The 144,179-nt window shown below is 35.3% G+C and overlaps 1 long non-coding RNA gene across 3 annotated transcripts; it reads right to left on the reverse strand.

The window, feature by feature from the left end:
• Window positions 1-42,660: 42,660 nt before the first annotated feature.
• Window positions 42,661-99,683, reverse strand: LOC140611701 (uncharacterized). Of its 3 annotated transcripts, XR_012012846.1 has the most exons (6): window positions 99,588-99,683; window positions 98,956-99,109; window positions 97,275-97,383; window positions 46,241-46,395; window positions 44,528-44,629; window positions 42,661-44,413 (listed from the first exon to the last, which is right to left on the reverse strand). It is a non-coding gene; the product is annotated as an uncharacterized lncRNA (long non-coding RNA). The 3 variants fall into 3 exon arrangements; XR_012012847.1 differs by lacking the exon at window positions 98,956-99,109 and having other exon boundaries at window positions 99,588-99,667; XR_012012845.1 differs by lacking the exon at window positions 99,588-99,683 and having other exon boundaries at window positions 98,956-99,372.
• Between the last annotated feature and the right edge of the window lie 44,496 nt (window positions 99,684-144,179).

Raw genomic sequence — 144,179 nt, forward strand, 5'->3', positions numbered from 1 at the left:
AAGCCATGAAATTCATATTGAAATTCACAGAATTCAGGGAAGTCTTCCCCAAAATATGCCGCTTTGGGATATTGATTACTTTGAATTAAAGTTACTTAAACAATCAGTGTAAGAAGAACACTCTGACCCTCCTTTTGGTCTCCCTGAAAGGAAGAAATAAATCTCCCATGTGAAAGTCACCCTCACTGTACCAGAAAAGGTATTGAGACATCATCACCAGAGATAGGAAATTCAGAGCTGAGAAGGCTATATAAACAAACTCTTAATTTACTACCCAGGCCCAAACTTCTTTATCTTGTCAATTCATCACAAATGTATTGTTTCTTTGTTTAAAAGGTATAAAAGCTGTCTGCTTTGGTCATTCCTTGGAGTCTCATATACTTATGAGCTCCCATACATAGGAAATTAAATTTGTTTTTCTTCTGTTAATCCATCTTATGTCAATTTAAGAATTAGGCCAGCCAAAGAACCTAGAAGGTATGAAGGGAAATGTTTTCCTCCCTTACAAAATCAACATGTGGTTTTCATTGAATTTCCTCCACACAATCCAAGAAAAAAAAAAGAAATTCACATTTCAGAACATTGAATTGAGTCCACAGTCCAAATATATCATACTGAAGCAAATGTTTTTAGGCTTTGGGAGGGTAAATTAAGTTTGCCCTGTCCTGATTCTTTCAAAGGGGGAGAAACAAATTGGATTTTATTTATTTGGTAAATGTAAAATAATTTCTTATAACAAATGAACAAAACAACAAAGAAAATCCCATTAAGAGTGATGGAGCATAACCTCATATCCTAGAAGAAAGGAATCCTCAAGTTTGAACCAGGGCCCGGCACACACAGCTCATTCACAATCTCACACACAAACTCTACCCACTGACTCAGATAAGCTGCCATGCAGTGACACTCAGGATGATGATCTCAGACTCTCCCTTCTTTTGGAGGGAGAAACATCCAAAATGTTTGATATATTGTGTCATTCCTAGTGTTATCTCAACATACAATGATCACTTATTGAAAATCATAGAACAAAATTTTCATGTAATTCAGAATGTGTAACTAAGGAAATTAATCAAAATGCCATAAGATAAAATATATCTATTAGTTAGATATTACCATCTAGGTTCATTCTTAAATATTTTCTTCTTTTCTCTCTAACTCCCCTCCTCATTACTTAAAGTTTCTCTTTTTTACTTAAATACCTCATTTACCACTTTAAAATTTATACTCATGAAATTTCTTTCAGGTAGGAATAGAAAGTAAAGGGTATGGAAAGTATAAATTCATAAATTAATTGCTCACAATGAACCTACATATTTTATTCAGTCACAATTTTTCTATCCGATTTTGTTGTAGATAGATACTAATTAAAATATAAAGTCAGAACCAAAATAAAAATTACTATTGACAGCATCATAAAGTAAAAATATAGGTTATAATAATGATGTCAATTGGTCTAAAGTATTTTCTTGTTGCCTATTATGTGCTAGGCATCATATTTAGCATATTGTGCGCATAATTCAGCCAACAAAATTTTTTTATAAATTTATTTTTTATTGGTGTTCAATTTGCCAACATACAGAATAACACCCAGTGCTCATCCCATCAAATGCCCCCCTCAGTGCCCGTCACTCAGTCACCCCCACCCCCCACCCACCTCCCCTTTCACCACCCCTAGTTCGTTTCCCAGAGTTAGGAGTCTCTCATGTTCTGTCTCCCTTTCTGATATTTCCCACTCATTTTTTTCTCCTTTCCCCTTTATTCCCTTTCACTATTTTTTATATTTCCCAAATGAATGAGACCATATAATGTTTGTCATTCTCCAACTGATTGACTTATTTCATTCAGCATAATACCCTCCAGGTCCATCCACGTCGAAGCAAATGGTGGGTATTTGTCGTTTCTAATGGCTGAGTAATATTCCATTGTATACATAAACCACATCTTCTTTATCCATTCATCTTTCTATGGACACCGAGGCTCCTTCCACAGTTTGGCTATTGTGGACATTGCTGCTATAAACATCGGGGTGCAGGTGTCCTGTCAGCCAACAAAATTAATAGAGATATGTTTAGAGCCTGAACTGGTTCATTTTCAAATATTAGTTGAATTCGTTTCAAATAATTATATTCATTTCAAATATTAATCATAAAACATTTGAATATTTACATAAGCATACATATAAGATCTCAAATAAAAATATTACATAATATTGATTTCAGAAATATTTGAATATTATTTCATAAAGTAGCATTTAATAAAATAATAATAACTAAAATTGCCTAATTAATAAAATGTTTGAAGGGATTTATATGTTAAGGTTCCTTTTTACAGCAATAAAACTATATTATGTATACTTAAACATCACTGTTCTTGGACATTTTCAAATTATTTATAACTTTTTCTTCAAAATGTAATGGGATATGTTAAGCAACAGCAACAAAAAAGCCAAAAAGCTATTACCTTATTTCCTGAAAAAAAATTCTATTTAGCTATTCAAACTGCATAGAAAGTCAAAACAAAAGTTGAGAAGCTTCCATAGGTATGCAAGATGACTCTTCCTCCTTAGGCTATTCCTAACAATGCATTCTATATTGATGGTTAAAATGCTGGCTCTTTATATTTTTTCTACATTTCTTTGTGATATTTGGTACACAGATTTACTAAGTACTAGGGATTTCTCAAACAGCATATAATTTGGACATAATGCATAGGTTATTTTATCTGAAGTCTCAGTAAACTAAGATTCAATTTTCTATTGAAGGTGTGTAGGTAATGTAAGGTAAATATGGTATTTTTAAATTTAGGACTATTATAGTAAAATCATTTGTTAGTTACAAGCCATAGTTAGGTTATCAGAAACAAACCAAGCTTTTTATAATACCTTTTTATTCCAAGCATCAAGCAACAGGATGAATGGGACAAATACTGCTTACTTGGCTCTGGGTGTCTGAAATGATTAGTGCAATAGTACAATGTGGTTTTATTTATTCAAAAGAGAAAGGGAAAAAAAGTACTCTTAGAAAATGTTCTCATCCTTCATAGGTACCCAGAGGGAAACAGTAGCTCCCTTCATCCCTAGTCCAAGTATAAAATCACCTTCTTTCAGCCAACTTTAAATTACAAGAGGTGCTTGCCTAGGCCAAATTCAAATACCAACATTTAAAAGAAGTTGCCTGCCAATCTGCCCACTTTCAACAGGTTTTTTTTTTTTTTTAATTTTTTTTAAATTTTATTTATTTGTGATAGTCATACAGAGAGAGAGAGAGAGAGAGAGGCAGAGACATAGGCAGAGGGAGAAGACCATGCACCGGGAGCCCGAGTGGGATTCGATCCCGGGTCTCCAGGATCGTGCCCTGGGCCAAAGGCAGGCGCCAAACCGCTGCGCCACCCAGGGATCCCTCAACAGGTTTATTCAAGGAAGACGTAAGTGCAACTTCCTGAAGCCTCAGGGTAGAAATAGAAAAGGCATTTCTCAGTAGTTTTATAGATATCACTTTGATGACCAACTCTTTATGTGTGCATGCAACACCAACTCTCTATGGAGAACATTCTAATTCACTTAGAGTTATTTGGTAGTTCACAAGGACTTACAAGCTGGATAATGAGGATATTTAAACATCTCTTTGCCACTGCCATTGACTTATTCTGTTATTTCACATAGTCAGAAGACCCTAATTTTAATTAGGCATTCAGTGACCAATGGTTTTTAACTCCTGCCGCACATTAGAACTTGGAGTTTCTTCAAAAAAATCTACATTAAAACACCATCTTCGGAGTTTATTTTGTCTGGGTTAGAAACCTGACACCAGTATTTTTATTTATTTATTTATTTTAATTTATGATAGTCACAGAGAGAGAGAGAGAGGCAAAGACACAGGCAGAGGGAGAAGCAGGCTCCATGCACCGGGAGCCCGACGTGGGATTCGATTCCGAGTCTCCAGGATCATGCCCTGGGCCAAAGGCAGGCGCCAAACCACTGTGCCACCCAGGGATCCCGACACCAGTATTTTTAAAAGCCTAGGGGATTCTAATTCTAATTCAGGGTCAAGAATTACAGAATTAAACAATTGTTATGATTCTCTACTATATACCATGGGGGGGGGGGGGTGGCAAGACTCTAGAAGTAAAAAGGAAAAAAAAAGTAGTATTATCTTATAAGAGTTGAGATGAAAGACAATGGGGAAATTGGAGGCAACAGTGAATATGTAGAAAGGTTCCTGAAAATACCAACTGGACAAGGTTGGGCTATTGGATGGTTTAATTTAGGACTAAGCATTTTTAGTAGTAATTTTCTCCCACTTGTAAGAAGCAGTCCAAGCAGAGAATAGAAGCTAACTGTGAAATCAGCAAGTATCAGGTAATTTGCCAAAGTCATAAGTTTAACAGAGAAAAAATGTCTCCATATTTTTGTTTCCCTGAATATTGAGGGTCTTGTGAAAAAGATTTTTAAGATTTGTAAATGGAATTCAGTGTTGGTGAGCAAGGAGGATGGTAAAAGAGGGCTTAAAAACAGGAGAAAATGGGACGCCTGGGTGGTTCAGCAGTTGAGCATCTGCCTTCAGCTGGGAGCCTGATCCCAGGATCCGGGATCAAGTCCCACATGCGCTCCCTGCAAGGAGCCTGCTTCTCCCTCTGCCTATGTCTCTGCCCCTCTCCCTCTGTATCTCTCAAGAAGAAATAAATAAATAAATAAGGAAAAAAAAAAAACAGGAGAAAATGGAGGCATTATAAAATGGAAAGCTTAATTAGATACACAAAATAGGAATAAAAGAAAGGATGGCATTAAAATATCAGAAAGAAATATGGGAGTATTTAAATTTCAGAATTAATGTATGAGATATTTCCACATGATAAAATGTTATCAAATAGCTATGGGTACAAGTTAGTAAATTAGAAAATCCATAATATTTATTAGAGTCCTTGAAGTCCAGAAATATAAAAACCAATGGTGTATGGAAAGTCCACAAGAATACTATTTCCTGAAAAGAAAAATAAGTACTTCAGATAGTGCCAAAATTTTCAGTTACCATGGCAAAGTGATCTGGAAATTTACGAATGTCCATAATGGGCAGATGCTGAAGATATAAAGGATTGTTAGAATAAATTTCAAAAGAGTTCTGGTTGTAAACAATTTTTCAATGAATGCTTTTAAATCCCCATCACTCTCCTACACCCTTAAGTTTACCCTTGAATGCTAGGATGACAGTGTAATGAGTAGAGTCTGGAAAAGCCACCAAGTAACAGAATATTCAGGACAAAGAATTGTGTCATCTATCCTAGCATAACGAGACGATAACCAAATACATTAAGAGATAAAGTTAATCTAAAAATATCTTAAAGATACTCTAACAACTATGTGTATAGATCAGATGAGATTAGAAAGAATGGAACTGGGGAAAATTAGAAAGTTATTTCAGGCATCCAGGAAGAGAGGTAAAGTTTAGAATAAAATGACAATGAACAAGGTAAGAAGTACAGATGAAAAGTTCTTTATAGGTAGGGCAGCCAGGCTTTGGAGATGACATGGATGTCTATATAAAGAGAGACCAGTGACAAGGATTATTCGTAGGCTTTTGGCTTATGCACCTAGGTACACAGAGAAACCATATGCTGAGATAAGGAAAACATTGGATCAGGGATAGGTAGTATGATACAAAGTGCAGTTTTTAACATGTTAAGTGAAAGAGACAAGTGGAGATATCAAGCAGGCTATTGAATATATCAGCATGAAGCTCAGAGGAAAAGTCTTCCAGTATCTTTCCAGCTTAAGAACAAATACCTTTTTGAAAGCAAACTTTGAAGAAGTTGAAACATGTTTATATTTTCTTTGGTATTTAGGCAACAAACCTACCTATTTCTCCAGTAGTTATCAGAAACTGAGATTTAATTATCATGCGAATGTTCCAAGTTGCATCTTTGAAGAAAATCAAGCTGAATATAACTGCAGTTAGTACAGTATATTAAACAGCCATGATCTTCTAGCTAACAATAAGCCAATAACCAGTTTGGCACTTCTTCCAAATCCTTCCGTCTGCCAGATGGGAAGGTACATATTTACTTTCTTTTGTGTACTTTCTTTTGAAACTTATCCCAAGATCTGGCCACCTGGTCTGTCATATTGGATATTAATTGACTATAGCCTGCCAATTAATGATAAGATTTGTCTGTCTGTAGCAGAAGTCATTCTGACTTCCAAAATCAATCTCCATTCTTCCTAATTAAGGAAAACAAAACTATTGATCTCACCAAACATTTTTTTAAACATGCACATTACTTGCCACACAGTTCTACAAGTAGTAACATAGTAAAAAATTAGAATAAACTCAAAGAGGAATTTTTGAGGAAAAAGCGAAAATACTTTTTTCTTTCTTCATATTTAATACCTCAGCATTAAATATATTTAATACCTCAGCATTAAACAAAACAAAATAAAACAAGGAGGGCTAGAGATTTGTAGAACTTTATATATATCATGTAACACTTCCTTCATCATCATCTTGGCACTATCCTGTTCATTAATAAAGGCATTTCTAATACTTTCGATAACTAAATATCTTGGGACAAAAATCTGAAATCCATACTATACCAAATTCTAAGCTTAAAAAAAAAGAGGTACAGGGCAGCCCGGGTGGCTTAGCGGTTTAGCACTGCCTTCAGCCCTGGGCGTGATCCTGGAGACCCAGGATCGAGTCCCACATCGGGCTCCCTGCATGGAGCCTGCTTCTCCCTCTGCTTGTGTCTCTGTCTCTGTCTCTCTCTCTCTCTCTCTCACTCTCTCTCTCTCTCCCTCAGTATGTGTCTCCCATGAATAAATAAAGAAATAAAATCTTAAAAAAAAAAGAGGTACATCGGTGTTTGCTGACGTTTATAGAACAGATAAAACTCTGAACACATGGAATTACTTTCTTCTCTATAAATATGCTCTCACTTAAAAAAAAAAATCTGCTCTATCCTGTAGCCCTCTTGCCTTTCCTACTCAAGGTGACAAAATCTCACTCACCTTCAATGCCAAGTTTCCCTGATCTTCTGAGATAAACCTCTCCCTCTCTCATGGAATTGTGTTAAGTACCTAAACTATAATGTAAATAAATAAATAAATAAATAAATAAATAAATAAATAAATAACTATAATGTTTGTGTATTTCTCTGAGTTGGACTGAGAAATCTTAAGGTTGTAGTAATACTTCTTGAATCAGAGAATATTTGCTGATAAGGGGAAAAATTAAGTTACTCAAGGAAAAATGTATGTTGATTGTATGTTATAGAGGAATCTCATAGAAACAAGCCTAGATTATAGAATCAGGATTCATAAAAATTAGAGATTGGTTATTAGTCACTCTCTTCTTCACTCTTTCCTCATGGTATCCATGGTCTCTTGTCTTTGTCCCTTTCAATTCAGTTCTATCAGCAGTCATGATTTCTCTGCACAATTGTATTCTTGCATATTCTGTTTCCTATTCTGGGAGAAAGAATTTAATTGGTTCACTTTGTTGGGCTTGTTTCAATTCTCTGTTCCTGAAAAAGTACTCTTATTTTTCTGGCAAGGTAAGCCTGATCCCCAAAAGAAAAAAAAAAAAAAAAGTTTTAAGAGGCCAGGATCAGTTAATATTTTTGGCTACCCAATCTAGGAGCTATGGATACAAATTTTCTCCTTAGAAAGAGAGGATTTAATGGAAAGAGATCCTTATAGTTTCCTTTTACCTAAGTGAAATCCGTGACATTAAACCAGAGTTTCCTGGAGCCAAACTTTTTGTGCCTTTCTATACTCCTGGTGCCTCCCTGCGTAATGCTCTTGGTTAACCTTGAGCATTTGATTTCCCCTTTCTTCATAGTAATAAAGTTGTAGCTTTGCACATGGCCACATTGCTAAAGAAAAAATTCAATCTTTCTTGTGGCTAGTAATGTGAATATATTCTGGCCAATAGGGTGTGCTCAAAAGAAATATGTACTACTTTTAGTATTGCCCTTGAAACAATCGCTTGTGTACATTGTTGTTTCTTACCCCTTTCCCAATGGCTGGAAGTTGGTGAGAACCGGTGAAGCTGCCTTTAACCTATCAATTGAAGTGCTTTGTTGAGGATGGTAGAGATGACTAGCCACCATGGATCAACTGCCTATGTATGAGCCTCTGTGTAAGAGGGAAGTAAATAATCTGTCTCCCTCCCTGCCACGTCTCTTTCACTCTCACACTTTTTAAAATGTCATTGTGTATATTGTCTAATTAAAGATTTGTGAAATGATGATTCTGAAGTAATATAGAGGTAAACAGGTACAATTGGTTTAGCAGACAAGCAGCAGGTGCTGAGAATACAAAAACTGCTGATTGGAAATTCAATTATTTTATTATGGCCATTAACCAAATTTGTTAAAAGTGTTACACTGAGTAATTCAGAAAGAAAATCAAATGTTAGTAGAATCCATACTTCATTAACCAAATTTGTTAAAAGTGTTACACTGAGTAATTCAGAAAGAAAATCAAATGTTAGTAGAATCCATACTTCAGTGAATGCATCAGAAAAATTCAGAATATTGGTGTATATTGCTGATGGTTTGTAGCTTTTAGACAAGTAAGAGGAAAGAAATAGAGAAACTCTGATGAGAGTAGTTTTAAGCAAAAATGGTAGAAAATAGGTTCTTTTATAAGGGACACTTTGCAGCCTGTAATCTAAACAAACTGTGCGGGAGGCAAGCAATTTTGACCCTCACGGTGTTGGAAAGCCAAGTTCCCTAAACCCTAAACATAGTAAGATTGAGGCCTGAGTCTTTTTAGAGGGCTCTGACTCAAGTGATCCTGGCCAGACAATGGAACCCAATTGAGAATCAGATTAGATTGAAGGTGTTGCTTTCCAATCCCTATTGTTTCAGATAGCCTCAAGGTAGTTGCTATTAAATAGAGGAAAAGAGATGGGCCAGCTCCAGAGGCCAGTGACTAAAAAGGATTTAGGCAAGTTTAAGGTCTATGACTAGATAAGATCCTTGGCTATAGTTATTTCACACAAAACTGACTGCAAGCAAATAGACTAGCTTTGTGTTACTTGTATTAACAAAGATATTGCAAGTTTATATCATAAAAGTATGCAGTTGCTCTATTCCTAAAAAATTTCTGAGCTTCTAAACTACAAAAGGAGATTGTGCAGCCTCCAAGCATGCATTCTCTCCGGTGCAATCTTTAGATGTGGCCAGAGACAACAAACAAGCAAGAGTCCCCAGCTCTCATGGGGAAAAATGAACAAAGGAGTTCTTCCCTGAGAGTAGAAACAAGTACTAATCAAACAAGTTTATTCTACTGGTTTGACAGAGAATCTTCACAACTGCTGCTTCTCAGGAACTCATTATTGTTATAATTATGTTTTCCTCTATTTTTTCCCCTTTTTTAAAAAATAGGAATTTGTAGCTATCTTATTTCATATCCACTGACATTATGACTGGAGCCAAAACCAAAAGTCACATACTTAACTGACTGAGCCACCCAGATACCCCTGAAAAAAAATTCTCCAATCAGAATATTAATTAATTTCATATAAAAATAATTGCATGGAACAGACTGAATTTTTTAAAAGCATATTTAGGTCCTCAAAGTAATAAATGAAGGAATTTATTCCATCCTTAATATCTCATCAAAAATAAGACATTGTGAAAAATTAAAGCAGAAATAAAGCAAAAAAAAAAAATCAATGTAAAATCTTAATATTGAACACAATCATTGAAATAAATGCATACACATAAAATGAGGAATATACTCTATGTAGCTCATAACAGAGGAAAAAAACTAGTAAATGTCTGAGGACAATGAGGAAACCACCCAAAACAAAACATGAAGAAATGTAAAGATATAAAAATCATTGGTCATGATCAGGGAAGGTAGATTGAGAAGATAAATTAATTGACATTTCAGAAAAAAGAAAGTAGGGAAAGACAAAGAAAGGACAATATTTTAAATGTATCCAGAATTAAAAGTATGACTACTAAAAATAAAAACATATTCTGATTACTAAGTAAAATGAAAAATACAGACACATCATAATAAATCTGAAAATCATTGAAAACAAAAGGAAATGTTTTAAAAGCTAACAGAGAGAAAAGACAGACCACTTTTAAAGTAACTGATTAGACCAACAACAAGCAGTATTACTATAAGGGGTAATATACATGCCAGAAGAAAATGGAGAAATATATTTAAAGTGCTAAGGGAATATAACTATTGTTTAGGAATTGTAGATCAAATTACCATTAAAGAATGAAGGCAAAATTAAGACATTTTAGGGTATATAAAGACTGAAAATTTGTAACCCATAGATTACTTAAAAATATCTCCAAAAAGAAGTACTCCAACTAAGAATAGGGAACCCAGAACACAGAGTAGAATACAACAATTACAACCAAACAGTGAAAAATTTATTAGCAAACTTAATTTACCACTGACTATCAAAAATAATATTTGTGTGTGTGACTGTTAAAAAAAGTCAAATCTAACACATTAAGTAACAAAATGGGGACTAGTTAACTGATAGTTAAAGCACTGTAAGGTCTTTGTCATTTTCAAGAAAAGGATAAATATACTGAATTGTTGTAAGTTTTGTTAAATATATTTGTACTGAAATGTGTATAAATAAATTTATACTGAAATGTATACTGAAAATTAATGGTAATTATTAAAATAATACAAACATAGTCATAAGTTTCTGGTGGGAGACAAATTCTTACAAAAACAGAAAAGTTGGCAATATCCACTGAAGCTAAATCTAACATTTTCTTACCTTTTCTCCTTAACAGGAGAAATGATATTTTTCAACAAATAATAGGAAATCCCTATTCCAAAAAAAGAAAGAAAAAGAAAGAAAGAAAAAGAACCCAAATACAGACCTTCCACAAACATTAACTCAAAATGAATTACAGACCTACATGTAAAATTTTAAAAGTTTAAAACTTCTAGAAGAAAGCAAAGGAGAAAATCTATATGGGTTTGGTGATGAGTTTTTAGATACAATCCAAAAGTGTGATCCACAAAAGAAAAAATTAAATTGAATTTTATTAAAATAAAAAAGATGTCTGCTCTGCAAGACAGAATGAGACACTTCAGAGAGCAAAAAAACAAACTACCAACTGGGAAAATTTTTCAAACCACATATTTGACAAAGAACTTGGATCCAAAATATAGAAAAAGCACTTAAAATTCAATAAATAAACAAAGCAACCTGATTTAAAAATGAACAATGAATCACTAAAGATGATACTCAGAGGGTATATGTGAAATGTGTAAAAAATGTGCAAATGTGTGAAATGTGTGAAAAAATGTGCAACATAATTAATCATTAAGGAATTGCAAATTAAAACTGCCATACACATATTAGAAAGGCTAATATTTAAAAAATGATTAAACCAAATACTGATTAATATATAAAACATCAGAACTTTCATTTATTGCTGGTGAATGTTTATAGCAGCTTTATCCATAATCACCAAAAAGTGTGAATAACCAAGATGGTCTTCAATAGATGAATGGATTAAAAAACCCTGATACATCCATGTGATGGAATATTAGTGATAAAAAAAATGAACTCTCAGGCCATAATTAGATATGAAGGAACCTTAAATATATATTGCTAAGTGAAAGAAGCAAGCCTGGAAAGGCTATATACTGTATCTCCAATTAAATGACATTCTTGAAAAATTAGAAACAATAGAGACAGTAAAAAGTTAGGGGTTGCCAGGAGTTTGGGAAGAGGGCTGAATAGGTGAAACACAGATGATATTTAGGGTGGTGAAATTATTCTGTATGATACCATAATAATGGATACATGACATTATACATTATCAAAGCCCGTGGATCTTTATAGTACAAAGAGTAAACCTTAGTGTATGCAAATGAAAATATCATTTAGTAGGTTTGGAGAGCCTGGGATGGAATCCAGACTGTGAAAAAATAATATAACTGTAATATAAATGAAACAATCTCACTGAAGGGAAAAGGGGGGGGAGTTGATAAGTAACTCTGGATATTGATGAAGTCTATAAGGCTTAAGGCAAAAGGCCATGAACATAAACACTGTGCTCCAGTTGATAATGTTTTTTCTCATGGGGGTACAAGGTTAACAATACTGATATAAATACTGATATTGACATAAATGCATACTGTAAATGAACAATGAAGTGGCTTTTTATCTTGACCATACTATTCCTATCAGTCATTATCAGTGTCTTCAGTATTTAGTGTTCTGATACTCAAATGGAAAAATGAAGGAAGGAAGAAGAAGGGAAAAGAGAAGGACAGAGAGAAAAAGAAAAAGACAGACAAAAGAGTGAAAGAGAAGAAGGAGGGTGGGAAGAAAGGAGAAAGGAAAGAAGGAAACTCTTTGTGTATAATGTTTAAGGGGAAAAAAAGGTGCTGCATTCAACTATTTTTCATATTACTCTTTGCTATCTGGTTTTTATAAATTTGGACCATGCATGATAATGTGTTCAGCAGAGGTGAATTTTGGCTAGGTTTCATTTAAATAGAGACAAACTCTGTATTTTATTCCTGGATTCACCACTGAATCATTGAGTTTAATTGGATAGAATCACTTTAATTTTGGGGGCCTCAAATTTGACTTCAATAAAACGAGAAGGTATCTTTTTTCTAAAGTTGCTTCACCTTTTAAAGGGCTACATTGCATGCGGTTCTAACTCTATATAGATTCATGTTTCTTCTTTAGTGCATATTTATACAGCATAGAGATCAACTGATGGAAATAATTCTGGGGTTATAACTTTTTTTAACGTTCAGTCTTCATGAATTTGCAAGGAGTTACACAGTTCCTGTGGGTTCTAATTCCCCATTAATACAAGATATAGTAGTCAGCAGAGGGCAGTAGAACTCTAGCAATAAAAATAGTATTCCAGTATAAGCTATGCACAGGTTGCTTTTGTGTAATTATTACTGCATAGATTTTTTAACTTGTTTAGTTAATATTTTAATAACTCATGTATGAATAAATACATGCATGTGCATCCTCAGTGAGTAAATAGAAATGAACTATTATTATTATAACTCATTATAATTATAAATATTTTGTTACAGCATTTTTCAAAACAGCTAACTAAACACAAAATTTAAAAGAATATATAGCCATTGTGCTGTTGTAGAACTCAGTAAGAATAGAATTCCTGTCTAAAGAAGCCAAATTATTTCAATTACAGTGAGAATAATTAAATTGGCTGTTTCCATCAAATAAGCAGATGAGAATGTTCATATTAGTAAAATAGATAATAAATAACTACACAGACTTTAAAATTCAAAATAAGCATGCCTCCAGCTAGGAATTATTTTTAATAATAATTTTCCTTTCATTTCATATCATCTGTGAAGAATCAGAAATGAATGAACAAAAGAAGGAAAGCCCCATCTTGGGGCCATATCCCAGAAAACTTATTAATTCTAAAAGGTATTGTATGTAAATTTGGGGAAATAATTTATTTTTATTTCTATTTGATTATTCGTATTATAGCCTTATTGAGATATAATTTACATACAATAAAAACTATACATTTTAAAAGGATGTGGTCCAAAAAATGTATTCACCCAATTAAGGAATATATAAATAAAGTTGTAGAACATTTTATTGCCCCAAAATGTTCTTTTATGCCTCTTTAATAGATTTATAGTACTGGAATTTATATACATGAGATCATGCACTATGTACTTTTTTGCAACTGGTTTCTTTCACTATGCATAGTAGTTTTTTAGGACTTACACATGGAATAGTACGTAAAAGATTTAGATCAGGCTCCTATTTATGGCTCAGTAATATTCCTTTATATGAATATATCACAATTTGCTTATCCATCCATCTGTTGAACATTTGAGTTGGTTCACTTTTGGGCTATTATAAATCAAGCTTCCAAGATCATTTATGTACAACTCTTTGGTTGGATATATATTTTTATATCTTTTGAGTAAATACTTATAAGTATAATCTCTGGGTCCTATGGAAGGTGCTCATTAACTCTATTAGAAACTGACTGAGCAGTTGTTTTTCTAAGTATTTGTACTAGCTCTCATTCCCACAAGCGATGCATTCGAACTCCAGTTGCTCCACCTCCTCACAAACACTTAATATAATCAGTCATTTTAATTTCATTTTACATCGTGTGTAGGGGCATTTCATTGTATTTATAATTAGTTATTTCTTGATTAATGATATTAAATATCTTTAAATATTTTTTTGACCATTTTTAGCTTCTTTATGAAATGTCTAAATCATGTGGTTTCTTTTTTTTCCATTTGGGTTACTTGCCTTTGTGTTCAACTGTTAAGAGTTCTTTATATATTCTTTATACATATTCATACATAAGTATTATGCTTTTTAATGCTTTTTTATTCAATTTGTATTAAATAGGAAGTGGAATGATTTGACATTTTTGTCATTTGTAAACATCAGAAATATTTATAGCAATTTTTAAAAGCAGTTAATGTAAATCCCCCAACACTATTCATTTTCAAAATAGTTCTGGCTTTGTTAGGCTTATTATAGTCCCTTATAAATTTAAAATTGGCTTGTAAGTTTAAAAATAAAAAATCTGGAAGGATTTAAATTGAGATTTTCTAGATCACTTTCAGGGGAACTGACATCTTAATAGCTTTGGGTCTTCTAATCAATGAACGTGATGTATCTCTCTATATATAGACCTCTTTAACTCGACCAATGTATTTTAAGTTGCAATATACAAATATCACACATATAATACTAAATATTTTATTTTCTTTCATTAAAATATGCTTTTAAAGGGGCATATTTATTTTATTTTAAATTTCATTTATGAATAGTTAGATATTCATACTTAAAATACGATTGCTTTTTTGTATTGACCTTTTATCTTTGATGGTTTCAAATTCACTTCTTATTTCTAAAAGCTTTTAAATATATTTCTTAGGGTTTTCAATGTCTAAATGTCATGACAGGTTATTTTTTTCCTTTTCAATCTCTTTTTGTTTCTTATTCTTTTCTTATTCTTATTGAATCCTATTGCTTCTTATTCTTGTACACTACACTGGCTAGGACCTCTAGTTCAATAATAAATAGATGCAACAGTGAATGTCCTTGTCTTATTTTAAGAGAAAACATTCAATACTTCACAAAATATGATATCCACTGTAGAGTTTTTTTCTTAAGATTTTATTTATTTATCTGAGAAAGAGAGATAGAGATAGTAAGAGACAGCACGAGCAAGGAGGAGAGGGAGAAGCAGGCTCCTGTGAGCAGGAAGCCTAATGTGGGCCAATGCAGGGCTGGATCCCATGACTCTGGGATGCCTCATGACCTGAGGCAAAGGCAGATGCTTAAGCCACTGAGTCAGTCACCCAGGTGCCCCTCAGCCGTAGGTTTTCTGTAGATGACCCTTATTAGATCTAAGAAGCTTCCTTCAAGTTTGCTAAGAGTTTTTATTTTTGTTTTGTTTAATCATGAATGGTACTGAATGTTGGCAAATGCCTTTTTTCCATCTATTGAGATAATCATAGTTTTCTCCTCTATTTTGTTCATGTGATGAATTCTATTCATTCATTTTTGAACATTAAACCAAATATGCATCCTTAGGATAATCTTACTTCATCATGATATATTATCCTTTTTTATAGCACTTAATTAAATTTGCCAAAATGTTAAGGACTTTGTGTCATGTTCATAAGATCTTCAAAATTTTTTGTTTTCCTGTTATGTCTTGGTCTGTTTCTGGCATTGTGACAATGCTGGCCTCAAATCAGTTGGTAAGCATTTTTCCTTCTTTGTTTTTAAACAGGTTTGCATATGGATTAACACTATTTTTTCCTAAAGAATTCAACAGTGAAGCTCTTTCTTTGTAAGAAGATGCTTATTGTGAATTTGATTCCATACAAATACATGCACATACATGTATACACACAATTATTCAGAGTTTCTATTGCTTCTTTTGTTTTGATTATTTGAATCTTTCACCTATTTCAAGCTATAAAATTGCCATGAATTTGTTCATAATATTCTATAGTAAAAAGTCTGGCTCTATTTTTTGATGTTTGAGTGCTGACAGCTTTTAAACCTCAGCCCTCTGCCTTTTCCTTCTGCTTCATATCTGGGAAAGCCAGTAAGTGAGTCTGCATGTTCCTTCCTTTGATATCAATGGGAGTTTCAAACCATGCAAGTCCCTGCCAAACAAGGAAACCCTCATCTCAACCCCATCCCATCACCACAATTATTTTATTTTTTTTATTTTTTAATTTTTATTTATTTATGATAGTCACAGAGAGAGAGAGAGACAGAGGCAGAGACACAGGCAGAGGGAGAAGCAGGCTCCATGCACCGGGAGCCCGACGTGGGACTCCATCCCGGGTCTCCAGGATCGCGCCCTGGGCCAAAGGCAGGCGCCAAACCGCTGCGCCACCCAGGGATCCCCCATCACCACAATTAAAAATAAAAATAAAAACCCAAATCAATCTCTTTTCCTTGGTTTCTCAAATCATTTTCAAATAGCTTGGGTTCTTGCCCTGCTCTCCCCAAAGGCTTCATTATGCAAGTAATAAACATTTTCATATCTTGTTGGCATGCACAGGCATCATTAGTTTTGACATCTGAACCAAATTTTGTATAGTAATCTATACCGCTTCTGAAGAGTGATTTTAATATATTTGCTTACTGTTTTTTAAAGTTCTTTAGATTTGTAATGCTGTCACTTTTTCATTCCTCATAATCAGTCTACATAGAGGTAGGTATATCAATTTTGTTAATCTTTGTAAAGAACTACTTTTGGGTTTATTTTCTGTTTTTTAGTAAATTGCTACTCTTTATTACATTCTGCACTTCACTTATTCTGAGTTTAATTTACACTTCTTTTTTCGCATTATTTAAGTTCTAATCTTTAATTTTATGTTGTTTTCTTTATTCTAATAAAAGCAATTATCATAATAAAATTGTTTCATATATTTTGTTTCCTTTCTAATTATTTATGGCAGGAGGACAAGTACAGTACCTTTTACTCCATTATTAAAAAAAGAAGTATAAGTCCTTTCATTGCATTGGTTTTTTTTGCACTCATTTTTAATGAATCCAAAGAATTCTTTTCTATGCTTCATACTTCCCAAGTGGAACTTGTTTTAATTAATTCAGTGATCAAAAATACTAAGTTGTTCAATATTAAGACTATTGTGATGGATTGTCTCAAAGAAAATTTTTGCAGATGATCCTTTTAAGGTTTTCTAATGGCAGGCATTTTAGCTTTATCAGACATTTTTTTCTTATGTATTTTATATCTAATTGTTACCATTTTTTTTTCAGAATTGGAGACCAAGTTTGTTAACATAGGATTCTTGAATCTCCCCATGTACTTGTCTTTTTGTTTTATTAGAGAGGCTTTATATAAGGACCTTGATCACAGGAGGCTTTTTAGAGCAATGATCACTTAATCATGGATATTTCTTTCACTGTGTGTTTCTACCTTGATTATCAGTAATTTTGGTTAGCAAATCTCTCTTTGTCTCTGTCTCTCTGTCTCTGCCACTCTCTGTGTCACTTTTTTTCATACACTTCTAGAGTTATGAGTTAGTTCCTAAGTAAAACAACTCTTAAGTATTTATACATTTGTCCAACCTTTTGAAAGAATAAGTTATCATGCTCTAGAGAAGACTGCAAATTTAGACATTTGAGACAATTTGATTTCTGATAGGATATTGGATGTTACAAGACAGTCTTGGAATAGTTATTGATTATTCTGCCTAATATTGTCCCTTTTTATTTAAAAAATAGGACCCATCAATAAACACTATTAAATCTGTTGTCATGGGATTGTCCAAAATATCCATTCTGTTCATGGATATTTCTTACACTTGAGAAACACAGTCCTGGGCTTCTCCTTTATTGGGTAAGACTAAGAGAGTTAATGTATAGAAAATGTTAATTTGATATTAAAATAAGGAGAAAATTAGGCTTCATAATAGGTAATAAGCTAATTTGGTGTTTTCATTTAGCAATAGCAAATGTACCCATGTGGAACCCTCATATTTAAAGGTAGTCTTCACTTAAAATCCGATAATGCTTTGAAGTTTAATTGAGGCTACAGATAGATATTCTGAAGCAAATGAAAATAAACTTTGGTTACTGGATCAAGATATAGTCTGCATTTAGTCTATAATAAGCATTTGTATTTAGTTTGTGCTAAGTTTTTTACTTGATAGTTCTAACTCATGCCTAACATGTTCATGTACATACAAAAAGAAAAGTTTAAGTTAATCAGGAAAGACTCATCTTAATTCCTACAGACTTGTTTCCACTTACTATATTTTGCCCTTGGATTACAGTCCCTTCTCTGGTTACTTCTTGAATTATGCATATTGATGTCCACATCAGCTATATTATGGAATTTCTAAAAATAATCCTTCTGTGGTAAATTTTTATCTGGTAGCCCTATTAGAAAATAGATTCCTATCTATTTATTAAATTGACAGGGGTCATGTAACAGAGAATGAAGTAATGTGCTTAAATTAATAATCTCAAAGTACAATTACAGGTTGGCACTAAAAAAAATTAGGATTGTAGAAATGTTCACTATTTAAATGGCTTTTATAAATAAAGGCAAAATATGTTCACTTCCCCTGAAGACTTGTACTACTGAATGTATACATTCAATGCTGCCTTCTATTATATTCTGGCTCCACTAGACATTTTTACTATAAGCAAGAATACCTTTTCCTCTCTTTCATTCTTACTACCATTCAATTTGCTTTATTTCATGATTTTTAGATAATTTGAAATTGTGCTCTGTGGGATCTGATGTTCTATGGTAGTGGGATTAATAAAATATATAATGACACAAGTATTTTTAAAAAGCTATTAGCAGCCATTTATATTCATAGATAATTCTCCTTGCAATCTTATGGGGTATAGAGAGATTGGTTGGAATCAGTCTCTCTTGTGAGTGAAATTACAGGTCAGAATTTGGATAGCCATCCTTCTGCTTTTCTTTTTTTAAAGATTTTATTTATTTATTCATGAGAGACACAGAGAGAGAGGCAGAGACATAGGCAGAGGGAGAAGCAGGCACCATGCAGGGAGCCTGACATGGGGCTCGATCCTGGGTGTCCAGGATCAAGCCCTGGGCTGAAGGTGGCACTAAACCACTGAGCCACCTGGGCTGTTCTATCCTTCTGCTTCTTAACAAGTGTGCAAGGTTGTTTCTTCCAATGATCCTTCTGTTTGTAGTATCTGTGTCTCTCCATACGCTCTCAATTCTAAGAAACCAGAGGATTTCTTTTATTTTAAAGGCCTATAGTTTATCTGAGAGGACCATAAATGTTTTTAACTTTGGTTCATTTACTTTCTGAGGCTCACTGAAAAATGTCAGCCAAACTAAAGAGTATCTAGCAATTTCCTATTATAATTTGTGTCAGCTTAGTTATAAAATGAAAAATGTTCCATTTATTTTTTGTTGCATGTATCCATCATGGAATATTTTTTGAAAACTAATCTAATTTTAAAATCTCTTAGTGATTCACCTCTATTTTGTTTGTAAGATTGAATCTTTGTTTACCATAATAAAAAGGATTCTGAAATGGCCTTATGAAATGTGTTTCATATTTTTCCCTTGATATTTAAAGGATAATTTAAAAAGCATGCACAATTGGGTTGTTCAGATTTCCTTCTAGTTTTTCCCAAGTTTCTACTTCTAACTATGTTTCGTCATATTAAAGGCTGACAATTAAGTAAACTTGCTGTTACATATCTGGCAGTCCAGGATGATAAGTACCTAAGACAATTCTGAATTTTTCAGAAAACTTCTGCCTAAATTCCTGAGGTTAAAAAAAAAGAGAGAAAACTTTATTGATGTACCTCAAATTGGGTCTAGACCAGAGTTATCTTCTTCTGGAAATGAGCCTTCTGGTCCTGCAATTTTAAGGAAATATGGTACAACATGGAGGAAAAGGTAGCTCAACTAAGAGGTCAAAGCCAAGTGTAAAAGGATGTAAGTGGATTATGAAGGTCAAGTAGACAAAGATGCAAGAGAAGTAGGTTTCAGAAGACTTGGAAAGTTTTAACACAGTCTATTGTGAAGTAGTGTTTGGTTTTGAAGCTTCAGGTATGAATTAAAGAGGTGACTGTTGAATATTTGGTATTGGGATGTCTGGGTGGCTCATTGGTTGAGCGTCTGCCTTTGGCTCAGGGCGTGATCCCAGAGTCCTGGGATCAAGTCCCACATTGAGCTTCCTGCACAGAGCCTGCTTCTCCCTCTGCCTATGTCTTTGCCTCTCTCTGTGTGTGTCTTTCATGAATAAACAAATAAAATATTAAAAAAGAATATTTGATATTATTTTTAATTTTTGGCTTTCTTCAAAAGTATAATCATTGTGAAACATTAAAATTCCTCTTCTAGTATCCACTGCACATACTAATTCTGAAGACAGGAACTTAGGATAGAGGGATATTTATTCCTCTCCGTGTATATCTTTCTATTTGTCTATAAATTGAATGATTTCAATATTTCTGTAAATATTTATCTCTAATTATATATCATGCATGGATGTCTATACATATGTTTACATGTAGTTATATAGCTACATTTAGACAGAGAAGTTAATATTTCAAAGTTCAGATTAACTTCTATCTATAGATTCAAGCAGGTGACGTGGACCTTCTCATCAGGCATTTGCACTTACTTGTTCTACTTTTTGAAAAGTGTCTTCATCTCTGAGTTTGCTTTGTAAGTTTTCTTATCCTTTAGATGAGACTTCAAGCTATTTTTTTAACTTCTCTGACATTTCAACTCCTTTTATCTCAAGGCATTTTGTACTTCTTTTGCATTAGACTTGAACTGTGCTTATTTGATTAATATCACCCCAAAACTATGTAGCCATTATAGTGGCTTTGTAATCTGGGACATTAAGCTGGAACCACATTTCCCAGAATCCCCTTCCTTGAATGTGTCCAGATTAAAATTATGCAGAAGTCATTTTCTCTCTGAAAATTGGTATAGAGCAAAGCATAGTTGTAGCTCACTGAGGCTACATGTTGACATGGAGTAGTATTCAGGACTTCAGCTCCTTTAGTCTTTTAAGTCCTGAGTCAGGTACATGTGTATCTCCATGGTACCAGCATCTCCTTCAGGTCACCATGTAACCCAGTTTAGAAGCATGAGAAACACATAAGTATGGGGGTTTGTTAAGATTTTCATGTAAGGTCTAATCCTTAATATTAGTCTCTTATTCTATATCTCTCATAGTGGTTTTGCTTCTCTGATGGAGACATGATATGCCCATTCAAGACATGGATCCTTTCCCATTTTAATCTTGGTGATCATCCACCAGTGAACTTGCACAGTTTCCTGTAGGTCTAATAAATATTTCTGCTGGAATAAACAAATCCGTACCCACTCACTCTTAGTATTCTTAATAGGCACTAAGCAAATTAAATTTAATTGGCTCTATTTCAACCAAGATAATCTCATGCTCCTGAAACCTGATTATTCAAAGGCAATAGAACAGGATTAGAAGGGTTACTGGAGACAAGGGATGGTGTAGCCACAAGACCAATGTCTCCTTTCTTCTTGATTCAGTTGCCTCCATTTCCATCTGCCTCTAATGACAGTGAAATTTTAGTTATCCTCTTAAAACTGATTTATGTTTAAATGTAAATCAACTATACTATACAATGACTATACAATGATATAATTGGGCATGCTGTTAAACAAGTTAAATTTGTTCATGAAATGTAACTTTGAAAATGAGATGTGTATTTTAATGAATGACAGAGCTGAGGATGAACTTTATACCAAATCTATAATGTGGATCTATGGTATTTTTCTTTTAGAGAAACATGGGAAGAACTTGGAAGAGTTATTTTCTTTGAAATTAATGCCATGGTGAATATTATCATTATTATCACCATAAACAGTTAAATCAAATTAGAAATGAGAAATAAACTTTACCCATTGTATTCCTAATTTAATTTAAAACACTGAAACTAGAAACATAGTTCGAAACACATAAATACAGGTATCAAGTGGAATGTCTGACCATTTCATTTTTGGTTGATATATGGATAGATTTTAGTATCTAAAAGAAGAAGAATAGCAAACATTTGCCAGATAATAATACTTTCCAGAAAAATATGGAATGAGTATTTTATGGGGCTCTTTGTGAAAATAAATTCCCTCTCAACAAATGTACTTAATAAATTCCCTATGAAAATTAATAGCTAACCTGGTTAATCATCTACCCAGAATATTCTTGCTCATCACCTCCACAGTTTTGTTGAAGAGAATGATAGAAGGCAGATCTGATGGTATTTTAAAATTTCTTCTATGCTAACTTTTCCTTAAAAAAAAAAAAAAAAGAAGGGCTTGAGGTGCCAAGGTGACTCAGTCAGTTAAACATCTGCTTTCAAGTCAAGTCATAATCCCTGGGCTGTAGGATCCAGTCCCATATTTGGTTCAGTGGAGAGCCTGTTTCTCCCTCTCCCTCTGCCTCTACCCTCCACTCTTGCATGCACACTCTTTCATGCTCTCTCTCATTCACATACTCTCTATCTCAAATAAATAAAGTCTTAAAAATGAAAGAGAAGGGTTTGTCATTAAGCCTTCTGGGGTAGACAGAAATACAGGAGGAAAATGAATAATTCATATAAACCTTTATGTTTTGGAGGATATTAAATATTCTCTATTTTGAGGATACTCAGGCTAACATAGCAACAATAAATTGCTATAGTAACTGCAATTTTAGTGAAATATGTTTGATTCTTAATCTTAAATGACTACCCCCAAAATCCAGTTAAAATAAAATGATTTATTCATTGACATTTCAAAAGGAGTCCAGAAATGAAGAGATTATACAGATAAGAAGTGTATGAAAAGATGTTCAATATCATATGTCACTAGGGAATTACAAATAAAACAATGAGATACCAGTACACAATTAGAATGGCTAATATTTAAAATACGGACACCACCAAATTCTGGTGAGGATATGGAGCAGCAGAAACTTCCACTCTTTGTTGATAGGAATGCAAAATAGGACAAACAGTTGTTTTTTTTTTTTTTTTTTTTAAAAACTAAACATGCTTAACATATGATCCAGCAATCACACACCTCAATTTCTGCTCAAATGAATTGAAAACTTACATCTACACAAAAACCTTCATGTGTATAAACATGGATGTTTATAGCAGCTTTATTCATCACTGAAAAAATTTGGGGGCAACTAAGATGTCCTTCAGTGATGAGTGGATAAATAACCTGTGGTATATCCAGACAACAGAATATTATTCAGCACTAAAAAAGAAATGAGTTGTCAATGAAAAGGCATGGAGGAAACTTAAATGCATACTACTAAGTGAGAGAAGCCAACTTGAAAATCCTACATAGGGGCATCTGAGTGGCTCAGTGGTTGAGTATCTGCCTTGGTTCAGGTTGTGATCCCGGGGTCCTGGGATCGAGTCTTGCATCAGGCTGCCCACAGGGAGCCTGCTTCTCCCTCTGCCTATGTCTCTGCCTCCTCTCTCTGTGTGTCTCCCATGAATAAACAAATAAAATCTAAAAAAAAAGAGAAAAATCTACATATTGTATGATTAAGACTATATGACATTCTGGAAAAGGCAAAACTATGGGGATAATAAAAAGATTAATCAGTGCAGAGCACAGAGGACTTTTAGGGCAGTGAAACTATTCTGTATGATACTTCATTGATGGACACATGTCATTATACATTTGTCAAAACCCATAGAATCTACACCAAGAGTGAACCTTAATGTAGACTACAGACTTTGAGTGATAATAATGTGTCCATGTATGTTCATTGATTGTAACAAATATACCACTCCAGGGCAGGAGGTCCATAATGAGGGATGTTGTGTGTTTAGATGGGATGGAAAATAATAGGAACATTTTCTGTACTTGACTCTCATTTTTGCTGTGAACCTAAAACTTCTCTAAACAGTAGTTTTTTAATTAAAAAAGTGGTAAAGATTTGATAAGACACTAAAGTTAGCTTGTAAATCTATCTTGCTTTATTCAATATGTAAATATATTGCATTGAGGAACATTAATGAGTACATTCACAAATTACTAAAATGATCAAAACTCCATTGTAGGTATGCCAACTTCTACTAAAGAGATATCAAATGGTAGCAAATGCTACGGCTCAAAAGTCTTGAGTTCTAATGTAAATATCGTGCTTTATATTTTAAAATCAAGGATGATTTCTAAGTATTTTTCCCTAAATCTAAATTAACTTATAGTCAAAATCTAGACAAATGTTCCCATCTAGTATTTTATTTATTGGTCTTTAGTTTTTTTGGAGTTCCTCTGAAATTTTCTCAGGTCTTCAGATGTGAGAACAAGGCTTTTGACAGGGAAGATATTTCTTAACAATTGGGTTGTCTTGAATCTATTGTTCTTATAGTCATATTGCACCACATTTAAGTGAATTATTCCCTTTCATTTTTGTTATTCCTGCCTTCCTCCCTCTTAGCTACACACAATGCAAAGCATTTTCTCTTTACTTTCTGAAAATTGTTCTCTACTGTATTGGATAGTATAGTATATACAGTGCTTTCTCCTCATTCTCCCTCTTTTATGTGTCTTTCCTTCCTTGTGAGATTTCCCTCAAACTGCCTCTTAAAAGTTGTTCCTAATGGTTCTCTCACCAGATGCTAACTGTGCCAGAATTTTATTTTACTTAGTTTTATATTTTAAGATATATCTTCATTCAAATGTAGTAAAAACTTCAAAGGCAGCCAGTAAGCTCATTGGATAAATCCTGTTTCAAAAAAATATGACCGGAAAGCCCTTTGGTTACAGAAAAATACAGTAAAAATGTACTCATTGCCTTGGGGAGATATTTGACTTAAAAAGCAGTCCAAATACTCATATTTCAGTACCAATAAATAAATAGTCTTAGAGTAATATGAATGTGTGTTGGGATATGTGTTGGTATAGACCTGAGTTTTTTTTTTCCTCATTTGTAAAGAAAACCAATCCTTTCTTTCCAGTATGGAAGACTACTCAGGGACATCTAAACTAGAGTTGAGTGTGGGAACAAAGTGGGCCAGAAAGACAGCTTCCAAGGGCAGCTAAATAATAAAACAGCTCAAGTGATCCTGGTCTAGAGTAATGTATGGCTGAAAGATGACCCATGGCCTTGGGACATTGAACTAACATGTGGAGCATGAAAACATTCACTGGGGATTCTAGAAATAATTAGGGAACAATGGGCATCAGCTGAGCTGTTATTGGGGCAGCAAATTTGGGGATAAGAGTTTCATTCTTGATTCTCTACTCCTCATATTTTTCATGTTCTTCTTGGACGATCTTATCTATTCTTATAATAATGATTACTGAATATGTATCCAAAGAAATCATTCTTCCTTGACTTCAAACTGACATATTTAACTTCCTGCTATTCTTGGATGTTCCAGAGGCACCCAGGTACTCAAGCCAGAAACACAGGATCATTCTAAACTTATCTTTTTCCTTCACCATCCTCTACATTTGATTGATTGTTCAATGCTGCATATTTTACATACTAAATATTTCTCAATCTTGTCATTTCATTTCCATAAAAACTATCTCAACTCTTATGGCACTAATTCAGGTAATGAATATGACTTTGTGCTACAAAAACGTCCTACCTAGAATGTGCTGTCAATGCCCTCCTTATATCTATAATCTACAGTATAGATGGTGAGCCCTGCTAAAATATTAATCTGACTATGTATGCTCTGCTTTAAAGGCTCAGCATTATTTAAAGAATAATATTCAGATGGCTTTACATACCATATGAGGCCCTCTAGCATCTGATCCCTAACTAGTTCTCCAGTTTTACCTTCTACTATTCCCTGTCCTATACTTCAGTATGTAATAACACCGTGCTGCTTCTAGTTTTGCTTACATACTATTGTATTTCAGCACTCTCTGTCCTTCCATGTGTGTCCCTTTTCTTTTGCAATAGGATAGATTATGTGGCTAAGGGTGTGAGGCCCACCATTTCCTCAAATGTACACTGGATTTTGAAACTTGGTACTGCAAAGTTGAGTGGAGTGGTGCCTTTCCTTCCATAGACTTACTTCTGTTCATTTGCATAAGCTTGAAGAGTTCTGAAGAGAAATTCCTCACAAGCAAATAAAGACTACATCAGAGAGCCTCTGTCTTCACAGTTTTGTGGGCAATGACAGTTCTCATCAAGAGGTGGGTCTGAGGGCGGACTCCCATTCAAACATAGCACCTCACCAAAGTGGAATCAGTGCAGCTTAGGGAAAATGCTAGGCATTAGGCCAAGTAAAGCTGAAACCCTGGGGCTATGGGAGTAATAGGAACTAAGAATTAAGCTTGTTCTCTCTCTCTACCTCAGAATCATTTTTACCTTGTGGAAACCAATGTGATCTATACTGGACCAGAAGAAAGAACAAAGAACTAACTAGGAGCCAAAGAACATTACTGGCTCCACCACCAACAGTGAGTACTTGTACTTGGCATGGTGCACATAAACAAGCAAGGCTGTCAAGAGTGCTAATGGCAGGTCCTTCCTCTGTCATTGCTGGTATTCTACTTCTTATGTTAATGATCTTTGTAACCAGCACTTTCTGAATTCCAACAACAATCTTTAAAATTTACTTTTTCTTTACATTATATTCATCGGTTGTACTCTGAACTTCAACTATTTTAAAGTTTGTCATCTTCCATTAATGATTTATCTAAGGACTATTTTTTTTTCAAATGACATATTACTGCAAGTTCTAAACACACTAAACTCAGTTTTGTTTTGTTTTCCAAGTAGGTGATTATTTTCATTTAGGCTGTTTTTTCGTTTGTTTGTATTGTATCTTCTTTTTTGTATTATATCTTCTTTTGGCTTCAAAAGTGTATTAAAGATAATACACATCTAGAGATTGTATTGAAAATTCCAATAATTCTATACTCACTGAATTTCTGCCCTAAGTAAAGTTGTGAAGTATTTGCTTTGGACTCATCATTTTATTACTTCTTCACATCCAGGACTCTCAATCCGATATCTGGTTGCTCTGTCCTACCCTCCACTGCACAAATGATAGACTTCCTTGAGTCTGCCATATTTGGGCAGGTAGAAAAGAGGAAAAAAAAATCATTCTTTTATTTTTCATATTAAACTCAAATGTGGTAAAATAAGTGGTTTTAGGTACATTTATTTATTTATTATTTTTTTGAAGATTTAATTTATTTGAGAGAGAGAAAGAACAGAGTGAGGTCGGGGGAGGAGGGGCATAAGAGAAGGAGATGCAGACTTCCCACTGAGCAGAGAGCCTGATGCAAGCCTCAATTCCAGGACCCTGGGATTATGACTTCAGCCCAAGGCAGGCGTTTAACTCGATGAGCCACCTAGGTGTTCCTATGGTACTATTTTTTATTTGCTTTTTTTGGAAAATGGAAAATATGAATAATAGAGAAATAATGTTGTTATTTTGTAGTAGTGCTGAATAATAGAGAAATAATGTTCCAAGACTTATTTAAAATGTTACTGAAGAAAAAACAACTTTGTCTACTGAAAACAGAAAACAGGAATTGCCTGAATGTTAGATCTGTTTTCTCAGGATCTCAGATGAGCCCTAGCTGCCTGCCTTTGCTGATTCTATGTTTTGAGTTCTTATACTTTGATATCCTACACTTATCTCCATGCAGCACCTAGTTTTCTGAAGTTGCTTGAAACTTAAGGTTCACATAAAGGCAGTTCTTTCCTCTAGATAGAGAGATTGGTAGTTACAATACAACAATATGGCTCAGGTGAGGAGTGCAAACCTTAGACTTATCAGCTAGTTAGACTTATCAGCTAGGTTCAAATCTCTGCTTTGCTACATATTTGCTTTGTAAATATGCATAAGTTACTAACTGCCACAGACATTTTATTGTCAACAAAATATAAAATGTAAAAAAAGTCAACTGTGAAGTTTGGAAATAGTATATATAAAACACCTGGGAAATTTATAATGGAAGAAAAGGGTTCTACTTCCCTTTACTGCTAGCCATATGCATTTTTCTTCCACATTTCTTTTGCTAGGCACAGAGTCACTTCTGGTCTCTTGGATCACTTCTCAGCTTGTCCCAAATTGAGCTATAATTCTCATTCAATGTAAGTCAGGTGTATAACCCCCTTTACCCATGGTATATATTTATATGAGAATCTTGAGATATAAATATTTATTTAATGGATATCCTTAAATAAATTAATGTCATCTAAAATCTAAAACTACTGCATATAATACATATTTATATATTGATAAATTTTCCATTTCTAAAGTGATAGATTTAATCTTATACTTTAAAAGTATGATAAAAATCACTATACATAATGATCAATAGTATATGAGTTAACGTTGAATTACATAATTTTACTAGCCATGTGGCCTTGGGTAATTTACTTAAATTTTCTAGGCTTTAGAATCTTTATTTGTAAAACTGACAAACAGTAGCATCTGGCATATAAAGCTATTGTGACAATTAAATAATATAACACAAGCAAAGCACTTACCATGCTGCTTAACACAAAGCAAGCATGGTAACAAATATTAACACTGAAATCAAAGGTTAATAACATGATTAAGAGGGGACTGACATGTCAAGCTCCCTGCATGGAGCCTGCTTTTCCCTCTACCTGTGCCTGTGTCTCTGCCTCTCTCTCTCTGTGTCTCTCATGAATAAATAAATAAATAAAATATATATATTTTTAAAAGAGATGGAGAACTAGAGAAACTGTTTCTATTTTTCCCCAATAAACATATATCATGTAGTAACAATGACATACTAAAAATTAGAAATCAAAAGTAGATATTAATTTTGTTATCATTAGTTGTCTTAATTTTTCTTTGTTAATGAAGGGAATGACTATGATTCATGTTCTCCATGTGGCATCATTTTTTCCTCTAGGTCTGTGGAAGAAAGCTAATGATCTCTCTTTAATGCATTATCTAGTCATTATTCACCTTAACTAGTGAAGGGACTAAACAGATTCCACAGTGATAACCCTGATGGAAAGGCAATGCTTCTACATCTCTCTCTCTTATTATTATTTTTTGCTTTTAAGCATGAGAATTTGGATGCCAATATCTGAGAATACTGAGAGTCAATCAATTATATCAAAGATACATGTATGCTACAACTATGGCCATGAAGAAACAGCCCAGAGAACTTAGGGACATTTGTCCCAATAAACTTTGATACTGGGGGATCCCTGGGTGGCTCAGTGGTTCAGCGCCTGCCTTTGGTCAGGGGCATGATCCTGGAGTCCCGGGATCGAGTCCCATGTCGGGCTCCCGGCATGGAGCCTGCTTCTCCCTCTGCCTGTGTCTCTGCCTCTCTCTCTCTCTCTCTATCATGAATAAATAAATAAATAAAAATCTTAGAAAAAAACCCTTTGATACTGCATCTTTTAATTTATAAGAGAGCTACTAACAATTGACTGGAGCTTACATAATATATAGTCCCTGTTCATAAACCAGCAGAAATCCATGTTCAAGAAATCTTGTTTTTTTTTTTTTTTAATGGAAAGGATAAGAGGGGGAAGACCCTTGGTAAAGATCAAGTCCTTCTACAGCACATACATAAGCACACACATACACACACACACACACACAAACACACAGAGATTGCAGGCAAATTATTCTGACTCTTAATTCAACAATTCTTGTGATGGATATTTTAAAAATGTAATCCTTTTATTAATATAAACCAATAGCATTTGATGATGAAGCCAAAGAGCTGGAAAAATTTTAAAATATCTATTTATAGATAGACTCATTTCAAATTGTTTTCCAAATAGGTTCAGTTTGTAGAATACATAAAAATAATGTAGGGTTTATAGCAATGAAAGCTGTTCTATCAGTACCATGTGGACATTTTTAGCAGTTTGTAAGAAAAGTTGATAATATATTCTGTATTGTCACAGAGGATTTGTTATGCAATGCAGAATGTATATATATAAGTTTCCAGAGTTATAATTTTGCAACTTTTTAAACATCTAAGAACTCCCAATTTAAAATTGAGATGGTTTAATAAAAAGATCTTAGTATTGGAGCATGCAGTGTCTCAAGAAACCACTTTATCTCCTCCCATGAAAAAAAGACTCTGAAAATAAATTTTAAGTCACTTCTCTTTTTCTAATAAGTATATAGGATATGCAATCATGTCCTATTAGTACTAGAATATAAAAGATTCATAAGTAAAGACATTCTTTCTTTTTTTTTTTAAAGATTTATCTATTCATTCATGAGAGACACAAGGGAGAGAGAGGCAGAGACACAGGCAGAGGGAGAAGCAGGCCTCCCACAAGGATGCAGGACTCGATCCTGGATTCCAGGATCACACCCTGAGTTAAAGGCAGACGCTCAACTACTGAGCAACCAGGCACCCTCTTATTTTGTTTAATGCATACTTAGAACTTAGCAAAAGGATCCTACAACTTCTGGATCTTTAGTAAATATCTATTGATCATGAGGATACTTGGCTGAGGCAATGAATCATATTACTGATAAAGAGTCAGAGATGCCAAGATGTTACACAATTTATACACACTTCAGGTCCATTTTCAACTATAATGTTAATAAACAGTTGTTTCTGATCACCAATGTTCATATATATCATCAATGTTCATCATCATCTGAAGTGAGATTATAAATGGTATTTGTCTCAAATGAAGGGGTAACATATTTGATTCTAACTATATGCCAACTATATCCATTATTTTTCAAAGAAAAGATACCATAATACACAGTACAAATTTAATTCAGATTAAAAAGGAAAAAGATAAATGTTCATTCACCTCTACAACCAAAAAAAAAAATACAAAGAATAAATTCTATGGGTTTGAATCACAAATGTAATCCCCAAGTTGTATTTCTAGGTGTCTTTTTAATGGGTATTTTGGGGTGGGGGTGACTGGAAGATCCAATATTTTGAACTAAAAGGCCACCAAACCAACACACACAACTATGCTCCTAGGATACTACTAGAGAATTACTCTCTAAAGAAATGGAACAAACTATTCAAAGAAGCCAGAGTGATTTCATGCATTATTCCTGTCTAGATTAAGGAGATGCTTATTCTGACATTTGTGAAGTAGGGTGACTTAGGCTGTCTGCATATTGTGTATTCACACCCAGGTGATGACTGTCAGTCTAAGTAACCTGAACATTCATGCCCATGTCATACAGTAAAATCTCAAGTCAGAGAGAAACTATAAGAAAACTATAATCAGCCTAGTCATAGGATCACTAGATATTTAAAGAACCAACAATACACACATGTACACACAAAGGAAAGGATGAGGATTGAGAAAAAAACTGATGTTAGGGATTCCTGGGTGGCGCTGCAGTTTGGCGCCTGCCTTTGGCCCAGGGCGCGATCCTGGAGACCCGGGATCGAATCCCACGTCGGGCTCCCGGTGCATGGAGCCTGCTTCTCCCTCTGCCTGTGTCTCTGCCTCTCTCTCTCTCTCTCTCTCTCTCTCTCTCTCTGTGACTATTGTAAATAAATTTAAAAAAAAATTAAAAAAAAAAAACTGATGTTAAGGCAAACAGGTATTTCATAAAACACAAAAATATCTTAAAATTCTATTTAGATAGAGAATGATTCTGAATACATAAAAGAGAACACTGTCTTAATAAATGACTTTTTGTGGACTCAAAAAGATCTTAGTAAATATTAAAAATATGATAGCTAAAATAAAAGATTTAGTAGAATTGGCAAGAAAAGTCAAAGAAATTTTCTGAAAGAAGAGAGAAAAGAAAAAGAAAAAGTAAGGAAAAAAGATATGTATCACTGGTCAATTATTTCTTCAACTATTGTGTCTCCTTTTAGAACTCCAATTAACTACATATTGGTCAACTCATTTTTATCCTATTTATCTTAATTTGTCTTTCTCATTTTCAATTTCTATATGATGTGTTTGAGTCATCTCTTTAGACATCTATCTTCCAATTCTCTCTTCTGCTCTACTTTAATATCTATTGTGTTTTAATGACCATATTTTCCATTACTGTACATTTACTTTCTTTTGCAAACCCAACTATTCTTATTCCATAATGTCCTCCTTTGCCTTATGAAAAATCTGTAGACATTTACAAGTATTTCTTTCAGAATATCTCTATTATCTGCAATTCTCTGTGTATGAATTCTACCATTTTTGTATCTGCTGTTCTCTTGGCTGTTTATAAACTGTTACTGAACTCATCTTCAGAGCATTTACAGCGGGATTTATAGATTCTCTGGAATAGGAAGGAACTCCTATGATGTGGTTTTACATCGCCTTTTTCAATTTCGAACATGTTTCACTTTGGGAAAAGTGGTATTTTTATGATTATTGATGTTAATTACTCAGTTTTAGGTTACTCTATTGAATGAATCGTCTGGGCTATGAGTCCAGTTTTTTTTCTGGATGAGTAATTCTTTCCAGATATGCCTCAAATACAAAGTAAGCTCTCTTCCTATTTCTTGTAGCATCTTGACACTATCAGGTAAAGATTTTCTGACTTCTATTTCATGGAAAATAGGCTCTTACCTTTATGTAGGGTACTTAGGTTTAGCTCCTATTCATAGATTGGGCAAAAGCCTTATATCTAGGCTGCATGTATATACATTCAATCTAAATCAGGACTATTATCTTCCACAACTCAAGAGCCAGAACTTACGTTTGTTCACACTAGGCATTACGGAAGCACTGCTCAAGACTGTACTTTGAATACCTGATTTCAATATACTGTGGGATATTTGGCTTTAAGTGTTTCTCATTGTTTGGTTTTTACTCTCCCTTTCCTTTCTGCAATCTAGGACTTTCATGTTCTTAACTTCTTTTTTTTTTTTTTAAAGATTTGATTTATTTATTCATGAGAGACACACAGAGAGACACGGGTAGAGGGAGAAGCAGGCTCCATGCAGGGAGCAGATGTGGGACTCGATCCCAGGACTCCAGGTTCACAAGCTATATGTAGCTTACATATAAATGCTGAAGGTGGCACTAAACCACTGAGCCACCCGGGCTGCCCCATGTTCTTAACTTCTAACTCAAGTGAGTACTTTTTAAAATTTGGTTATGTTTCATCTGACATTTCTTTATGTTTAGAATAGTAGGGCAGATTTCCCTAATCATGTCATAGTCTGCGGGATCATGTTACATGACACATTTTTAAATGGTAAAACAAAATACTTTCCCACATTTAATTTTTCTGTGATTTTTATCTTTGACATGCAGTAATAAAGTACTAAGGTTTCCTTCATGAATATTAAATCATTTTTCTTGTACTATAGTTTATTTTATAAGTAGAATTAAGAATAAGTTTTACTTTGAATTAAGGGGGAAAGGTTAGACATGCTGTATTACACTTACCTGGCAAGGTGATAGTTTCTATTAGCTCACAGAATAGCCAAAACTACTCAGTCTCCTCATTGATCAAAATGTTTTATTCTCCCTATATCTAGTCAATATGGAATATGTAGGAAATTATAATCCTGAAGTAACTTAGAGACATATTTCAATTTTACCCTTAAAAATATTAGTCTTAAAAAAAATATTAGTCTTGTCTAGAGCTGCATATAAATAAGTATAATAAACAAAAATAAAACAAAATAGCCATAGTTTTAAGTAAATAATCTTATTACTATAAAACAGTTTACTTATTAAATAGATTCTACTTCTATCAAATATGCAACCCAAGAAGATTTTCTTCAATTTTTAGTCACAATTCAATTATGTTCGGTGTCAAATTTATGCATATAAAATATAAGTGCCCATTTACTGTTATTATAATTTTGGAAAAGTTTCTATTGCTTTCTGTAAATATTTATTTGCTCCTGAAAGTGATACAAGCCTATTTATTAATTATTAACATTATTAATTCTGTTAAAATATAATAAAATGTACACTTTTAATCATGTGTTAATGTATTCGTAGTTACATAATGTTTAAAAGAGAACACATTTTATTCCTCAATATGTTAGATCTAAGTTTATTATTTCCTACCATGTTCCTAATAGTAGTAAATAATTATATGATTAGATTACAAATAGGAGCATTTATTCTTATCAAAGTACTTTGACACATTTTTGTGATTGTCATAAAACCCTGAAATGTATTTACCACTTTCCCAATTTTGCCCATGAGGACATAAAGAGCTTGGAAAGGTCAAGTTTCCTGCCCAAGATCACAATGCTAGCAAATTACAAAGTCAGGTCCCTAATGCACATCTTCTGTCTCCAATGCCCACACTCTTACAGTAGAGTGGAATTCCTCTCAAGTTCTCCAATTAAAAATATTATGGTTTGATGAAATCACATTTTATATTCTCTTGTCTTACATAAATTATAAGTCATAGTTGTAATTCAACTAATACAGTTATGCCACTGGTCACAAGAAACCAAAGTTACTTTGAGTAGTGGATGACATTTGTTAAAAGTGAGATTTTTTTTTTATTGTCATAATGTTTTCTGGCTATTGTTACAGGATGATAAATTATCAAGATTACATCTTGTATTTGGGAAAGAAAAACCAGCAATAAATTGAAAACTTGGAGTATGAGCCTACAGCTGTGCAGGGTGACTAAAGGAGATAAGGTCAAGTCAGTGGAAAACCTGCCTCATTCCCTCTAACAGATGCAAACTTATTGCAGTGATCTAGTAATAATGGGACGTTTCTCTGTGGACCAGATTTTTTTTTTTTTGATAGGTGTAACCTACTGCTAAAAATTCTTCATATGCATATTTCCTTTCACTGGGAACTCAATGACACAATGAAATGCTTCAAAAATTATAAACTGAATTTTTACATTTTAGATGTATCATTATTTCTCTGTTGCCATAAGTGAATCACAAGACCTTATAGCTCACTTGGTCTTGCAGTACTAGATTCAAATGATTCTGAGGTTTTTGTTTGTTTGTTTGTTTGTTTTTAATGAGGTGCTAAACTTTTTGGGCTTTTAGAATCCTTCTCCATTATCACTCATCTTCTTAAACTCCAGACTAAAATACGATGTTCAAATTGAAATTGAACCAAAACAATCATGGTACCCAGGACTCACCTTCCTTTCCAGAATTTCATTCTAGAGGTATTTCAAGGGGAAAACACTTGCATTACATAGCACCTATATGCCAAGTGCTGACAAAAGTGTTTTACTTACTTTTATTTAATTACTCCAACAAACCAATAAGGGAGATAGACCACAGCAAAAGATACTGAGGCTCAGAAAGCTAATAAGCCATGCATGATCACAAAGGTAGTTAATGGAGGAAATGAATTCTAAAGCACAACAAAAATAATTCCATGTCTGCATTCTGCTAAGCTTCTACTATCTGTTTTCCAAATGTTAAACAGAGTTCACTACAATGTCTTGGACATCATCCAAAATAAACTCAATAGTGTGCTCTGATACTTTCCAGTGGTTATTCCCCTGAAATTTGCTTTCCTTTTGGAATAGACTTTGTCTTCTCTTTGGGAAGAGAAAGAGAGAGGCCCCTAAGTTGAAAAAATGTATTCTCCCACCCATAAGACGACCCAAGTCTACTCATGTCTCCTCGTCTCCTTGGACAACATTTCCCTTTGCCTTGTCACTCAGGCCAAGTCATCCGCTATTCTCTGGACACTTGAAGGCTTGCACTTGCTTCTACTCTATTAGTGCTTTCTCTTCATATCTCTCCTGTCATTAAAAACTAGCAAAACAAAAAAACTAAACCAATAAAACATAAAGATCTCGGAAAGGTCAAGTTTGCAAGAATAATAAAATTATTTGTTCTCATATACACCTTTAATTATTGCCTTCTCTTTTTACTTAGCTTCTTCTTTATTAAGAAATATATGTACTTCAGCTTGCTTTTCATCCATTCATCCTACTTAACGCTATTATTCCCTCTATTATTATCAGTGAAAACTATTCTCACTAAGGTTACCAATAGCCTTACTACTTACTACTATGAAGGGAAGGATTTGTCTTCCTCTTCTCATCTACAACACTTGATGTTGTCATTTAACTGTTCCTTCTTTGATTTTTATTATAGTAGTACCCTCTGAACTTCCTACCAGTTATCTTGCTATTTATTCAGTCAAAAATACTTGAAACTTAATATTATAAATTAAATTACAGTAAATGAGACATAGAAAGTTTCTTGATGATATAATCTTCATGATTATAATTGAGTGCTATATTAAATGAAGTACCAGATATTATGGGAGCACAAAGAGGTATTCCTAATTCAGGCTTTCCCTGATGGCCATATGCATCTCCTTTAACTTTCACTGTTTCAAAGAATGATGATTTCCAGTCTTTTTCTTCAGCTCAGATCTATCTCTGGAGTACACACCTATATGCCCATTTGTCCACTAGACAGCTCCAGTTTTACATCCCACAGACACTTCAAATTCAACATGTCCCACCCAAATTGACTTCAACATATTCCCTGTCAAAACAAACTATTCCTTGATTAGTGGCATCTTTGATCTTCAGAATTTGCCAAATATAAAACCTACATTATCCTTGGTTCCTTTCTCTCACTTATATATCACATAAATAAATATCTCACATCAACTCATTTTGATCCAGCCACTTCTTTTGTGCCATTTCTTTTCATTCCCATGGCTACCACTATTGTTCTCTCATTTAGGTAAATTCAAGAATATCATAACTGCTGTCCCTTCCTTTAAACCAGGAGTTAACAAACTACAGCTTATGGGCAAACTGTCTATGTATTTGTGTAAACAAAGTTTTATTAAAATACAGTTACCCCCATCATTTACTTACTATACATGTCAGCTTTCATACTACAACAACAGAGTTTAGTAACTGTCAGGGACCATATGTCACATAAAACCAAAAAGATTTACCATCTGGCCCTCTATAGAAAAATTTTGTTGATCCTGATATAAATTGACCCTCTTTAATCTCTCTTCCATACTGGTGTTAAAACATTTTTCCTAAACAGCAAATATGATCATTATACTCCTCCCATTTAAGATTAGGAAAGTTCTCTCTATATCAGAGTGTTAGAAGTCTTCTTCCAATTTGGGATAATTATTGCTCTGGTTAGTCTAGGATTAACAGGAACCCTCCACTATTGCTGGATTCTTAGAAGTGGAATTTCTGGATCAAGTGGTAAAGGTATATGTAACTTTATTAAATATTTTCAAATGTTTTACCTCTTTTATTTTGTTTTATATCTTTTTATATCCTTACCTAAAATGTATGTCTTATTTTCTCACAGTCTTATCAACAGTATATGTGTTCACTATCAAGAATTTTTGCACTATCTAAGGGCACCTGGGTGGCTCAGTTGGCGATAAAGCCCCATGTCAGACTCCAGATTGCTTAAGATTCTTTCTCTCTCTCTTTCCACCCTTCCCCTCTCTCTTTCTTTAAATAAATAAATAAATAAATAAATAAATAAATAAATAATAAATAGATAAATAAATAAATAAAAAAAGTAAAATAAAATGGAATTTTTGCCCTATCTTGCCAATACTAATGCCATCAGCTCAAATAAGGTGATAAAAATGGGCCTTGGAGCCTTCTAACAGGTTGAAACTGGAGTTCTAATTTTTTTAAGTGCAATATAGGGATTTTTTATAGTAAAAGACTCATATAATACTACCTCACACAATACTTGCTCTCAAGTTGAGATATATAATGCTTTCTTCTCCAAGGAGGACATGATCCTGAAAGCAGTTTGTCTAGACCTGAAATAATAACACCATAAAATTCATCTTTTATTTAGCTTCCCTTTGTTCTTTCAGTAAGGGGATGGTGGAAGTAATAAGACACATGAAGAGCTGAAGTTTTATAAGTTTGGTCATATCATAATTTAAGATTTTGGACCCTATAGATATACATACACTAGCATAGTTGCATATCAGCTCTCACATCAAATTCATTAACTAGCATAGAATAAAATTTCAAGTCACTCTGTGGTTGATGAAGCTCCTACCTAATTTTCAGTTCAAATTTCTTATGTTTGTAATACATTTCTTCCTCTTCTTTACATGGCCAATTAATTCCTTCATATTCTTGAGAACTCTTTTGCAGCACTCCTCTATCCGTCACACCAAACCCGGGATAGAATGCATTCCCTTTGTACTATCAGAGTACTCTGCATATGCCTAGCATTTATTTCAAATCATTCTAAATGTGTGCATAATTCCTTGTAATACATTCTATATATTATATTATACACATTATAGGTTATAGACAATAAAAGGTGGGTCTACTCACCACAATTCCAGATCTGTTATTTACAGTAGTTACTCAATAAATATTAATTGAAAGAATAAATGTCTATGAAATTACTAGTATAAAAAACTGAGTCTGTGATTATGGGCACTTTAGCATCATGGCAATGTGAAAGTACTTTTGATGAAAACAGGTCACCAGTGTCAAAGTATAAGCATATACTATTTATTAATTACTAATTTACTAATTCATGTGGAAAATACTTATTAAATGCCAATGATGTTCTAGATCAAAAAGATGCTGGGGATATACAGAACTAAGAAAAATCATACAAGACTACTGTTCTTCATTCATGGAGCTTATGACTGGGAGGTAGATAATTAAAAATTGGGTTTATAGTTAGAACTTGAGATGAGTTATATGAAGGGAAGGAACATTGTTTTATAAGAATGAATAAAAAAAAGGAGCCTGCTAGATCCTAGGGTCAAGGATGCTGCCTTGAAGTAGTAACTTTAAACTAAGTTCTTAATGATAAATAGCAGTTAATCAGGCAAAAGGGGGAGAGATGGAGAGCTTTCTAATCTGAACACTGGAGAGTGAAAATATGCCATTTTGAGGAACTGAAGAAGGAGTATGGTTGGAGCAGAGAATGAGCAGGCTCCTGGTGGCACCGAAGCTGGAAAATTAGTTAGGAGAAGAATGTACAACATCTTTTTTTTTTTTTCATTTTAAGGATTAATTTCTTACCCCCTAGGAGTAATAGATAGATAACATTGAAGATAAGAGTTCCAGTACCAGAGGGGGCTATTCTCAGATTGGGACATATTTATCCTTTGGCCCAGAAATCTTATCTCTAAGAATCTTACTCCCAATGACACACTGGCAAGGACACAATGAGCTGAATACATAAAACTACTGATTTTTCATTATTTGAAATAGCTAAAGACTGGAAACAAATATGTCTATCAATGGGGAACTGGTTGGGTGAACTGTGGTTTTTCTACATAAGGAGTACTATGCAGCTAAATAAACGAGAAGTATATTAGACAGGGTTCTCCAGAAAACAGAACCAAAAGGAAATATATGTATATATACATATATATGAGAGGATATCTATTATAGGAATTGACCTATGGGATTATGGAGGCTGAGCAGCATCACGTTCTGCTGTCTAAAACGGAATAACCAGTGGTGCTTATCCAGTCCAACTCCAAAGGCCTGAGAACCAAGGGAAGCAGCTGTCTGAAGGCGGTCGGTCTATAGGTCTGAATGTTAAGCGCTTCCAGGAATACCCTCAAAGACAAACCCAGAAATAATGTTTTACCAGATAGCTGGGTATTCTTTAGCCTAGGCAAGTTGACATACGAAATTAAGGGATCACATCATAAGCATTATCTTCATATACTCTATTGAGTGATTTCCAATGTCTTATAGTAAGAGGAAGATTATATGTACACACACACACACTTATATACAAATACACACACATACACACACAGATACACCACTTAGTAAAGCAAGGAAAAAAACTGAGAAAATTAGAACATCACTGTTTCCAAGCCCTAATGAACTAATGGATCCAAACAGTGATTACAAATTACTGCTAACATCAATACAACAAAGACTCTCAAACATTATGTAACTCAAGTGCAAGTAAAAAGTAGTTTTGTCAAACCTGTATCTGATAAAGCCATTTAGAGCTTATTATCAATTCACAGGAAATAGTGGGAACAAAGAAATACCATGAAGAAGCAAAAAAATCCAGACTAAGGGACATCTCATTCAATTTCTTCAACAAATAATTGCAGGGCAGAGGGGGAGAGAGAAAGGGGAAAAGGTGATGGGGAGACTGAGGGAGGGAGAGAGGGAGAGAGATGGAGAAAGGAGAAACAGAGAGATGCTGAGGGGGGACCTATAGATTAAAAGATTAAAGACATATATAAACCAATAGTACAACAGTAAAATATGGAACTGATTTGGATCCAGTCTCAAACCAATCAACTTTTGAAAATAAATTATGAAACAACCAGGAGAATTTGAACACTAATAAGACACTTGGTGACATTAAGGAAATACTATTAATTTATTTAGGCTAATATCAATATTCTTGTGGTTGTGTTTTTTTTAAGTCTTTGTATTTAGAGAAACAATTTGAAATATTTACGGATGAAATGATTTCTTGTTTGAGAGTACTTTTTCAAGGTAATATGGAGGAAAGATTGGCTATGAGTTGATTGTTGTGAAAGCTACATAACTGGGAATTCATTATATAATTGTTCTATTGCAGATATGGTTGAAATTTGCATAATAGACAATTACAAAACAAAAAGAATAAAATAATTTGATGTGCCTATTATAAGCCTATTTTTGGATCCAGTGTAATGAATGCATTGAAAAGAGGCTGGGTGTATGGGAAGAGTAGCAGAGGTGTGGGAGACTTAGTTGATAGACTATTGACTAATCAATACACATTATCCCCTGCTCACATTATGTCTTAGCACATGCATTTCACTTTTTCTCTAGATCTGTATAATGTAGCCATCAGGCATAAGGATTCTGGAGTTAAATAAGACTTGGGTTCACATTCTAGCTCTGAAACTTAATAGCTGTGTGGCAGCTGCCTCATGGCAGGAACTGAAGGTAATGCAGTTATGTGGTTATGTGGTTAAACCAATAAATAACTTTTACCCTAAGAGCCTAGACACAGTATATAACAGGAAACCAGAGTTTCCTTTTTAAAAAGAACCAGGTCCATTTCATTAAGATGAGTAATTTTAAATGCTGTATCCTGAACTTAAATATATACATATATAATATATACATACATACATTACTTAAACTTTTTTTCTAAAAGATACAGACTTGACATTTTAAGCTGTCAAGTGGTTTACAGAATTTTAGATATCACTAAAGACCTTCTACTTCACTTCTCATTATTTCAGAGCCAAGTGAGTACCCTAGGTGATGGTAATGGCCAAGAATATAACTTATTCCTTAGTTCTGATTACTACAGCAGCTCATTTTGCAATTCCATCTTCTGCCACTGATCCCAGATTTCTTCATTTGTTTTTAAAAAAGTAAATATCTGGAAAGTACAGGAGAGTAAGATTTTTTTCTTTATAAATTTGGCAAATAAAATATCAGGAAAGCCAAAGAAAAAAGTCTGTCAGAAATATTTTCTTCTCAATTTCATTGATGACATTTCTGTCAGGTTTTTGGAAAGGCCCTAACATGCAGATGTTAAATGCTTAGTCGGAATTGAAAACTCATGTCCATTTCTTGTGGTCAGGAGTGAATCAAGCAGTCTGTCTGCAGCTCTTGCCCCGATTTTTATGAAACTGACCATACTGAATTTTACATTAAGGAGATTGAGCTATAAATAAGGTTAGCATCACCAGTACTTTGCTGCAAAATAACTCCCAACATTGCTTTGTATAGCTCGACAAGAACCAGTTTTTAATGTCTGGTTCAGTTAGAGACTGATGTGGAAAAATAATCCATGGCTCTATAATGGGAAATAAAAATTACTGCTAATTGTATCAGACAGATTGCTGAAATCAGACAAGGACACTGTCTTAATATATTTCAAAAAGTGGCAAGTACACTGATTGCACATACGAAAACTCCTGAAAAAAGATCTAAAAAAGGAATAAATCACAGAATTCAAGGCTACACTTTAAGCAGTGCCATTCTTAATATCTACCTAGTGATTTCAACCAATATAGAGAGCAAAAAAAGTGCATGCCTCACTGTAGCGTTCTTTAGTCTGATGTAAAAGGCTCCAATGTTCTGCATGTGTTCAAACTTACTCTTATCCACTTTGAACATCCTTGGATGGAGAAGTTGATACTTTCCTTCTTTCCTGAACTTATTCACAATAAATGAATCCTTCAAGGGTAATTTTTCTATGATGATTCAGTCAGAACTCTCAACTTTTGCTTCTGTAACTATTTGTATAAAGTTAACCTCCATCAGGTCTAGTCAGAGACTGGCCATCTCAACATCTGCACTAGATATCATGGCAATTCATCCCATCTCTCTGGGCAACCTTGGGCTATGCTCTGCACCTTATCCTCACTCTTCAAGCATTCTGCTTCTTCAACACTGAGCGATCATTCTTTGGCTCTATCCGCCCTATCAGGCACCTAGGACTCTGTTAAAGGAAATTTTTTCAGAAATATCAGTTGTTTCTAGAAACTACCATGTATCAGAACTGTCCTGAATGTTCTCATTTTTCAATTTCCCACATAAAAATAAAATTTATACAAATGGTGCTACTACTAAGTTTAGTGGTGAAATAAAAAATAAATGATTAATTCTGCTTATATAGGTCAGGAAATTCTTCACTGAGAGAAAAGTGATCTTAATTTTGATGAGAAGATAATCCTGAGTCTTACATAGGAAAGAAAAAAGTCAAGAGAGAGGGAGAAAGTTGCTTTCTTTATGTATTATTATGTACCACTCCACAAAACTTCACTAACAGGTCTCAATTCATTGTCTTCTGGCATTTATCTGGACAAAATCACCTTAAGAAGAGATAACTGGAAGAAAGATCTTCCATAGATCTATGACAATGAGGGTAAAACATCATCTACCAGAAACACATTAAGTTGGCATTTCGAAAATGCAACAAGATGAACTGCGGGGTATATAATTTATTTAAATTCCAGAAAGTGTACAATCATCCAGTATTGCTGGTAGAAAGTTCTCTCCAAGAGTTGAAATATAAAAATCAGTGTGACATATATTAACTGATCATCATAAAGCTATGAGTAAAGAAGTAAAAATTTAATTCTAGACAGCCAACATTTTTATGGAGATAATAAGTACATACCTTGGATGCTTCAATAAAACATCTTTAAATTTTTTTTCAAATATGTTTTGATAAGGTAGATTTATGGACAACAATGTATAAAAGGTTTAATTCTAGAGTTGAAATGATAAGCATCGATATAATTATATTTTTTTCAATAAACATTTACAATCTAGTACTATAACTAATGAGGAATTAAAATTGATACTTGGCTCTTATGAATTTGAAATGAACATTTTAATGCAATCAATAAAAATATTTCATGGCTTGCATGTAGGAGGAGGAGAAAAAAATATATAATACATATATATATACACACAATATATACATTTCCATTAAATTCTTATAAATGGATCATTCTTCATATCTTAAAATACAGGTGAGTAGGAGACAAGAGTATAAAGATATTTCACTTGATGAATATTTCAAGTGAATTCATTTTCTTCAAGAAAATGAATGATAAAAAACCCCCAGATAATTATATAAATTCATTCAACCCACGCAACAAATATTATGGGTCAATTATCTTATATATTAGTTACGATTAAGTTTGGTTGTTAGAGAACTCCACCCTGCTCCAGCATACAAAAGAGCAATATAACTTTTTTACTTCTCTTTATAGAAAAGTTTGTGTAGGCATTCAGGAGTTGTATAGCACTTTTATGGCATGTTCCTCCAGGCACTTCTTCTGTTCTCTATCTCACCTCATCTTGTACCAAAACATATATATTTCTTATATAAATAGGTAGCTCCCTGTCCTCCATTGTGATGCTCTTTCCTGTTAAGGGCACATCTCTGTAGTTATCACTTCACTGTGTTTTTATCCCTTTGACACAAAATAGTTCCTAGGCCACATCCAGTTGCAAGGAAGAGTGGGAAACACAGTCATTTTTTTTTTCTCATCTGCCATGTGCAGAGATACTCTTCCTCCCAGGTTAATCTGCCTCACCAGGCTATTTGTGCAAAACACAGCAATCGATACAATCTTAGTAGTCCCTTCTGTCATGGAATTTGTAGTCAGTAAGTTGGAAAACATTTATATTATTGAACTCATACGATGTATTAGCTTCCAGGGACTGCTATACAAGTCATTACAAATTAGTGGCTTGAAACAACAAAAATTTATTTTCTCAGTCTGGGGGCCAGAAGTTCAAAATCAAGGCATCAGCAGGCCCACACTCCATTTATAGACTCAGGGGAAAAATCTGATCTTTGCCTTTTTCAGCTTCTGCTGGCAGTTGGCATTCCTTGGCTTGTGGTGATGTCCCTCTGCTCTGCCTCAGTCTTCACATCGATTTCCCATGTCTGTGCCTTTTCTTTTTCTGTCTGTCATAAATCTCCTTCTGCTTTTCTGAGGACATTCAAGATTAAATTTAGGGCCCACCAGGGTAATCTCAGCTCAAGGTGTTTAATTACACTGCAATGACACTTTTTCCTGGAATATTCAGAGGTTCCAGGGATTAGGATGTGCTCATATATTTAGGGGAAGTACTACATATGAAAACTTGGTACATATGAAAAAAAGCAATCACATTAAAAGTTTACTTACACTTCAAGCAAAAAGCTGCCCATTAAAATTCTTTTTCATGGGGAAATGTACACTTTTCCTGTGTCTCATGATATGCAGAAAGTAATTATATTGATGTTTCCCCTAAGATATATATATATATGTTAATAAATGAAAAATCATGAAAAAGTACATTTAGAATTTTAAAATATTTTACCATTTAATTATATAGCTTCCTTTCAATTTTCTTCAATAACTTCAAACTATAGGGAGTTACAAAGGAAAGACCATGGTTCTACAGCTGGGTGTAGAATGTAATGTGTTTACTTCCTTGGTCTCCCTCAAATGTATTCTCTGATTTATTAAGCATTATTTTGGGGAAGCTTCTGGCTTGCTAAACCTAGATATATTAGATCCTAGCACATAACAGGAAGTAATACATAGAGTGCATTCAACCAATAATGCTGATTATTTTTAGTTGAGAAAGAAAAACCTTGAATCTACTCAGTAAAGCAAAATAAATTAAAGCTATTTGGTGTTGAGACTAGGGAAGAATGGAAGAGGGAGAAAAGAGATATATGAAGCAAAAAATCCTAATTTGTTTGGTGAGGATAAGATGAAATTAAGAAAACCATAAGAATCTAAACAAAAATTCTCATTTTATAAGCAAATGAGACAAATGATTCATATAACAGAATACTGACATGGTGTTTTATTTCAAATTGCCCTTCATGTGGTAGGTACTATTATATAATAGTATAGTAATCATATTATATGAGGGTAAAAGGGGAAAAAAAGAACAAATGCATTTTTAAATAATAATTCTATAATTTTATATAAATTACTTTGTTAGATTTAATATTATAAACTTTATATGATGTTATGTAAAGTATAAGAAATGCAGACCATTATATAAAAAATAAGAGCTATACTCAATTCAACTAATTATTAACATTTTTAAACTAAGGTTGAGAGTGAATTTCTTTAGATCTATATACCATAAATTTAACCTGCCATGACAGCAGATTCTGAAGTTAAATTATTCTTCATGGGAATGGTCAGGTTATGAGTTGGTGAACTCATCCTTGGACAGAAAAGAAATGACTGATAACATATTGGGGTAATTGTAATGGAGATTTGTAACAAATATAAGATTCTATGATTCTTAGAAAATAGATGTAAATGTATAAAGTATGCAGAATTTGCCTTGGACTAAAAATAATATATACATTTGAAATGAAATTTTTTTGAGAGAGAGCGAGAGCATGCAAGCAGGAAGGGCAAAGGGAGAGGGAACACCTTGCATTTTTTAAAGATTTATTTATTTATTTGAGAAAGAGAAAGAAAGATAGTATGCAGTAGGGAGGGACAGAGAGAAAGGAGAGACAGACCCAAGCAGACTCTGCACTGAACAGGGAGCCTGATGTGGGGCTCGGTCTTAGAACCCTGACATCATAATCTGAGTCGAAATCAAGAGTCAGAAGCTTAACAGACTGAGCCACCCAAGCACCCTTCAAAATGAGTAATTTAAACCAAAGGATAATGAAGAAAATCTTTGTGGAACACTAATACCTCTGTTATCTGCAGGTGTAGGATGCTGTAGGTTATTCCATCTGATACAACCCAAGAATTCTACACTACGTCTCCACTGTTGTATTCAGGGAATATTAGATACATTTAATGATCTAATTTAAAGTTAACTTGAAAGGTGCATATTCTGTATGAACTTATAGTAGGCTTATGAATGTTAAATACCTAGAAATATCCATTGTTTAAGAATATCAGCCACTTCATGACCTCCATAGGGTAATTAAGGTTTGACTGTAGTTTTATAACTCTTTATCTGTAAAAGGTTTTGCTTTTGACAGGTCCTTTAACAGTCATGTGGAATGCAGCTGTTGAATACATAACTGAAACAGAGATATGGGATATAAATAAAACTCAGAGTAACTTTCCAAAATGCAAATCACTGATATCCTACAGCTACCATGGAATAAAAATCCTAGCAAGAAAGTTGCACAGGAAGTTTCAGAAAGAAAATTTAAAAAACAGATTTGCTCTCTTTCTGTCTGTTTCTCTGTTAGTGATTTTCCAGATACAATGTAGAGGTTCTGGTTTGAAATAGCCTTAGGCACGACTTCAGAGAGGTTTTATTTCATAAAAAGCACACTATTTCTATTAAAATCCACACTGAAAGATAAAGAATATGTCATTCGTTCAAGGGAGCAACACTCATAAATCCTAGTAACATAAACAATTCTAAAATAAAATCAATTGAAATACAGAACCATTTGGGGGCTGCTTTTATATATATTTTTGAGAAGTCAAAGATTTCTTCTAAAATAGGACTGCATTTTCAGCCTACACAATATCTCACAGCAGTAACACCTGTTATTAATCTTTACTTTCTCAAAGTGATGTGTAAAGCATAAAGTCATCTGAATGACCCACTAAGGCACCCTCAGAAGTTTTGTGATAACATAAGTAGACCAATAAATGATTGTCCATGTGAAAGAGTAATGAACATCTCTTCATCAAGCTGCTTCATCTCTGTAATTTTTCAGACTCTGAAAATGGAATGTAATTTATAATTCTATGTATTTCATTGCTTCAGATTTTCATTTTTCTCTAATCACAGCTATGAAAGTAGAATTCTGAGGTTCCTTCTCAGTTTTTCTCTTAACCAAATAAATGAACGCATAAATAAACACTGCTAAAACTTTCGTATGTTTGGTGTCCCCAAAGAGCAAAATGGTTGGCTTGGAATTAAAGAGAAATGTAATGTTTTTTGATATGTTGAATGATAATTAAAAGATTGTATACAACAGTACACGGTGTGGTAAAACACACACACACACACACACACACACACACAAAGTAGCTATTTTCTTTCTTTCTTTCTTTCTTTTTTTTTTTGAAAGTAGTATTTTCAATATCGACATTTTCCCTTGGGTTTTGCATTTAGCAAAGAGAAATCCTTTGTGGATGTTTTGAAGGGTTTTTTAAAAGATTTTTTTAAAATTTATTTGAGAGACACAGAGTGTGAGAGAGATCACAAGCGGGATGAGGGGCAGAGGGAGAAGCAGACTCCTGCTGAGCAGGGAGCCTGATGCAGGATTCGATCCTGGAACTCCAGGATTATGGCCTGAGCCAAAGGCAGATGTTTAACTGACTGAGCCATCCAGGTGCCCTGGATGAGAGAGAAATATGTTTCTTCAGCCTCCAACTGGCATGTCTATTCATTCCTTACAAATAACACGAAGCCTAGAGATTGCTGTAGTCAATATATGAACTGGGAAACTTTCCAATGTTGGGGTTTCTTCATCAAGCAATCACCATCTTCTCCCTCTACTTTTTGCAGAATAAGTACCAACACTGCAGGAATTTAACAGAATTCCACAGCTGGAAATAAACAGAATGATTTGACAGTTGTGACTCGTATTTTTGGAAGGAAAAGATTTTATGGCTTTTCATTAGAAGGTAGACTAAAGTTTAAAGCTTAAAGAAACTGTAGTTACTTTGGTTGGGGCATTATTGACTGGACATATGACATGAGGCTTTGTTCTTCCTCACCCTGTGGCCATGCAGAGGGGTTGGGGGCTAACTGTAGGTAGCTAAATCCTTGAGTGGAAGTGGGAATTGTTTTCCTATCAGGTAGTCATTTGGCAAATATGCTGAAATTACTACAGTCCCTTACTTTAAAGGGACAATGTCACATCTTAAACTGAATAACGAGTTTGATTTCCACTATCTAAAAAAGTATTTAAATAAATGTCTAATTTTTTGTAATATAACCATAAAATGTGGTTTATCTAATATTCATAAAATGATATTAAACACAATATCCCAAAAAATAACTTGCAAGTGTATATTTTAGTAAGAAGTGTGCACAAGTATATAACAGATAAAATGTACTTAAAAAACATAAAGGACAATAGAACATCTCTTTTTTAAAGATTTTATTGATTTATTCATGAGAGACACACAGAGAGAGAGAGAGAGAGAGAGAGAGAGGCAGAGACACAGGAGGAGGGAGAAGCAGGCTCCATGCAGGAAGCCTGACGTGGGACTCGATCCCAGGACTCCAGGATCACGCCCTGGGCCGAAGGCAGTGCTAAACCGATGAGCCACCCGGGCTGCCCTAGAACATGTTTTAAAATTAAGATTTGAAGCAATATGTTACTAAGGCCCAAAATACTTGGGGAATGTACAAGTTTCTAAAATTATAAGTAGAAACTAACTTAATCTAAATATAGGAAACTCCAGTACACTTGCTTTGATCTAGCATCTCTGTCTTAGCTATGACTGAATAATCCTTTAATTGGTCCACTCTTTAGCTGATAAATATATACAATGACTGAATTATATTAAATGATCTTAAAGTTTCCTTCTATCTCTAAAATGTGAGTTTTAAGTCAATAAAAATAAAATATAATTTAAAATACAACTGTTCACTATTTGAGCAATTTATACAGCAAGCTAAATACATGAAAATTTTCACAGAGATTACAGAAACATCTCAATACCACCACAGATTGTCATCATCAGTCCAATTATTTATTTATTCTGCCCAGACACTTGGTAATATAGGAGGAATCCTATAATTCAATCAGTAGACATCTTATAAATAATTATAAGCAGTGTAGAATGGTTACACTATACAGTGATACAGTAGAGGCAGTTTAGTGATTAAGAACACAGACTCTGGATTCTTTCAGTCCCTGTATCTGTTAGCTACTGAGTATGATTTTGATCAAGTTACTGTACTTCTCCAAACCTCTGTTTCCCTAAAGAAAGACAATAATGAAGATTAACGGAGATATTGCATTATATTGTTCTTAGTAAAACTCAGTGTCTACTGAGCTCAATCACGCTCTTAGATGTGCTACTGGAACACAGAAGTAAAAAAGTTAATTCATGTCTGGTTAACTCCAGGAAGTGTAGGTCAAAGGAAATGTGATATTTGCTCCCGGTTTGAAAGAAATAGAGTTGAGGGATCCCTGGGTGGCGCAGCGGTTTAGCGCCTGCCTTTGGCCCAGGGCGTGATCCTGGAGACCCGGGATCGAATCCCACGTCGGGCTCCCGGTGCATGGAGCCTGCTTCTCCCTCTGCCTGTGTCTCTGCCTTTCTCTCTCTCTCGTGTGACTGTAATAAATAAATTAAAAAAAAAAAAAGAAAGAAATAGAGTTGTAAAGACTGGAGGCAAGGGAAACACATTCTAGAGAGAAGAAAAAATATGCACAGTCATTGAGTTGATAAGAAGTATGGCAAATTAAAGGAATGCAAATAGTTTCCTGGCTGAAGAAGTATGTGAGTGTATGTGTGTACTCATGCACATACAAATGCACACATGTGTACAAGTGTCCATGTATGCTGATATAAGGAGAGATTGGGAATTGAGTAGAGCTAATGCTTAAACAATACATGTGAAATGCCATGAGATGGATTGTGTGCATAGGATTTGGAGCTTAGTCCTTCAGTGAAATACCCAAGGGTTTTTTTTTTCCCCCCCCCAAGGGTCTTAATAAGATAGTATAAATAGACTTACTGATGTAGAAAGGTCATGTTCAAAGAAGTATGGCAAATCAATGGATGAAATGAGACTGATAACAGTGAGGCACCAGTTAGGGTCATCCCAGGCAAGAGTTGATAAAAACAAAAAATAAGGAGAAACTGAAAATGGAAGGAAGAGATACAGATTTGAGAGAAAGATCTAGGCAGAAAGGTACATGTATTAGTGCAGGTTCTACAGAGAAACAGAACTGATAGGATGTGTGTGCATCCTAATATACCTAATATATATACCATATATATATAAAGTTATTTTAAGGGCTCTAATATACTATATATATATATATATATATATATATATATATATATATATATAAGGGAATTGGTTCATGTGGTTATGGAGTCTGAAAAGTCTAAAATCTGCAGGGTGGACCAGTGGGCTGGAGAAACAAAAAGCCTACGCTGCAGTACAAGTCCAAAAGCTACCTGCCGACAAAATTATCCCTTGCTTGTGGAGGTCAGATATTTGTTCTGTTCAGGCCTTCAACTAATTGGATGAGGTTCATCCATATTATAGAAGGTAATCTGTTTAGTCAAAGTCCACCAATTTAAATATTAATCTCTTCCAAAAACACTGTCACAGAAACACCCAGAATAACATTTGACCACATACCTGGCACCATGACTTACATAAAATTAACTACCACAGGTATGTAATGAAGAATGAGGAAAGCAAGAAGCTGAGGATAAATAAGTTTTTCCCCTTGGTGCAGAAGGTAGCATTATCAGAAGTAAGAGAAAAAAAGAGGAGATAGACTGTGAATGGAAGAGATAGAGCTGAATAATTTTTTTAAGGATTTTATTAATCACACACACACACACACACACACACACACAGAGGCAGAGACAGATGCAGAGGCAGAGGGAGAAGCAGGTTCCCCATGGGGAGCCTGATGTGTGACTTGATCCCGGGACCGCAGGATCACACGCTGAGCTGAAGGCAGATGCTCAACTGCTGAGCCACCCAGGCCTTCCTGAGCTGATTAATTTTTGATAAGTAGGTAGAATTTGAAGTAACTGGGTAATTAACGTGAAGATGTTTCTTAAAAGATATGAAAAAAAAAAGAAAAAAAAGAAAAAAAAAGAAGATATGAAGTATGAGTCTGAAGCTCAGGATCAGAATACTCAGAAATCACTGGCCTATCTGACTAGATAATACATGAAGGTAGGGATTTTCAAACCTAAAGTTCATGAAGAATCATCTGTGAAGTAATTTAAAAAATAGATGTTGGTCTCCACCCCAAAAATACATGGACTCAGAAGCTTCAGAACTGGATAGGGGAACCCGCAAAAATATACATCAGTAAGTCGGAAAGGAGTAAAGCTGTAAAAGCCAAAGAAAAATAATTTTAAGGAGAATTGGATCAACAGTGTCAAACGGAACAATGATGTTAGTAAAGATAAGGAATGCAAAAATAAAAGATATTCAACTTAGTTTTCCTCAATTAAAACCTATGTGATCTACTGATAGCAAAAGGAATGTTCAAGTTTTAGAAGTAGTAAGCTCCATTTGTAGTGCTCAGTCCCACTTACAGGGTTCCAGAGCCAAAAGCAGCTGTTTCATTAGATGGCAGCTTGCCAGGACATTTTTTCTTCCACTGGGCTAGGATGCAAGACAGGCACAAAACAAGATACAAATTCAAAGAAAAAGACTAAATAAAATAAATGATATCATAGACATTGGCTGGACCTTGATGTTTTGAAACCAGCAGGATGACATGCAAAAGTCACTATATATATATCTTCCAGCTGGAAAACATTTCTAACTAAAGAAGAGGCCAGAGAATTTTCAAAAAGAATTGTTGAGACTATGAATTGTAAAAGGAATATAACAAATCCTACCTCAATGTCACTACAACAAATGTCAAGTTTTATCTCAAAAAAGCCCTGTGTTCATCTTAACTCATACTGAAGTTTGCATGAGCGCCAAGTTCTAAAAGAAGATGCTATAGAACCACAGCTAGAATCAAAACGTCTTTTAAAGCTTATGTCCATGTAACTAAACCTCTCAAAACAGCTAACTCAGAAAACAGACCTTTGTTCACCCCCCCCCCCCCCACCGCAGACCCCATAGGGGAACAATCATTCATAACATTTTGTAATCATCCAGGTAGGCCAGTAGTGAAGTGCTTCAGTTGGGAAATGAGTGAGAATTCCCTGGAACTGAACACAAATTTGGGCCCTAATATACCAGGTTCTAACTCACTGAGGTAACCAATACATTCAAAAATTACTGACAGTAAACTATTCAAGCTATAGTGTGTGTGTATGTGTGTGTGTGTGTATGTGTGTGTGTGTAAAATACTATTATTAAAATTTAGAAAATTTTTAATTTGCTAACTTCAGTACATATATTATCACAGGTGTATATATTGAGAAATATCTTGCTTGAAAAATGAGCGAGGATAACCAATCCTATTTCCATCTTTTGTAATAATTCATTATACTCAAAACATTTGTTGGTTTGGAAGATCAACTGAAACAAAATGTAATAATTAATAATAGATTAAGGACAAAACTTAGCTGTTTTTAATACCTAAGATTACCATAACTGCCAATATTTTCCATTGTATTAGTCAAATTCAATAGTCTTGGAAAGCATTATTAGCCTACCATTTCAGTATTTCCCTCAGCCCAAAGTCTATTTTTTTTCCAATTCAATTCTTCTACTAAATGCTAGAGGTCTTACTGCTAAATTGTACACCAGGAGTTTAATCAAACAAGCAACATTCAGGTTTCCATTTGAAAACCAAAATCTTGTCTCACATCCTGAGTCTCGTCCTCCCAGTACCACAATTATGCCATTCACATTCTATATTCTCATAAAATCACTAAGAATAAGACCCATACCAATGGGTACACCCCAACACAGTCTGTCTGTATTACTCCCTGCTGATTCTCATAATTACAACCCACCAGATTGCTACTGCAGATTAAAACTGAAAGCAAAGGGGCTTGAGTGTCTAATTCAAATTTTCTTAATTCACAGAGGCAGAATTGGAGAACTGGAGAAAGAAGTAACTTAACCAACATCCTACAACCAGTGAAAGATAGAATCAGGACTTGAACTCAGATATGCTCCTTTTTTATTATGTCAGGATACTTAGAATAGTTTTCAAAGCAATTTATTTTTTTAATTATTTATTTATTCATGAGAGAGAGAGAGAGAGAGGCAGAGACACAGGCAGAGGAAGAAGCAGGATCCCTGCAAGGAGCCCTATGTGGAACTTGATCCTGGATCCTGGGATCAGGCCTTGAGCCAAAGGCAGACGCTCAACCGCGAGCCACCCAGGCATCCCTCAAAGCAATTTATAAGTTGAGAGCTCCTCCATGTCTGACAAGTCCACATTGCCGCAACTAGTCTATATTTTTTTCCTTCCTGTGCCTTTCCTTAGCATCTGCCTTTTCATTTGGTCCCTCTGGCAGATCCGTTCTCCATCTTTTCATTGTGATTTATTTGTTCCTTGGTATGTCTGAACATGTTTACATTTCTATACTGAACTTCAACCCTGAAGTTGTCAAGAAAAAGTGTTTTGGCTGGCTCTTCTCCCAAGGGCAGATCAGATCTATAAGGGTCTGAACTTAGTTATACTCTGGAGTAACCCTAGTCTCTAGGAAAAGCATATATCCTATCATAGTCTTTGGGATATGAAAATCTTAGTGGTATAATGGAAAGATCTGAGAAAATTGAGAATTTATAATAGATTTTATATATTTCACCTTATTCCAAACAGGAGAACCATGTTATATTTAAAGTGTTACTATATAAAATAGTTGTTCATTTCTTTATATTAATGTATATTACATATTAGCAGTTATTTGTGTTGCTCTGACAGATGTTCTTCTGATCCTAAAACTTTAAGAAAGTGAATATGAGATAAGCAGTTGCTCATTTCATAAATCCCAGAAAAAAATTTATGTACAGGACAGAGTTCTGTTGAGGTGCAAGAGACAACAGAAACACATACATGGGGGTGCCTGCATGGCTCAGTTGGATAAGTATCTGCCTTTGGCTTAGGTCACGACCTCAGGGGCCTGGGATTGAACCCCATGTCAGTATCCCTGCTCACTGGGGAATCTGCTTCTCCCTCTTCCTCTGCTACTCCCCCTGCCTATGTTCTCTCTCTCTCTCTCTCAAATAAATAAATAAAATCTTAAACACACACACACACACACACACACACATTATGATTCTTCCAGATACAAAAAATAAGAAATAACATACCTTTATGTGATTCAATCATAAAGGCCTTTGTGTTAATTTTATATCAACCAGCCAGAAATAGCCAAAGTATTTTCACTAAATTCCTAATTTTAATTATTGAATAATTAAAACTTTGTAAACTGAGGTTCATGTCTTTACACTATTTTATTCCTGTATCTATTTAGGAAATAATAAGTGACAGACTACTGAATGTCCGAGAACCCTACATTACCTACAGCTGACCAAAGATAGGAAATCTGTTAAGGTGCTCTACTAGATCAAGATTGCTGAGATTAAAATAAATATTTTTTTAAGAGGGTAGGTCTTTACATTCAATAAAATCCCACTTATAAAATTTTATTCATTCAAGATTCTCATGGGATCGTTTCATGTGTAAATCCATCACACTTTCACTAGATACCTGATGAGAGGAGAAAAACTGTACCAGCAAAAAGAGGCCATTGTACAACCTGGAAAGCTGTTTTTCACTGGCTTTGATTGATGGTGACAGTTCAAATCTACCTCAGTCTCTCTCATCACATTCTTAATGCTAAAGAACTGCTTACTATGTTCCTTCAACCCAGCTATACTGAATTTATCGGTATGGACACAGGGCAAGCAGGAAAAAGAAAAGACTAGCAGTCTTGGAAAAATGTAAAGAGTACAATTGCATACACAGCTTTAACAAGCACAGAAAAATATTTCTATTTATCTGACAGGTGGAAGCCCACACTGAGCAAGATAGACATACAGATAAAGAAGACTAACCACAACAGGGCTGTGTGGGAAATGCACTTAGGGTGGTCATCCAATGGTCTTCCATGGTCAAATATAAAAGTAAGCCCAATACATGATCAGTGGTGGCCTTGATCCCTGACTTTCTCTAGTGAGACGTTCCCTGAGACCTTAGTCTACTGGCATTCAAAACTTTGCTTTTGAAAGTAAATTACCACTTAAATGAAAACATCAAAGAAGCATTAGTATGACAGAGGGAAAAGACCCATTATGTCATCCAGTTCACTTCCTTGCCAGTAATGAATTCTGCCCTCAATTCTCTTTTCTAAGAGTTAGTCTAGCCCTATTTTTAAAGACTCAAAGATGGGCATCCATCCTCTCCCTAAGAGAATATTTGTTCCACATTTTAATAGATTTCACAATTAGGAAACTTTCCCTGAAAGTCTGTCCAATTTTTCTTTGCTTAATTTCTTTCCTTGGCATTTAGTAATGGCTAAGAGTTCTGAAAATCATTCAAAGGCAGTTGATCTGGAAAAGTGTAGCTGCAAATATTCATGATGCCTGTCAAATAGTGAGAGCTTTAGAAATTGGTGGAAGTATGCCTATCATAGACATCTGAATCACTTTGATTTCCTCTATGAATTCCATTTATATGTTTGCTTTATGACATATGATTTATATTACCATGAATTTAAGTCAGCAGAAATCATCCGAAACCTTCAATGGCATATTTTTTTAGCTTAACAGAAATCAACACAGGTCACAGAATACCACTAGAGAAAAGATCAGTTACTTGTAGAGAACTTCACCAAGGCTGTGGTCCTGATTTTTTCCAATATGGTAGGCCAAGCCTGGTTAAGAGCATCAAAGGCATAAGTTTCTCAAAGGAATAATTTCCTCCTCAAAAAAGCTCCAAATGCCCAATTCAAGGAAATCAAATTTGGTCATCCAATGAGAAAAAAATACATATATTTTGAAGAAGCAGCTAACTTATCTCTATTTTCTTAGATTTTATCTCCTCAAGCCTTTAATTTCTCATACCTTGCAACAAACTAAAGACAATAATAACAGCGAAAACTGAAAACAAATAAACAAAAAGACATAGTTTAAACAAGCATTTCTGGTAATTTCTAAAACTATACAATTCATAGAATATAAATTGCAGATCAAGTTTTATATTTTACATTGCTTTAGTTTATTTTTTGACAAATACTCATCTAGTAATAGGAAACATATCCAATACATTAAGCTATGTAGTATCTTTATCTAGAGAGCATATGCTTACTTTCCAAATTAGGATTTTTTCTAAACAGTGTGATTTGATATAAAATATGTTTTAACCAAAACTCAAGTTCTTAATTTAAATATTCCTTTGGATTCATGTACATAAAACAAGTTTTAATGCAACTTTGAGTAGTTCCCTTGTAAAACATCTAAAACATAATGGAACTTTCATTAACAGCAATATCAGGATCTGTAGTTTTCTCTTCCAAATATATGATGAAGTCTATTCATAATGACTTCAGATACCAAGAATTTTTCTTTATCCTTTGGTGGCCTTTATTATCACCTTTCTGCTGTTTGTCAATAGCTTTTTCTAGTCTCATAGAATCCCTACAAATAAGAGATTAATACCGGTGAAATATTTCATGCTCTTAAGAATGCTAATATGCAAACAGTATCGAGTTATACTGTTGTTGTTGCTAGAGATGGCAGGTCACTGTGCAAACTAGAAAGAGATTCTTTCCTGTGGCACAAATGGGAAACATTGAAAAGAGTTGCCCCCTCTGAGCATGTCAATTAGGGAAAGTATATTTTCTTTTCTTCGGACCTAAGGCAGTTTCCCAGACTGGATAGAGGCGGGACACAGAGCGTGGCAAGGAGAATGCTCCCTGGGTTTTAGCAATCATGCTTGTCTGGCTAAGTGCCCCTATGTAAAACACAGGAGAAACTACCATATTCAGTGACTCTGGATTCTGCATGTCATTACCTGGGCTACCAGTCAATATGATGATAGACAATAAGGAAATGCCTACCAAAGACCTCCAGTTCCCATATTACTTGGACCCTGTTTTCTAAAATAAGATCTAGTTTCATTCACTGTGACTTGAAAAATGTGATATTTAAACTAAAATAAGCAGAAACAACCCCTTCTTGGAGAGGCTTTCATCAGCATGAAATACTAAAGAAAAAAAATTAGAGAGTTAGGCAGATCTAGAATCATGTTTTAGTATCTACTGGTGGTATCACTAGTCAAATTATTTAAACTCTCAAACTTCCCTGATCCATATAATGGAGGTAATAATGGCTGACGGGAAGACTAAATGAAATAACCATGAAATGCTTATTAAATAGTCTATAGAAAATAGTTGCATACAGTATCTGGCTTTAATTCTACATGGAAAGAAGACAGGGATATATAATAATCTGGCACAGTAAGTTGGCTGTTCCTTTCATTAAAGCTTGATTCTGTGTATGAGTTAGTGTGTGGTTGCTATGGAAATCGCCGAATAGTAAAGGTGATTACTTTAACAAATTCTTCTGTAGCATATTCACTGCAAAATACTTCTGTTTCTGAGTAGCCTGAGGTATGTGGTTTCTTTTGGAACATTCTCTAAGAAGTTTGTCCTTAAGTATTTGAATTCTTTCTCCCTTCTCCTCAATCCCCATATGGGATATGATATTTATGAGTAAAAAAATAAATAAGATACCCTTAGAAATTTACTGAAAAGACTAAACAAACTTTGTCGTTTTATATGCATGTTTAATTCTGGACAAACTGCCTATTACCTTGATCCTGTTTCTTACATATTTTGCAACAGTTTAACATTCTATGACTTCTTAGCCAACTCTGTACAGAGAACTTTAAGTGGAGGGGGTTGAAATGGGTAAACACCCTAGGATAACTATTTTCTGGAGGAAACTGGTCTAGCTGAATACACAATACTAGATAGGCATTTCTGTCTTCCTTTTATGATTTAGTTTTATTGCTACCTTTCAAATAAGACACTTGTTCTTTAAAATGGAAATTATGATATTGTTATTGTATAAACATTTATACAATTGAACAGCATTTAAAGGGCTTCATGGGAAAATAACTATATTAACCTAATATCATATATTTAACAAATATGTCTGTTTAAATGCTTCATATATCCTTACATTAAATAGTTTAATTATTTAAAAAAATCTAATAGAGGAAAACCCTATGGTAAGGCTGGCCTTGGGGTTAGATTAGCAATAGGAGGATCCTGAGAAAGCTATAAGGAAAGAGAAGCATTTTATTACCTAAATTTCTTGTCCTGTAACAATCGGTTCTGCTATATGGCAGTCATTATGTTCTAAGCATTATAAATGATCATATCTAAAGTTAGCATTCATGAAGACTCACTTTTCCTAATGCTTTACTTTAAAATTACAAGAAAATCTAGATATTATTGTTATTCTCTAGGAGCCTTTCAAATTATGTCAATGTAATTAGACTATGGAACTTTAGTAGACAATTATAGTACATGTTTAATAGTCTCATCCAAGATCCATTATCCTCAGGATCCTAAAAGAAATTGTATAATTCCCAGATAAAAAAGAATAATGAAACTTGGGTTAATTTCATTCACTCACTCGACAATATTTATGGAGTGTCTACTCACATTGCACTGTGACATAGTGCTGGAGGTACATGTTAAGCAAAATAATCATGCTGAGTTCTTGTTCTTATGGAGCTTTTGATCAATCAGGGAGATGTTCATTAATTACATGATCACACAGAAATGTAAAATTGCAACTGTGTGAAATACTCTGAGGGAATGCTATGCTATAGAGCCCAATGAGTCTGCACAAAGGGGTTTTAGCATAGTGTGGTCAAAAAAGGGCTCAGTAAAAAAAATTAACACTGGACTAATATCTGAAGTAACCAGAAGAAGGAAAGGAAATTAGGGCTCTCCTGTCCAAAAGCCTTGAGGAGAGAAAAGTATAAGGAACTCAAAAAAACACAGTGCGACAAATCCTAGAGAGCAGAGCTTTAGAAAAAAGGTTAAGGTTTTGGTATTCAACCTGAAAGAGATAGAAAGACACTGGGATTTTTAAAGCAGCAGAAACATTATTAGATTTGTGTTTGAAAAAGTAATTCTGACTGCAAAGTGGAGAATGGATTAGAGATAGAGAAAGTAGAGGCTAATGCAGCAATGCAGAGGAGAGACAACCAAGCTTTAGTCTGCACACATCTCCATAAGAACTCTTTTTAAGGTCATGGGTGACCCCACATTGACTAATCACATACTCAAGTATCACTAACTTTATCTAACTGCCTAGCAGCATTTGATATTGATAACTCCCTTCTTTTTAAAATATTTTTCTGCCAATGCTTTATTTTCCTCCTCCTCAGTCTCCTTGACTGGTTCTTCCTAGCCCCCTAGCAAGCTGCAATACTCCTGAGCTTTTTCCATGGACTATTCTCTCTATACTTCCTTCCTGGGTGATCACATCTAATCCCATGACTTTAAATATATCTACATGGTGACAACCTGTAAACTTATACCTTCATTTCTAACCTTATGTACTGAATTTTTATTATCTGTCAACATGCCTTTAATCTGGCCTCCACTGCTGACACCCTGTTTTAGACCATCACAAATAACTTTTTTACATTGTCTCTTGGCCTTTACCCAAGCCTCCTAAAATATAAACCAAATAATGCCACTCTTGCTCAATCCCTCTGAAGTCTTTCAGTCTTAAGAGTAAAATCCAAAATTTTTCTCATGATCTACAAAGTCCTAAATGATCTGAAATCTACTGTCCTTCTACCCTTTCTTTTCTTCCACCCTTTCTATTCTCTTTCTTGCAGACTTCATTCCAGCTGGCTTCCTTGCTGGTCCTAAAAATGCACTGAAAGCTCAGGGATCAATCCTTTACTATTTGCCCTACTTAGAAAGCACTCTCTGCCCAATATTAGAAGGCCAACTCCCAGAGTTCTCTCAGGTCTTTCCTCAAATATGTCTACAGGTAAACATTTTTGTCACCCTCTATAAAATAATACCCAATTTGAATCACTCCTTTTTACTCCTACTGGCTTTGTTTTTCTTCATGAAATTTATCACATAATTTCTCTACATAGAATTTATACCTCACATTTATATGTACCTATTAGTTTATTGTAAGCCAACCTCTCCAAAGACTTTGAGTTCTGTGAGACCTGGAAGTTTGTTCTGGTTATTACTTTATGAGACAATGTACATGGTAGGGATCCAATAAACACCTGTTGAATAATAAATAAATTCATAAAATTAGATTAAAAGTAAATTAGATGCTGAGAATTTGAACTAAAGTGACTTACATACAGTGGACATTCAAAAATCACGGTTATCAATAATTATTCACATATATTATTATATTTATCCTCAGAAATCCCCAAGAGGTAAAAACTGTTAGTCGTATTAGGCAGATAAGAATATTGAGGGTCAAAAAAAAATCGGAATTTTGCCCAAGATTCCACAGTCAGTACATGTTTGAATAAGAAGTCTAATCTAAGTCTTGTAATTCCTTTTCACTGTCTCCTATAAACAACCTGGGTATTGCAAACACAGTTTATCTTTGTATATTCAGGTAGTTACTTGAAAGAAAAAAGAAAGGAAAGAAAGAAAGAAAGAAAGAAAGAAAGAAAGAAAGAAAGAAAGAAAAGAAGAAAGAAAGAAAGAAAGAGAAAGAAAGAAAGAAAGAAAGAAAGAAAGAAAGAAAGAAAGAAAGAAAAGGAAGGAAGGAAGGAAGGAAGGAAGGAAGGAAGGAAGGAAGGAAGAAAGAAAGAAAGAAAGAAAGAAAGAAAGAAAGAAAGAAAGAGAAGGAAGGAAGGAAGGAAGGAAGGAAGGAAGGAAGGAAGGAAGGAAGAAAGAAAGAAAGAAAGAAAGAAAGAAAGAAAGAAAGAAAGAAAGAGAGAGAGAGAGAAAGAAAGAAAGAAAGAAAGAAAGAGAGAGAGAAAGAAAGAAAGAAAGAAAGAAAGAAAGAAAGAAAGAAAAAAGAAAAGAAAGAAAGAAGAAAGAAAGAAAGAAAGAAAGAAAGAAAAAGAAAGAAAGAAAGAAAGAAAGAAAGAAAGAAAGAAAGAAAGAAAGAAAGAAAGAAAGAAAGAAAGAAAGAAAAGAAAGAAAGAAAGAAACCTTGGCACAAAAATAAGGTAACAGCTTGTGGAATACGATAGGGAAAAAGAGTCAGAAAAAAGTACATGTCAAACTCTGGCTCAGGCAATAACCCAGGTTATGACCTTAAACACACTCTTCACCTCTCAACTTTAATATTTGCCTCCATAAACTGATAATCTTAAAACTTGCATAGTACACAGTGGGATACCAATGATTAATAGTTACTGCCTGCAAAGAATTATCTAAGTGCTAAATAATATTATCATTACTAACAGACTTGGAATTTTGGTTCAGAACATTTGGCTGCTTATTCAAACCTTATCTAAACTATCTTAAAGTCTTAAGTCTTTAAAACTGGTCTTGCTAAAGCTTTCTCACTGCTTACCGTCTAAAGTGATTTATTTAGAAAAGTTTATCCTGTGAATCTTGTGAAATTTTAAAATTTCTGCTTTTAAATTTATTCCTCAAAAGGAAGTAAAGAAATATCTATTAGGAAAGCAAAAACAACCTGCTAGAGAAGCGATTCCTTTTGAACTTGCCATTTGGTCTCAGCATCCTGCGGTGGATGCTGCTAATTTTCTGAATCTGTGAGCCAAATTTCACAATGGGAATGGAATTCTTGAACACTTCCTGCCCAAAGTGATATAAAATCCAGGTACAACAAGCAAGAGGAGAACCACTAACTGGAAAATGGGACATTAAAAAAAAAAATCAGTGTAGCCATTCAGTAACTTTCCTTGATAAAAATTTTAGATAATTCAGGGATGCCTGGGTGCCTCAGTGGTTGAACATCTGCCTTTGGCTCAGGGCATGATCCTGGAGTTCTGGGATCCAGTCCTGCATCGGGCTCCCTGCAGGGAGGCTACTTCTCCCTCTGCCTCTGTTTCTGCTTCTGTGTTTCTCATGAATAAATAAAATCTTAAAAAAAAAAAAAAAAAGAATTTTAGATAATTCAAAGTAGTACCAGTTTAAGTGTTATTTTTCACAATGCGTAAGCATTATTTTGACAATCTTATATCACATTTTCCATATATGTTGTTTACTTAGATATTTATTGATTATTTAATGGATAATAAGGTTTTTATTAGAGCTGGAAATGTAGAAATATAGTCACAGCCACTAACATTAGAAAAAATGCTAATGAAAATGAACACAGGAGATTTTATGAAAGGCTCTAATTTAAAGTTAGGATATATAGCACCTATGGCTTTTAAGCAACATAGTATAGTGGTTAAAGCAGTAGACTCAAGCCAAATTCCTGGTTACATTCCAACTCTGCTTCTTATTAGCTGTGTGACTTTGGGAAAGTTATTGAATTTCTATGTACCTTGTTTCTCCATTGTGAAATGGAGATATTAATGGAAGCTACCTCATAGAACTACTGTGAAGATTAAATTAGTTAATATATTTCCCGTAAGATGAACACAGTTATTGTAAGAAACAATCAATTAAAACAATCAATTAAACAATCAATTAAACAATCAATTAAAACAATCAATTAAAAACAAACATTTTATCAAATCTATAGTGGAATATATATATATATATACCAGGTGACAGCTAATGAATAGTATGATCTTTTTTGGAGTGTGTTGGACAAGCTCTTTTGGGTAGACATCAGTCTTTTGAATTTATATAGCACCTACTGACTAGCCTGAAGCCCTTTACAAGCTGTGACAGGGGATGATTTAAAGCAGTAACAAGGAAAAGAAAAACAAAATAAGGAGCGGAAGGAAAGAGCATGCTACTTTGCAGAATTTCACAATCTGGACAATGGCCTACTTAAATCTTAAGAGCTATACTTGAAGCTGCTGAGTCTTGTTTAAACAGTTAACTCTAAGTCCCAAAGAAGTTAGAGAATCAATGTCTATCAATATAACTTTTTACCATAACTTATATGAATCTTCTATAATGACCAGCAAATATATTTGGGGGAGATCATTTTGATTATGTACGTACTGGCAAGGTGTAACAAAAGCCCTTCATCTTCTCACGAATGGAGTTATTTTCATGTAAAGCTTAGGAGGTTAAAAAATCATCACTTCCTACATTGCTGTGTGTAAAAACCATGGTTCTGTCTATAGTCCCATCCACCCAACTCTCCCATTTTTTCTAAACTTTTAAATTATTCTTAACATCCTCCTCAGCCCCCAACATACACTGGCCTACCTCCCACTCATTTCTAAGAGGAAATGGTATTTCAATGTCTGTACACACTGAATATATTCAGAGAAGATTTCACCCTTGTTAAGGCCAGGATGATAGGAAATTTCCTACTGTTACAGCAGATAAACCAGCCTTTATTTACTCAGCATGCTTGATGACAGACTTCTCATGCTGGAATGGACATTCTTGGGGTGGCCTGGCTCAGAATCTAAGGCAGAATAGTTTCTGTGGGGCCGCACAAATCCTGCAAAATTGTGTGTGGTTTCCTCTTAAAAATTGTTTATTAAAAGCGTTACCAATAGTTAGGAGTATCCCAGAGATGTTGGCAAGGAAATTCCACTTGTACAAATCATGTAAATATGTGTTTTTAGGTTTTTTTTAAAATAATAAACTAAACCTGGTTTATATTGTGGTTGCATTTACACTTACTAAAAAATAAGGTAATCAAGTCCTCCTTATTTTTACATAGTCAACAAAAGTTTTGACCAAACTGGTTTTGAATCAGACAATATGGGAATTGCATATATCCCTATGTCTAAGATAAGCCTCTAAAAATTCATGAGTATAGAAACAACTAATCCTTGATCTGCTTCTCTTGTCTCTTTGGATTGTGACTGCTTGGATGAAAACAGAACAGCAGTTATAGAGTCTGCCTCCAGTTTAAGAAAACTGTGGGAGTTAACACAAAAATAGTAATATATAGATATATAGAAACACACACACAAACATATATATATATGTGTGTGTGTATATAAGTATGTATATTAATATAATATATACACATATACTTTCCTGATTCTTCAGTTTCTACAAACTCCTAATTTGAAGTAAACCACCACCAAAAACAACAATAACAAAAAACAGGTAACTCTGTACTCCTGGCTAAATATTTTTGTCTACTCACAAGATCATTTTATTAGTGGTAACCCACATATTCCTGCTTGATAAAATAATATATTCCAGACAGCCCCTGGGTGACTTAATGAAATCAGTTAGAAATAACCTAGTAGATGTGTGCAAAAATATTCAAGATAATGTTTAAAGGCAAACAGTGTTTCTTAGTAATAGAAAAGTGGCTTTGAAAAAGAGATGGAACATATTACTTTGGAAAATGTAGCTTTAAAATACTAAATTCAAGCTACTCTTATGGAAGATATACAGTTTAAAAGATTAAGGCTCACATCAAGCAACGCAAAAACTGCCCTGCTAATAAACAGCTGCATATAAAGTGAACTTTCAGAATTTGAATATTTAAATGTATGGTATCTAAAGAATTGTATGGGACTCTTCTTTAAACGAAGAGCTTTCTTGCTGTCTTTGTTTTGTCATTTTCTGTGATAATTTTCTGACAATATATTTTTTAAAGATCTTATTTATCTGACAGAGAGAAAGCAAGCACAAGTAAGGGGAACGGCAGAGGGAGAGAGAGAGAGAAGCAGGCTCCGGATCTAGCAGGGAGCCTGAACCAGGCTCCATACCAGGGTCCTGGGATCATGACCGGAGCTGCCTACCGACTAGGCCGCCCAACCACCATTTTTTTTTAAGAGAAAGAGAGAATAGGCATGTGTGAGCAGGGAGGAGAGGGGCAGGGGTTGGGGGGGGGCGGGTAGATAATCCCAAGCAGGCTCCACACCCAGCATGGAGCCCATGTGGGGCTTGATCTCAAGACCCTGAGATCATGACAGGAACCAAAATAAAAAATCAGACACTTAAACAACTGAGCCACCCAGGCAACCCTGACAGAATTTTTTAAAGCAAAGCACACTTATTTTCAAACATGAAAAACAGGGAAATCCATGTTGTGACAATTGTAACCGATCAATTAAGTGATTATTAACAGAGCTATCTAAAATTGAAAATGGCTGGAAAAAATTTCTTTGAACTTCTATCTCATAGAAATCTCCATTTTATTTCACAGCCATTTTCAAGTTGATGTACTTTTGCTATCTACAGGCAGCTCCCATTTCTGATTGTCCTCAAACTGCTTTCTTCCTAATGATAGACCTAATGGAAGGGCCTCAGAAAATGATTGCTGAAACCACTAATGTTGAATCTCCCAAAATAAGGGACATAACAGTTATTCTCACCTGCTTGCAAAGAGATATTAATCTAAAGTATTAGATTAATAGTATTAATCTTGAATAAAGACCCAGTACAATTGCATTTAAAATAAACCAGTCTCATGGGGAGTATATGGAAAAACACATTTTTCAACACTGGCAATGTTATTGTTACTTAGATCTTTTTTTCAAAAAGAGACAGAATGTACCTTTCTTCCAAGAAGGGATCATAAAAGTGAAATAGGAACAAAGAAAGGAGAAACACTGCACCTTTCTCAGGGTGCAGCTTTTATAAGGTTCTGTACACTAGGTTATTTAACCACTTTGTCTAGAGCAGTACTTCCCTTCCTCCCAGCAATTTGGACCAGAAAGACTGTAGCAGCAATTGGAATATGAGTCACAGGATGCACTTTAGGTCAAGATAGCACTTAAGGAAGACCAAGTCAATACTTTTTTTAAATTGTGGAAGTTTGGGGATTTTTCCTCTCTCTTTCTCTCTCTCTCTTCATTTGTTTGCTTTCTTCCTTTTTTTTTTTTTCTTTTTTAAAGTATTGATTTTATGTTTTGGCCTAGAAGAACTTTAGGAGCTAGAAATGGAGCTAACTTTAAAATGAAATGGAGCTAACTTTAAAAAAAAAAATCAGAATTTTTTTGATGGTATTACTGCAGTTACTTTTAAATAATTTTAGGGAATTCTGTTCTATGTGGATAGATTAGATTGCCTAGTCTTTCCTGATCAAAAGTCCCGATCTAAAGTTATCCTGATCTGAAGTTCAAGATAAAAAATATTTCCAATGAAAGCACATTTAAGTAACTGTGGCTGTAGCATATTTCATGGAATAAAACATATTCAGCAGTTTCATGTTACTTAAATTATATTTCTAGAGATTCTTTTATTGAAACCTTACTTTGAAAGTCAGAATTCCTGGGATCAGGAAGCTTTTTTTTTTTTTGTAACTCACTGGACTGACTGATGAATGTGCAAGGAGCATTCATGGTAACTGTCAGGACGTGTATTAAGCTTAGAGACAAGTGTTGATAAGATATATTGTTGGCACCACAAGTGATCCGTGGGGGCGGGGAAGGAAGAAGGAGAAAACACTGCATCTGGCAACAGTCTCTTAATTTCCAAGACACCTATCACTATGATGATGAGATCTGTAAACAGACATACTAACTTAAAATCAGTACATAATGTGCTAAATTCTTTATACTCTGTTGTAGGAGGCAGGGGCAGGGAAGGAAAGAAAGGAGACTATGTCATAGATTTAGTATGATTTCAAGGAAGTATGATTAAGAGTAAACACTTTCCTCAGGCCTTGGCAGTACCATGAGGACACGTTTTCCCTAAACAACTTGGTTTTGTTTTTTGGAAGACATTGGGTCTGGGCAGTGGGATAGAGATGTAATCAGAACATATACGGACTGGGGAATTCTCCTAAGTGCACTTAGTAAATTTTATTGCTATTGGGGTAGATAGCATACTTGTTTTTCAACAGTTCACTTATGATGGAACTGGGTAAACTGGAATGCACAGAATATTACGTAAATTTCAATAGATGACAACACAGTTGATTTAATTCTCTAAAATTTAATTTTTAGAGAAAAATGAGCCACTTCCACGTGGTGTTCAGTAGAAATCTAGGGTATGTTATAAAATCCGTATCATATAATATGGATTAGAGAGTAATAATGCATAATGGCCCCTATCTTAAAGAGCTCTGGTTAGTAGTTCATCAATGAAATTTTATGGTGGACAAAATCAAGAGTTATATTTGAATAAATAATGATCTCAGACTATTGTTTTTCTTTCTTCATAAGGAAGAAAATAAAATTGGTCTGCTATTATCTGCTAATCATAATTGATTGCTAAATTGTATCCATTTTCATTCTTCATTATGTCTCAGGACACGTGAAAGGCATTGTACCTTGAAGGTTGCACTGTAAGGAAGAAATATTCTTTCAGAAATTAATTACCTAAAGTAAACCCATTGAATTTCTCCCCATCCTGACCCATAGAGAGGTATGGCTCCATCTTAGATTTTTCCTTATTGATATGGGGAACAAAGGTAAAAGGGAAATGTAGATAAAATTAAATTTCCTACAACCTGCAGCCTGTTGACAAATACTTGAGTCAGGCAGAGTATATAACATTTCTCCAGAATCTCCCAACTGTCTTACCCTTAATGCTTTGCTAGAGGGAAAAACCACCATAGCTTGATGATATCTAGGCCTCCAGGATCCTGTGAGTCTTCTTTAACATGTGAAAGTCCTTTAGGAAATTTCCCTTTGTCTTTAGCCCCCTCCCCAACTCCCAAGTATTTAATAACCATTCTGCACAACCCCAGTGCAGCTCTTTCCTGCCCATGGGTCCTGTCCCCAAGCCTTAATAAAAACACTGTTTTGCACCAAAGACCACTCAAGAATTCCTTCTTGGCTGTTGGCTCTGAATCTCACCACTTCAAACCATATCACTTATTATCTTATTCTCAAAAATAAACTTTCTTAATTCCCATGAATCCAAAATATAATGAATACTGACCTTTGTTTCAAGTGGAACATGAATTTAAATGCTGCTTTTGGTTTTATTCAGCATTCCCAAAAGCAGGGAAAACTTTTCTGTATTCCTTACTGTGTTCATACCTCTCATTCATAGAAAGATGGGAATTGAGGAAATTCATTATCTTCCACAAAATTTATTCTCAAGTTAATAAGACACCTACTCAGGGACTTCTAAAAGCCTTAATTCACTGACTATAAACCTTCCCTGAGCATCCCTCAGTTTCTTCGGTCCCACTTAAAACAAAAAGAACCTGCTCATAATATTGGCCTAACTAGAGTAATACTGGGAATTTACTCATTATTATGGAATATGCTGGGAATATTGCTCATTGTATTTCTATTTAATCTGCCTTTAAAAATTCTTCTCTAAAAAAATCGTTTCCCTTATAAGACATAATGCAAACTTTCTATTTTAAAATTAATACAAATTCAAAATAAAAAATTGAGGAAAGAATAGTGGGAAAAAATGTGTAAACCAAACTACTCTACCTAGAGGCAAAGTTTCAATTTGTATATTTGGTGCATTTTTTTAAAGAGGAAAATGAAAATATTGGATTGATACAAAATGTGTGACAATTTTGCATCTTTCATCTTTTCAATTTTTTCTATGTTGTTAAATATTGTTAGAAAATATCATTTTTAAATGAAAATAAGACAACGTTGCTTAGATGCAGCACACTTTTAATAAAAGCTTGGATGATTCTATTTTTCCATTTTATTGTTAAATATATTTGAGATGTATTTTGTTTTATAGTGATGTGAGAATCTAACATGATCTTTAAAAAAAATAATTTCCTATCAGTTTTTCTTTTGAATAATATAGTCTTTCTCGCCAGTTTCATGTTTTCCTTAGTTTTGTGACTGATATCCTCAAGTCTGCTGTCATTCTCTTTTAATACATGATATAAACAGAGTGATCTTTTTTAAAACCTAAATCTGATTACTACATTGTCTGAACAACTCATGGGATGTTGGAAGACTGCAGGAGAGGTAGATTTTGAGTGAAAGTAAACCAGTATATCAGTTTCTAAAATTTGAGTTTACTCATTAGATATATGTATAAGATGTTGAGCTTGGAGTTTAGGGATGGACAACATGAATTTTTAGGGCATACTATTGGATTGAAATTAGTACAAAGAATTTCAAAGTTTGAGCTCTGAATCACTCCATTGTTTAGAGGTAAAGTAGTTCTTAGAAGTAAAGTAAGCCAGGAACTAAAATTCTCAAGAATTGAGGGAATAGTGTCAATCATCTGAACTGTGTCTTTTAAGAGGTTGTTGAAACTTCTTCTTTAGGTATGTTTGCAATTTTTTGTTGGTTCCTGTCTCTTTCCTTAATTTCCATAAACTACCTTATCATTTCACATCTTTGTCACTTTTCAATTAATTCCATTAATTCCTAAGTTTCTTAGGTTTGTTCTCCATCCTGCCAAATTTCTGTAATGTCATGTAAGTTTTTTATGACCTCAAATGGAGATCTTCATTTTCTTCACATTGTCATTTCAATGGGTTCTCAAATTATACTTTCCTGTTCTTACTTTAAAGTCCAGGCCTTCTCATATCATATTGAAAATGCAGAACATCTTCCAAAATGTTATACTGGTTTTGTAGTAAATCTTTTCTTTTCTTTTCCCCAAGAGATATGCTTTGCCTTGGATCTTTGGATGATGATGTTTCTTTTCCTTTCTTCTCTAGGATTTCTTCAAAGGCTCTAAGTAAGTTTGTTTTTCGTTTTTGTTTTTCACCAGCCTGTCCTCACATAAAGACTTCAAGTCCAGTTTTGCCAACAGGATAGTGAAAATTATCCTTGACTGTACTTGGTGGCTAAATGAATCTGTCTCATTGAATGTTATTTGAATCATCTTCTTATTAGCTTGATCAAAAGCTGTTATGTGTTGCTCCAACTGGCACTTTAAGGAAGTTTTCTTAGTAAGTACATGAAAAGGGATCCCTGGGTGGCGCAGCGGTTTGGCGCCTGCCTTTGGCCCAGGGCGCGATCCTGGAGACCCGGGATCGAATCCCACATCGGGCTCCCGGTGCATGGAGCCTGCTTCTCCCTCTGCCTGTGTCTCTGCCTCTCTCTCTCTGTAACTATCATAAATTAAAAAAAATAAAATAAAATAAAAAAGTACATGAAAAAATGTTCAATGTCAATTAAGGAATGCAATTTTAAAAATGAGATATCACTTTACACTCAGCTGTAAAGTGTATGCTGTATGCTACAATAAAATAGAGGGCCAATTAACAAGTGATGAGGATGTAGAGATCACACATCGATGGTGGGAAAGTAAAATGATGTAATCTCTCTGGCTTTTGATAATTTGACTATAATGTGTCTTAGTATGGATCTCTTTAAATGTATCCCACCTGGAGTTTTTTGTGCTTCTTGTATGTGTAGATTTACATATTTCTTCAAATAAATAATGTTTTGATCATTATTTTTTCAAACATTCATTCTGCTCCTTTCTTTCCTCTAGCACTGGGATTCCCACACGCACATGTTGATCCAACTGATAGTGTCCCATAGATCTCTTAGACTGTTCATTTTTCTTCAGCCTTTTCTGTTTTGGCTTCTCAGACTGGATAATCTAAATTTCTTTTTTCTGCTCAAATCTGCTGTTGCAATCCTCTACTGACTAACCTTTCATTTCAGTTATTGTATGTTTAGGCTCCAGTTGTTTATTTGGCTCTTTAAAAAGAAAAAATTCTACCTCTTTGTAGAGAACAAAATGGAGCTCTCAAGTCAAGCAGGAGACTATGTCACACAGGGGCCTGTGTCAAGCAGTGATGCAAGTAGTGAATGTACTGAAGCTAGGAGATATTGCTGGGACCAACAGCAGCTGACACCCCAGAACTGATAACAAGCAGAACCACAGGAGGTCTGCAAGGACCCAAAACCAATTAAATTCCTTTAAAAAGGGAAGGATGTTGGCAGCAAAGTATCAGACTCTTCAGACATGACCCCTCTATGTCAGACCACTTAAAAAAGGCAACTGTTTTCAAAGGCTCTGTCTGATTGATCTCCAAACAGAACTGAGATCCTTCACTGCTTGATCATAAGAAGCAGTAAGTGTTGAGAGCTGACCCACACCAGACCAAGGCCTTATCTCAACTGCGTGCCCACAAACTGACTGCGTTTGGTTTGTTCACTTCCTACAACTGTTATCTTGTATATTGTGTGGTTTGTCTTCTGTCCTGCTTGGCATGCTAGCAAGACAAGGGCAACAGGGCAAGATTTTTTTTTTTAAGATCTTATTTATTCATGAGAGACAGACAGAGAGAGAGAGAAAGAGAGAGAGAGAGAGAGAGAGGCAGAGACACAGGCAGAGGGAGAAGTAGGCTCCATGTAGCGAGCCCGACATGGGACTCAATCCCAGGTCTCCATGATCATACCCTGGGTTGAAGGTGGTGTTAAACCACTGAGCCACCTGGGCTGCCCCAAGGGCAAGTTTAATCACATGGTGAAATACCATGGAGTTTAGAATCCTGCACCTGTTTTGTACTTGTGATTTAACTTTCCTGTATAATTGAATAAAGTTGACACTGTGGAAAGACACAACTCGTGTGTGTGCCTTCATAGTGTGGTCATGACACTCGATTAACATTTTCTGTTTGGTGAGACATTATTCTTGTTTCCTTTCATTCTATGTCCATAGTTTCACAGGACTCCTTGAGTATATTCAAAATGGTGACTTAAAATTTTTGTCTAGTTAGTCCAATACCCAGGATATTCTAGGGACATTTTCTTTTAATGTCTCCTCCCACCTATGAATAGGTCATACTTTCTTTTTTCTTTGCATGTCTTCTAATTTTTTGTTGAAAACTGGGCATTTTGAATATTATTATGTAATAGCTCTAGAAATCAGATTCTCACTCCCCAGTGTTGTTGCTGTTTATTGTGGGTTGTTTTTTTATTTGTTTAGTGACTTTTCTAAACTATTTTTGTAAAGTCTATATTCTTTGTTATGTATGAGCACTGAAATCTGTGTTCTGCTAACTTTGTGGTCAGCTAGTGTTTAATAGAGCTCCCTTCAACCTTTGGAACCAAAAAAAAAAAAAAAGAGGGGAGGCGAGGAAGATGCCCTCTGTCTTCTTTACACATTGTCTCTGTTTGGGGGCACTGTTCAACAACTTAACCAGACTATTTACAACTCTGCCTTGGCCCTTACTTGTGCTTGGTGTAAAGCCTGAAGATGAGCCAAAGATAACAGCTTAAGGTTCTCTTAGGCCTTTTCTGAGCATGTGTCCAGCCCTGAGCATGTACAAGGCCTCTTTGATTATTTGACACAAGCAGGAGCTTTTAAAAGCTCTCATTCCCTCACATATCTCCTTTCCCAGCCTTTTTGATCTGTCCTTTGTCTTGACTATAAACCCTTGCCCCAGGCTGCTGTGGCTGGTACTTTTGCCTTTGTATATTTTCTACAAACACCTTCCCGGAAGCCACCCTAGCCCTGGGAATATTCCAAAGCAGGCAGAACAATGGCAAACCCTTGTGCTGGTCCTACAAGCAGCAGCCAAACAGGTTGAAATCCACAGCCACAATTATTTGAAAATAAGGTCTATATTGCTTTGGCACCAGCAACCTTTGGCACCAGCAACCATTTCAGGCTGCCATCCCCACAGCCACCACTGATGTAGGAGTGAGGACAATGAGCAAGAACTTAAAATGCTGGAGCACTCCTGCTGCAGTGCAGCAAGTTGCTTCTTCATTAAACTTTCCCGTTGGAGAAGTTTCCAGAGTTTTAAAAAAGTTAATTATGACCATTTTTGCTAGTTCATTAGTTGCTTTTGCAGAATTACAAAGTTCTGGAATTCTCTAATCTGCTTAATCAGTGATGTCACCATATTAGTATAGTCACTTTTTAAAAACAGTTTGAGTCGCCTCAAAAAACTTAACATGTTACTATATGACCCAGTAATTTCTATTCCAGGTATATACCTGAGAGAAATGAAAGCACAAGACCACAAAAACTTATACATGAATGTTCACAGTAGCATTATCCAAAATAGTACCCTCTCTCAAATGGAAACAATCCAAATGTCCATCACTAATGAAATGGATAAGCAAAATGTGATATATCTACACAATAAATACTATTCAACCATAAAAAAGAATGCAGTACTGATACATGCTAAAGCATAAGTGAATACTGAAAACATGCTAAATGAAAGAAATCAGACAAAAAAAGGACACATATTGCATGATTCCATTTCTATGAAATGTCTAGAAAAGTCAAATCCATAGAGACACAAAGCAGATTAATGGGTGCCAGGGGTTTGGGAGAAGGAAGTATGGGGAGTGACTGCTAATACGTATGGAATTCCATTTACGGGAGATGTAATGTTCTGGAAATGGGTAATAGCAATGTTTGTACAAGTTTGTGAATATACTAAAAGTCTCTGAATTGTATACTTTAAAATATTGAATTTTATGGTATATGAATTATATACCAATTTTTTTCTTATAAGTAGTAGTGTCTTATCCAAATTATTTCTTCTGGATATATTATAGGGCTCTTAGATACCATAAGTGGGATGGAGATAGATAGATAGATAGATAGATAGATAGATAGATAGATAGATAATCTCCCAAGGTATTTCCTGAGTGATAGTGTTATTTATAAGGAATATATTCCAAGGATGTATTTTCAAGGTGAGACTAGTTCGTGTGCATTTTGTTTTCTTTTTCAGGAACCAACAATTTTTCTTATGCCCAAGTTAATATCCTAAAATATATTGCACCATTCAAACATATGGAATTAGATAATTTATAAATACAAAAAAATGGAATCTAATAACTAATCATCATATTTATATAAAACAAGCCAAAGAAGCTGTTCCTATGATAATAACATTGTATTTTTATACCTATGAGGTATTTTATTTGTTGATGGACTTGCTATAATATATTTTAACATTGGATTTTTTTATACCACATATTAACAAATCATCTTTATGTTTAACACTAAGAACATTGGAAACTTTCCCTCTCACATAAAATTAAATTATTTACCTTATGGTAAATAATATGGTAAATAGAAGTACTCAGTCCCAATATTTTTTCACATGCTAATTACACTGTGTACCAAACAGAGTGTGGACTTTACACCAGAATGTCTACCAAAAGTTTCAGCACCTTTTGTAACCTCTTTCATAAGAACTAAATAAATAGAAAATGAAGATAGGTCATTCTTGACTAACACCACATGGATTTTTTTGAGTCTAGAAATGAAACAAGGACTAAATTATAGAAAAGTATACTTTTTAGAGTGAAATCTTTGATTCTAGTACTACAGTAAGTGAATCATTTGCCCTAAAACACTACTAACAAATACTACTATGAGTATTTGTAACAAAGATTTAGAGAGAAAACAAACATTTACTGTAAAGAAAAATAATGGCTCTTATACAAGAAATATGAAAGAAATAAGAAAAATGCTCTAACATTATGACTTTTTATTAAGCACCCTGAAGATTAGTATATTTTGGAAGCCTATTCTCATTGATAAATTATTTCTAATCTTTACATTCCTATCAAATATACATATATGTGCTGTCATGAATTGAATGTTTCTGCCCCCAAGATCTTATGTTGACAATTTAATGCCCAATGTGATGGAATTAAGAGATGGGGCCTTTGGGAGGTAATTAGAATTAGATAAGGTCATAGGCTGGAGCCATCATCATGGGATTAGTGCCCTTTTAAGAAGAGATAAAGAGAGAGTTTGCCCAAGGAAAGATCAATTTACACATGAACTGAATAAAGCTTCTTACTAAACCTGCAAAATTCCTTATAACAATTTGACTAATATTTCTTTACAAGGCACCTATACCTAATGATGTACTTGTTACTGTGTCCATAGTTACTGTAGAAGACTCTGAATTCCTCTTAAAAGATGTCTTAGGAGACTCTTATTAGAGCAATTAATACTACTTATTGTATATCTCACAGTGTTTAAAATCATGTTGTAATTACTTAGTGGTTTGAAATTGGTAAATTCAGGGTTAATTTTTAAACAAATACTCAGTGACAAAAAGAAAGCAGGTTTATTTTAGAGCAAGCATTCAAGTTTTTGATAATACAGTCTTTTGGTTCTGTCAGAGTTTGCCTGATGCATTCCATGTAGACAGACAACTCTAGTAGGCATAAGCAGGTGGTATTTGTGACATCTAGTAGGATTAATTCTTTGTAGTTTAACAAGCACAAGCCATATTATGCATTAAATCCACTCAATGTCAGGCTCCTAAAGAATTATTTAGCTTATATAAGACATAATCTGTTGCTAACAGAGATAAAATAATAATTATTATTAGGCAGGAAAGTGTTGTAACCTTCTGACCAAGACCTTGTTGACATTTTAGCTTCTTACATGAATTGAACTTGTCAAGTTTATATAGTCAGTGTTTACACTGATTTCATTTCACATGTGTTATTGCAAAGCTTAGGTTGTATTTTTCCAACAAAGTGTAAAAAAGCCTGTCAAATAATATGGAAAATCCTGGAAGGACATGTTCTGGATACTCATGACAGACAGGTCAAAATAATAGTTTGTCTTGGTCTCATCTTAGTACTGCAAAATTTAGGACCAAAGGAAAGGCTTTTTATAATAGTATTTAAAACTACCTTTTGTCTAGCTTTGACTGATATTAAGGATTCAACATATTTGAGAAAGAAGCCACACAGTACATTCTGTAGCTTTACTGAGCCAGCAGTATGCTCAGAATATTTCTCTTGTGTAAAAACATAGCAAATATAGATACTGATTGTGATTGAATTAAAGTCTGACAGACCTGCAGTCTTCAAGAACATGTGATTGACCACTACTTACCTTTGGTATATTACATACAGAATATGCTTCAAGTACTGTTTAAATGAAGAGAAATCTCCCAGTGTACAATGGTGTTATATTTAATACAAATCCTCTAGGGTAGAGGCTAAGCAATTGGATCACTATCAAGAACAGAATGTTTTTAGTTTTGATGAATGTTCTGACCAAGTGTAGGATCTCAAATGAAATCCAAGATATTGGATAGGACTGACCAGCAAAAAAAAATGAATTTTCTATCAAAACCAGGAATTAATTAAGTGAATGAATAAGAAATAGCTTTAAAGATTAAGGATTTCATTTAAAAAGACTTCTTACTAATAGGCACAATGCAATTGATAGTTTCCATACATTAATTATCCTTCTATGTAGTTACGCCAAATAACTAAATGGTCTTGTGATTTTGAAAATGCTACTGGTTATACTCTTGTCATAATCAGAAGCTATACTATTTTCCTATTAAATTCTATACACATTGTTTGTAACCATAATACTAAGTGTGTTTTCCAATTATTTAAGGATTTGTTCTTCACTTTGATTTACCATTGTGTCTCATCTTTTCTGTTGATTTACAGTTGTCAGAGTTGAACTACAAAGCAGCTAGGACATCATGATAAATGAGAATATGCATGCAATAAATAGCAGACTAAAATGATGCATCTGTTTTAGAGATCTACTCTACCACTTGGCTAGTTTCATTTCCTGAGTAAATAACTATAATTTTCTTATTATAAACCTTACTGAACTCATGTTCAGGCAGCTGTGAATTTCTAGAGTTGCTCCACTGAGGGATGGTTTATTAACCATTTAATATGCCTTCTGTACTAAATTTCTATGGCCATAGAAAAAGTTCTAACAACACAACTATTACTATAATGTTCAAGTTTTAAAACTCAATTCTGAAGGCAGTCACGTGAGTTTGCTGTTCTAAAATTGTTAACATTTGTCCTTAGCTTGATTTTGAATTATATAGGTCATCTTTAAATATTCACTAATTTTTCTGAATAATAAAATTTAAGGTTAATCTAGTTTGTATACAGTATTCTTATATACTCCCATCTGTAATGCGGAATTGATAGGTAAATGAAAACAGGATAGGATTTAAAAATGGTACATATGTATTATACTCCTACTTATGAATGCTGCCCAAAAGATTGGAGTGGGTCTTCTTTTTTTTCTAACTTGTAATTTTTTTTCATGTAAGAAAATGTGTATGCAGATATTCATGTATGTGTTATATCTCAGGTGCTTGCATCCTATTAGAAAACTGAATTTGAATAAAATTATTAAGTACTTATTAAATATGTTTGCAATTATGACAAATTTCATGTACCATGCAGATAGTATGCAAGCCAAGAGCATCTTTATTATGAACACCAGAGGATTTTAGAAGTAATTTATGCCTTCAATTAGTGACTTATGTGTGTTAATAGCTCAATTTCCTCTTCATACTAATTTCCATCAATTGTCACACTTATTCAAAGATTTAATCAGGAAGAGTCCAGTCATCCTAGTACTCTGCTTTTCCTCATGATGTATTTTAGTCATTCTCACAGATCAATACTAATGAACAATTATCGTTCTCTACAATCTGAAATACAGCGAAGTTGGCTGAAAATGAAACATCTGATATAGAACTATACATACCCATTTCAAAAGACCAAAATAGGTAGATGGCCTCATATTGCTTGAGCTACTAATTAAGTCAACTTACTTCAGAAACAATGTGGGATATCATAGCAAAAATTCAAAGTAACATGTTGTATGCAGATTACAAATGTTTAACTAGCAATCAAATTGATTTCAAAAGCTTTTAAATGTAATTTTATTTTATTAGAAATATATGCCTTCTAAAATTTTTACCTAATTTTTTATATCCTTTATTATTCTAGGAAAATAGGTATGTCATATTAAGTGATTGGTTTCACTGAAAATTAAAGATTATTTTAATCAACTTGAAATTCTTCTTTCTAAGGAGAGATCATTACCAACACCAAGGAAATACAAACGATTTTAAAAACATATTATGAACAGCTATATGCCAATAAATAAGGCAATCTAGAAGAAATGGACACATTCCTAGAAAACCACAAACTGCCAAAACTGGAACTGGAAGAAATAGAAAAACTGAACAGGCCAATAACCAGGAAGGAAATTGAAGCAGTCATCAAAAACCTTCCAAGACACAAAAGTCCAGGGCCAGATGGCTTCCCTGGGGAATTCTATCAAACATTTAAAGAAGAAACCATACCTATACTACTAAAGCTGTTTGGAAAGATAGAAAGAGATGGAGTACTTCCAAACTCGTTCTATGAGGCCAGCATCACCTTAATTCCAAAACCAGACAAAGACCCCACCAAAAAGGAGAATTATGCACCAATATCCCTGATGAACATGGATGCAAAAATTTTCAACAAGATACTAGCCAATAGGATACAACAGTACATTAAGAAGATTATTCACCATAATCAGGTAGGATTTATCCCCAGGATGCAAGGCTGGTTCAACACTTGTAAAACAATCAATGTGATTCATCATATCAGCAAGTGAAAAAACAAGAACCATATGATCCTTTCAATAGATGCAGAGAAAGCATTTGACAAAATACAGCATCCATTCCTGATCAAAACTCTTCAGAGTGTAGGGATAGAGGGAACATTCCTCAGCATCTTAAAAGTCATCTACGAAAAGCCCACAGCAAATATCATTCTCAATGGGGAAGCACTGGGAACCTTTCCCCTAAGATCAGGAACAAAACAGGGATGTCCACTCTCACCACTGCTATTCAACATAGTACTAGAAGTCCTAGCCTCAGCAATCAGACAACAAAAAGACATAAAAGGTATTCAAATTGGCAAAGAAGAAGTCAAACTCTCCCTCTTTGCCGATGACATGATACTCTACATAGTAAACCCAAAAGACTCCACCCCATGATTGCTAGAACTCATACAGCAATTTGGCAGTGTGGCAGGATACAAAATCAATGCCCAGAAATCAGTGGCATTTCTATACACTAACAATGGGACTGAAGAAAGAGAAATTAAGGAGTCAATCCCATTTACGTTTGCACCCAGAAGCATAAGATACCTAGGAATAAACCTAACCAAAGAGGTAAAGGATCTATACCCTAAAAACTACAGAACGCTTCTGAAAGAAATTGAGGAAGACACAAAGAGATGGAAAAATATTCCATGCTCATGAATTGGAAGAATTAATATTGTGAAAATGTCAATGTTACCCAGGGCAATTTATACATTTAATGCAATCCCTATCAAAATACCATGGACTTTCTTCAGAGAGTTGAAACAAATTATTTTAAGATTTGTGTGGAATCAGAAAAGACCCTGAATAGCCAGGGGAATTTTAAAAAAGAAAACCATAGTTGGGGGCATCACAATGCTAGATTTCAGGTTGTACTACAAAGCTGTGATCATCAAGACAGTGTGGTACTGGCCTAAAAACAGACACATAGATCAATGGAACAGAATAGAGAAACCAGAAGTGGACCCTCAAATTTATGGTCAACTAATATTCGACAAAGGAGGAAAGACTATCCACTGGAAGAAAGACAGTCTCTTCAATAAATGGTGCTGGGAAAATTGGAGAGCCACGTGCAGAAGAATGAAACTAGACCACTCTCTTGCACCATACACAAAGATAAACTCAAAATGGATGAAAGATCTAAATGTGAGACAGGAATCCATCAAAATCCTAGAGGAGAACACAGGCAACACCCTTTTTGAACTCGGCCACAGTAACTTCTTGCAAGATACATCCACGAAGGCAAAAGAAACAAAAGCAAAAATGAACTATTGGGACTTCATCAAGATAAGAAGCTTTTGCACAGCAAAGGATACAGTCAACAAAACTCAAAGACAACCTACAGAATGGGAGAAGATATTTGCAAATGACATATCAGATAAAGGGCTAGTTTCCAAGATCTATAAAGAACTTATTAAACTCAACACCAAAGAAACAATCCAATCATGAAATGGGCAAAAGACATGAACAGAAATCTCACTGAGGAAGACATAGACATGGCCAACACGCACATGAGAAAATGCTCTGCATCACTCTCTGCAAATCAAAACCACAATGAGATACCACCTCACTCCAGTGAGAACGGGGAAAATTAACAAGGCAGGAAACCACAAATGTTGGAGAGGATGTGGAGAAAAGGGAACCCCCTTGCACTGTTGGTGGGAATGTGAACTGGTGCAGCCACTCTGGAAAACTGTGTGGAGGTTCCTCAAAGAGTTAAAAATAGACCTGCCCTACGACCCAGCAATTACACTGCTGGGGATTTACCCCAAAGATACAGATGCAGTGAAACGCCGGGACACCTGCACCCCAATGTTTATAGCAGCAATGTCCACAATAGCCAAACTGTGGAAGGAGCCTCGGTGCCCATTGAAAGATGAATGGATAAAGAAGATGTGGTTTATGTATACAATGGAATATTACTCAGCCATTAGAAACAACAAATACCCGCCATTTGCTTCGACATGGATGGAACTGGAGGGTATTATGCTGAGTGAAATAAATCAATCGGAGAAGGAAAAACATATGGTCTCATTCATTTGGGGAATATAAAAAATAGTGAAAGGGAGTAAAGGGGAAAGGAGAAAAAATAAGTAGGAAATATCAGAAAGGGAGACAGAACATGAAAGACTCCTAATTCTGGGAAACGAACTAGGGGTGGTGGAAGGGGAGGTGGGCGGGGGGTCGGGGTGACAGGGTGGCGGGCACTTGACGGGATGAGCACTGGGTGTTATTCTGTATGTTGACAAACTGAACACCAATAAAAATAAATTTATTTTAAAAAAAGGAAATTCTTCTTTCTAAAAGCAATATACATATCGAAGCAACCTTCAGGGACATAATACACTATAAACAAATCCTATTCCACAGTTTACTGTGGAAAATTATTTCTTCTAGGCTAATTTTGTACACTAAATTTAGTTATTGTAAAAGTGCACAATTACATATTTATTGTACAATATATTGATAGATTTAAGTGAAAATAAGTATACATGTATACTTTAGAAACAATTGCATATCATAGCTAAATTAATTACTTATTTGATCTTTTGAATCATTTTAAAATAAACATCTCAAAACTCATTTACATAACATATCACAGTTCCTTATTTATTCTAAGTAATTAAAAAACATTTTATCTTTGAGGTTTTGAAAAATATGTTAGATTAATAGGTTAGGAAACATCTGAGATTTTTTTTAAATAAAAGTAATTCAACTTGTTGGAATTCAGTTTTTCAAAAACACTTTTAAACATCTTTTTTCCCCAGGGTCCCTGCACTTCAATTTTCTATTTACGTAACTGGGCTGTTTACATCAATTGCACGAAATAAAAATAAATATGTTGTATCCTAAAAACGAAACTAAACAATATGGAAGCCCCTTAACGTTTATCATAAGTTGAAAATATAAGAATAAATATACTCATAATCTGAATAATAACCTCTGGATGACTATGACTTCTAAGTGGTTTTCCTCCTACTTTTACCAATCATATTGAGGAACAATCATATCCTCCTAAGAAAGGGCTGATTGTCCTTTGCCATAGCAACAAGTGACTACCAGAACCAAGTTTTTAAATATTCCATCAAATAAATAAAAACTCATTCTGTCACCAAACCTCTGAAAAGCCAGCCAATCAGTGACAAGCAGCTGTTTCTAAATTCAGCGAACTAGCAGCAGCCTCACCGAAGTGCATGTATTTACACAAGTCATTAGTGATAGTCTTATGCAAATAACCATTTTTGTAGCTTAAAAAAAAAAAAGATCAACCAATCCCTAAATTCTACTCCTACTTCTGAAAGTCCATCAATCCTTGAACACCCAATTCCCAAACCCCTAGGCAAAATTAGGTCTCTGCTTTCTCAGAAACACTGTGCCTTAAGAGTATTAACTCTGCCTGGGACAGTTGGGTGGCTCAGTCAGTTAAACAATCAACACTTGATTTTGTCTTAGGTCATGATCTCAGGGTTATGAGATCAAGTCCCATGTCAGACTCCTTGCTGGCTATGGAGACTATTTAGGATTTTCTCTCTGCCCCTCCCACCTTAAAAAAAAAAAAAAAAAAAAAAGAGTTCAACTTTGCTTGATTTAGCAAGCAAAGTACATTTAGATTTTGTGTTAGATATTGAATGATTATCTTTCTTACACCATAATTAAGATAGGTCAATGCGAAAAGCAGTAGCATTATCCTCTTTAGAGATGAATAAAAGCTTAAATAAGTAAAGGCATTTCTTTTTCTCAATTAACAAGGAGGAGGAACCAGTAGGGATCAACAAAGTAATCAAAGGCTCAGGTATCATTGCTCACATCTTAGGGGGAAAAACAAAAAGGAAAACAGATTTGGGTCAGGTGGCTAACAGTGACTACAACGATAGTATAGCAGTTAAGAGTTCCGTTTCTGTAATTACTTCCTCTGGGTTAGATTTTTTGTTCTGCAACTTATTAGTGGCATGATATTGGATAAATTATTTAACCTCCCCCTAAACCTTAGTTTTGTCTGTCTTTTCTCTGTCTCTACAGAGTACTGCAGTAGGAATAAAATTATATAATACCCACAAGGTAAAACAGTAACTGAGTAAAATATCAGTAACATTATTACTATATAAATGTACATATATGTTCACTGCAATTGGTTTTTCATGAAAAGTAGCATCACAGGTAATATTAACTTTGGTGAGTTTTCTACACAGAAAAGATAGAAGAGCAAACTAGGTATATTGTTGCCCTGCCAAAATTGACTTAACAATTTTTAAAAAACTGAGAAAAAAAATTGCACCAGATGATGTTGATAAAAAGTAAGAATAAGATTGTTTGCATTTTAATTTTAGCTGTCTTTGACGTTAAGCTGCATGTTTTCATTTTTAAAGAAATCTAGTCTAAACATGGTGAAAATTATTGACTAGTCTAACTTCCAACACACACACACACACACACACACACACACACACACATTTGATGAAAGTTCATGAACCTTGGCAAAACTTTTGTTGAACCTCCCTGAGTTTCAGGTTTATTTGAAACTGGAACCAGGTGAGTCTCAGATTTTGTTATGAATGTTTCACAAAGTTCTAAAAAAACATGATTTACGCAACAAGTAGGATTTGATCCCTACCTATTGCTGTCTCCTTCAAAATTTCTCAGAGCTTAAAAAAAAAATTTCTCAGAGCTTATGTCTGACTTTTTATGCTTTATACAGTAATTTTCAGGCTAAATTCTCCTTTATATTTTTAAAGTTTATTGTCAGGAACAGAGATAATACATTCTTATTCAGTAAGAAAAATACCTTTCCATGGTAAAATTTTTCATTGATAACTCCCAGAAATTCACTCTTTCTTGGAGAAGGGTATAATTGCACAGGGATTTCTTCCTCATAAATAAACTTAGATGCAAGTATAGTTTTGCTTACTGCTTTTTCAGTTTTCCAATGTACACATATTAATCTCAAATTGGTGAGCTTCAGTTGAATAGTTACTTCTTACATATGTTCTATACATAATGATCTCAATGTTCTATACTGACGTGTCATTTCTTGTTTTAATACATACCAAAAAAATAGTAACAAAAATGACATGATATATATTCTAATTTGTTCAGTACTATTGTTATATATGACCCAAGCCAAAACATTTATTTATTTTTATACTAATTTGTCTTTTTATATCAGTGAAAACAAATCAGTGACAAAATTCCTGTGAATACAGATTTCATAATTATATCAAGTGGGTACTGAAATGTTAATGGGTTATAAAATTCCCCTTTTCTAGGTAATAGGGCATAGAGAAGACAGCATGCTAAGTAATTTGTCATTGATTCAATGGGTACTTCTACCATTGTAAAATGCATGGTGAATAAGACAGATCATGTAAAGGCCCTTGAAAGGCCTGCAGTGTAACATATATGTAAGAATATAAATCAGTAAGGGCAAAATTGTATAATATAAATTCAATTAAATACTAAGAAAAAAATCATCCAAAAGTAAGAAGAAACTTTTTTACTTGTTCTCTGTCTTATTACAAGTGTGTGCTGTATTCATTTATTTATTTCTTAAATGATACTTTCTATAGCTTTGTACTGAAAGAAATAATGATAGAAAAATTATCAAAAACATGAAGCTCAATGAAGTCCCACATGGTGAACATTCCCATGTAACAAGAAGTAAGATACAAATAGAATCCTATCAGTATGTTAAAATGTCTTGAGCTCCCTTCTAATCACTACCCATCCCACGTTTGAAGAGTAACAACTGATCTAATGAAACAGATTTGTTTTATGTGGTTTTTGAAATGTACATATGTAAAAATCATACAGCACAGACTCTTCTTGCATCTTACTTCTTTCACTTAACCATTACATTTTTAAAGTTCATTGATCTTTGAAATAGAAGTTATTTTCTTACTTTCACTGTTGTATAAAATTCCACAATTTCTTTATCTATCCTATTGTTCATACACATTTTGGCTATCTCTAATACAAATTCTTATGAATTTCTATTGTGTATGTATAGAGAGTAGAACTGCTGTGTCATAAGATATGCATATATTCAGCTTAGACAATACTGCTGTACAATGGATTGACTAAAGTAGTTTTTACCAATTTACACTTCCACAATTTACACTTCCACTAACCTATTATTCTATGTTCTTTCTTTTCATCTAAGCTTGTCTTATAGGTACCTAGTAATAGCTTACCATTTTTAATTCAAGCCCCCTTTCATGTTTGTTGGGCAAAGACTGTGCCTTGTTTTATTAGATTGGTTGTCCTTTAAAATTATTTTAGGAGAACTTCACATATTCTGAATATGAGTCCTTTGCCAGAAATATGAATTGCCAATATCTCCTTATTCTATGTGATTTGCCACTTCACTCTCTTAATGTCATTTTCTGATAATTGAAAGTATTTGATTTTATTTTAAGGTATTCTAAGTAATTATTTCCTTTTTTAGAAAACAATATTTTCTCTTCTAGCAAGCTTTTCTATATTCTATTTATTTGTTTTGCTTAGGTCAAACAATACACAATGCCCTGATATTTTAAGCATGTTAGCAGCTAGTTTGTGACTTCTAGGCAATTAACAAAAAGACTAAAGTGCATTTAGGAGAGAAATATAATTAACATTGTGTTTTACATATATCAGTGATACTGACTGAAATGGATTTAGGGGTGAGAGCCTTACTGCACGTAGATCACAATGAGAGACTATAATCACTCATGTGAGAGGTAATATGCTTACAAAAGACAGTAGCAGGGAAATGAGAAGTGAAATAATTCCAGAATTCAGACAATTAAAAAGAACAACTTGGTGGTGACTAAGGAAAGAGAAAAGAGAAATCATGAATGTTGGCTATCTGCCTTGGGTGATTAGATAGCAATATCATTAACTAAGGATCAGAGACTATTATTTTGATGAGTACATTTGATGAAAATTAGTTTAACTTAAGCTATATTGAGTTTGAAATGCTTATGGGATGTATATGAAATACAGATCTGGGTTAATTGTTTTTTCTTCTTTCTGTCCCTCTTCATTTTCTTTTTTTTTTATAAATTTATTTTTTATTGGTGTTCAATTTGCCAACATATAGAATAACACCCAGTGCTCATCCCGTCAAGTGCCCACCTCAGTGCCTGTCACCCAGTCACCCCCACCCCCCGCCCACCTCCCCTTCCACCACCCCTAGTTCGTTTCCCAGAGTTAGGAGTCTTTCATGTTCCCTCTTCATTTTCTATTTTTTAAAGCATTAACACATAATAAATTGGTAACAAGACCAAAAAACAATAAAAATACATCTGTTTCATTCTTCTACCCATTAATATAATCAAATATGAAACTGAGTGACATCTCACTGACCCAGAATCCTACTGCTTAATTGTCATTCCTGGTGCCCATGTGGCCCACATTTACTTAGGTCTTCTTCATGGATAATCAGATTCAGGATCCTTGATCCAAAAATAAGTCCTGTTTCCACATAGTTTTTGAGGCTCAATAATCAGAAAATCTTGGTAACTTTCATCTACTGGACTGCCTATATCCTCATTCCTTTGTTTCTGGTCTATTCTGTTCCCAGGTCCATCTAGGTCTGTGGCCACTCCATGAATCTGTTCCCATACAGTTCACTGTCAGCCTTGTTCTCATTTTTCTCCTCTGGGAGAAGAGGCTTCTCTCTCTTATGTATAGACCTTTTTGAAGTCATAATTAAGTATTGGCTGATAAATAGATCCTTGAAATTGCCCCTGTCTACTGTTTACAAACCCCCACATTGAGCATTCAATGTCTTTTTTGTGTAACTCATTTCACTAACTTGTTACTTGTTTGGACCCTTTAGGCATTTTGGTTTGCTACGCCAACAAAATAAATGCTTTAAAAAAAAAAGGAACACTGTAGCCTAGACTATAAGTTTAGAGAAAACTATCCAGCATAATTAGTATGTGAGTTATTCAGTAACTCCGTTGATGCTGATGCTTTGAGCAAAAACTGCTTTCCCAATGAAGCCACACAGGAGGAGTCAGATTCAATTAGTTCTGAAAAAATAGTTATCCTCGAGAGAAACCCTAATTACTCACTGTAATAAAAATAAATATACTTCTTGACACTTGAAAAGGTTCTACAAAAGAGGAACAAAATAAGAGAACTGGAAGAATCTGAATATCCCTGTTTAGGGATATTTTGGTGAAAAGTGTTGAAGGAAATGATAAATAGTTGCTTGTAATTTAGCATTATGACACCTTGGCTAAGATGTTATATAGTAGGTCTTACCATCAAATCTTGGAAGGAAATCAGACCCTAGATTTTCCTATATTTCACATTTCACCTCATTCGACCCCCAACCATACAAAGAGCAAAACGATTTCCTGGGATGTCGGCATCACATATGTTACCACCCAGCTTGACTCGGGTGCTCACATATGGGGCTGCCACAGAACACTGTGCAGCTCATGCCTACCCCACTCTAGATGCACTACTTGCCATCATAAAAATGAGCAGTCAGCAGCCTTGCCAGTGTGAATTAACTCACACTTTTAAGAAACAAAATCAAACGGGCACCTGCATGACTCAGTGGTTGAGTGCCTGCCTTCAGCCCAGGGCATGATCCCGGGATCCTGGGATCAAGTCCCACATCAGTCTCCCTGCTTGGAGCCTGCTTCTCCCTCTGCCTGTGTCTTTGCCTCTCTCTGTGTGTGTCTCTCATGGATAAGTAAATAAAATATTTTTAAAAAATCAAACTCTGAAAAAACAAAATCAAACTCTGAAAATCTTCTACAGGGCTTTCATTTTTATGTCTGAGGATATAATCTGTCATTGGTTATAATATAATAAAAGACACTTCAGATGAGAGTTTAGGCCACTTTAGCTAGTAATACTCCTTTCTTAATTTCCTACCCCCAGTTTGTACTTCCTTGACTTTAGCATTTTATTTATGTTTCAATTAACAGTCATGAGAATTTAGAAACAGAAAAGCTTATTGCCTCCTCCACTAACCCAAATGACAAGCTCTCATTTGCTTTCTCAAGAAACAGTTTCTCCTGATCTCTGGAAACACTCCCAGCCAATATTCCCTCTGTGTCTCATAACAAAGCCAGCATCGCAGCCCAGGCAGCTATGCTCTCAAAGGTTTTTCAGTAGGTTCAGTCTGGTTGGGAGTGCCTGCCATCTGACCTTTGTACTGCACATATACACAAGCTAGATGGAGAAACAAGGTGGGCAGAGCTGAGAACTGGGTCACGAGAAGGAAGAGAAAGAGACAAAAACAGAGTCTGGTTTCCAAAGAACCCCAACACTATTTAGTTTGGCTTTCAGACATGGCAACTTAGCAACAGGAAATGTCAGCTTATTAAAGACTTCACATGGCATCATCAGACGACAGCCATCAGACCCCTTGGCAAGGTTCCCAAGATCACACTGAGGGGAGAAAAACAATATGAATGTCTATATTTCCTTTCTGAGAGAGGAGTTTACTAGGCTGGTTCATTTGGCAAGCTGTTAACAGAACTAATTTGATTGCATTGGCAAGGATAAGGGGATGCGTAAGGAGATATCTCAGCTCGTATGCCAGCTTTGAATTCCAATGATTATCCTGTACTCTGTTGACCTGATGTCACTGATGAGATAGAGGTGGCTTGGGTTGGCGATTGCAAAAACATCACCAAAAGAAACCACTGCTGATTAAAGTTGGCCATATGCATGTGTAAAGAAAAAGACTTTTCTGTCAGAAGCAGGCTAGAGCCAGAGCCACCCTCAGGCCTACTATTTTGGGGGTCAAATTTCAAAAAAGATGCATGCATCATGCTTGTCACAACTGAGAATATACCACTTGTGTTATCATTACACTGTACAACTTTGCTCTTAAAACTACTGGCTAAAGCTCTTCCTATCCTAGATCTTACTTACGTAAAGTTCAGAGACTGTTGAAGTATTTGTTGCATTAATAGAACTTTAGTTTCTTCTTGCCCAAAGGGAAAAGAAGAAGGACACTCACCTCTGGTACTGATTACATGGCACTAGTTATATGTGTTTCATCCCCTGGAAAGGAAGGGAACACTGAAGGAGAGACACACTGAAAGTTCCATGAACATCACTATTGACTCATCTGTGTGCTTTTGTTTCCCTTGGCATATTTGATTAACAGCTTCACTAACCAGTATCTATAGCCTCTGAAGTTTTGTTGCTACTAAAACCCATAGCTAAACATAAAAGAGCAAATAGAAATCAATATACTCTGTCTTCACTAAGATTTTTAGGATATTCCCCAAACAGCTTCTTCACTCATTACAAAATATGCCACTGAAGCAACAGACATGGATTTATTCACAAATGAGGAAGTTGCCTTTGCCTTCAACACCCATGCTGGTATCCTTTATTCTTGGCATCTATCTATCCCTTCTAATCAAGCCATCCTTAAAATGCCAGGTCAGGCAGATTTAGTCACTGAGAAAGCCCAAAGGGATCTGCTAGAGATAGATAGAATAAAAGGGCATCTGTGGCTAAGCAGGGACTCATGACCTCAATTTCATCCCAGATGCTTGCAAAGCTTCTTCATACCTAGTGAACCACAATGAACGGTGGGACAATTGTCAATTTCTCAAAGAAGCTCAACTCTGCGTCCTTGGTTATTGTTTCCAAAGATATCCTAGATTCTAGACCACACTTGAAAATATGGTCCTTTCCTCCAAGGAAAATATATTTTCTTTATTTTATATATGTTCACCTGTCTCAGGCTACCACCCAGTGCTATAATGATAACTACCACTCTAACTTTCCTCAAATACTCACTACTGCATTCTGTTAGTATAGAATAGGTGATAAGTTAAAGATCTAGGACATATTGAAATAGGTGATTCATTTAATGGCATGAGTCACATTAATATTGCTCATTCAACCAACAGTACTTATATAACTCATGCTACATGTGCAAGTCACTATGCACAGCAAGGAAGAAGATAAGAAATGCATGAGTACGTTTCCAGGCATTATTTAAGGGAATACATATATTTTATTTTAACAAGCCAAACTACTTTACTGAAAGTTAAAACTGACACTTATTCTTCATGTGGTGCAATCCATACATGGGTATATAAATCAAGGCTTTTTTATAACTAACAGAAACAATTTCGTGATAATTTCAATCAGAAAAAGTAATTAAAGTACATTGTGTAGCTCACACAACTTCTAGGAAGGTCAGAGAACTAGGTTAAGAGGCTATTTGCATAATCAGAATTGACACCATAATGCAGAACTGTCCAGTAAAGCCATCACTGTTGCTATCACCAAATAGACACTTGGGTTGTCTTTAGAACTTCAGCTACTATTGGCCCTGGAAACTAAAGAGTTTCCTCTTCCCATAGCAAAATGAATTTTACATGGCACCTATTTCTTTTAGTCATTGATCCTAAATCAAACTTTGGGGTGAGAGTATCTGATTGACAGATCCTAATTCATGTGCACACATCCTAACTGCACATGCAACAGTTCTGTCTTGAAGTTAGAACAAGGATATTGCCAAAATTTAGAGATAGAGAAAGAATAATTATTTGATTTTTTGACAAATAATTAGTGGCTTTGTTCCAAACATCCAGAGCCCCTGCTGCTATTCTTTTATCAGGGTTTGCGACAAACTCCCTGGAGATCTTTATCACAAACTTATTAGTAACTATTCCTCAAGACATAAATAGCTTCAATTGCCAGAACCAGGTGGGAAAACTTCTCTTGTTCTGAACCTGATTGAAAGTTGGTAGATTTGATACCAATCTAGTAATGGAGCAGAGAAATCCATCCAAAGGACTATATGTCCCCCCCCCAAAAAAATCTAAAGATATCATAAAAACGTTGTGCTTTTCTTAGTGATCTGAGAATAAGGTGCAGCAACTCACACTGCTGTGAAAATCTCAGACTACTGGATCAATATTACTGATTTTTTCCTCCTACCTCAGTTTCTAATATGAATGTATGAATCCTCCCTTTATTTAAAATATTTATATCTCATTCATCGTGGATTATCTGGCACTAATGATGTTTTTCTGATTATTGCATTAAAATATTTTCTATCTTGATTACTGAGTTTTTTAGTGCTCCCCCTCCCAAACTGTACCCTCAAAGAATGCCTCACTAATGTTGGATCTGCTTTAAGCCCATTCTCAGGGATATTCAACTTTCTTTTTTTTATTTAATTTTTAATTTATTTATTTTATTGGAGTTCAATTTGCCAACATATAGCATATCACCCAGTGCTCATCCCATCAAGTGCCCCCCTCAGTGCCCATCACCCAGTCACCTCATCCCCCGGCCCACCTCCCCTTTCTCCACCCCTTGTTCATTTCTCAGAGTTAGGAGTCTCTCATGGTCTGTCACCCTCACTGATATTTCCCACTCATTTTTTCTCCTTTCCCCTTTACTCCCTTTCACTATTTTTTGTATTCCCCAAATGAATGAGATCATATAATGTTTGCCCTTCTCCGAATGACTTACTTCACTCAGCATAATCCCCTCCAGTTCCATCCACATCGAAGCAAATGGTGGTCATTTGTAGTTTCTAATGGTTGAGTAATATTCCATTGTATATATAGACCACATCTTCTTTATCCATTCCAAGGCTCCTTCCACAGTTTGGCTATTGTGGACATTGTTGCTATAAACATGGGGGTGCAGGTGTCCTGCTGTTTCACTGCATCTGTATCTTTGGGGTAAATCCCCAGCAGTGTAATTGCTGGGTCGTAGGGCAGGTCTATTTTTAACTCTTTGAGGAACCTCCACACAGTTTTCCAGAGTGGCTGCCCAGTTCACATTCCCAACAACAGTGCAAGAGGGTCCCCCTTTCTCCACATCCTCTCCAGCATTTGCTGTTTTCTGTCTTGTTCATTTTCCCCATTCTCACTGGTGTGAGGTGGTGTCTCATTGTGGTTTTGATTTGTATTTCCCTGATGGCAAGTGATGCGGAGCATTTCCTCATGTGCATGTTGGCCATGTCTGTGCCTTCCTCTGTGAAATTTCTGTTCATGTCTTTTGCCCATTTCATGATTGGATTGTTTGTTTCTTTGGTGTTGAGTTTAATAAGTTCTTTATAGATCTTGGATACTAGCCCTTTATCTGATACGTCATTTGCAAATATCTTCTCCCATTCTGTAGGTTCTTTTAGTTTTGTTGACTGTTTCTTTTGCTGTGCAAAAGCTTCTTACCTTGATTAAGTACCAATAATTTATTTTTGCTTTTGTTTCCCTTGCCTTCATAGATATATCTTGCAAGAAGTTACTGTGGCCAAGTTCAAAAAGGGTGTTGCCTGTGTTCTCCTCTAGGATTTTGATGGATTCCTGTCTCGCATTTAGATCTTTCATCCATTTTGAGTTTATCTTTGTGTATGGTGCAAGAGAGTGGTCTAGTTTCATTCTTCTGCACGTGGCTCTCCAATTTTCCCAGCACCATTTATTGAAGAGACTGTCTTTTTTCCAGTGGATAGTATTTCCTGCTTTGTTGAATATTAGTTGACCATAAAGTTCAGGGTGCACTTCTGGGTTCTCTATTCTGTTCCATTGATCTATGTGTCTGTTTTTGTGCCAGTACCACACAGTCTTGATGATCACAGCTTTGTAGTACAACCTAAAATCTGGCATTGTGATGCCCCTGGCTCTGGTTTTCTTTTTTAATATTCTCCTGGATAATTGTTTCTTTTTTCTGATTCCATACAAATCTTAAGATGATTTGTTCCAACTTTCTGAAGAAACTCCATGGTATTTTGATAGGGATTGCATTAAATGTGCAAATTGTCCTCAGTAGCATTGACATTTTCACAATATTAATTCTTCCAATCTATGAGCATGGAATATTTTTCTATCTCTTTGTGTCTTCCTCAATTTCTTTCAGAAGTGTTCTGTAGTTTTTAGGGTATAGATCCTTTACCTCTTTGGTGAGGTTTATTCCTAGGTATCTTATGCTTTTGGGTGCAAACGTAAATGGGATTGACTCCTTAATTTCTTTTTCTTCAGTCTCATTGTTAGTGTATAGAAATGCCACTGATTTCTGGGCATTGATTTTGTATCCTGCCACACTGCCGAATTGCTGTATGAGTTCTAACAATTGCTGTATGAGTTCTCCAATCTTGGAGTCTTTTGGGTTTTCTATGTACATTATCATGTCATCTGCAAAGAGGGAGAGTTTGACTTCTTCTTTGCCAATTGAATGCCTTTATTTTTTTCTTTTTGTTGCCTGATTGCTGAGGCTAGGACTTCTAGTACTATGTTGAATAGCAGTGGTGAGAGTGGAAATTCCTGCTGTGTTCCAGATCTTAGGGGAAAGGCTCCCAGTGTTTCTCCATTAAGAATGATATTTACTGTGGGCTTTTCGTAGATGGCTTTTAAGATGCTGAGGAATGTGTCCTCTATCCCTACACTCTGAAGAGTTTTGATCAGGAATGGATGCTGTATTTTGTCAAATGCTTCCTCTGCATCTATGGAGAAGATCATATGGTTCTTGTTTTTTCTCTTGTTGATATGATCTATCACATTGATTGCTTTACGAGTGTTGAACCAGCCTTGCATCCCAGGGATAAATCCCACTTGGTCATGGTGAATAATCTTCTTAACGTACTGTTGGATCCTATTGGCTAGTATCTTGTTGAGAACTTTTGCATCTGTGTTCATTGGGGATATTAGTGTATAATTCTCCTTTTTGGTGGGGTTTTTGTCTGGTTTTGGAATTAAGGTGATGCTGGCCTCATAGTGAGTTTGGAAGTATTCTATCTCTATCTTTTGGAACAGCTTTAGTAGAATAAGTATTGTTTCTTCTTTAAATGTTTGATAGAATTCCCCAGGGAAGCCATCTGGCCCTGGACTTTTGTGTCTTGGGAGATTTTTGATGACTGCTTCAATTTCCTCCCTGGTTATTGGCCTGTTCAGGTTTTCTATTTCTTCCTGTTCCAGTTTTGGTAGTTTGTGGTTTTCCAGAAATGCGTCCATTTCTTTTAGATTGCCTAATTTATTGGCATACAGTTGCTCATAATATGTTTTTAAAATAATTTGTATTTCCTTGGTATTGGTGGTGATCTCTCCTTTTTCATTCATGATTTTATTAATTTGAGTCCTTTCCCTTTTGTTTTTAATAAGGCTGGCTAATGGTTTATCTATCTTATTAATTCTTTCAAAGAGCCAACTCCTGGTTTTGTTGATCTGTTCCACAGTTCTGGTCTCTATTTCATTGAGTTCTGCTCGAATCTTTATTAACTCTCTTTTTTCTGCTTGGTGTCGGTTTTATTTGTTCTTTCTCCAGTTCCTTTAGGTGCTAGGTTAGCTTGTGTACTTGAGTTTTTTCCAGTTTTTTGAGGGATGCTTGCATTGGGATGTATTTCCCTCTCAAGACTGCTTTTGGTATATCCTAAAGAATTTTGAACGGTTGTATCTTCATTCTCATTAGTTTTCATGAATCTTTTTAATCCTTCTCTAATTTCCTGGTTGACCCTTTCATCTTTTAGCAGGATGGTCTTTAACCTCCATGTGTTTGAATTTCTTCCAAATTTTTTTCTTGTGATTTAGTTCTAGTTTCAAAGCATTATGGTCTGAAAATATGCAGGGGATAATCCCAATCTTTTGGTAGCGGTTAAGACCTGATTTGTGACCCAGTATGTGGTTTATTCTGGAGAACGTTCCACGTGCACTTGAGAAGAATGTGTATTCAGTTGCGTTTGGATGTAAAGTTCTGTAAATATCTGTGAAATCTATCTGGTCCAGTGTATAATTTAAAGCTCTTGTTTCTTTGGAGATGTGCTTAGAAGATACATAATATACAGAAAGTGCCGTGATGAAGTCTCCCAGTATAAGTATTATTATTATCTAAGTATGTCTTAGCTTTGGTTATTAATTGATTGATATACTTGGCAGTTTATACATTAGGGGCATAAATATTCATGATCGTTAGGTCCTCTTGTTGGATAGATCCTTTAAGTATGATACAGTGTCCCTCTTCATCTCTTACTACAGTCGTTGGGATAAACTTTATCTGATATGAGGATAGCTACTCCAGCTTCCTTTTGAGGACCATTTGAATGGTAAATGGTTCTCCAACCTTTTATTTTCAGGCTGTAAGTATCCTTAGGTCTCAAATGAGTCTCTTATAGACAGCAATAAATGGGTCTTTCTTTTTTATCCAGTGGCCTTTTGATGGGATCATTAAGCCCATTCACATTCAGAGTTACTACTGAAAGATATGAATTTAGTGCCATCATAATACCTATTCAGTACCTGTTTTTGTGGATCGTTTCTTTGGACTTCCTCTTTCTTTTACAGAGTTCCCCTTAATATTTCTTGCAGATCTGGTTTGGTGGTAACATATTCTTTGTTTCTGCCTATCTTGGAAACTCTTTATCTCTTCTTCTATTCTGAATGAGAGCCTTGCTGGATAGAGTATTCTTGGCTGCGTGTTCTTCTCTTTTAGGACCCTGAATATATCCTGCCAGCCCTTCCTGGCCTGCCAGGTCTCTGTGGAGAGGTCTGTTGTTAACCTAATACTTTTCCCCATATAGGTTAGGGATCTCTTGTCTCTTACTGCTTTAAGGATCTTCTCTTTAGGGCAGCCCAGGTGGCTCAGCAGTTTAGCGCTGCCTTCAGCTCAGGACCTGATCCTGGAGACCCGGGATCGAGTCCCACATCGGGCTCCCTGCATGGAGCCTGCTTCTCCCTCTGCCTGTGTCTCTGCCTCTGTGTGTGTGTGTGTGTGTCTCATGAATAAATAAATAAATAAATAAATAAATAAATAAATAAATAAAATATTTTTTAAAAATAAAAAGGATCTTCTCTTTATCTTTGGAATTTGCAAGTTTCACTATTAAATGTCGGGGTGTTGAACAGTTTTTATTGATTTTAGGGGTAGATCTCTCTGTCTCCTGGATCTGAATGCTTGTTTCCCTCCCCAAGTTAGGGAAGTTCTCAGCTATGATTTCTTCAAATACACTTTCTGGTCCTCTGTCCCTTTTGGTGCCTTCTGGAACCCCAATTAAAAGTAGATTTTTCCTTCTGAGGCTGTCATTTATTTCCCTTAACCTTTCCTCATGGTCTTAATTATTTCTCTTTTCCTCAGCTTCCTTCCTTGCCATCAGCTTGTCTTCTATGTCACTCGTTCTTCTACCTCATTAACCCTCATCGTTAGGACCTCCAGTTTGGATTACATCTAATTGATTTTTAATTTCAGCCTGATTAGATCTAAATTCTGCAGTCATGAAGTCTCTTGAATCCTTTATGCTTTTTTCCAGAGCCACCAGTAGCTTTATAATTGTGCTTCTGAATTGGCTTTCTGATATTGAATTGTAATCCAAATTCTGTAACTCTGTAGGAGAGAGTGCTATTTCTGATTCTTTCTTTTGTGGTGAGTTCTTCTTTCTAGTCACTTTGCTCAGTGCAGAGTGGCTAAAAACAAGTTGTATGGAAAAAGGAAGGAAAAAAAAGAGGAAAAAAGGAAAAAAACAAAAACAAAGAACAAAAAATGAAAACAAAAACAAAAACAAAAAAAGGAGGGGTATCCTCTGATTCTATATACTGTAAATCCCTCTACTTCCCCTGGGGCTTTCCAGCGCTGCTTGGTCAAGAATCTGCTCTTTCCCTGTCCTTCCAGCTGGTCTTCTGGGGAAGGAGCTGCTGTGCTGATTTTCAGGTGTGTGTACCTGGAGGAGCTGCCCCGCCCCCTGCCAGGTGCATGGCTCAGTGGGAGTTTTTTATCCTGTTGGGCCGCTGTTCCCTGGCAGCCCGACCCTCCCAGGCACAGGGTGACACCAGGAGGAACAACAACAGTGGTAGCAGCCAGCCTTCCAGCCCTGGAGTCAGCTCCCACAGTAACTACCGCAGTCTCCCAGTCCGCACTGGCCTGGATGCTCCCAGGGTCTCGGGAGCGCTGATCTCCACAGCTCAAGGGTGCCCAGTGGCAGGAGCATCCTTGCTGTCCTGTGCCTTCCTGGCCTCCGCCTGTCCCAGGGGAACGCAGGATCCTGGGCTGTGTTCCCTGGTGCCCTGGGATCCGTGGCCTGCCTCAACTTTCCTGTTTCCAGGAGCTCCTTTTATATTAAGGGAGACAAATAGAACATGTAAAGCTCTGGGTAGGATGTGTATATGAAATAGGATAGCAGGGATGGTCTCAGAGAGTAGGTGACATTTGAGGAAAGATGAAAAAGGGAACAGAGACCTAGATTTGTGCATACACAAATCAGTTTGGATCTTAAAGGACTACTCATTGACATGGATTTACGGACCTTGGTGGTCAAGTAATCATTGCCAAATATCTCACAAGGTCACATATTTGGCTTATCATCCAAGTCATGTACCTATTAAGATAAGCTTTCTAGGGGTGCCTGGGTGGCTCAGTCAGTTAAGAAACTGTTCGTTTTGGCTCAGGTTATGATCCTCACATCCTGGGATCTAGCCCTCACATGGAGCCCTGAGTGGGGCTCTGCCCTCAGCAGGGAGTCTGCTTGAGGATTCTCTTTCTCACCCCCTGGCCCTCCCTCCATTTGTGCTTTCTCTTTCTCTTTCTCTAAACTATTATTTTTTTAAGTTAAGCTTTCCCTTCTTGCCTCAGTAACTAAGGTCTCTGCCCCATTACCTGGTCTCTGACACTTGGTGATTCTGATCTCCCCACTGAAATCTGGTCCCCATTTAATACATTAACTCCCACCAGCACTCTGGCCAACACAAAACACTAAAGCTCATTCACACCTTTAACTACAGTCAGTTTCCAGAATGACCTGAGGGTCAAATACAAAGTCAAATCTTAAAGGAGAGGGTTTATGAGCTTATATATCTATAAGCTATATATATCTATATATGGAAAAGTAACTACCAGATTTTGGAATTAAATATGTATATTTATATATGTACTATTACTTTATCATTAAAGTATTACATTATTACATATATTACACATGTAATTTTTATAAATATAAAAGTCTGAAGGTTGCATATAGAAAGGGATTATCAAGAAACTAGACCAAATACGGAAAAAGATAATTTTAGATTGAGCTGAGTTTATCAATACACACATGCATTAACCAGTGACTGAATTCAATGTGCAAGCTCAAGCAGCTGGGAGTGCTTCTAACTTGTTGGCCTGGCTGTTTTTGCTGAACCTGGACTCAACAGTGATCTGAACTACAAAAAAAAAAAAAAAGATGTCAAAAATTCCTTAGAACAGTGTGAAGAAAGAATCTACACATTTAGGGAACTCTACCCATTAGACTGTATTTATCACATGTAATTTATCCACCAACCCTTAGCCTTTCCCTTCAAGAAGCTTGGTTGTCAAGACACCAAGAAATAGCTTTGTGAGAAACATACTGTTATTTTATTAAATGTATATTTATTCATGTGGATATTTTCAACACATGCTGAAATAAAATTACTATTGCCTGAAGAACATCCTTGTTCCCAAAGTTATAACCAATTAATATCAGAAACTAGACATAAGTATCATACGGCAGGATTTGCCCCAGTATATAACTGATGTGAAAAAAATCAATATGGAAAATTAACTTTCTTGCTTTAAGGATTGGTGAAGTTTCTCCTAATAATATTTATGTATCTGAATGTTTTCACTATAAGACAAAAAGCTTATTTATTTTTATTTTGCAAAATATTATAAGTTGAACGATTCCTATTCCAATGAGTATGACTGTTTTTCCAAGACCTCAGAAGAAGGTAATAGCTAATAACCCACCTCCATCTCTAGGAAAACAATATCTGTTTTGCAGGACAAATATTTAAACACTAAAATAAATTCTAAATGAATATTTGAGAGCCATAATAAAATAAAGCAAAAAAAAAAATGTGTTTCTGATAGATATAAGTTTCTTGACACTGTCTTGAAACATGTAAGGCTTTTCACTTCCACTCCATCTGCTTCAAGAGTTTACTACTGGAATGCCCAATTAACACATTAATACTCCAGAGGTCACCACTCCAAAAGCTGAGGCCAGACTCTCAGACTACATATGGGTTACCTGGATCTAAAGTCCTCATCATCTTCAAGGCTCCTCCCACAATTCTGAATTATACGCATACCAGATTAATGTTGGTTTTTACCTTTTCACTTTCTCTAATGCATTATCTCATTTCTCCTATTATTCACAATATTTTTATTTTTTTAATCTTTTTTTTAAATTTTTATTTATTGGGATCCCTGGGTGGCGCAGCGGTTTAGCGCCTGCCTTTGGCCCAGGGCGTGATCCTGGAGACCCGGGATCGAATCCCACGTCGGGCTCCCAGTGCATGGAGCCTGCTTCTCCCTCTGCCTATGTCTCTGCCTCTCTCTCTCACTGTGTGCCTATCATAAATAAATAAAATAAAATAAATAAATAAATTTTTATTTATTTATGATAGTCACAGAGAGAGAGAGAGAGAGAGAGAGGCGCAGAGGCAGAAGCAGGCTCCATGCACCGGGAGCCCGACGTGGGATTCGATCCCGGGTCTCCAGGATGGCGCCCTGGGCCAAAGGCAGGCGCTAAACCTCTGCGCCACCCAGGGATCCCTCACAACAATATTTTTAGATCAGTTTTTTGCTACTTCTTTCCACAGGCATAATCACTACTCAGTGTGGCATGATTTCCCTATCCCTTTGACTATTAAAGGAGATTTCTACAGAGTATGTTGTGCTTATTCTTTTCCTCTGTGTTCAGAATTATCTTTTCCAAATGTATTTCCCATCACCACGTCCCTGCAACTTACCTTGAAGTTAATAGTTACATTTCATTGCTTGGCAATTACATTAAACCCCTCTGCCAATCTTTTAAGGAAATTCAAATAACGTATTCTCTTTCTTCTTTAATATGGCTTCTTGCTTTAAGGAAACGAGCCTCTCGGAGAAGGACTCCTGGCAGACCTGCCCAGAGAAGAAGCCCCAGTCTGCCAGGAGGGCACTTCCAGGTCCTAAAAACACCACCCCTGCCAGTCAGTCCTCGGAAGTCTCGGAGGGGCCTTGTCCCTAACTCTCCAGAAGGAAGAGGCCAGCGGCCTGTTCAATGGCCGAGTCGTTCCGAAGTAGCCTACACGGCTGGAATTTGACTTTAGATGATGCCACCGGCACAAAGAAATGGGGAAAAGACCCGGCCTCAGACCTCCGTCAAAGAGACTGAAGACGAGGCAGGGAAGCCCACCTCCATCCCCCCCCCTCCCCCCGTGTCCTCCCCCGCCCCAGCCGCGCCTCAGGCGGGCCTTCCAACCCGGACTAGGTCAACGCTAACCGGCGGGAGGTGGCACGGAGCCGCCTCCCCCTCCCTCGCCTCAGGTTGCTCTAGCCGGGCCGGCCAGGCCTGCGGGTCAAGCCCCGGGCACCGGGCCCGCTGCCACAAAGGACTCACCTCCCCGCCAGAGGACGGCAGCCTGCGGTGCGGGCGGCGCAGGCGCTGAAGGAGCCGCGGGTGACAAGGGAACCGCCGACTCCCGGCGCATGCGCTCCTGGCTCCCGGGCTCCCGCTGGCGCCCGGGTCCCCTCAGCCGGGCCTGCACCAGCCTCAGACCTGAGAGAGGAGGGAGGACTTCCGGGACCCCAGGTTCCGGGAACAGGGCCGACGTGCTTCATCTGAAGCAATGCAGGACTTCCTCTTTATTTTTTTTTTTAATCTTCTCTAATTCTTCATTTTCAGGATCACTGGAGTTACTATTTAATTTTTATCATAAGTAGCTGTAGTTTTTTTTTTAAATAATAAATTTATTTTTTATTGGTGTTCAATTTGCCAACATACAGAATAACACCCAGTGCTCATCCCGTCAAGTGCCCCCCTCAGTGCCCGTCACCCAGGCACCCCCACCCCCGCCCTCCTCCCCTTCCACCACCCCTAGTTGGCTTCCCAGAGTTAGGAGTCTTCATGTTCTGTCTCCCTTTCTGATATTTCCTACCCGTTTCTTCTCCCTTCCCCTCTATTCCCTTTCACTATAATTTATATTCCCCAAATGAATGAGAACATACACTATTTGTCCTTCTCCAATTAACTTACTTCACTCAGCATAATACCCTCCAGTTCCATCCACGTTGAAGCAAATGGTGGATGTTTCTCGTTTCTAATGGCTGAGGAATATTCCATTGTATACATAGACCACAGCTTCTTTATCCATTCATCTTTCAATGGACTTCATCTTTAAAAAGCCGGCCCTGGGCAGCCCCAGTGGCCCCGCGGTTTAGCGCCAGCCTGGGGTGTGATCCTGGAGTCCCGGGATCAAGTCCCATGTCGGGCTCCCTGCATGGAACCTGCTTCTCCCTCTGCCTGTGTCTCTGCCTCTCTCTCTCTCTCTCTCTCTCTCTCTCCTCTCTGTGTCTGTCATGAATAAATAAATAAAATCTTTAAAAATTAAAAAAAAAAATTAAAACCCGGCCCTGAAGAAACATCCCACATACCTCAAGTCCAGCTGCTCCTGAAGGACTGCCCTCAGACACTGGTGGATGCCCCTGAGACAGTGTATGGGATGTGGATGCACCTGCCCCGAAGTCCAGGAGTCGGCCTGAGGCGAGGCTGGAGGAGGTTGGCCACCTGCGAGCCCCAGGGGTTTGCTGTGCTGCATCCACTTTGATGTGTTCTCGCCCGGGGACCTGCTGCTGCCCATGTGGCCCATGGTGGGCTCGTGGACATGCTGCAGCACACCAGGAGGACCGGGAGCCTGCCACACGAGGGACACAGAAGGAGAGCCTGTGCTGAACAGCAGGGTGACGGGTCTGTGTAAAGTGCCTGTGGATGGGAAAGATCATGGACGTGGACAGGTTTGGGGGGATTGTGTACCAGGCAAGGAAGGAGGCCCAGAGACAGAAGGAACTTGCCAAAACAGAGATCCAGAAGATGCTGAAAGAAAAGGACCAACTTACAGCAGACCTGAACTCCATGGAAAAATCTTTTTCCGACCTCTCAGAGGTGTTTGAACAACTAAAGGAGTTGATCAAAGGCTACTCAGTAATGAATGCTTCCTAACCAATGAAGGATTGCCAAAGTACACTGATTACATTGTAAGAATTGAAAAGGCAGGCCAGAGATACCAAGCACCTGAAAGTCCGTGCAGAAAAGGAAGACAAACCGGCAGATGAGAAGATCAGCCGCATCCAGAGCAAGGCCCAAATAGAGTCCTTGGCCTTCCAGGAGTGCCCAAGGAAGGAGCAGGTGTACATCCACTTGCTGGAGAAAGCCACTGAGCAGAAGACATTTTTTTTTTGTTTTATTTATTTATTTGAAGGGGGTGTGGCAGAGGGAAAGAGACTCTGTAGCAGACTCCTCCCTGAGCAGGTGGGGTCTCTATCCCACGACCCTGAGATCATGACCTGAGTCAAAACCAAGAGTTGGGTGCTCAACCCTCTGGAGCCACTTCTGAGCAATATAAGAATGCAATGTAAGAAAATAATGAACTGACCAGAATCAGTTGATGACCTCATTTCCAAAATGGAGATGATCTGAGATAGAAGTTCCTGACCAGTTCCCATCCTCCCTTCAGTCTGTCTGATTCTGTTAGAAGTTTCCATGCTCTTCTCTCTTAAATTCAACTCATTTTAATACTAGATTTTTTTTTTTTAATTTGCACTTATTCTATGCAGAATTTACTCCCGGGCCATAAGTTTTTGTTTCTTCAGTTTCTTCTGGGATATCTTTTTCTTCTGTGCAACCTCCTCTTCTGGTTTAGGAACAATCTGCTCTTTTTCAGTAAGAATCATCTCGATGTAGCAGGGAGAGTCATTTGTGGGTTAATCTGGCCATGAGCCCTGTTGGTTCTATGTCGCATCTCGGGGGCTTTGTTTACCTGGATGTGCTCAATGACCAGAGAATCTACATCTAAACCCTTAAGTTCAGCATTACTCTCTGCATTTTTAAGCATGTGCAGTAAAAATTCAGCACTCTTCTTGGGCCACGGACCCTGTGTCCAGCCCCAGTGTTTGGCCTGCACACACCTATCAACTCCACCATTGTAATGATGGGATGGTACACACTACTTCTGCAAGGTGACATCCTTCAGATACTTGGTGGCTTTTCGGATATGCCTACCCTTGATGGCCTGGGCAGTTTCATGCATGTTCTTAAAGTGAACATGAAGATTTGAACCTCTTGACTTGCATGATTTTGTAGTTTTCTGGGCTCAGAGAGTAGCGAACCATCTCCGGAGACCTCCAGAGTGACCCTTCAGGCCGCTCAGGGGAAGAGGAAGAGCCTATACTAGATTGGTTTTATTATTTTTCTTATTTTTTAGATTGTTTTTAAAAAGAAAACTAAATACAGCTTCCCTTAAGTGAAAGAAAGAAAGAAAGAAAGAAAGAAAGAAAGAAAGAAAGAAAGAAAGAGTGCCAGATGTTTCTTATAATACTACTGAAGTTTTGACTGTTCCCTCCCTATGCTTCCTTACATCTACCTGAAATACAGTTTTTCCTTGACTTGAATCTTCACTCTTTCTGGATCCATGTCTCTATTCTCTGTGTTCTTCTATGTGCAAAGTGCCTTCAAGCCCATGAATGTAACAAACACATGGAAGCATCCCTAGGTCTTTTCCATAAGTGTGCACACCGTGTCTTCCACATGGCATCATTTCTTTCCTAAATACAGATGTCTCCTGTTTGTTTTTTAATACTCTCAAAACATGGGAATCAAATTACTGTATGCTACCCTAGAAATGATTAATTCTGGTATTTAACATAAGGCCCATGGATCCCAGAGAATTAATGAGTGGGTTTCAGAAAATCCATGAACCCCCTCCCTGCCACAGGATTGTGTTTTACAAAAAAAATGCCAAGAATCACTGATCTATTCTAGCACTCATAACTTTACAGCTGAAGAAACTGAAATTCAAGGTCAGAAAACTAAATTACTTGAAGGGAATAGACTTTTTGAATCCTGTTCCTTTCAACTTCTGAACTCAATTTCACATACTCTTGGGGGTATAAAATTCCATGAAATGTCTTCAAAATCCATTACCCTGCCTGCAGGCAGAAATTGTCATAAAGATCCCAGCAGATGCAACTCATGATACTGTTAAAGATCTCCTGGGAAAGGGATTTCATAATTTCCTTCAGTTTTCTTTCACAGAAACATAAAATCAGCCTCTTAGAGCAACCAATAGATTCTATTACTTCTCCTTCTTATATCCTGAAAACACACACACACACACACACACACACACACACACACACACACACCCCTGAGGCTTTCATTTAGGAGATCAAGTAAAAGTATAATTTACCTCACGTATACTCTCTATCAAATATTATTTCAACTTGAGCTTTATTTGAATATGAAAAATAAACAAAGCAATATTAAATTAGTTTTTGTGTTTTTGTTACATAAAAGCTCAGGTTGATAAACTCAAGGTAATCCACAAATCCTTTAACCAAGGTAACAACTGTTTGTAGTGTTAACATGACATGTTTATTCTGTCTTTGTGAGATCATATTGAAAATGAAAATCCCTGCCCTCGCCTGTGCTCATGGAGTAACAACAACAGTAGGAAAGTTTCTGGACCAGCCATTGGATCCCTAAACCATCTCCAGGCTACAGAGTTTGGGTGGGAATAGAACATGATATTTCTTCCTCCTAAGTTTAAATGCCTTCGGCAGTGTCCAGGAATCCCTACCCTTCTCTCATACTCCTTCGGACAGTTTGTTGTTACTCTGCAACGAAGAGTAGGATTTTGAGTGACTTGCACTTCCTCAGTTCAAGTGAAACTATTTCAAACCATTTCCATTTCCATCTCCAAGTATCTATAGCACAGGAAAACAATAGAAAATATTGAACAAAAAAAAGAAAATATTAAACATAATGAATAGCAGTCAAACAATCTCTTGACAGCATGATCCATCAAAATAGTATTGTAGGTCTGTTTATGTACAGAATCAAAGGGGCCAAGTCTAAAAGTGGCAAACCATTTTTGCTTTTTCTCAGCCTAAATCAGTATTGATGTTATTGGGGGGAAAAATAAACTGACCAAGCGAGTGCAATCTTCAGTGCATGGAGCCATACAGAAAAAACAGACAATTCAGCAGTTGGAGAGAGAAGAGCTGAGGGAGATGGATCAAACAAATCCTAGCTACTGCTAGGAAACCATCCAGATGATTGTTTGGGATCAAAAAGGGAACTGAAGCTTGACCTGTAACAATTTGGGAAAGGATGTAGAGCAAGCTGACAGAATCATTGAAAAAGAGGATTGCTTGAATATGGATATGGGAATAAGAAGTTGAATAAGAGAGTTGGCATGGATAGATGTCTGGAAATAAAATCACATTCCCCTTCAGCACGTTTCACTAACAAGGAAAAAGGTGTGTAAGCAAAAGTAAATTGTGCTGTTCCTTTCCAAAGGGAGACTCGGAGATCTCTGCCTGTCTGCCTTCCTAAGGTCCTGACATACCTAAAGAGATTGTTCAAGGTGTGTATTGTTGCATTTTAGAAGATAGTCTAAACTCTAAAAACACCATGATTGAATACTGCTCAAGCACTGAAGAGTGGCTAGTCAAATGCTGCTATTTTCCCAGGATGCTTTCTCTGTAGGGAGTAAATAGCCATTTTCCTTTTTTCACTGGCACTATGGTAGAGTGAAGTGGTTGAGTGGATATTCATGACATAGGAACTCTACTGCTTTTGGTCAACTGCTATTCTTATCATTTGACAGTGTCTTTTGAATAAGATTTGGTCTGAAAGGGTACCTAGAGAAGTTTCATATAAAGAGGCAGTCTGTGTTTAGATGGTCCTTTCTAGTTCCTCTTGTGCATGGTGTGAGAAATGTCTTTCTGAAAGAAAGTCAAAAGGCATTGTTTCTTCCTCAAGCATCAGTTCCCTACCAAACTGCATAGAAAATTGATAGCAAAAGGGGGAGTGTTGGGGGCAGGAGGAAAAGAGAGAAAACATTCTTAGTGTATAAGCAAAGACACATATGCATCAAAACAGAAAGGCAATGTTGGTTTTTCACTATGAAAGTTAAGGGTAACTTTTTAACATTAAAGTGTGACTCGTTCTTGAAATTTCTCAGAATATTTTTGTAGTCTCAAGAATATATTTGTAGAGCTATAATTGAGTTACAACATTAAATTAGTTTTAGGTGTAAAATATAATGATTTGATATTTTCATATATTGCAAAGTGATTACCATAATAAATCTAGTTAACATCCTACTTAACATCCACTGTACATGGTTACAGATTTTTTTTCTTGTGATAAGAACTTTTATGATTTACTTTTAGCAACTCCCAATAAGCAAAACAGTAATTTTAACTATAATTGCCTTGCTGTATATTACATCCCGGTGACTTAGGTATTTTTTAAAAATTTTGCCTTTGATTCTCCTTAGCCATCCCCCCCCACACACACACACACACATTTCTGTATCTGTGGGGTTATTTTTGTTTGTTTTGTTATTTTTTAGATTCTACATATAAGTAAGATCATATGGTATTTGAGTTTTTCTATTTGATTTATTTTACTTAGCATAATGCCCTATGTTGTTGCAAGTAGCAAGATTTCATTCTTTTTGATAGCTAAATAATATTCCATTATATAAGGATAGATAGAGAGATTGATTAATCACATTTCTTTATCCATTCATCCATTGATAGATACTTGTTTCCATGTCTTGGCTATTGTAAATAATGCTGTAATGAACAGGGGTGTGTATACATTTTCAAATTAGTGTCGTCATTTTCTTGGAACAAATGCCTGGAAGTGGAGTTGTTGGATTATATGATGGTTCTATTTTTAATTTTTTGAGGAACCTCCATACGTATCATTTTCCATAGTGGCTGTCCAATTTACAATGCCCTTGACAGTGCACAAGGGTTCCTTTTATTCTACATACTCTCCAAACTTGCTATTTCTTGTCTTTTTAATTCCAGCCATTCTAACAGATGGGAGGTGATTATCTCATTTTGGTTTTGATTTGCATTTCCCTAATGATGAGTGATGTTGAGCATCTTTTTCATATACCTATTGACCATCTGTATATCTTCTTTGGAAAAAAGTCTACTCAAATCCTTTGCATATTTTTAAATTGGATTGTTTGGGGCTTTTCTTGCTGCTGAGTTGTATGAATTATTTAAATATTTTGGGTAATAACCTCTTATCAAACATATGTTTTGCAGATACTTCCCCCATTTAGAAGGTTGCCTTTTATTTTGTTGATGGTTTCATTTCATAGTCTTTATTGTTCCATATACATCATTTCTCCCATTGATAAATCCCTTAATACTTATAAAAACCTTAATATTTATAATACTTATACTGTATAATAAAATTGACTTCCATAAGCCATTTATAAACTCAGCAAAAAAGAAAATGATTTAAGAAGTTTTCACACACAGTTAAACTTCATTAAAACTCAGATGCTAATTTCAAAAATAAAATATATTTCTATCTAATATTTTAGTTTGCTTCTTATATATTAAGGGGAATTGGAATTGCTATATAATAAAAGATATTGTCAAATAAAGCTTTACTTTTACACTTCTAAATATACTTTGTTTTTTGCCTTTAAAAATAAATGGTTATGACTTTTTCAAAAAGGATAATGTTTATTATCCTAAAATTAAGTAAATTAAAGGAAAATGTAAACCTTTAATATGGAACAAAGGTCTGAAAGTGAAAATGAGAAAAATTGAAGAAGAGAATGATTTAGGAAATTCTTAAAAAACAAATGGTGGAAAGAAGAAAAAAGAAATGATGCCTTATTGACTTCTAAGCAAAATGCACAGTCATATCATCATAATTATAATATATAAAATTATAATATAAATACAGATTTATATTTTATATAAATATATATTTAAAAATATAATATATAACAAAATATATAATATATAATATAAAATATATAATATATAAATATATTTTTTAATATTTTATATTATAAAAGACTTGTTATAAGAAAATAATTAACAGGATAGATACAAAAAATATGAAGTTAATAAATTACTCAGAAGTATTTGAGTAAAAACTTACAACTAAAGAGGCATAATAAGGCTCCTTTTATGACTTGAAAGATACAAGAAAATGATATATATGAAAAACTGCCTCTATCACATTGCTTTTTAAATGGTCTAGAGATGAGGAAATGTAATTTTTTTTAATTCATGAGAGACACAGAGAGAGAGAGAGGCAGAGACATAGGCAGAGGGAGCAGCAGGCTCCCTGGGGTGAGCTTGATGGAGAACTCAATCCCAGGACCTTGGGATCACGCCCTGAGTCAAAGGAGACGCTTAACCACTAAGCAACCCAGGCATCCCATTATTTTAAAAAATCCTGAATGAAAAGTTGATAAACCCAAAAGTCATTTTTTTTTTCCTGCATAGATTTTTACTACTAATTCAGTGTGGTGGAGAAAAATATATTTCAAGCTCCAAGAGTATTTTTCATGTCAGTGCCTAAGTGAAGAACTTGAAACAAAGAGACAAGTACTTCCGTTTGTAGTTTGTAGTAGACTAATATCCCGAGGTAGGAAAGCTGTCACAAAGGATGTCAAGGATAACCACAGGTGGCTCCCACCAGACATCTTAATTTAAATTAATATTGGTGTGCCAAATGAAGTTTTAATTTAATCAGGTAGCTATTATACTCTCAGAATCCTAACTAGGAAATAATTTATTATCTAATTAACTCAAAAAGGTATAAGCCATAAATGTACACTTATTTTTTAATTAACACATTAGATGTAACAGGAATCTCTGTGTATTTTATGTTACCATTTACTGAGATAACACATAGGAAATTATTTTCATGGATATGGAATAATAGCCTTTTCAACATGATCTTCAATGGAACCATTCAAATAAAAGCCAATGACTTAATCATCTCCAATATTTTTAAAGTATTTTTTAAATTTAAATTAAAAATTACAATATTCCTTTTATGAGTAACTAAAGGTTATTTAGTCGTGGTTATGATTTTTTCTATAAGTACATACTTCTGGGATACCTGGGTGGCTCAGTGGTTGAGCATCTGTCTTTGGCTCAGGGCATGATCCCAGAGTCCCAGGATCAAGTCCCACATTGGCCTTCCTGCTTGAAGCCTGCTTCTCCCTCTGCCTGTGTCTCTGCCTCTCTCTCTCTCTCTGTCTCTCATGAATAAATAAAATCTTTTTTTATAAAAAGTATATACTCCTACTTTATCTCTAAGATCTATAAAATGTGAGAATCTCTGTTCTAGAAAAGAGTCATTTCTTGTCAAATTATCAATTTTAATGAATGTCTTTTGAGTAATAGCTGTGTGCCCAAATCCAGATTAGTGCTTAGTGAAATGAAAAGCAGCATGACATGATCCCAACTAGAGGAGTTTAAAATTTATTTGAAAATATAAGCCTACTTATATGACAAGTTTTATGGTAAAAAGTAAAAAATCCATGAATGTTGGTAAAAATAGATTTCAAAATGTAAACAAAACAAAAAGCAAAAAGGGGAATAAATTTCATGGCTTTGTATAAACAGTATCTCAAGAAAGCTGAAAGAAATGAAATTGATGCTATTAAGAGGAAAAGGGAATGACATCTAAAAATACAGAAAAGCATACAGTCATATCATTCTGAAGGTTATAAAGGATTACAAAAGTGTCCTGATTAAGCCACCTACTCATGGTTGTGCTTAAAGGCTAAAAGGCAAAGTGTAAGTGTGTGTGTGTGTGTGTGAGAGAGAGAGAGACAGACAGACAGACAGACAGAGAGAGAGAAAATGGGAGGGGAAGAGAGAAAATGTGAGCTAATGTTCAGTGAATTCTAATTTTATGTCAAAGACCCTTCCAAGTACTTTAAATTTGTTATTTTATTTAATCATTACACAACTGTATGATATTTTTAGTATTATTTTAATCTGATTTAATATATACATTTTTAAACTGATTTTATGTTTGAAGAAACAATGTTCTGAGGGGTTAAATAGCTTTTCTAGGTTACATCATAAAAGTTTTAGTTAACATTTGAACCCCAGCAGCTTAATTCCAGATCTTACTCTTTCAAATAATATACTACAGGTATATAGCCTAAGAGCATGAGCTCTGGATCAAGGCTGCCTGGATCTGAATTTCTGCTCCAAATTTACTTCTTTGGGTTCTGGCACTAGTTACTCGAAAGCTCTGAGCTTCAGTTTCTTTGTGTGCAAAATGGGAATAATAATGGTAGTTAATTCACTAGATTGCTAAACAAATTATAGATAAAATAACATAAAGGTACCTGGTCCATACTAAGTACCTTAAAAATGTTAATAGTGGTAGTAGTACTCTTATATTAAATCTTTGTAAAAATTTAAATGTCCCATGTAAGAAGAGATTGATTAATTGAAAACAGAGTTTTGTTCCTAAGCTAAGCAATATTTATGCAGCTTATTGTTTCCCCAGAACCTATGGTATTGATTCCAATGGCGAATATGTCTATCCCCATTTATAGAACAACACCCACTAATCAGTTAAGTGAGGTCCACTGTCTTCATTGAGACCTGATGTCGGGCACAGTCCTCACAATCTTTAGTGATGCTCAGTTTGGTCCATTAGCACCAGATGACAGACACTGTTCTTGCAGGACCCTGTTTCATGTTTCTACCCAACAACAGCTAAGACTTCCATTTTCACTCTGTGGTATAGAACTAATATAGAAATAATGTCAAACCATCATGCCAATATCAACGTGCCACTAGGGGGGCTTAGAAATTCCAGCAATAGCTACAATTCTAGCCTGAAACCCTGCTCATCTCTGTTGGTTACACCCAATCACTGTCATAAGCCAGGGCCCCTCTTTGTTCTGTTGTGTTTTGTTTTTTACTTGTTATGTGCTTATATTTTTCCCTACTGTGTCTTTCATATTTGTGAATCTAGATTGTATTTTTTCCTTTGTTGTTCCTATTAAAGACACACACAGACAAAAGCACATGATAAGTTTCTTATCTTGATCAATTAATTTTCAAATGTTAATAAGTAAGAAGGTAATGGATATGGATGAGTAACCTGTCATATAAAAGTAGCTAACTCTGGGGGCACCTGGGTGGCTCAGTCACTTAAGCAGCTCTCTTCAGCTCAGGTCCTGATCTTGAGGTCCTGGGATCAAGCCCCAAGTCCTGCTCAGCAGGGAGACTGTTTCTTGCTCTTCCTCTATGTTCTTTCTCACTCTCTCTCTCAAGTAAATAAATACAATCTTTTCTAAAAAGTAACTAATTCTGAATAAAGTATAGTGAAAAACCAATAGGTTTTCAAACATGATTCTATTTTTTTAATGAAAATTTAAAAGCCAAACAATAGAAACATCTTCCTCTAATTTCTTATATTTTGCCAATATTAAGTTTTTTTCAAAACAAAATGGACCAAAAGTTAGTGAAATAGTCATGCTAACAGAATATCTCTGTTAAGGCATTTAAATGTAAATGTCTTTTGAAAAAACTCATAGATTGCACAAAAAGTGTTATTTTTATTTTTTTTTGTGTTTGCAATCAGAAAAAATGTTGAAAGCACAAAGGAAAAACAAAAAATTACTCCAATATGATTACTTATTATAATGAACATTTAAATGTTAGTATAAATGATCCTAGTCCTTTATCTATGGGTGTACAGAATCATATATGAATCATATATCATACATTTCATTATCAAGATGTACTGAATGCTTGTTCTTGGTCTCTCTTTGTCATGCCTCTATGTTACTTCTATTGATAAGATACAGGCTTACCAAGAGTCAGTTGATTTTTGTTCCCAAAAATGTAAGTGGGAACTGTAAAAAAAAAAATCACAGACTGAATGTGTACAGCCAACATAACTATAAACAATTGAGGTGGGGATGATAAAAATCTGGAAGTAATCTTTTTTCAAATCATTTTTCTACTGTTTTCAAGTTCTTGCTATAGTTAAAAAAAATTAACATTGGTAGTATTTGTTAATCAATTGATTCATTCATTCACAATTTTGTTCATTCAACAATCACTTATAAGCATTTTGATTATGCCAAGGAATAATTTCTGGGAATCAACAACCAATAAAGCAATACAAATTCTTGTCCTCATAAAGCTTGAGTGGAAAAGAGAGGCAATGAACCTATAAATATGTTTGTGGACAGTGCAGCACTCTTTGAATGAATAAGAGGAAGTACTGTTTACAAAGGGTGCTCAGTGAAGATCTGTTAAAACAGCATGTGAGCTGGGGTACCAGGATGGTACAGTTGGTTGAGTGCCCGACTATTGGTTGAGGCTCAAGTCGTGATCTCAGGGTCATGAGATCCAGCCCTGTCTCGAGCTCCACGCCCAGTGCAACGTCAGCTTAAGACTCTCTCTCCCTCCCTTCCCTCAAATAAATAAATAAATCAATAAATAAATCAATCAATAAATAAATCTTTAAAAAAAATCAGGATGAAAGCAAACGCCCAAAGGAAGAAGAGGAACAGCCATGTGGCTCTGTGAGAGCAGAGCTTCCCACACGGGAAGGAATAGAACCACAAAGGACTAGCTTAGGAACCCTAAAGAGGACATGTGACCAGGGGGCAGGGAGAGAGGGGAGAGTGTGAGTAGGTGAGGTCAGAGAGCCAGATGGAAAGATAAATCAGCACAACTTGGCAGAAAGCGATAAGGAATGAAGATTTTTCTGTGTGAGGTGAAAACCATTGGAAAGTTTCAGCAGAGTGGCCAGCTCTGACTTCCTTTTAAAGAATCATATTGGCTGCTGGGTAGAAAAGAAGGGGCAAAGGTGAAAGCTAGAAAGCTTTAGGAGGCTCATGCTGTTTGGAATAAAGTGGCAAAAATTAAGGGTTGAGAAGTGGTTTAATTTTGGATATATTTTAGTTTTGCTGAGGGACAAGATTTAACAATTCCAAGTTTTGGGGAAACTGGGAAAACTAGAATGCAGTTTGAAGGATGATGATGATGACGACGATGATGATGATTCAAGAAGAATGCCACAGAAGAAATCCCTGCTTGGGAAAAAAGAAAACTCTCTTGCACCGAAAAAAATGATGAATTATAATACATTTCTGCTTCCAGTGAAAATTAAAATTTTAAGACAAATATGTTTCCTTTTAGTGATTATTACTTGGCTAAATTTTCCTATGAATCCATCAATTATGAACCTAATCTCATCAGGTAAAGAGCTTTCTATGGTTTATTACTGTTAATTATAAAAACAACCCTAGGGACACATGGTACTTCGTGAAGTATGGTACTTTGTGAAGTAGATACTATGTGACTTCAAAATCCACTTTTTAAAGTAAGATTACTGCTTTTTTACTTACTCTTTCTGTCACCTTTTTTCTTCTTTCCTTCATGTAAGAAAAAAAAAATCATAATATGAACACACTTCGTTTTCTGTTCTGGATGCTGCCTCAGTCAGCTCCTGTTGAAAAGTTACAAGTTCCTTGTTATCATCACTCCTCAATCCCTTTTTACCCAGCTGGCACTCCAAAACACACTATAATCAATATAGATATGTGTTGTAAAATTATATTTCCATAACAGAGTCAATTGACTTCCACCCAAGTTGAAAAAAACAAATGTCCAAGTGTTCAGAACCTTTTTTCTTCTATACAGAAGAAGTTGTTAATGCCTCATAAACACTGAGGAGTCTGCACAGTGGAAAGAAAGGGGAGGATTTAGTAGATAACTGGGCAACTGCTTGGACAGAGAGTAGAAAGGGTAGTTGTCAGCATGAGACATCAATACCTTCAATAGTTCTCTGCAGATTCCTGAAGCTTTGGAGCACTCCAGACAGGATGTGAGAGCCGTACAAAGTCATCTGGAGAGCAGAACAGCATGGCTGCATCAGTCATAGAATTGAACTTCACATTTTACATTAAAATGTGTATTCCAGGATGACAGGAGGTTCCTTAATTACAGAAATCACTAGAAGTAAAGAGCAAGAAATGAGAATGACCTTCTGGGAGATAATGGTACATAACACTAACCCTCCCCACTTCTCTTACAGCATTATTTATTGTCAAGTAAGTTTCAGATATGCACTTATATCAAACCTAAGACTGAAGGAAATAAAATTTCTGTCATCACGGCATTATTTATGTCTGTGTGGACTATGACTGCAACACTGCCCTTTAGGATAAACTTGCTTCAACCACAGGGAGCAATATTGAAACTGATCCACTGAGAAACATATTCCTATATAAATTGTTTTTGTTGTATTCATTTCCACTCTAGCTGCCATGACTTAATAGCTGTAACAGACTCATGATATCATGTTGTTTCCAAGAATTGCTTCACTTGAAGGTCTGAAGCACACAACTAAAATATTGAGTGTGTGAGAGTCATGCATGAGCTATAAAAAGCAGAAGGGAATTAGCATCAACACCAATATCTTGGCTGAGTGTCTAAATGTTATCCTTTGACAGTGGCAGACTATTAAACAATTTTTAAATAAGACATTTTTTCCACCACAAGGAAAACATTCATTTATACTTTACAACTCAGGATTTAAGGCTTTAAAATAAAATACGCTGTCTGTACCATGAATTATCTAAAGGCATTGAAAAGACCTGCCAATACAATCGGCTTGAGATTGGAAGGTTTGAAACTGCTTTTAAATGAAAAAATGGTGTCTAACAAATGAGTCATAGACAAAAGGCCAAATCATCTCATTCTGAAGAAAGTGGGAAATGTCAAAAAACAAGTATTGCATAAGAAAATATGAATAAAGAGTGGCAAAAAGATTACTTTATACTTACTAACTTTTGCTATCTGTACCATGGTCTTAGACATTTCAGTTATAGTTTATTTAATAGCAAGCGTCACGTGTTTTACAAGCCAAGCTCATCTCCCGTGGCATTTCATTCATCTGTGGCACATACTTTGCCAAGGTAATATGACAAGTAGTGTTGCCTATAGCCAGAGAACTTCACTGTGATTTCATTATCTAACTCAGAATTTCTCAGCAGAGGTGCTATTGACATTTGGGGATGGATAATTCTTTGTTGCAGGGCACTGTTCCTGTACGTGCAGGATAATTAGCAGCAGCCCTGGCCACTGTGTACTAGGTACCAGTAATATCTCTCCAGTTGGACAATCCCAAATGTCTGTAGAAATTGTCAAATATCATCATGGGGTAAATTCACCCTCAGTTGGGAACCACTAATCTAAATCAAAAAGTTATGCAATTAAAAAACGATGCTATATGTTAAAAATTTTGCCATGTATTTAGATACATGTACACTTGTCCAATTATACCTTCTCCATGAATTCTTTAATACTCTATATAATGAAATTTACTTATATTGCCCTATGAAATTAGAATTAAGTAAAATGTCTTAGGTGGATCATGCTTCTAAATAAAGGAGCTTGTGCTTTCTGAACAAGCAGAACTGTACATGTGGTCTCTAGTCCTTAAACGCAGATTGTGTGGGCTCACGAGTCTCCAAATGGCTGTCAAGATAATGAAAAAGGAAGAGGAAGTGAAGACAGAAATGAAAAATTAAATGGAATGAAAATCTTAGTGAGGAAAGAGTGATAGAACTGCGAAATCAATAGAGTTGATAGTAATCAGAGGGTATTGTGAGAAGGTTTTTCTTGGAGATGGAAAGCTGAAATAGTAGATTTAACACAATTTAGAAATATTGTCCAAGTCACAGATCACATATTTCTCTGAATATATTGTGATGACTAAAATAATACAAAAAAAAAAGTCACCAGAAAGAGTTTCTACAAGAGAAATGGTGCTTATACAAGGGGCTTAAGACAAACTTCCAGGAAGGCTCTGGAGTTCGAGGATCTTTGTCCTCTCAAGAGAACTCTCAATAGATGAAATGTCTTGATATCATTTCAATATCAGAATAAATTGGATAGTACTTTGAGGAAGAATGTTAGAGGATAAATAAATTGTATGTAAAATGTGTTTCCTAGTCTGCCTGTTAGTCTTATTCCTTCAAAAATCAAGAATGTGAGAAACACATACAAAGGGAGACAGAGTGCCCAAGGAGAGCTCTGCTCAGAGCAAGAAGCAAACTGGGCTATCAGACTTCAAAAGTGATAGGGAGCTGTGGCAAGCTGTTTGTAACAGACACTGCTAATTCAGACCAAATATCCTCTTTAAGCAGAACTGCACCCCTTGGTTGAGATCTAATTATTAGAAATGCTCTACCCCACCTCCCACCCCCACCCATTAATCTTTGATTTGGCTAAACTAAACCAAATGGCATTCAAAAGAGATTCTATTTCTCAGATTCATAGACGGCTTTTACAAATGAATTTTGCGGCTGGATGCCAGATGGATGAATTTAGGAATAAAAGGCTTCTATCGACAGAGTAGATAACATCTATATTAAGTTTAGAAATAAAACATCAGACAAAAACATAGAAATGTGATTTTCTCACCACAGCAAAAAAAAAAAAAAAAAAAGGAAAAACTGAGGGCATGAGAAGAGATGGTGGTTTACTTGGAAAGGACATCTCATGAACTGCCCACCTACTCATATTGGAGCTGCCAGTTAGGTTTCAAACAGGATACTTCAAGGTTTGCTCTAAATGTGGTGAGGGGAGGGGAGCAATTTGCCTGCAGACTCAAATAAAAACTCCAATTGCTTTCAGGGTCATCTTTCCAGGCTTCAGTTTTCTCATCTGGAAAATAAGGATGGTAGACTTAGATAATTATTTCCCGAAGCATGTTCCATGGAATATTATTCCTAACAGTCTTTATGAAAAACTATTCTTCATCCAATTGGCACACATTACATTTTTTATAATGCAGATACATACTGTGGATAATATTATGTACCAGCGTACTACAAGTGTTTTTCATCCACCTGATGTACCAGTATCATTAGGCTAATTTACATATAAGCAACTTGACCAAGATTACACTACATGTAAGTGAGAAGAAAATCCGGTATTGTTCCCTTCTTGCAGATTTAGAAAGCACATTGGAGTAGTACAGATTTAAAAAGCTTTTAGTAAAGAAATGTGTTTTATTTATGTGTACCAATATTTTCCAAATTACTTTGACCACAGAACCTTTTTTTTCTTACAACAAATATTTAGACTCTGCAAAACACTCTGAAAAACAAGTCTCAGTAAGTCTAACATCTTTTTAGGGTCTAGCATATTATAAATATAAGGTTAAAAAGAAGTTTATCAAGAGACAATCTTATATAATCTGTTCAGAGACAGCAAGTATGTCTTCCATTCTGTCCATGAGACTGTGGTTCTTCAATTTTGAAACTAGACACTGAGAGTGAAATGAGCATACTTCATGTCCAGTAGAATAATATTGAAAAGGGATCAGTGAAATAGTAATGCAGCATATGTCCAAGGAACTAACACAAAAGGCTATGTCTGCAGATCGCAGTAGTTATGTGACCAGAAGGAAAACCCTGATTCTGTGGTCTACAGCCTTTCTGGCTCTCTGCTTACCACTCTGATGTTGCAGGCTTTCCAACTGCATGGTTGGAAGGATGGAAGTTTTCCGGAGAACTAGACAAATTTTGCTTTTGCTAGTCTTTCTTGCACCTAACAACTATTTGGCTAAAAAATTATATGGCATATGTAAGCACACAATTCATGTTACATGTGCAAAGCACGTGCAATTATATAAATGATGTTATGCATGTAAAGCACTTCATGTAATGCTAATACATGGCAAGAACTAATAATGTATAATAGTGTGGGCAGTATTGTGTGCCAACACACTACAAGTTTTGTCATCTACCCAATGTAGTAATATCATTATTCTCACTTACATTATTCTCAAGTAAGCAACTTGAATACTATATGTGAGTGAGAAGGCAGCTGAGTACTATCCAAATACAAATTTATTTTTCTGAATCACTGCCTCCTGCAGGAAATATACCTGGTCAAATTTCAGTTCCAGCTCAGAAGCTAGTAGCTGCTCTTCCCACTGTATCAGGCAGCTTGAGGGTACAACAAAGCTGTCCACTCCCCCCATATTTAGGGTCTAAGTGATTGGCTATTGTTATTTCAGTTGACAGTTCTAAATGGAAAGACTAGGGTTTTTATTCTTCTCAAAGTCTATCCTTGCAGAGTCAGTTTTGTACACAAATAAGTTTTGAAATAAGTAGGGCCAAAAAATACTATTTCATATTTTTTAGCATGTTGCATTTTATAAAATGATTATATACCAGCTTTGTCTTTTTCAACTCTAAAAATACTATGATATAAATAGAGGAGAATTATATTTTTATAACTTTATATTTTATAATTTAATAGTTATACACAAATTATATTCAAGAACATGGATATACACCTTGAGTATTGTGTGTTGTAAAAATCTGTGTAGATCCACCATACAAGTAAACTTATATTTAAAACATCCAAAAATTAAGAAAATATACTTTGAATGATCACTTTTCAATTTTCCTTCCCATTGTTTAAAAAAAATAGATTTCCAAGGAAATACTAAGGGAATTGGTCAGAATTCAGTGTCTTACAGGTTGATAATTTTCACTATAATTGCCTTCTAGGTGAATGAATCTTTTACCAAAAAATAGGATGTTGAGAGCCCTGAGTTAGAAACTACAGTCATGAATAAAGACAAAATTTTCTAAGTATTCCACAATCTAAAGAAAGCCACAAAGAACTTCCTTCCTACAGGGCTACCAGTCATCCTACCAAGCTCCATTCCTCCTTTCTTCATTTATATGACCATCACCAGTAAGAAACCTTGGAAAAATGACACAAACTGTGGGGAAAATCAATAAAATAAACTGAAGAGTTACTCCAAAGTCTTCTTAAAATCTTGTTAAAATCTTATAATATTCCTTACACTTCTCTAAGAAAATAAATTTTAAAAAATTAGATTTATCTCAGGGTGGAGAAAGGAGGCAGAAACAGAATAACATGCATTTCCACCATTTGTTATGGCAAAAGTACATGAATTTCCTGTGGATTAGGTGAATACTATAGAAGGTAGATGGAGGGACCCCTGGGTGGCTCAGCGGTTAAGCACCTGCCCCTGGCTCAGGGCGTGATCCGCGGTCTCAGGATAGAGTCCCACATCGAGCTCCCTACCTAGAGCCTACTTCTCCCTCTGCCTATGTCTCTGCCTTTCTCTCTCTATGTCTTTCATGAATAAATAAATAAGATATTTTTAAAAAAGTGGTAGATAGATTCTAGCCAGACCCTAAGAAGGATGCTAGTGTATCCTCTGCTAGGACAAAAGAAATTAAGAAGAAAGCACCAGTGAATCTACCAGTAGGGTCAGATGCTTAGAGGAGTTGAAGGGGATCTTGCTAAAGGCTGATTTCCCTTGTTTGGGAATTGGTGTGCGTGTGTGTGTGTGTGTGTGTGTGTAAGAGGGAAATTCTTACTGGGTTCTCTGAACTCACACACCCTCCCCAGGAGAAATCCAGAAATTCAGCACAGCCACAGAATAGACGTGAATCACATGCCCTCTTCTTGAACTCCTTCTCCCTGACCCTAGACAAGAGGAAACAAATTTAGCACACGGTAGACGGAGCCAAGTACCACATAATTAAGATGTGCTCGGCACACATACAACCATGCTCTAAGGTAAAGGATAGGAAGAGGAAGTAAAAGGACATGCTAGGCTTCTTTCCCACTTTAGAACTGGCCATTAAGAGGAGGGCAAAGAATGTCATCAGTTTATCAGTGACAAACTTTAGATTATGACATACTTAGAACTTTTGGTTTCTAAATTTTTTTTATACTATGTGAGGTTTCATATACCTTCTTAAAGGGTCACATTCTATTCCCTGTATTTATCAGAATGAGGGTTCTGTTATGTTCCTGAAAATTCATTATTCTCTGTCTTCTCTCACCAGGGAAGTCATAAGGAAGCATAAAAAATGATATTTTTGTCAACACTTACTGATTTCTGTGTTTCTGTATATTTGGATTAAAATATTTAAAATAATCTTAGTGTAAATTCAGTGATTAAAATCGAAACAGAGAGTCATTAACAAGGGTGATATTTAACTTCTTTATTAGAGCTAATGGTGGAACTGGGTGAAGCAATTTAGGAAATCACAAATGTGATGTAAAATAAATGCATATCAGGGAAAGAGAGCAGGTGATGAAGAACACATATGCAAGACATATTTAAACATTTAGGTACCTGGAAATTTATGAATTGGGTTCTTTCTTGCCAAACCTGATTCAATTATAATTATTTAAGATTGAAATTTGTTACTGGGCAGAGCTGACATCTGTTACAGGCTGAATTATGTACCTCCCCATATGTCGAAGTCCTCATTCCCAAGACCTCAGATTGTGACTGTGACTGTATTTGGCAATAGTGTCTTGGTAGGAAGACAAAAACAAAAGCAAAAACAAAACAATTTTTTCCTCCTGAGTTTGGAAAACCCAATCCTTTCTCCTGTGTGTCTCCTCTACTCTCACACCACTACCTCAGACTCATGACACTTCTGACACTAGATGTGCATGGGTTCCCCTACCAGGGGATTTCTGTGACACCTGTTCAGTGTTCTACAATTTAACTCTACCAACTGGAGATGGTATCAGATTCCAGAGGGTAAAGGCTCAATTCCATGATATTGCCCTCCTCCTTCAGATGCCAATAGCAAGTAGTAGGTCCCCCAGTTACCCACAATTTCTGTCCAGTTTGGCTGCTAATCAGAGGTTCCCATGACCCCTTCCTAGGGTTCATTCACTAGAGTGACTCACAGAACTTGGGAAAACAGTTACATTTACCAGTTTATTAAAGGGTATGATAAGGAAACAGATAGATGAAGAGATACATAAGGTGAGGTTTGGAGAGTCCTGAGTGCTGGCATTTCTGTCCCCATGGAGTTGAGGTGCATTACCTTCTGGTACATGGATGTATTCATCACCTAGAAGTCCTCTAGGTCCTGTACTTTTGGAATTTTAAGGAGTCTTCATCATGTAGGCATGATTGATTATAAACTCCATTTCCAGCCCTTCTTCCTTCTTCTTCCTCAAGAGATTGAGAGAGGAGCTAAAAATTCCAGGCTTCTAATTATAACTTTCTGGGGACCAGCCCTCATCCAGAAGCCATTCAGAATTGCCTCGTTAGAATAAAGAACACTCTTATCACCCAGAAAGTTATGGTTTCAGGAGACATGTGTCAGGAACTAGGGGAGAATAGACCAATATATATATTTCCTATTAGATCACATATCTTTAAAAAGGTAACTAAGTTATAATGAGGTGATCAAAGTGGGTCTTAATTTGATATGACTGACATCCTTTTAAGATAAGGAAATTAGGACACAGACATGTATAGAAAGAAGAGCATATGAAGACACAGGAAGAAGATGACCATCTGTGAGCCAAAGAGAGGCCTCAGAAGAAACTAACCTTGGAGGTATCTTGATCTCAGACTTCAAGCCCCCAGAATTGTAAGAATATAAAATACTATTGTTTAAGTCACCCAGTCAGAGGTATTTTATTATGACAGTCTTAGAAAACTAATACAAGGTCTATATCACAAGATTCTGAAGACAGTGGATTTGCAATTTTGACAAAACCAGATTATCTAAAAGGACAGGAACATATTACCCTGGGGATTAAATATATATCACACAAAGTGTTAATAAAAGGGAGTTTTCTAACACTTTTCCTGTTTGAAATACATTTCAAAATTTAGAAATAAATTTTCTTAGTGTTTCAGTATTATACTTTCTCCATGCAATTTTAGCTTTTATTGGTTTATTTTCCCAAGGATAGAACTCTTGAGACATAACTGATTTGCAAAAGCATTATTAATAGCCAACTCAAACAATTGCAAAATCATCAACACTTACATGCAATCTGTGGGAAAATGAATCCAATTTTTATAAGAACTTTTTTTCTTAAGAAAAATCAAACAGCTACATATGACAGGTTTATGAATCTAAGCTGAGATACAGAAAAATAGTTGCAATGAATGAATGAATAAAAATCCTCACACATACCAGGCAGTCATTATTATTTGTATTTAATAACAAAGCGACTCTGAAATTGGTTAATAACTTATTCTGATCCAAGATACAGCAAAGAATTACTCCCACATATTCAAGGAAATGCTGAGCTTGTTCTAGTGGTTTGATTTTTGGTCACCAGAATTCCTTCCCTGATATTACATGAAAAGCCCTTTTGGATAGATTTGGAAGACTTGGATTCATATTTTGATCCATAAATTAACATTAGCTGAGAACCTCTTTACATACTGGTTTCTTTATCCTCAGACTTTCTCTTGATTTTACCTCCACCTTGTAAGAGGCTTAGAGTTAAAGAATATCTCACATTTCCAAGTGTGATACAGACTATAGATTTTATTGCTCTCTGATGTCAAGGAAAGATATTAAATACATACATACATAGCACCTTTTACAAAGACAGAGAACTTGACTCTCTTAGCTGTCTATTAGGAAGTTCCATTCCAACATGGGGGCTTTTCTTGTCCTTGATCTATATCATAACTTTTCCTAAGACTATACATGGGACAAATAACTTTCTACTTTCCCATACCAATTTTAATCATATCTAATATGCAATTGTAACTTCATAGGTAATGGGAAAAAGAACCTGTGAATGTTTTTAAATGTGTTTGCCCATGGATCCCACATGTCTCATTGAATATGCTTTAGGAATATAATGTTGGAGATACTGTGAAAGAAGGATCAAGAGGATTCAAAAAACATCCTAACTGAGAGTAGAGAAGCACAATCCTCTTAGCCATGGAAAATCATAGTTTTATTTTTGTTAAGAAAAGTTATCTGAAAGTTGAAAAATATCTAAAACGTTAAAGAAGAAAAAGGAAGTGGTATGTCTTTTCAATGACAGATGAGGGTATCACAGTCCCAGCCAAAAATTACTTAAGTACTTTTGAGAATATTTTTTCCAACTCCCCGTTTATAACTGATTAAAGTCTCAGACTTGCTGAACTTACATGTTCACTTGGAGATTTTGTCTGGTAGATATGCAAATAATTTCTGTCTAAAATAAAAGATAACTCCAAAGATTTTTTTTGTCTCTTAAGAGATTCACTAACATTGTGTCTAACCTTGCAATCTTATTCAAACTGTCCTTCATTAAATTTTTTTACTCAGTTTTTTGAACCAGTCTCAGTATCTGACTGATTCTATTATTAATTCATGAATTGAATATAATTGTTGATATGTGTTCATTTTATGTTTGCATAAAAGTCTTGTTTTACATTTTGGAAGTTACACTTTAACAAATTAAAAAATGGTGTCATTTCTAAGAGGGAACATTTCATAGAATAAAATTTCACCTTTAAATATTTTGCCTTTCAAATATTGGATATATTTTTATTTTGGACCAAAAGTCTTCATCATGACAGTTCTTTTTTGCTTGAAGCATGCTTAGCTACAAAATAAGAGACTTTAACATTGCAGCTAAATTTATTAAAGAAATTTAACAATTCATAACAAATTGTTATGACATATTTATAACGCTGCCTTTCCAATATCTTCCACATATGTTGAAACTTGTAATTCTATACTGGTCTAGAAACTTAAGTACTTCCACAGTAGAAGCCCCATAGCCTTCCAGATAAAGATGTCTGGGTCTTGCCTGCTATCTAAAAATGTATTCCAAAGTTCATTACCCAGTACACTTCTCACTATAAGATCTGATTGGAAACAAAATATGTCTCTCATGTTTCCACACTGAAAGAAATAAAAATACAAAAATAATAATGACCAGAAATTATTTCATGTTATTCTGCATATTAATTTTAGTGGTTGACACAGGCCCTGAGATAAGATTTGTAAAAATCTGGGGGGAGGGGGGCAAAGAATCTTGCACAGGCAAAAAGCAACAAGATGGTTTTCTAAAAGCAAGCCCTTGTTTTAAGAATTTGTTGGCTTAATAAATGAAATAACCTAAGGCTGAACACATGCCATAATGATTACATTTTGCCGGAAAAGTCAGTGCCTCTGGCTTTTTTGCTTTAGAGCCAAAAGTAATCCTCTTTCTGGTCTGTAGTTGCACCTCTGAGTCATTCCTTCTACCAGAGATAAGGAGTAGAGATCAGAAAATAACAGGCATATAAATATAACTAACTGAAACAACATGAAACTGACCTAGTCAAGTTATAGAAACAGTCTATGATTGACAAAACAGTCATTTTTTATAATATACTGAAGATTGATAGTTTCTTATGCCTAAAGCTGTTGTTTAATTTAATAAAGCCAGTCATATTAATTTGGCCATACTCCTGGTCTGGATTGAGACTCAGTTATGAAAGTGTCTATGGATCCTTTCCAGATGCCCATGGTAATGGTGGTGATGTCCTCAATATCATACACATATGTCCTAAACATACATACACACGTATTAGCATTATGTGTGCTTACATGCATGCTAATTGATTAAACAAAACATTTATTTTAGGTGTTAAAATATAAGTGCATAAATCAAAAAATAAGCCAAACACATGCTGTCTGTTTTATTCTATGTTTATTTCTAACTCCCTTTGTTTAGTCAAAAAGTCTTAAGTATAACCAAAATTAGGGATCTAAATTAAAATTCTGCTTCTATTTTAAAGCAATAAGAACAAAGCTAGGCAGTGAAATCCACGTCCAATCTGCAAATCATTTGACTTTCATGGCCAAGGATGACAGTCCTACTTCATAAGTATAGTACTTGAATATATCATTTATGCTGATACTTCTCCAAACTGCCAAATTAAATATATATCTTAAATTATGGTAAAAATTAGCATTAACATTTTTGAGTGCTTCTAATATGGTTATAACATAACTTGGTTAAACACTATATCAATCTTTTATTTTACTATACTTATCTTACTGTTATTTTATTCTAGTTTATAAATAAAGATGTTGAAGCTTAAGGAGATGAAATAAATTGCCTAAAGTCACACATCTATGGCAAACTCAGGGAATCAGAGTCCAAAAGTAGATCTCTAAGCACTAGTCTACATGAACTCCTTGGAATCCTGTGGTACCTTTGTAAATTAATCTTGGTTAAGAAATGCAATTAACATTTAGTTACCTTATGCCTGCATGATCTTTCACTGCAGGACTAGTGATAATTATAATTAACCATATCAACAGAAAATTACAGTTAGAGAAATCTAAACTCACAATAATTAATTTACAACTAGTCATTTCTTATGGCATGTTTCAATTTAGTGTTTTTGTTTCCACAAGTAAATAACATAAAGAAGCTCATAATTCATTATTTTTATCCACACCCTACTCATAGCATGCTCTATCCTCATAGGAAATTACTATTAGTATTTTTAATTAGTATTTTGTAATCAAAGAAAATATGTGTTTTAATTTCCAAGAATGTGCTGTTTTCAAATTCTCAGTTGTATTTTCATTCACCCATTACAAGTACCATTGTTCTATATTTTTAATGGAAGGCAGTTAAATTCCCAACTTTTTAAAAAATTATATATGCCCTCTTAAAAATACATTTCTTTAGATATCTATAAAACATATTAAAGATAATCAACATTTTGATAGGTTTCTACCTCAAGTGGCATGGAAACGCCCCATGATCTGAACCCTCTCAAAGCTTTTGTTGTAGCTTCTTTTTGAAGTTTTAAGAAGTTATGACTTCCTACACACCGGTGCATTGGCATAATACCCTCATGCCTGCAGGTCCCAGCACCATTGTTACCACGGTGTTTTGATGAGCTCCACATTCGCAGCTCTCCAAGGATCCGTGACTGAGTAGAATGAAACCTTTGCTACTTGGCAGGAGTAGCAAGAACACATAAAACCTGCCAGCTGTCAAGGATGTAAATGGTGATTTTGTTTCACTTTTTAATGAATTAAAGCAGGATTGAAATCTATCCAAAGACAGCATGTTTGGCCTTTTACAGGAAAAAAAAAATGAAAGAGAGGGATGTTTTCTTCTCTTCTGGCAATGGTGTGCAGTGAGGTGTTGATGATTAGTATGGGTAGTCAACACCCCAGGAAAGCCATCTAAAGGCTGTTTTTGTTGTTGGCTTCTTTTACCTCTAATCAAATGCACCCTACTGGCCTGAGGCAGACCCTCCCCATTCTTTCTTAGAAAAAAATTTTATACCTCTTACCTTTCCCAAAGGCAAAAAAAATGAGAATGTTTCCTTAAATGTTATTATCTCTCAAATCATTCAGCAGAGTATGTGTGTTTGGGGAAGAATACCCTAAAAACTATGTATTTTTTTGCTTTCATTTTCCACAGCCAGCAATGAGTGAAATTTATTTATGCAACTTTGAGTCACTGAATCACAGCAAGTACTCATAGGAACTGCTAAAACACAATTGCACATCTTGCAAATGCACTCAGAATTGCATTATTTTGTTAATAATTATAAGGTATTTTGTACACAACCATTTAAGTTTTACCCAATTTTGTGTTCATCTATATAAGAAAATGTGCAAGAAAATGTACAGGTTTGCTCTTGTTGTTTGTGCCAAAGATCTTTAATTCTCCAAAAACTTTAGCTTTTGCTTTTTAATATGAAAACAGTCTTCTGGTGACAGTTTGGGGAAAAAAAAAGAGAAAAGCAATTTTACTGTCATTCGACTTTTATTTGCATTTTTTCTCTATTATGTAATAATATGGATTCGGCACTCCCCCATCTTCTTCTGTGAAACAAATGTACTTTTTAAGTTCTGCCCTGTGTCTCTCTAGAATTATCGTCTGTCACTAGATTGAAGATGACAATGTCCCTTTGTCTCTACATTTGTATTCACTTTATGAATCATTAAGGTCAACTCAACTCTTATCACCAGTAGTTCATCACCTGACCACATGCTTTATTTGACAGAGAATGAATAAAACAGAATCAGGGAATTTTACTCTCTTTGATAAAGAACATTTCCACTTAGACTTGAGCCAATTTATTTAAACATAAAATAAAGTCTACAGGTGTAGAGATCAAGTAGTCAAAGTCTTTTAAGAAGGAACCAGTGCTACTGCTTCCCAGAAAACTGATCAAAATCAGAAAAAAAAATTTCTTTTTGATGGCAAAACTGAGATTGTATCCATTCAATGCAACAATACACTCAAGGCTCAGTAACAGGCCAAACCAAGCTCTCTTGCATCCAACCACTTCTGAAGTGAAGCTAGCTAGGACTTACTTAAATAGTTTTGTCACTTTTGCTTACTTGTGAAAACTGATGGCATTTGTCTTTTACGCCTCACTATTGCCTTGGTTGGAGAGATTGTCTTCAAAAATCAATCTCCCCTTCTTCCCTTTTCAACATGGCAAAGATTGCCATAAGGGACTATGAATACTTAAGGAAATGTAGTAAGTTTATAGTCATCATCTCTTGAAGTACACACCAGATATTTGTAATTAGTATACACTATAGCACATACAAATTTTAGAAGTTTATTCATGCATTATAGCCAAAAATTGGACGTGCTTAAATTGATTTAAAAGAATGGCTTACAATCTCCCAATTTCAAAGCATTTAACTCTTCTCAATATTTGGAGGAATGAAGTCAAAAGATCAGAAATGTATGTTGAAATCCTTGATCTTAAGCTCCTATCCCTCATCTCTCATGTGTCAATGAAATTAATAGCATAACAGGATTGTTCTCCACCAGAAGACACAATATGTGTAATAGCATGTTTTAAACAGTCAAGTTTTCTATATACTTACTATATGAGCAAAGAGGTTTTTTTGGAAAAAATAATTTTTACCTGAAGGCATTATAAAATATCCTTATTTATGAATATCAAGTTAAATTTTTGTTTAATTTTTGGTCAGTTGATTATACAGACAGGTACTTCAGTTGTAGCAATGCATACAGAAAATTATTCCTGAATTTGTTTAACAGAATTCAGTTATTTTGCTATGAGTCTTTCATTTAAGAATCTAGCTGATTTTGTCATTGGCTGTAAAGTTTTAAAAATTTGCTACTAATAAATAGTTTACTAAGAACCAATCATATTTTAATCATATGTTCTTTATCCATAGGTAATCTCAAAACTCATAGTTGAAAATCTTTTATGTTTTCTGAAGCTAAACATAATTAGACAAATTGCCATTATAACTTTTATTTTTAAAGATTTTATTTATTTATTCATGAGAGACACAAAGCAGAGAGGCGTTTGTTATCTCACATCTTTTTTTTTTAAATAGGCAGAGGGAGAAGCAGGCTCCCTGCAGGAGCCTCCCAGGAACCCAGGATCACAACTTAAGCCAAAGGCAGATGCTCAACCACTGAGCCACCCAGGTGCCCCATTTATAAACTTAATATACTTTAAGGAAACATTTTTAAAGAAATATTTTTGCTCTTTTTTATTTATATACATATCTTCCAAATCTCAAGTTAAAGTTAAAAACTGATGTAGGTATATAGTTGAGAAAAAATGTAATGGGTAACATTTCAAAACTATACTAAGTATATAATTTATTTAGGGTTGAATGACCATTGTTTTTAAAAGTACAGCATATATATTCCACTTGGCTTTATAAGAAAACGAAAGAAGGAAAGGAAAAAAGAAATGACTAAATGCTATACACATGGGAGACATTTGCAGTGGATAAGAACGTAGAAAATCTACCCATGTGATTTCTACATCAATTTAAAAACTAATCTGAGCTTAAATGAGTCCTAATTATATATAAATCCTAATACATAAAGCAGAATTTAGTTTTCTGACATTTAAACATACCTGTGAGTACATGTGACTACATTACCATTTTGCTTGTACAATAAAATATTAGAGGGTGTAAATGTAATTAAAACAAATACATAATCATTAAATAATACCCAGTAAAATGGTATCTAAATGATTACTGTGTCAACATTTCTAAGTATTTTACACATACTGACTTTCTTAATCCTCACAAGAATCTCAGTAGAAAAATATTATTATCATTATCATTTTACAGATGACAAAGCTAAGACTGACTGAGATAAAGTAACTTGCCATGGGGTCACACAGCTAGTAATGGCAGTCTACATATGAGAATCAGCTGTTTTCTTAACCATTAGGCTACACCTACTCCTTAATATTGATTTATAATTGGACCTTAAAATACAAAAATGTTTATTGACTTTATGAATCACAATCTAGTGAAAACACACACAGACACATGCACACAAACTTATTTGTGTGTGTGTATATATATATATACATATATATATATACATATATATATATATATATATAATCAGCTTTAGGGAAAGGCAAGATAATAAGACAATGTAATGGAAGTGTTTCCTAACCATTGTTACAATAGCAATAAGGCAATTAATTCATGTTGTCACAAGTGGAAAGATTTCATTCTTTTTTATGTCTAAATAATATTCCATCATGGTGTGTGTGTGTGTGTGTGTGTGTGTGTGTAGATAGAGAGAGAGAGAGAGAATAGCAATGCTGAGATGAACATGGGGAATGCCTGTATCTTTTTGAGATAGTGTTTTCATTTTCTTTGGGTAAATACCAGGAAGTAGAATTGCTGAATATATGGTAGTTCTATTTTTAATTTGAGGAATCTCTATACTATTTTCTATCATGGCTGCACCAATTTACATCCCCACCAACATTGCGCAAGGGTTCACTTTTCTCCCTATCCTCACCAGTGTTTGTTATCTCACATCTTTTTTTAAAATAGCTATTCTAACAGGTGTGATGTGATACCTATTGTGGTTTTGATTTGCATGTCCTTGATGATTAGTAACGTTGAACATCTTTCCATATACCTGTTAGCTATCCATATGTCTTCTTTGCAAAAATGTCTATTCAGATTCTCTGTACATTTTTAAAACATAACATTGCTATTAAAATTTGCTATTGAGTTGTATGATATATATAATGAGATATATGATTTGCAAATATTTGAAAATATTTTCTCCATCCAGTAGATTGCCTTTTCATTTTGTTGATAGTTTTCTTTGTGATTTCTGTAAATTTTTGCAATAAGCTTACTCTCTCTTGAGTAGCTTAACTAGAAACGTTTTTACAAATAGTTGAAGAGAAGGGATTTTATAAGTCAATTCTGAATATAAAAAGGACTTTCTAGTCCCTAAATCAGATGGCTGCCATCTAATAGGTTTATCATCTGTGATGCATTCAGTATAATTAGAAGCAGAAAATAAGTAGGAAAAAATTATCATTGTTTTCCCTCTGCAATGAGAAATATTAAAAAAAAATATCTGTGAAGAGGCATAGAAGGAAGAGTGGGAAATCTAACTGCTTATTGGAGTTCTGAGGAGATGCTACAGTGATTAGGGAAATAAAGTATTCAGACCTAGTGTTTGACAATTTTCCAAAAATTATGAAAGACATATTTTCAAAGTCAAGAAGCACAATGAGGGATCCCTGGGTGGCGCAGCGGTTTAGCGCCTGCCTTTGGCCCAGGGCACGATCCTGAAGACCTGGGATCGAATCCCACGTCAGGCTCCCGGTGCGTGGAGCCTGCTTCTCCCTCTGCCTATGTCTCTGCCTCTCTCTCTCTCTGTGTGACTATCATAAATAAATAAAAAAAAATAAATAAACTGTTTAAAAAAAAAAAAGAAGCACAATGATTCCAAACATAATAAATAAAATGCACCCAAGCATATCATAATTAAATATTAGAAGAAAATCAGAGAATAGGATTTAAAGGCAGCTAAGGCAAAAAAGAGATCAATTGTGAAGGAACATCTATTGGATTCATTACTGACTCTTCAACTAACAACGATACAACCTGTGTGGAACATTTTCAATGTACAAGACAGAATAACTGTGAAAATGGAATTCTGTGTACAGTGGAACTATTTATTAAAATGAAAGTGATATAAAGACATAATCAAAGAAACAAAAACTGTGCAAGTTTATTACCATCTACCTTCTCCAAAGGAACTTCTAGACTCTAGAATTTAGATAAGGTACGTGAAGTAGTAGAATAATCCCAGAAGACAAATATGAAAGAAAGCAATGGAGAGTAGATAAAAGGTTAATTATGTGGGTAAATCTAAACAAATATTAACAAAGATGTGTCTTAAATATACAATATACTACTCAGCCATAAAAAGGAATGAGATCTTGCCATTTGGAATGATATGGATAAATTATGGTAAGTGAAATAAATCAGACTGAAAAAGACAAATACCATATGATTTCACTTATGTGCAACTTAAGAAACAAAACAAATGGACAAAGAAAAAAGAGACGGACAACAGCAAAACCAGACTTTTTAAAAAAGATTTTATTTATTATTCATGAGAGACACAGAGAGAGACAGAGACACAGACAGAGGGAGAAACAGGCTCCCCAATGGGAGCCAGATTCAGGAGTCAATCCCCTATCATGCACTGAGCCTAAGGCAGACCTCAACCGCTCAACCACTGAGGCACCCAGACATCCCAAAAAACAAACTTTTAAATATAGAAAACAAAGTGGTGGTTGCCAGAGGGGAGGTGGTTGGGGGGATGGTACACTTCTCTTGATGGGCACTGTGCAATGTATAGAACTGTTGAATCATTATATTATACACCTGAATTAATTAACATTGTGTGTTAATTATACTTTAATCAAAATTATTATGAATTTTCAAAATATTAATTGTATAAAATAATCTTTTCTCTTCTGAGGAATAAAAACTGATAGAACTAAAGGAAAAGTAAAAAGTATATAAATCATTGTTTTTTGTATTATTTGAGAGGATGATAAAGATGTTGAGCAGTTTCCGATTTTGCTAAGAATAATTGTTAAAATTTATAAACTGATAGATTGCACTAAAATATACAGCAGTAACAAATTACAATAACAAAGAATTGCTTTGGGATGCCTGGGTGGCTCCGCAGTTGAGCCTCTGCCTTCGGCTCAGGGTGTGATCCCGGAGTCCTGGGATCAAGTCCCACATTGGGCTCCTTGCGTGGAGCCTGCTTCTCCCTTTGCCTATGTCTCTGCCTCTGTGTGTGTGTGTCTCTCATGAATAAATAAATAAAATCTTTAAGAAAAAAAAAGGGTTACTTATCTCTCATTTATACCTTTCATGGGTTGTTTATGGCTCTGCTCTATATCCTCTTTCCAAGTCAAGGCTGAAGGGGCAACCTCCTACCTAGTATATCAGAAGGACCAAGAAAAAAAAAAAAAAAAAAACGGCAGATACACAACTTGATCATTAAAGTTGAGTAAATCTACATCTTGAGGGAGACTTTCAAGAAGAAATTAACTGATCTCTCATCTAACTCAGAGGTTTTAACATAATCCTGTCAATATTTATAAGAAACCATTTCTTAAAAAAAAAAAAAAAAAAGGTTTGGCAAGGATCCTTTTTCTTTTTTTTCTAAAAACTATTGACCAATTTCCAGTCAATATTTACTGGGTAACCATATTCTCCCTAATAGTTTTTATCATACTGGAACTCCTTTTATGCATTTAGCTTTGCTTTAGTATTATCAATTCTTTTCCATTGGTTTGTCATATTATACTTTTTTGTAAATTTTAATTTTATAGTATTTCAATAAATCCCAGGGAATATGTCTTATTTCTTCTTTCTAAGGAAAAAAAGTGGTACTATTATCACCAGTTTCCAACTGTTGATATGTTTACAAAATTGACTCTTCTGTAACTATTTTATTTATTTTTAAAGTAAATATTAGTATGCCCATGCTATTTTTGTTTTTGGTTTATTTGGGTGTGTTTTTTTTTTTTTTAAGACACTCATGTTATGCTTCTCTTAAGCATCTACTAGGCAGCCTTTACCTATAGCTGCAGTTCTTGGAGCTTCTGGTAACCATTCCCTTTCCTCACCCCTTCAGGTGTAAAGATACTAATTGTTTCCAGCTGGTGCTGATTTCAGTTTTTTCACCCCCTTGCTGGTTTCTCTTTAACCCCACTCACAAGTCTATAAATAGTCCCTTCATTAAGCTCTTTTCCATAGACCCCACTGAATATGCCAACTTTTTCCTTCCAGGTCCCTCACTGGCATGGATATACAATATATTATTAGCCCTATTTCTTCTGGAGAAAGTGATGATCAAGGGTGAAGTCATTTTCCAAGCTTGCACAGCAAATGAGGGAAGTAAAACTCAGATTTGAACCTATGTTTTCAAATGCCAATTTTCATAGATGATACCATGTAGGTTGGTAGATAAAGACTGACCTATAGCTGATAGTTGGCTATTGAAAACTTACATATGATAAAATATATTTTTGCAATATTTTAGAAAAAGCAATGACTACTAGGAAAGTATTATATCAGTATTATGGGTTCTTAGCTGTCTGGCAACAGCGATATTTTTCTGAGAGCTAGCCATATCATAAGAAGATCAGGGACATTTTAAGGGTGAGATTTAGTACAGGAGACAGATATCGGCAAAGCAGATTTCAAAATGTGAACTTCTTTGGGAATAGATGTCCACAAAGAAAGCCTGAGAGTTTGCTGCTTGTTAGCCTTCTTTCCAATTCTCATAAATCCAAGGCAAAATTGCCAAAATCTCAATGTCACAATTGATGCAAAGGGGAACATGTGGTGGTGGAGGGAGAGAAGATGGGTATTCCCCCCTGTAATACTTGGCTAGTTTTCTGGAAAATAACAATAAATTTGCCAAACATAATCTGAACTTGCTTGGCTCTGCTGAGCCTTTCATCCATAATTAATGTGAAGTTTTCACCATCACTGTAAGGCTCACATGTCTTAATCCTGCTTTTTTTGTGGTTTGATGATAAAAACCACAGGCCTTCGAAGTACACAGAAAATTCAATAGAGTTTTTTTTTTTTTTTTAAGGATTCTGGCCTTCTTCTTCTTCTTTTTTATTTTTGCATATAGATTTTGCAGTCTGGAATAGGGAAAAACTGAAATTTCAGAGGAAGCTTAATGAGTTAAATCCATAAGAACACAAAATCACTGAATCAATTCAGTCAAGTTCATCCAACTTGAAACTGCCAGACACACAATTCTGGTCATGATCTTACCATTTACCTATACAGATATTGAAGATCATTTTTTTTAGCTTTATTGAGATATAAATGACACATAATATTATGTAAGTTGAAGATGTACAATGTGATGATTTGATACACATACATGTTGAAAAATGGTTATCATAATAAGGTTAGTTAACCTATCCATCACCATATGTGATTACTTTTTGTTGTGAGAACGTTTAAGATTTATTCTCTTAACAACTTTCAAGTGTACAATACAGTATTGATAACAGCTATAGCCACCATGCTGTTTATGAGATCCCCAGAATTTATTTATCTTAACTGAAAGTTTGTGCTCTTTGATCAACATCTCCTCTTTTCCTCACGCCCAGCCTCAGAAACCACCAATCAACTCTCCATATCTATGAGTGTGACTTTTTAAGATTTCACATGTGATATCATATAGTATTTGTCTTTCTCTCTCTGACTTATATCACTTAACATAATGCCCTCAACATTCATCACAAAAGTCACAAATGCCAGGATTTCCTTTACACCTGAATAATATTACACTTTTTATCCACTCATCCATTGATGGACACTTAAGTTTCCAATGTCTTGACTATTGTGAATAATGCTGCAATGGACATGAGAGGGAGGGCAGATAATCTCTTTGAGATAGTGATTTCATTTCCTTTGGATATATAAACAGAGGTGGGATTGCTGGATCATATGGCAGTTCTATTTGCAATCTTTTGAGGAACCTCCACACCATTTTCATGGTGGTTCCACCAATTTATAATCACACCAACAGTGAACAAGGATTCTCTTTTCTCCACATTTTTGCTACGACTTGTTATCTCTTATCTTTTTGCTATTCTAATAGGTGAGGTGATATCTCAAAGTAGTTTTGGTTTGCATTTCCCTGTGTTGAATATCTTTATTTAAAATAATATACAGCCAATTCAAAACTCTACATTATTAAAATAAATTAGTGTTTTAATAATATATATCTGTTTTAACATAAATATCAACATGTATATAATTGAGTTTTCCTCATAAACAAATGCATTTTCAACATAGGTAAATTATTTTGTTAATTTTTTGGAAATAGTAAATACAGTCACATAATACAATGTTCAAAGGTTACCAAATAGTATAGAAATAAAAGTATATTTTCTTTCTACGCTCTTGCCTGCCATGGCTCTTCTCATTGGAGATAACCCCAATTACCAGTACTTGAGTACTAGAGATAGCCTAGGAATATGCAACAAGTTGTTTGTGTCTGTGGTTCTGTAGATATATACATATATTTATTTATTATTTTTATTTTACACAAATTATAACATGCTCTATAGTGCTTTGCATTTTGCTTCTTTTCTTCCACTTAAAATATATTTTGGATATCACTCCATAACAGTGATTCATTCGGTTTTAATGAATAAAGAAGTCAATTGTACTAATGTATCACAACTATAATACTAGCCAATACTTTTACCATTTAGTTTGACTCTGGCCCTGATCTAATGCTTTAACCAATTCAATTCTTTAAAAAAAAAAAATTTTTTTTTTTAAGTAATCTCTATGCCCAATGTGTGGGGCTTGAACTCACAACCCTGAGATCAAGAGTTACATGCTCTACTGACTGAGCCAACCAGGCATCTCAATTCATTTCTTAATTGTACTATTATTAAAATCATTCTACAGATGAGAAAACTGAGGAGCAGAGAGATTCATTAACTCACACAAGTACAAGGTAGCGGAGGTAGCAGAGGTGGAATAATTTCATTCTAGAATCTGAATTCAGTGCGAGGCAATTCTTCAAGGTTGCCTTGTATTGTTGCACATTTTGTGAACAGGGGAATTGGTTGCTTTTATCCCAGACTATCTTTTCAAGGGTGTTTGCATAGTAAACAACTTTGGGAATATAAATTGTGAATTTTTATGAGGCAGAGAGAAAATTCAGTTATGGACCAGCTTAATAAAGGTAGCATCTCCCTCCATTTTTCTTGCAGCTAATTATAAAAGGTTTGAATCTGCTAAGCTTGAGATTTCTAAGCCATGATGCAAATCCACTGTGTGCAGTATCCATATTGACCCTTGTGCATTGCCTCCATTGAACTATTTGATTATATTCAGTAGGAGTTCACCTGGAGCTTGAGACATCCAAGATGGTCTCATTCTTATGTCTGTTGCTTCAGTTGGGGTGGCTAGAATGTCTGAGGATTGGCAGGGCAGTTCTCCCTTGCAAAGGAACTGGGCTTCTTACATGATTCTCAGAACACTGAAAGTATAGAAAACATAAGCTTCCAGACTCTTAAAGGCTAGGTCACAACTGTCATAGCTTCACTCTGCCCCAGTATAATGACCAAAGAAAGCCACAAGGCCAGGCCAGATTCAAAGAGAGGGGAAAGATATTCTGTCCTTGGCTAGGTGGTATATGCAAAATACAGGGATAGGGAGAATAATTAGCGGCCATCTTTGCTGACAATCTGCCACAGGTTAAAAAAAAATCACCTATGTTTTCTTAAGTAATTTTATGGCTTTATTATATATGTTTGTATGTTTGATCTCTAATTTACTTTGCCATAAGAAATGTGTTAGCGATAACCCTTTAATTTTAACCCATGAGCTCTTCTGGAACCAATTAAGTAATGAGTCTTTCCCCTAATAGTTTGGATGAGTCCTTCATAATGATTAGTTTCCATACATCCTTGTCCACTACTTAAATCTAGATTTAAATCTACTAAATATAGATTTATATTCTCTGTAATACACATACCAGCCCAAAGCCTGTTTTAATCACAATACATGTACTGGTACAAAACCTGTTTTCATTCAAAATCTTAAACTCCCCTCAGACAAGCTCCTGTCCCTAGACTTCCCTGTCTCAGTGCACATGATCAACCAAAGCGTAGGAGTTATCAGTGAATTATCTCCATAAGCACATACCCTAATCCAAGCTATTCATCATTTCTCACTACACTACTAAAATCGCCTCTCACAGGTCTCCTTTCTCCTACTCTCCACCCTTCAATAAATCTTCTATATGGTAGACAAAGTAATCATTTAAAATTATATATTAGATCTTGTTACACACTTTTCTCAAAACATCTCAAGGCTTTCTATCTCACTCCAAATAAAAGGTAAACTTTCCATGGCTTATAAGATTCCCCCTTGGCCTTTTACCAGGGCCACTCCTCAATCTTGTTTTCTTCCACTCCCTTTTCTCACTCAGCACCAACCACACTGAGCTCCTTGTTTCTCAAGTGTGCCAACTTGCTTCTAATTTAGCACTTTTGAAATTCCCTTTCCTGTACTCTTATATTCTCTTCCATTAAACACTTGCATGGTTCCTTTCTTCATTTCATATGCACCTCTCCTGAAATATTCCTTCCTCAGACAGGCAGGCCTTGCCTATTTCATCAAAAATATCCTCTTCCAGCATTACTATCTCAGAGGCTTTTTCCTTTTGTAATAGCATTTATCATTACAGGATACTATAGTAAATGTGTGCTCTTCTTATTATCCATCTCTTCTACTAGAATATAAGTTCCATGAGAGAGAATCAATTCCTTCACTCCAAGGACTCAGAACATTAGCAAAAGCACAGTAGGGGTTCAAGTAATCCCTGTTGAAGAAATGGATAAATAAAACTGAGGTAAACTACTTTTTTTTAAAAGATTTTACTTATTCACGAGAAACACGGAGATAGAGGCAGAGATATAGGCAGAGGGAAAAGCAGGCTTCCTGTGGGGAGCCCTATGTGGAACTCATCCTGACTCTCCAGGCTTATGCCATGAGCTGAAGGCAGATGCTCAACCACTGAGCCACCCAGGTGCCCTGAAGTAAACTTCTTAAATAAGACCATTTCTCCAAGTCAGATTTGGGTGACTCTATCTCATTTATAAATAAAATGTATAAGAAATAATATTTTTATACTTTCAGACCCTTTTTACTTTTGCAAAATACATGCCTTAAATATAGAGAAACCAGATTTACTTAAATCGAATGTTTTCTACTCCCAAAGTTCATTCTGTAACTCATATTCCCATTGCGTTTGCTTCTCTTATTTTTTCATGATTTAATATGTTAATTAGATTGAAGCCTTTTGAAGCAGTGCAGAAAAGAATCATCAGATAATGAGGATGCAATTTCTAAATATAATCTCTTCTAGGGGTGCCCGGGTGGCTCAGTTGGTTAAGTGCTGGCCTTCAGCTGAGGTCATGATCTCAGGGTCCTAGGATGAAGCCCCTCATCAGGCTCCCTGCTGAGCAGGAAATCTGCCCCTCCCTCTTCCTCTGCCTCTCCACCCCTACTCATATGCTGAAGCATGCTCTCTTTCTCTCTTAAAGAAAATAAATAAAATCTTTATATTTATTCTCTTCTTCAGACAATCAATACAGAAGAGAAAATAATGACATATGAATTACATGAAGAATGGGAATTTTTATACAGAATAGAACTAAAATCAAAGCAGATCATTTTAGTAATTCTGTGTTTTGAGTATATCCATATGGATTTCATATAAACATGAGAGCATAACTTTATTAAAAAATAAACCTCCCCCCCCAAAAAAGCTCAGATTATTTCTGACATAAAGGATTTGGTAGCTGTTACTCTTTGCTTGAAATTAGCTAGCCCTTGTATCTCTCCTTCCATGCCTACATCCAATTTATCTATGTTATCATTAAGTGAAAATTTTTACCAAACCAAAGATATTTAGCCTCTAATCTTGACAAACTTTTGACATCCATAAATCCATTCTGATTACTCAAATCCTATAGCACTCTCAAATGACTCTAGCAAGTCTTCCTTCTTCTGCTGTTGTAATAGCCTATTGTTGTGTCATATATACTTCTATTTGACATCTGCCAACTTTGTTGTTTCATACAAGGTATAGTTCAAAAGTAGAAGTCTGAAAAGTACCTGTGCATATAATTAGTGTGTCTGTGTATTGCATTCAAAATATCTCATAAGTAGTAATGCTAATGTATTCTTCTGTCTTATATCCAAAAAGCTTGGATGAAGTCAAGTTTTTCTGAAAATGAAGTTTATCTCTTTTTTTTTATCATCACATTATTTAAAATCTTTAGTGTTCCTTTCCTTTTTGTCAAAGAGGAAGCCTAAAGACAGAAAAAAATATGCTTCCATCATGTTTAGGTAAATTTAAATATTTTCATGAAAAGAAAGACTGAATGAGGGCTTAGAGATTTAAAGTAAAGGTAATTATGTGTATGTGAATATATACATTGTCTGGCATTTATGTCAAAGATAGTCAAGGAAGAAAAGACAGGGAGACATTGTTTTGTTGAGCCACAAAACAATACTTTGAAGTGTTCTCTTTGAATCATTTTCCAAATTCATGAATGATTGTTAAGAGAGAGAAGAGCGTGGGAAGATAAATGAAGCAATAAAACAATATTAAGATAGTCAGGTGTTGTGGCATGAGTGTATATTTTTTAAATGTTTTAAAAAGAAAAGAATGACCTAGTGGCTACACAGAAGAGCAGGAGTCAATGTCCTCAGGCTGAATTCCCATCTGACTTATCAATGAACTTGGAAGGTGAGTTTAGTAAGTGGCATTTTTGCCTCTTCCACCCTAAACAAATAATGTGATGGAATCCATAGAACTAAGTCAGGAAAAAAAAGCTACATAAATATGTCTTTCAGCTACCACAGAAATAAATCAAAAAGGTATCTTGCCAAAAGTGGATAAGAAACATCCTCTATCTCAGTAGGCTATCTATAATAAAAATGCTTTTTTTGTTTTGCATGTCATATTAAAAAATTTCTAAAGATGAATTTGAACTGGGTTAATCAAATGTCTTATTAGAAAAATGCAGTCCATTATGCTATTATTGCTATCATTCTTATTCTTTTTTTTTTCATTTTATTACATTGTCTTTATGTCATTTAAAGACTCTGAACTCTGTATGTATCTCCTACAATCTCAAACGGCTATGTCTTTAAAATTTACCAAGTTAATCTATTTTCTAAGACTTGGACTTAGAATTTCTTAGACTTCTGCTTAGACTTTTGGACACCCTTTTTGAAAATAATGTCACATATTTTATAAAAAATATGAAATACAGCTGAATATACTGAATATTTTATTAGTAGCTGCAAGTCCCACATATATATAGTCCTTCAGGAGCCATCAGGATATTTACTATGCAAATGCTTAGTCATATTAAAGTCTTCTTTAAGCAACCTAACATGGACACTCTGTGGAAGTCTGTGTCTCATTCTCTTAAATGTCCTTCAGAGGACCTCAGGTTGAAATAAACTCATGTGGACCATTTATCATCTTCCAGTTACCTGTCCCAGGAGGAAGATCAAAACCAGGATGTGTTTCCCAGCCATTTGGACTTTGAGGGGAATCTTCTGAATGAACTAAAAAGATATTTTCTTGCACTCTCATTTCTAGCACTAAAGTAACAATGGCTGCTTCAACTGTGAAGAACTGTTCCTGCAATAAGATTTGCGCTTCACTTTGGTCATTTTGCCCTGAGACCAAGTAAAACTTATGAAAAAAACAAAAATGAAATAAATAACAATAACAATAAAAATATTTAGCATATGTCAGGCACTTCGCTAGTTTGTATATATACATTATACATCTTTATTTTTAAATTATTAAAGCATTATTAATTATTAATTTAATTATTAAAACATTATCCAACAAGAAAACACTTAATTCAGAAAATAATTTTTGAGGACTTTTTCTGGGCCATTATAACCTGATGAGACAGTTACTATTATTTTTCCTTTTATGGAAGGAGACACTGAATTTTAAAGAGTCTAATATTTTGTATAAGGTCACATGCTAAATATAAAGTGGAACTTGACCTCAAGTGTTCTTGATGCCTGAGAACAAAGGTAAAGCTCTCATTGCCTCCCTTGATGCCATCTTTAGCTGCTGAGCATGTTTTTCCAACTTCACCTAGGTCTCAGATATACGTCTTGTATTTTTTTGGAAACAAGCCCAGCCAAACATTCACTGTGACAATGTAGAAAGGTCAAGGTTTGGGATGTATTTTTTTGCATACCACTTCTCTCAAGCCACTGTTTGCAAATTATTGCACAAGGTGCCATGATATTCCCTGACTGCACCAGAGGCAATTTCTTAATAGATCCTGTTCCTACAATAACAGCCATAGGTCAGAAAATGAGGGAGTTATGGAATGAGTGGTTTGGGGCCTGTGTTTTTTGGCCTGGCACTGGTGAGAGTGTATAATCTGGATAGATGTTAGCTTTCTAAACAAACATAACCTCTGGTTGCATTAAAGGAGGAAATAAAGTTTAAACTTGTTCTCTTCATTAAACAGTTTTGCAAAACTAGCATTTATTGAACTCAAAATGGGCATTAGCTCTGATAAGCAAAAATGACAATAGAAATGTTAGATCTACCAGAGCCATTTTAAGTCTTTACTTTTCTCAAATAATCAGATAGGATATTTCACCAAAAAGTGTGTTCAGAAAATGCATTGAAATATCAAAGAAAAAGTGGTAAATTTGGGTGTGTCTGTGAAAAAGTCCTGGACTAGAGCAGAGTTTTGACATAAAGGCTGTGTTTTATTGATATTCTTTTAGAAGACCTTTTTAGAACAGATACTACCATTGCATTGTGATGGTGGCATTTAGCATGCCTCAGCTCTTTAGATAAAACTTCAAAGATTTGTAGAGGAAAAAAAGAGAAATCACTGATATAAGAAAGAACTACCATTTTATTGATGAACAGCTGCCACCAAGAAATACTATGAGGCACAGTAGACCCAAATTGTGACTTTCTTAAAACATGTTCTGTAGGAAAAAAAACATGGGTGGAAGCATCTGGCTTAATTTTTATTCAGTGTAAGTCAGTCATATCGTGAAAGGACACAATAAAATAACTTACAGCATGAAGTTGCCTTTGATTTTCAAGTACGTAATACAATCTGTAACTAGGAAAAAATAGGCCTCCGAAATAAAATAGTTCATATATGAAAAGATTTTACACAAAACCTAATTGTGGCTCTATAATTTTAGTCCTACTTGCTTGAAAGACATTATTAATAAGTAAAATGAGGATGCAAATAAAGCATATTGCTTATTAATCATGTTAAAATACATAATTTTATGCACTTTAAAAATTTCTAAGTTTATACTATCTCTACAAAGGCAGTAGCCTAATCAAAAGAAAAGTGCAGAAAAATACACATGTAATTTCATCGCATTACCAAATGACTGTTGTATACTAATACGGAGTAAAGAAATCTAAAGTCTTACATGATCAGTATTGGGTATTTTTCTTTGACTACTGTAACTGAAGGATATCTGATGTCCAGATACTGATAAAGACTTGATTTTCTCAGTGCATTTATGCAGCTAAAATATTTGTTAAAGCATGTCTGTGATTTTATAAAATATCTATTCATTAATAAATTGCTAATATAAAGCTAAAACTAAACATTGGTAAAGAACCACTTCTTAGTGCTGAAAGAAGGAAAACAAGTGTTAAAAGATCTCAGAACAGACCTTTCTGCTACAAACTCTTTGTACATTCCTGAAAAAAAAATTGCATCATACAAAATACTGCACTAAAATTAACAGGGTTATGGTGCACTAGGGGTAGAAGCAAGCCACTGGAATCTTTATAACTTGGTAATATGATTGTTAAACACCAACAGTCTCAGTAATTATACTAGCACAGCTATATCTCCTCAAGTATTTGCAGACAGAACCAAGTCCACAGGTGATTTTTGCCTTCTTAAACTCTGGGTTTGTGCTTTTTCCTATAGATGTGGATAATGGAGGGCTTTTACTGAGGCCAGTATTACTAAAAATTAAAAATCCAGGAGGTAGATTTCTACATCATTTGATTTTTTTAAACCTGGGGAATGACTTCACAGCCCTTTCCTTTATATAGCCAGCTTCCACAGATAGCTTCATTCCGAAAATGTGAGAGTTTTTGAAGCACGTTAAACAAACACGTATTGGAACAGAACAGAGCAGTTCAGTATAATGTGTCAAGAGGGGAGATCGATTTCACACAGGTTGACCGAGGGGATGGAGGTAGTTTTTGTTTTATTTAAAATCAACTTTACTAATGTAACTTCAACATACAATAAGAGGCACACATTTTAAGCCAATGAGATTTGACGAATATTTTATGCTTGAGTAATCACTCCAATCAAGATCCTTTAAATTCTGCATGTTTTGAGTCCTTTAATTTTTTGAAGGAGGTACTATTAGTTTCTGGCATTCTCTCTGGGCATGAGCTACTGGTTTTAATTTATTATCTTGGTGAGAGAAGAGGAACTGCTTCGTGGGGGGTTCTACTTGGCCTCTCCTATTACAGCTCTTCCTACACAGGTCAAGGGAACAGTGGAAGGGTTCTGCTAAGGGCTTACTATGTTCATCCCAATTATGCATTCAGAAACCAAGGGAACACATAGCATGTGGGCCTGTGAGTCCAACAGTTCCAGTGTGAGATGGACCGGCATAACAATTTCATTTATCACCTGACCCTCATAGGTGCCTTCTCTAACAACGATGTTGCAATAGCACATTGGGGTGCCTAATATCATCAGCAACTCATCAGTTCTCGAAAGATTTAGGCTCTCCCTTGTCTGATGTGCATTTACTTGAGTAAATGACCATAGGTCTTTTTACAGAAGGCTGAGGTGACCACTACTGTACAGATATACCATGGTGTTACAGTCCTTCCTTATGAGTATCTGGCTCCTCTTCCAGTAGGTAAGTTTTGTGTCTAATATCTAGCTAAGGTCTGGAAACTGGAAAAATAACTGACTTTCCACTGAAGTAGATGACCTCAGTCCTCTGCCTACCCACTTTTAATCTTGTAACTACATACCTCTGTCATTTAGCCATACACCACCACCCACCTCCCGCCCCACCTCAGGTGCCATTGCAACCTTTCTGTCCTATAAGGTAATTCTTCCCTGTTGCTTCTGATAGGTAATCACTGCCACGGGTTCCTTCTGTTCTGCGATCTCATCCCCCATTACCAGTAGGGAGCACAGTTTTGTAGCAGCCTTTCCCAATGTCAGTTCTGGAGGACTGATCCTGAGCTGATGTCCTCCTCTCTAACCCATTCAATTATTAGCTTGATAAACAGAGTAACCTTCATGGCATCTGAGGAACATAATCAGCTAGTAGAGATTCTGGTCTGCTATAACATGCCCACTTCTCTGAGCCTTTTTTTAAAGATTTTTTAAAATTTATTTATTCATGAGAAACAGAGAAAGAGAGAGAGAGAGAGAGAGGCAGAGACAGAAGCAGGCCCCACACTGGAAGCCCAATGTGGGACTCGATCCCGGGACTCCAGGATCATGCCCTGGGCCAAAGTCGGAACTAAACCACTGAGCCAGCCACGCAGCCCTTCTCTGAGCCTTTTGATCCTCTTTTCCATGGTTTGGCATGGCAATTCTGGCATCTCTACTTTGCCGAATGTGGGTCATCAGTTTTTGCAAGTTTCCCAGAGCCATCCTAGTATGTCAACAGGAGTGGTTGTCTTTTGTGGCCTTTTGCCAGGGTATTAATTCTGAATTATGAGAAATTGCCCTTACATTGACCAAGTCTTCATTTTCTAGCTTTATGGTCTTCTCTCCTCAATTCAGCACCCTCAGGATGCACTTCCAGGCATATCTGACACCCAGGTCCTGTAGTTTTACAGCATATGGTCTCTCTTCTGACTTGGCAGGCCCAGCACTTCTCCAGTCGGGTAATGCTAAGATTTGAGCCTCAGTCTGGAGCCCAGGAGGAGATACCAGGATAGGTACTGGGGAATGCAATCCTTGTGGTGTCTGTGCCCACTTGAAGTCTCCTCTGAACAATCTTCCATCAAGGGGTCTCCCATTAAGGGGGTTGGGCCACTTGTGCATCATGCACACACATATTCATCCACATAACAGTTTAAATTAATTAAATATGTCACAGGGCACATTTTTACCCTTGTAAAGTCTCATTCAAGTATAGAGACTAAGAAAATCTTTTATCTATCCTATGCCACAACCACCCTTCTGGATTTCATTGGGATTGATTTATAACTGTCTTGGTTCTCTAAATGTGGATGCTATTTGGGGCAGTTTAGATGAAGTTCAGCAAAGTCTCATGCAAATAGTGATCGTTTCTCCCACTACACATTTTAAAATCTTTGGCTAAAGCAAAACCTCAATTCCCTGCCCTGCTCAGGTTCTACCTTTGGACTTTCAAGAGGCTACTTTGGGTGAAAAATATGTTTTAACTGT

This window comes from Canis lupus, chromosome 20, assembly GCF_048164855.1.
Source record: "Canis lupus baileyi chromosome 20, mCanLup2.hap1, whole genome shotgun sequence".
NCBI lineage: Eukaryota > Metazoa > Chordata > Mammalia > Carnivora > Canidae > Canis > Canis lupus.